Here is a 116,574-nt window from a genome sequence, read left to right on the forward strand (position 1 = left end):
CCGTGTTACACAATTAGTATGGTACATAACACTTTCAAAGAGCTCCACTGTAACCCGATGAAAGAGGTTGTTGTTTCAGCTGTGTCACCACGAGGCAAACTGCAGAGACCAGTTCAAAAGCACCTTGGTCATGGGGCACAGATACTTAACCGCCCCCAAACAACACTAAAGGTGTGAGTCTTTCTGTAGTTAATCCACACTAGGCCCATTAAGTGCAGCAGCTCTTTGTAAGGACCCTAAACCCTAATTACAGCTTGGACCGTAATGAAAAAACTTCCGCTCCAACATCAAATACAAAGTCACTGAAGTACAAAGGCTTTAATTTTTCCTTTGTTTCAAATGCCAACACAGCAGAAGGAGCGTAAGACTGAGGAGGAAACGGCGGACAGATAACACGAGTTAGAAAGAGCTGGCAGAGAAATGGAATTGGATGGAGACAATAGTGGAGACAAAAATGGCACAACGTGACAAGGAGACAGACAAGAATGAACAAAAAATGGAAACATGATAAGAATGATGGATGTAGGATGGAGGCTCCATGTATGTATCAGATGGGTGTAAATACTGTGAGGTTTGGTGGACAGGATGAAGAAAATCAGAACAATGACACAGACAAAGCTGATTCACAAACTTCATGAGCAAGTTCTCCCATTTTCTACCTAATCTGGCTCTATCAGAAAGTGTGCATCAGTGTGCTGGAGGGACTTTTCCAACTGTTTTCCTCTCTTTGTCACTTAAGGTTCACAACGTATTGTACAAATCTATTCCGCACTGCCTGGAAAGGAGACCAGCACACCCACACCCATGTCTGAGCACTCTGAATATTGCATGTGTGTGTGTGTGTGTGTGTTGGATATTTCTGAGCTGGTTATTCCGATGACAGCGATGGTATGTGATGTCGATAAGAATTTATTCTTATGCGTGTGTGTGCGGCTAAGAAGTCGGGTGTGTGTGTGTGTGTTCCTGTTTGTCAGTAGACTGAACAGACAGTTCCTGTGGAGGTGAGGATGCATGTGTGTTTCAGTGTGTACGTGTGAGTTTATTTAGAGAAAAGCCTGGGTGTTTATGATGTGCTTCTATTTGTGTGTTTCTCCCACATAATATCCGCTTCTACCTTTGTACTTTGACTTCAAAATTGTCTTTGTTTTGTCTCCTAGAGTGAACATTCAAAGAATTAGAGAAAGGACGATGACCATCCGTCACACTGCTGAGCTTTGGCTGACATTATTCCTCTTCTCTTGTCCACTTAGGGAAAATTATAATCAAATAACAGTTATATCTATATTATTTATAAAATAGATTATATGAGATCTGCAGTTCAATATGAGCATATATGAGATTTTTGGTAGCTGAAAGTGTGCAGAAGCGAGTCCAAATGAAAGAAGAAAAAGTTCAATAGTTGTAGTACTCTCAGTTTCACATTCAGTGAATTTCCACTTCTTCTTGTGTTGTTATTCATCCTCACTTCTGACAACTTGTGGTGGACGCAACATTTTTTAGAAATTTGTAAATACGGTTTTCAAATTTTTTACATGCAAATTCACAAAGATGTTTGCCTGAGGTTGCACCTCTAATTAGGCCAGCAGTAGATTCTATACCTGACCATTTCCACACGTCCCAACCTCAGCAAAATCAGCAACACCTAATTAGCTTTTTGATGAGGTAGTCAACCTGAGGCCCTAAGTGTGTTTGAACGTAGTTGAGGGTGAGCAGCTGCACACAAATAAGGTGTGGAGATGGAGGTAGAGCTAATTTGGAAGTTCTCAGATCTGTGCATATCAAATGAGTAAAGGGAATAAAGTTATATACACAGACTGTATGATTTATCAAAGATGGACATACCGCTCCCATTGAGCCTGAAAAGTAAAGCCAGTGCATAAGAGCCTTGAAGCGCAACACTTCTAATGACGGCTATAGTGGTGCTATAAATAATTATGACTAGATGAAGCTTTTGCATGAGTTCAGAAGATTTGTTCCCCCTCGTCTGCCCTGATTCTCTAATGTTTGGGCTTGTTTCTTATTCTCATGCTGTCAAACTCACCTCATTCTTAATCCTGTCATCGCTGCTTTGCTCCAGTTGTCTTCTTAACTGCTTTTTTTCAAGCCAATCAACCAGATCCCTTTTCCTATTTAACTGTGTTCTTTTCTGTCATTCTTCCTCCAAGTTGACTTTCACGCAGCTTGCCTCCTCTTCATCTCCACATCCGCAAAATCTTTTCTGATTCAACATCAATTAATTCAGTTCCATCTTTTCAACTGATCTCTTCTTATTGAACTAGTCAGTAAGCCTCAAAAGGAGGTACTTTTGTCAAATCAGGTTTCAAGAATCCCTCTTTTACCCCACTGTTTTGTCTCAATGTGGTCTGCTGCTAGCTCCAAGAAGAAAAAAAAGCAAGATGGCAACAACTAGTATAAATGCCATAAGGCGAGTATTCAAAAGAGTCATCCAAAAGCCAATGTAGAGGATATGTAATGTGCTTCCCCAGACCCAATTAGAACTAACAATGATAAAATAAATGTTCTCCCTGTGAATGCGTGGGTTCTCTCCGGCGTCTTCCAACCATCTAAAAACATGCATGTTAGGTTAACTGGTGACTAGAAAATTGACCAAAGGAGTGAGTGTGAGCGTGCATGGTTGCTTGTCTCATTTACCTCTATTGGCGCATTTCCACTAGCTCGGCACGACATGGCACGGCACGGCACGGCACGGCACGGCTCGGCACGGCTCGGTTTGGTTGTGTTTCCATTACAACCGAGTATCACTTCAAGCCTCCTCGATGTGGGCGGGGTCGTCGTAACACGGCTGCGCGAAACCTCCGTGACGTCATTTACACGGCGCCGAGCAACGTACAAATCCGGAAGACTTCGGCTCGCTTGGAACCAGGGCAGAGGTGATACCAAAAGTGTACCCGGTTGCAGGTACCGTGCCGAGCCGTGCCGAAGCAAGCTAGTGGAAATGCGCCATATGAGTCCCTGTCATGAATTGGCAACCTATCCAGGGTTTACCCCACCTCTCGCCCAATAACAGCTGGCTCCGGGCCCCCTGCAACCCCTAATTAGATCAAGTGGGTGTAGAAAATGGATGGATGGATGAATCCATAGAGATATACAGAAAACAGCTCAAAAATTTCATAGTAAAAACGTTTTTACAGATAAAGACAAGAAGACGCGAGTGTTTTAAGTATATTTTACATGGTGAGTACAAGAAAGGTGCAGTTTTCACAAGGATTTGTCAGCAGTGTAAAGGAGAAAGAGTCGTTCTTACTGCGTAAAGTGGGTGGTGATATGTGCACGAGGCATAAAGCATTAATTGGAAAAATGGTTTTCAGGTAGTAGCTCAGTCAGTAAAAAAATACTCCTAGATGAGCCAGAGATGACCATAATCTAATTTTAGATGCATTTTTAAAAAGTCCTCACAGTGTATAAATGAGATTCTCATAAACAGAAGAGATTAGCAACAAGAGGAAAATACTTTTCTTGGATTCCAGACTTCAATCATTTTACCAAAATATTTTCTCATCAGACCTTTGATCTCTGTATGTAATCCCCATCAACTCTAACATTCACTTGCATCCCATCACATTCTCATAAACCCACATACATGCCGTCACACATAATAAACAATTTGCTTGGTATTTTGTAATCCAGACGGAGAGATTTGTTGCTGTAAATCCCCTGGTGTAGACTCTGTTTCTTGTTGTCATGTACATCAAACATCTCTGTTGCTCTTCTGACGTTCTCTTTTTCCTCACCTTTTTTTTTTCTCATCCTCCAACAAACTTTAAGATTCTCACAGAAACAAAAGCACACCGCCTGACAGTGACAGACACATGCACACACACTGTATCCTCACACCAACATCTCAAGCCAAGTTCTTGACAACAGACTCCGAGCAGTCTCTGCCTCCTCCACAGCTTCATAATTGAACTTCTGTGTGTTGACCATGAATTGCCCATCTGTGTGACTCCAGCCACCCTGTTTGAACATTTTCACTGGTCCATCTGCATTCATTTTCTTTGCCCTTTCTTTCTCCTCCACTCTCTACCAATCCCCTTAAACTCTGCGGGATTAAAAAGAGATGGCAGAATCAGTCACTTTCTCCATAAAAGTCCCGCACTGCTCCTCCTCCCCTCTTTTGTCTGATAGAAAATATACTGCAGCATGATAAAGATTTTTCAAGTCATGCTCTTGTACTGACCGCAATGTGGCTTTTTGCTATGAGTTTTTTCATTTTCACTGGTTTGGTGTTCGGTAATTAAGCTTGGACTTCTGTAACCAAACTCACAGAAACAGAAATAAAGTGGTATAGAGAGCAGCTAGAGGGACATATGTTTTAAGTTTCACCTGCAGGACGCTGCTGACAGTGCTCCTCGTGCTGAGCCCTGATGTCAATGATTATGTTGATGAAGATGCACAGTAGCTCTGCAGCACAGTCATTGCCACAGACATCTGACAGTAACAGATCAGGAGCACCTCTCTGTGGCAAAGATGGCAAATTCAAGCTGACAGAAAAGGAAGATAGAGAGGTGGCAATGCGCAGGATTCAAATACAGATGAGCACTCACAATTTCCCTTTTTTCATAGTAGGAATAGCTTACACTTTCTTTTTTAAATTAACACAATCTTAACTCATGTACATTGTGTGTAAAAGATTTTGAACTGTCTTGTTTTAAAGGGAACACTGTTCTTTCCTTATGAGTTTCCAAAGGAAAATGTATTTTTCAGACAATTTCTTGACAGGACCATTTAAGCAACAGTTCAGAATTGTGTACATGGTTATCCTCAGTTCTGACTGGTTCATGTGACTAAATAATCTTTTCACTTGATCATTTCTCAAACAGGTAAACAGTGCCCCCCGGTGTTATGCAATAAAAGCATCATCCCTTGCTCACATAGTAAAGCAATGACTTTATCACTGAAGTTTGCATTTGAAAATGAATGACGGATATAAGCGGAACTAGAAATGACGAATTAAGAATAAGTTGCTACTGAGCTTTTACATTTAGCAGTTTTGTGCAGGGCTGTTGGTAGAAACGTTTTCTATTCTAAATGAATAATGCACCCATGAAATATCAGATGTGTCGACGTCAATTCTGAAGCGTGTGTTGTGTGCATGTGCCTTCCATCTGTATGACAAATCACTACATGATCATAAAAGAAAGAGGAGGAGGGTGAATGGAGCAGAATCAGACAGAGATGGATTGTATTCATTACCAGGAGCAGACAGACAGATCCATCTCTCACCAGCTCATATGTGTTTGTACAAGATATATGTGTTCATGGATGAGTGTTAGTCAAGTTGATATGTTCTAAATAATGTTTTTGGAACGTGACTTCTTTGTGAGAAAAAAAGTTTTATCAAGGTAAATCATTACATTTGACAATGATTACGTGTTCTAAGGTTAGGGTTTGGCAAGTGAAAATTAAGTCTAGAGTAAATTTCTAAGAAAACCATATAAGTCAATGAAAGTCAGTGTACCATCCTCTGAATTTGTGGATATATGCCTGCCTGTGTGTGTGTGCGTGTGTGTGTGTGTGTGTGTGTGTGTGTGTGTGTGTGTGTGTGTGTGTGTGTGTGTGTGTGTGTGTGTGTGTGTGTGCGTGCGTGCGCGTGCGTGTGCGTGCGTGCGTGTGTGCATTTTGAAAGTAGAGATGAAGATCACACAGATTTAAATGAAAGGTTTTTGTCTTTTTGTCATTTTTTTGAAGGTCTATTAAAGCATTCATGTGTGAGCAGCAGAATATTCTTTTACAGTGTGTAAAATCTTGTTAATCTTGTTCTCCACTGAATGTGTTGTTGTCTTTTAAATCCCTCTTTACAGTTAAAGTTTGGCCATCTTAAACAGGTACTGCGCATGAATGCGAACCTCTTTATAGAAGCTAGATTCGAACCACTCTCACAATCTTGTGTCTTTTAATGTTGAAGATAACTGTGATCACATTTTTTTGTGAAACGAAGTGCGACAGCGTCACTGACTTTGCTACCTTTATCCTATAGCCATTTGGATCAGGGATGAACACTTTTATATTCAGATGCATTTGGACAAAAGACTGACTGATCAGAGTGTACTCAGAACCTAAAGGGCTTTCCACTTCTTACATTTTTCCACAGTTTTGCTTTTTAGATTTAGTAGAGAGAGACCTGAAAAAGGCAGATGAAAAGAAAAATATTCATAATCAGTGTGGCAGAAGCTGACCTTTTGACCCTGGTATGGTTTAATCCTCCGAAGCACAAGAACTGCTTTTATTGGTGTGGGGAAAAAAAAAACTGAAAATGGAAAAAAAGGAAAGGGAAGACATATTTATTTTAGGATTTTGAATTGCAACAAAAAGTCTTAAATGAGTGCACAAATTATTAGGCAGTGACATGTGAAAAACATTAGAGCAGGTGTTTACTACAACAACTTTGATTACTGATAGCGAACTGCTACAGACTGGCACAGCACAATAAAAAATAAATCAAGTAGTTACTTTATTAAATTAAGTGTTTTGACAGATGCTGTCCACACTTGGTTTTCCACTATGTAAAGCTGAGGATAGCAGGTCTTTGCAGATAATGAAAATGAAGATACTTATTCCTAAGGTATTTGGGGAAACCACAATCTTCTTAACATGCTGACAAGCTCATGAACACACAATATCTGTCAAAAGTTTAAAGAAACCTACTAAGAACATTTGGAAATGTTGTGTTTGCCCACATTCTTTCAAGCAGAGGGAGGTGTATATATATATTTCCTAGGCAGGGTCCTAATGCCCTTTATTTCATCCTTTAACATTTTTTATTCGAACATTTGAAGTCACAACCCCCTGCTGATATACATTTGGTCTACAGGCCCCTATAAGTCCTTTATGGTTTGGAGCATTTAGGAAAATACAGCTTTTAAACCAAACCAAATAAAATCTAACAAAGTTGGCAGTTTACTGTGGACCATTTTAATAGCATAATGAGATGCTAACAGAAATTTGGCCCAAATTAAACCTAATCTAAAATCCCTCCTTATTTGAGGATATTTTTAAATACCGAAGAACCACAATCCTTTTATCTAAATCAAATGATAAAATATTTCAAATTTTATAGAAACAAAATTACTTTTGTCAACCCTTGTCAACATCTGGGAAACAAAAAAAAAAGTTAATAATTTAATCTAATTTTATGGATTTATGCCTTTTAATTGCATAACAAATTTTCACCCCAGTTTCTATTTGGGTGTTTTTAAACGAAGACAAATTGAAGTGCTTTTTATTTGTCAGTAAAACATAATTTAATTGCATGAAAATTAAAAATGTTAAAAATCTTGTGTAATAACACCTTTTTGCAAATTTTGAACAAAGGCATTTAAAAAAAAATACTGCCAGTTGTAACAAAACGCCATGACCTAACCTTTCAAATATGAATATAACTGTGAGCAGTTGAACAGTGGTACAAAACTGTGCTTAAAGTAGAACGATTTTCAAACATGCTGGCTTCTAAATTCAAGTGGGCTCAGTATTGCTTGAATGCAATACTCAAAGCATGGCAATAACACAGTAATGAAGTCAAACAGAGATTTGCACAGTACTCTGCTTAACATTGCAAAGGTATGTGATGAATAAATGTTTAGCCTGCCTGCTATAAAGAGGTCCAAAACACAATTTCCAAAAGCTACGTCTCTCCTAATGGCAGGATTTACCTTACAGTAAAACTTTAATGGATGCTCCTCACACCAAAGCTCTTCTAAAAAGCAATTCTGATCGCAGAATAATGTGATTTTCAAAAACAGCAATCTCAGAAAAAACAGCAATAGCAAAAGCAGTGAAATATTTGTTTTAATTTTCCCTTATGCTGGACCTCTGCACTCCCAGTGGGGCTGGCAACTAATGAACAAATGGACTGAAGTGAGTCAGTCAACAATCCAGATGTTTTCTAATCTTTGCTGATTCTATAACTTTTTCTCCATCTTCAAGTCAACATTGAAATTTGTTTATTAATTGATAAAAAAAAAAAAAACTGAAGGCGTACAATCAGCCCAGACTGTCTCTGGTACACTCTTCCCAAAGATGTGCCCATGAAGCGTCTGTTTGTGAAGACAGATATGACCAATAGTTGCACTGAAAGAATATGCAATCTCTCGTGGCCGTTAGAGCAGCTGCATGTGGGGGGTGGAAATGGTGGTATGTTGATAAGTATTTTTAGTCATAACTCTTTTCTAACCCTAACAAACAGTAAAATGTCCAAATGTCAAGCACCACATGGTTCCACAAATACAAAATAAACCTTTGAGAGATCTTTGAAGGCAAAATCCTTCTACAGAGGAACCACAGAGGAGGACAGTTCAGATTTAGATTGAGATTCTCAACCCTGCAGTGAGACGAGGACTAATTGCAACATCTTTGTCTTGCCATCCTTTTTGACCTTCCGCTCTTATTTCCTCCTCTCTGCCTCAGACCCTCTGGATTTATGTGACTTGAACCTGTCCCTGAACAGATTGTGACTGTGAAATACGGCCACATATGGACTCAGCAGAGCCAGTGTGTCAATGGAGGATGCGACCCAATTAACCTGCTATGCCAAGTGAGTCTATATTAAGCGCAAGAGAGCGTTCAGCAGCTCGAGCTGTGGCTCTCCAGGTTTGGACCTACAGACTCTAGTTCGTCAGATCGTTCTATGAGTAGGTAATTTTAGACATTCACCAGGTCCTGGAGCAAAGTCACCGAACACTTATGTCTCCCCGGACAACGGCCTTCTTCCTGTTTTCTCTCTGAAGCATATCCCCTGCCACCCTGAGCAGTTTGCTGCCTCTGTCCTCACAGTTCCTGTGGTCCTTGTTTTACCCCTCACTCCAACTGTCTGCAGCTCAGATCTGCAGTGATCCAATCAGTGTTCAGCTAAGCCTCTCTCAGGGTCCCTTTCACCTTGGGAATGCTATCTTCAAGACTCCAACGATCTCTGCTAGGAGCTACAATAACTGCAAATTTTGATAAGTTACAAAACTTCACCTTACAATATTCAGCTATAAGGTCAGTTTGCATTTGGTTGAATAATTACATTTTTTTCCAATGTAAAAATATTTAAGAGTTTTACACTGTCATTTGCAGAAAAACATGCACCGTACAAGCACAAAGAATATATCTAATTGGCAGCCTACGTTTTATGAATAAACATCTACTTGTTAACCTTTGTAGCTCATCTTTAGCAACATTGACTTTACTCCAGTCAGCCATAACATTATGATCACCCAGGGCAGTAGGAGCGTGTATGACTGCTCAGCAATGTTTAGGTCGAGGACAAGTGTCAAAGTAACATCCGTATGAATGCAAGGAAGCAAAATCTCCCAGCAGAACATTGCATTACAATAAGATGAGCGGTGTTGCTCAAGTGGTTTTATTATTATGGCTAATTGTCTTGGTAAAGAAAAACTAATTTAATTATAATTCTATTCCTTTACTTTTAGCTCTCTGCTATTTCAGCATGTGCCCCACGTTTCATTGTCAGTTGACGGTACACGGCTCATCCGCAGGCTGACATGACTTTGGCCCTAATGAAATTCATTATGTGGTTAATTAGATGTACAACAAGCCAGCATTGCAGAAAAGAAGAATGCAGATAATTAAATTCTGGGAAAAGGTTGTACAGGTCACTTACTGTAGGTAGAGCCTGTTGTTTCTGGTTGTCTGGGTTATGAAGTGTAGAGAGACAGAGAATGACAGCAAAAATGACCAAATGTTAGATCACACTGGGCCAGTTGACAGACAGACGTAAAATATTCTCCATTTAGTTCCTTAAATTGACCTAAAGCTGGCTTTTACTTGCCTGAACCACACTCAAGAGGATTTCTCCTTCAGAGAAACTCCAAAACTAACCGATCCAATATTGTCCTTGTAATGTTATTAATCCTCTGGTTTCCTTGGATGAGAGCCTCAAAATATATGTGGAAAACATGCCAGCAAGTTAAGACGATAGTAGCAGCAGAGTACTCTTCTTTATGTTGCAACAAAAACAAAAAAGCAACTGGGTGCAATCACAGAGCTCTGTGAGCCAAGAAAGTGAAATAAAGAGTGATTTGAGTTTATGAGCCATGTGTCTGTTATGTCACCAAGTCCCAAATTTACTCAATTCCAAAGTTATACTCATGCATTGCGCCTCTCATGCACCAGAAAGGGGTACGTTTTGCTCACACTTTATTGAAAGTTAGCACACAAACAAGTTGGTTTATCAAGGATATGTGCTCTTTTTTTCAGTTTAATAACCCCTGTTGTTTGATGTGTGAATGTGTGTTAGGAGTCATGGATGCTTACTTGTGTCTGTTTCAGAGTATGTGGTGTTTACCTCATGGCTTACTACTTGTGTTTTCACTGCTTCCAGCTCACAAAGATATACGAACACTCACTCTGCAGAGAATTCAGCAACATCCCATTAGAGAGTGATGCATTCATGCAAGGCAGTGTACCGTGCCTCAGAGGAGCAGATCATCACAAAAACACCCATTAACACCTGAAAAACCACCATTTACACCTACACGTGTCCAGAGATCCCAGCTGTGCCCTCATATGAAGAGCTAACAGCATTTTAGAGGGTCCAAAATAGCTGTTGTTTTGGACACTGGTCTGAAAGGAGGCAGATTTCTCATCTAACTATAACATGTCTTTTTCCGATATGACAAACGCATGAAAAGATATAGACATGTTTTTTCCCCCAACACGCATATTTCCAATGAAATATGTTAACTTTACTGTCCACATCCACAAACACAAAGAGAGGATATACACTTGAATATTAGATATTAGATTAGGCATGTTTACACTGATGACAGGGTCATTCATCTTTCAAAGATGCATAACTTTCAAAACACCTGGGAGGGCTTGTTAAAGAAGGAACATTAGGAGGATAACTTTGATGAGGAAAAATTGTACTGGCGCAAAGACAATATCTGACTTTCCAAAGGCGAGTGAAGATTAAATCCAGGCACATGAGCAAAATGTGAATCTGTGGCATAAATGGGACTAAAACCCAGGTAAACAAAGAAGAAATAAGATGAGTTCCCGTTCAAAACAAAACGAGAAAATTGATTTTAACGATTTTAATTCAGTACTGTGAGGAAAAACAAAAAGCGACAACAATAAAAACAAATAAAATTGATTTTTCTTCCAGGCAAGAATAATAAGAATTATTATTTCTAATCAATTGTCTAGTCGTTGTCTCTAGTATTATAAACAATTTGTTTAAAAAGTATAAAGTAGTAAAAGTAAGGTTTCAAGCGGCTCAGTTAGGTTTGCTTTCATAAAGTTTTAATAAGATGTAGAAATTTAAATGTGCACAAATTAACTTAGCTTCTACATCACCTTTTCTCTTTTAAGATCCTGAACACCCGGTTCAAAGATAATATTTCACTTGTTGTCCTCATCGCATCACAGATTAAAGGGAAACTTAAAAGCATGCTCGTAATGTTAGACTTTTAGAAAGTGACAGATTTTTACAACCTTGGAAGGAAATAAGATTTTCTTCTGTAACACCAAAGTACTGTTAAATATCTGCTATTGGTTGGCAAGGTAGATCAATACTCACTGATCATCATAAGGAAAATTATTTATTCACCTCTAAGGTCTTCTACATAAAAATGCTGATGTTGAAAGTATGTTTGCACAACAAATGTTATGGCACTTTCATTCATATGGCAGTACATTTAAAATAAAACGAAATGCTTAAAAGCTATACACTACTTTTTAATTCATTTTTGGATTTTGCATACAAATGTGATTAATTGTGATTAATCAGGGAAATCGTGATTAATTAGATTAAAGATTTTAATCGTTGCCCAGCCCTAATATATATATATATATATATATTGCCATACTTGTTTTAAATGGCAGACTTAGAAAAAGGTTATATGAAACAAGAAGCAAACATATTACGACAGATAAAGTTTAAACATCCCGGAGACCAGTATTTTTTTTATCAAAAATAACCAGATACTGCCATTTCTGTTTTTAACATTGCACAACATCCTCCACCAGTAGGTCAGTGTATCCCACCCCATCAGAGAATTTGCACAAAAGAGCTTGAGAAACAGAATAAAATGCCCAAGATCCAAAACTCCTCAGATCCCAATTGAGTCAAGCATCCACAGGATGTGCTGGTAAATGCCCACAATCCCACTGATCCACAGAAAATGTCCCAGTGGTACACACAATGGGATAGTCAAGGAGGTGCTCAGTTGACATCCCAATGGGTGGAAGCTGATTTGGTTAATCTTTATCTGAAATAACCTGTTATCAAAGGACTATTTGTAGGTGTAGAATTTCGACTACCAGATGACGTCAGAGAAAAATTCCAATTTCAGAGAGAATATTGGGATAGATAAAAATATTAATTAACCTGAGCGCGCTTTTATTTTCCATGATCTTCACTATGGTCATGTTCAAAAATAGCTTTTTTTTTTTTTAACGGATTTATTCAAATATATGAATATCTGTAAAATGCTAAAGCATTGAAAAATATCCTGGCTTGCTTACGAAATATTAAGGTAAGATATTAAAGTACAAAGCAGAGAAAAGCAGCAAATTCTTGTATTGGACAGGCTGAAAAAAATCAAAAATTGTTGCAATTTAGTTTAATGAATCACAGGGTTAATGTTGTTAGATAATGGTGAGTGTATGGAAAGATGTGAGATAGTGTAGCTCAGGATGTAAATAGAAAAGAATAATGTCACTCATTCCTGTGCAAAATGTGTGCACATTTAGCATGAACAGATATGTATTATCGGCAAGGAATGAAAGCCACAGTTTCTTTAGGTTTAGTTAAAGTACACCTCATTTCTGGCACCTTAAAATGAGTCACCTTGAGGTTTTCTTTACCCTGAGCTGAGATTCCATTTCAATGCAGATAACCTACCATACCAGACTAACAAAAGTGACAAACTTTTATTAAAAAAGAAAGAAAAAAAAAGGAAAAATGGAAGCAAAACTGGTTTAATGCGAAGTGAAATGTATGGTCCATTAATTGAAACTGGCAGGAATAAATGTAAACAACAAAAAACATCAGCGACAATACATATTTCAATATTTTTCTGATACGAGATGACTAAATATCTCTCAGTGTTCAGCTTCCTCTCTCAGTCTTCACTGCTGTAAACGGAAAGGTCAGAGGCCATGGTCACATGCAGTTCCCATGGAAACTGATTGACAGGCCTCTTGACATTTCCCTGCTGACCCCTGGCCTCCTTTATCATCAGTTGGACATCCTCATCGTCAAGTATACGGATAAGGTCGCCTTCTGGGTCACGGTAGTTCAGGGCGATATCATCCACTTTGAAGACGTCACTGAGAGAGAGAAAAACAGGGAGACGGCAACTTCAGAGTCATTCCAAAGCAACATTTTTCTTCTCACTTGTGTTCTTGAGCCAAAGTATGACACCGTAGCAGTCAAAATAAGGTTAAAACAAAAAGAAGAAGAAGAAGAAAAAAAAGGAGCATTTTCTACTTCAAAAGTTAGACATGGAGCAACAATATTTAATTGAAATTTATGCTAAACATGATATATGTATCTATATAGATATAGATATATATATATATATAAATGTTAACTTAAGTTTCCTTTGCATCAACTTTCCTACAAGTCATCACCAAGACAACAAATATAGGACTTAAAGGTAGGGTAGGAGATCCTGGATTTTGAGTCCAGCGAAGCTGCATTTTGAAAATACACAGGTAAAAAGTCCCAACCCTTTTCTTCACTTTCCCTCCGAAGCCACGCCTCTAGAGTACGTGAACGCTCACGAGCACGAAGGTGCACGAGCGCCGTTCTGACAGCAAGCATCGATCGTTGCCATATTTAGTATTTAGTATATGATAACTATACGTTTAATAATGCTAGGTGCTGGCCAAGCTGGCTCTAGTTTAGCCTCCTGCCAAGCTTCTGGACGCGTAGTTCGTTCACGGAGCAGGGTACGTGCACAGGGGGGAGGAGGGGGAGGGAGGAGCAGATTGCAGTTTGATAGACGGCATCAGAATCCAGAATAACGGTCCGTTCAGTATGATTGGATAGTGTTTTTCCTAGATTGTACGTTCTAGAGGCCACTAAAACTTTTCATATTTGTGTCAAAACTTTTAATTAATTGGTTGCAATGGGGGTGTGAAGAGTATTTCAAGCAATATGTAAAAAGGGAATTGATAATAATTAGTAATGATGAGTTGAGAAGAACTTTGATAGCCATCCTCTCAGCTACTTTTCCACTTTTTCTAAACTGAGAGCACTACCATGCAGATTAGTATCCTGAATTTTATCCAGGTTTTAATCCTATTTTGGATATGATGTGTACATACAATATAAGATACTGGATACATACTCATTTAAGTATCCTAATTTCTAACCACAAGTTTAAGTTTCTAATGTCCCAGCTGGGAGAAACCTCGTATCTTCTTAAGGCAGGTAGTTTTCAGGATAAGACCTTTTCCATGTTTGTGGAAACAGACTAAGACATTTACAAACAAACAACAGGGTACTCCAATAAGATCCAACCATATCCAGGACTCTTATGTGCATGTCAGTCCAGTCCCTGACAATGTTTAGTATGGATAGCAATTAATTTTTCTTTAAATTCAAAGGTTTTGTTTAATTTTTGACTCACTTAATGTAAACAAGCTGTTGACTTTGAGACATTAACTAACAGTAGTAATTTACTTCTGATAGTTAAGTGTTGTCATCTTTCTTTTCATTTTATACTGTATACTCGTCTCCACTCTTTTACTACACATATGCTCTTCTGGTCTCTTAAGTTGATATTTTCCCCACCACCAGCCTCTTCTTCCCATTCTCCTATTCTAACCCTCCCATTATTAGTGCTGTGCATAATTAAAACTCAAGACCAGGGTCTCATCCGTCCTACTCCAGGGCACAATAAGCCTGAAAACAGACAAACAATAATGAGCAGATAAGCAGTGGCAATTAACTGGCTATGAAAGGGGAGGGCATCACAATACCTATCTAAATTAGCAAATAAATGAGTGATAAACGAAGAGACTGAATGAAAGAGGGAAAAGACAAAGAAGCGAGTGTAATGAGCACATTCGGTGATGGTGCTGTGGGTGAGGAGGAAGAGCAGAGAGTTCCCAGAGGAACTAATCTGATTAGTGGTGATGATAGAAATTGGCAGTTTGCAAGTGTGCTGTGCACAACGACTAAATCTGCAGGTCCCTTAGGGTGGGTTGGTCAATTAACAATCTTTTACCTGTCCTTTCTTTGTTATGGAATTCCACTGCAACCATACATATACAATACTAAGGAAGTGAAGAGGTCAAAGTGTGGGCAGTTGAAGGTCAGCAACCGGCTTTGTTTATCAGAATATCTCAGAAAGCAACACTAAACAAGAAAATACGTTCAACTATGCATGTAGTAGAGAAGGGATACAACTGTTAATCCCAATCTGACACTATATGCAATTATGCATCTCAATACTGTTCAAATGTTGCTTTAAAGTTAGACTCTCTTCTGTCTACACTGTAAAACCTGCAGACAGAAGAGAGTGTATTGCTGTATTATGTAAACTATACATAGCAATACTATCATCTGCTGGGATGTCAAGTAAGTTGCCAAAAAGACAAAGTAGTTGTGCAACGACTTTAGGTTACAGTGAGTTGTTGGCAATATCCAATCAAATAGTCATCAAAATGTCATTATCACATACGACAAAGGTGTTGTAATTTGCTCAAATGTGTGAGGTTGTACACAACAATCTCTCCATTCACAGCTAAATAACCATCTACTCTCAACACCTGTGTTGATGTCTAACCACACGAGTGTAAATGTCTTTAAAACAACACATCAAAAACAGCCTTTTATGCTTTCATCTTTTCTCCTGTTCTCCTATTCTGCTGGTATTAAACTTTAACTTTGTTAAAGTTTAATACCAGCAACACCCTCAAAAACTGGGAGAGATGCCAAGAAAGACAGAGAAGGTTAGATGATATACAAGTTACGGTGCTACAGATTAATTGGTGATAGGTAAGGGTGTCAGGACTGAGTATGAAAGAAGCATCCACCAAAGGCTTCGTCTTTCCAAACAAGGATGGGTGATGACAGACCATCTGAGAATCATCACCAAGCATTTTTGAAAAAAAAAACAACATTTACAGTGCATTACAGAGTTAAAAGATTCAGGGAGCCAAGGATGGAAACATTTGTTGGATGTGTGAGACCTTTAAGCGCTCAAGCCTTCAACTGAGTCTCTCAGTCAAGACAGTTCATTTCAAATTATTATCCTCGGTTTCCAAATGATAAAAAGCAGAATTAAAAAGTTAAGTTTTCTAAATACAATGACGCTGAACGCACTAAAATAGTTTCTTTGTACGTGTGTCTGATAGCTACTTTAGAAAATGTGTCAAGTTTTCAAGAAATGGGGATTCATTTAGCAGATAAACTGAAGTGCACAACACTTACCTCATGCGAGCCAACAGCTCCTTGTGTGATGGCTGGCTGGTTAGGTCCTCTTGTACACACACATCTCTGTAAGACGGGACACAAATTCCATTAACCAAATTTATACAGTCTTTTCGTGTTGTTAAGAGGACAGATTTACTTCAAGGAATATAATCACCAAAGATAATAATGAATAAATTCAGTCAATAGCATACTCTAGTATACTCAAAGTATTGTGTTTTAAATCTACAATCCAAGTGGAACCAGAGGAAGCCTGTCTACTTAAGGTAATATTGAATACCCTTTTTAGCCTCTCGTTGGAATTAATGTCACACAGAGCAATCTAATAACAGAAGACATCCTGTTAACTTGTTATGTCAGACAGACCTGGCTTCAACTCCAGAGGGGGTGAGCAGGAAGCAGCGGAGGCAGCTGTATGTGTAGCCTCCACCTTCACCTTCTGAGTCGCTTTCTGGGAGGGGTTTGATAATCTTGACAAAGGACTCTGGGAAAATACCTGTCTGATTATTCACTGTGCCCTGGAGAAAAAGAAGACAAGAAGAAAGAGAAAAAATAAAGATGTAAATGTGGGCAGAGAACAATTTAAAACTCAGAGGATGGAGTGATCAGGCGCAGATGATCAGATGAGTCAAAGAAACAAACCACTAAAAAGCAGCACAGAGAATCATCTAGAGAGAAGTTCAATGGAGTAATTAGCCTGTTCATAATATGATTCTGATGATGGAGGCACTGAGCAAAATCAAACAGCCTTTTTCACTACACCCCTGGTGTCAGACAGCGTTAGTCTCCATAAAGACATGCAGAGACAATTTAATACAGCATCAAGCACTTTCACAGATGTACACCACAACAAGGAAACCATTTTAAATAAAAGGCTTTTACTCTCTCAGGTTAAAATAATAATCTTTAATACAGTTAAGATAAAATCCAGTCTGCCATAAGAAGGAGAAATTTGTTGCTGTTGATAAGAATACATTTATTGGAAACTAAGGAATTGGAATGAACAAAGCAAAGCACCAAAACCAAAATATGGTAATATTTAGTCCCTTGAATGGGTGTTCTTGTAAAACAGTTATCAGTCTTGAGACCCTCCATGCTTAAAAAATCTTTTAATCTAATGTCCAACTGCAAGTTGTAAATTATTTTATGCTCTCAAATTTGTATAAACTCAAGTACTTAAATGACAAATTTCTTCCAGAGCCTCAGAAAACAAACAGCCCATTTTTTCAAGAAGCTTGATTTCAAGTGGTTTCAGTCAGACTAACGTGTTTACATGCATTTTAAAGGTCGGTTTCTGTCAGACTAACGTGTTTACATACATTTTAAAGGTCGGTTTCTGTTAGACTAACGTGTTTACGTGCATTTTAAAGGTCCGGTTTCAGTCAGACTAACGTGTTTACATACATTTTAAAGGTCGGTTTCTGTTAGACTAACGTGTTTACGTGCATTTTATAGGTCCGGGGGGTATTCCTAGAAAGTAGCTAAAGAAAGCCAGGCTATAGCCGGTAAGCGTCGCTTGAACTAGCGCCATCTCCCAATTAAGCCTCAAGTCGTTCCCCGAAGCCATTCCAGCTGCATCTCGTTGAAGCTAATCCAAGCGAGCCTTACATAGACTAGCTTAGTGCGAGTGCACGAGGAACGTAAGAAGCCCTGATGAGTGGATGGTGGAAAAACCGAGATCTGTGTGAAAATGAGAGCGAGAAGCGCTGTTATTTTTTTCGGCAGCTGAACAAATAATGCTTATGGAGCTGTATGAGGATTTTAAAAGTGTCATCACCAGAAATGGTAATACAGCTGCGGTCAATAAAGCGAAGAAACGGCATGACTAACAACTGCAGACAGACTAAATGCGTAAGTTATGAAAGTTTCATACCATTGTCAATTGTTAGACATTTATTTTACTGTCCTCATGTATTTATGCTCTCCTCTTTGTGTTATAATTTGTTTACATGAAGCATGCTGAATTGTCTCTGTATGAGATGTACAACACAAATATACTGGCCCTGCTCACTTTATTAATAACCCAATAATCGACACGCATCATCATACTTTGTGACTATAATATCGTGAGTGTGAGACCCACATATTAATTTTTCACTGTTACATCTCAACAGGAGCAATCTTAACAGCCAAAAGCGTACCTGTCAGCAAGTGAAGGTAAAGTAAAGGAACATATTTCAGAGTGGTAAGTAGCCTTTGAAGAAATGTGTTTGTCCAATAAAGAGAGATATGGAAGAAACTGAAAATAAAAAAGATCAAGCCAGAGATCATGAAACTGGAGAGGGATGTTAGTATAAATTCAGATAAAGGAGAATTTTGTGTTGTGAACTGTATTTAATTCTGTTTTCTCTCCACAGCTTGAGAAACATGTAATAATAATTAAACAATTCAACACAACTTGAACTCAAACTTGTCATTATTGTACGGTTCATGCAACGTGTTAGAAATGTGTTTTTTACATTTATATTCACAGTGGGGTGCCATGACCTAACGTGTGGAAAGTTATAAATCATCTCTGTCCATTTAGCGAGCATTAAAGAGAAACAAATAAAATCATTTAAATTAATTTAAAAACAAGCAACAGTCTAGATAAATTAAAAGATAGCGTGCAGATTTCATGCATAGACACATGAGAACAAATGTTTTTAACCTGGATTTAACCAGAAGTTTAATCTCCACTGGCAGTTTGTTCCACTTGTTTGCAGCATAACAGCTAAATGCTGCTTCTCCATGTTTAGTCTGGACTCTGGACTGGACCAGCTGACCTGAGTCCTTGGATCTAAGAGCTCTGCTGGCTTTATATTCTCTGAACATGTCACAGATTGTAAACCATCAGCAGGGTTTTAAAATCTATTCTGTGACTGACTGGAAGTCAGAGTAAAGATTTTAAAGCTGCTGTGATGTGTTCAGATCTCTTAGTCCGGGTTAAAACTCCAGCAGCAGCGTTCTGGATGAGCTGCAGATGTTTAATGCTCCTTTTGGGGGACTCAACGAAGAAAAGACTTGAGCCTGAAAAGTTGTCCACAAGACAAAATGTATAAAATATGAAGTATACTATTAATTTAAGATGGCTCTGTCAGAAGTCAGCCATGGTGCCTGAGAACTTTAAGCAGTGAACCTGTATTTAATTTGGCCAAAGGTAATTCCTATCCGTGCCCTTGTTTTAGCATGTGCATGTGCATGTGCATGTGCATGCCCTTGTTCCTGGATCAGGATATGGCGTGAGGAGGTACGGCCAGCATGCATAGCCTCTGTCCCCAAGCAGGACACCATTGAACTCTCCTGCAGAATAAGAGAAATGTTGAATGGATATACATGTGTTAAGACTTGGCAATTTGATGCAATATGTGCCTTATATGGCTATTTATAATAAAGTATGACGAGCACTTTAAATTCCTTAAGATAACCTCTACACCTGACCTCTCATTACATTACCAAAATTCTACCTTACTTCAAAGTACACTCCTTCGGGTAAGTAAAATTCTCGCGCCTTGTGCAAACCTCTGTGCCAGTGAGGATGCTCGGAACATCCTAGAATCATGAACTGATCCCGGCCATTTAGCCTCAGTGTTGGAAATGAAATGACCTCCATCACAGATCATCTGTATGCACGGAGGATAGGAGTCAATGATGAGCTTTCACAGGGCATAAATGTAACACTGCTCAGCATTACTCAAAGGGGTTGATGTGGTATTTTTCAAAATGAGAAATCCAGTTCAGAGTCTATGGACAATTATCCCCAAGTGTACCTGTACATTTAGGATATGGAAAAATTTTTGGTTTGCATAGTCAGCCTCCAGGGGTCCAGCAGGGGCCTGGACAATGTGACAATGTTTAAATCAAGACTGAAAACAGTTCTATTTATATGACACCTGAAAGTATTTTATCTGCACTCTTCACTTTTAAATTAATTAATTAATGAATTTTTTGTTTTTTGGAATGATTTTATTGCCTTCTTGTGATTTTATGTAGCTGTAAAGCACTTTGAATTGCCTTGTGTACGAATTGTGCTCTACAAATTGCCTTGGATGCGTACATGGGTACAGTACACACACACCTACAGTGATTGCTCCGTTCTGTGTATTTTTAATATGGTTAGATGTTTTAATTCCTGTGTTTTATCTAATATCTTATTTGTACAGTGTCCTTGACTGTTTTGAAAGGAGCTTTCAATAATTTGTATCATTAACATTGTTACCTGTCCCCCATTTTTCTGAGTGTGGTCCTACGTGGGTGTAGATCGGATGTTTGTTAGGTATTGATTAGTTTTAATGAATACCATGTTCTCTCTCATTTAATTTCATGCTCAATACGTGTGTATAGTTGCATTTCTTTAGTTGCACTGGCACCGACTGATTGATTTTTCGAGACAGTGAAAGTGGTGATATGATAACCACAGTTTTTGCTTCGTTTTTTAGACAAGACATGAGTTGCGGGAACGCAGAATTCTTGATGAACATTTCTTTCCGGAGTCCGTTTCAGCCGGTCGGACATTTTTTGAGTTGCAGCTAAGCTAAGCTTCAACTTTAGCCTGCCCGCGACCAGGCTAGTTCAGCAGCATAAACTACCATGGTTACTCAGCGGGAGTTCAAATTAGCCACCTTTATGGAACTAGCGAAATAAGCCAGGCTTTCCGCTAAGCCAGCTTCTAGTAATACCCCCCCGGTTTCAGTCAGACTAACGTGCTTACGTGCATTTTAAAGGTCCGGTTTCAGTCAGACTAACGTATTTACGTGCATTTTAAAGGTCCAGTTTCAGTCAGACTAACGTATTTACATGCATTTTAAAGGTCCAGTTTCAGTCAGACTAACGTATTTACATGTATTTTAAAGGTCCAGTTTCAGTCAAACTAACGTGTTTACATACATTTTAAAGGTCCAGTTTCAGTCAAACTAACGTGTTTACATACATTTTAAAGGTCCTGTTTCAGTCAGACTAACGTGTTTACATACATTTTAAAGGTCCGGTTTCAGTCAGACTAACGTGTTTACATGCATTTTAAAGGTCCGGTTTCAGTCAGACTAACGTGTTTACATACATTTTAAAGGTCCAGTTTCAGTCAGACTAACGTGTTTACATGCATTTTAAAGGTCCTGTTTCAGTCAGACTAACGTGTTTACATACATTTTAAAGGTCCAGTTTAAGTCAGACTAACGTGTTTACGTGCATTTTAAAGGTCCGGTTTCAGTCAGACTAACGTGTTTCATACATTTTAAAGGTCCAGTTTCAGTCAGACTAACGTGTTTACATGCATTTTAAAGGTCCTGTTTCAGTCAGACTAACGTGTTTACATACATTTTAAAGGTCCAGTTTCAGTCAGACTAACGTGTTTACGTGCATTTTAAAGTTCCGGTTTCGGTCACACTAACGTGTTTACATGCATTTTAAAGGTCGGTTTCAGTCAGACTAACGTGTTTACGTGCATTTTAGAGGTCCAGTTTCAGTCACACTAACGTGTTTACGTGAATTTTAAAGGTCCAGTTTCAGTCAGACTAATGTGTTTATGTGTATTTTAAAGGTACGGTTTCAGTCAGACTAATGTGTTTACGTGTATTTTAAAGGTCCAGTTTCAGTCAGACTAACGTGTTTACGTGCATTTTAAAGGTCCAGTTTCAGTCAGACTAATGTGTTTACGTGTATTTTAAAGGTACGGTTTCAGTCAGACTAATGTGTTTACGTGCATTTTAAAGGTCCAGTTTCAGTCAGACTAATGTGTTTACGTGTATTTTAAAGGTCCAGTTTCAGTCAGACTAACGTGTTTACGTGCATTTTAAAGGTCCAGTTTCAGTCAGACTAACGTGCTTACGTGCATTTTAAAGGTCCGGTTTCATGGTCTCCTTCTCTCACCATATCAGCCTCCATCTTATTTTCCTCTCTCCCACTCACCCTCTCCAGCTTCTCTGTTGCTCTCCCAATAGAAAAATTTTCAGAACTAGCTAACAAACACGCTTCCCGACTTTCTTTTACACGTATATTTACATTTGCGAATGTTCATGTCAGCGTTAAACAAATTAAGAAATTAGCTTTAAGATGCATGATCTGCTTTAGAAATGCAACGCTGAGATGAAAGATTAAAAACTAAACTTGTGGAGTTAAATCGGTTCAATATTTTTCGGAATTTTGTGTTTAGCATTTCTTGGGCCGCTAAATAAATCACGATTCAAACATCTACTTTCATGAAATACTAATACTCTAATAATAATCATGGTGAAATGAAATGGTGGTACTATCTGTTCAGTAGTGGTTGTGCCCTCTGGGTGTGAAACAAATTGCACAAACGTGGGTATCTGCTTACGTAGATTATTCTATACATTTAGTGGCTAAAGTGCCATTTTCTGCTGAAAAACCTTTTGGTGTGGATGTTACCTGGACATGTATGATACATGTAAGCAATGCTGCAGCCACAGCACCAAATATTGGTTCTCACATAACGTTTGTGTAGTATATTGCACACATGGACAATCGTAATTGTCATGTAGATGCAGAAACTATAAGCTGGACAAGAGATGACTGTCTAAACTTTTGGAGTGTATGCTGGGAAGGTAGTGGGTGGATGTATATGCACTCATCTAGTTTGCAGCAATATCTCCTTCTGTTCATATTATCCTTTCACACCATCTGTTAGAATGTTAACTCATCTTCTGTGGACCTCTTTTCCTTTTTTACATCTCCGCATCTCTACTCTTTTTCCCTCTTAACCTTTATGTTTTAAGGTATTTTCCCTCCTCCGTATTTGCTTCTCTTCTTCTCCATCATGTACATATGCTCCATCCCTTACTCCAACACTCCCCCAATCCACCATCCTAATAAATATGTCTCTTTCTCTTTTGAATTGTTCTCTTTTCCTCTTTTATCCAATTCCATCTCCTCTCCCCTGCACCTTCTCTGTTTCACCCATCCCTCACTCTCCAACTCTTCCTCTGCCTCTCTCCTTCTTCACCATCCTCTCTTTCCCTCCCGCCTCCCTCTCCCGCTCTCTGCCTCGCTCAGTTTCTTACCTCCAGCCAGTCTACGTTGACTCTGCGCAGCAGGAAGATCACTTCTCCCCTCTTCAGGTTCAACTCTGCCTTGCCGTTGCCACGAAAGTCAAATATCACCTGAGACGCACGCACAGAAAGAAGAAAGAGCACACACAAGAGTGTGTGAGAGACAAGAGGACCAAAGTACGAGTGAAACGGACAGACTCAACACAAAGAGTGAGCGATGACGGGTAAGACTTTACACACTTTTTGAAGCGTAATAATGGAAGAGAATAAGTGTGCAAGTAAGAGAAAAAAAAGGATGATGGAGAAGATTTTTCAAGCTTGAAGAGGCTGAAAGTTTTTGAACCTATTGTTAAGGGGTAATTAATGCAGAAAGAAGTGAAGTCTGCATTTAAAGAAGTTTATGAGTGTGTGAAAGAGAGAAAGAAGCCAGGGGAAAGGGAAATGAGAGATAAGAGTAGACATTTACATCTTACATTTACATTAATGTGGGTGAAACTATGCTGTTGTGTTGAACCCAGTAAAAACTGTATGATTTTCATATGTCCCAGATGAAAAATAACCAAAGTGAAAGAATCATGCTGATATCTTTGATTATGGCTAAAAAACAAAGACCTTCAGGGATACATTTCTGACATAGTCAGAAATTTGGGACGATCCTCCTACAGTGTGACTGCAGTTTTGGCCCTCGTCTATTAACCAACCAATTGGGATATATCATGGAATGCCGTGTTGATAAACGCAACGCTGGTGCTGTCGAGTAACATCACACCAAACCCGAACAGTGTAAATGGAAGCCAAAACAGCAGAATATAACCCGTGGAATTCAAACGAAAATTGGTGGTTGAGCTGTAAACAGCAGGAGCCTTGTTTCTATAATGTTATCTCCAGTTCAGACTGCACCAAGAAGGATGTAGCGTGAAAAGACAAAGCTTCACCGTTTCAGCTCATAAAATCTGCTTTACATTAACGTGACACTTGGTATTTGTGTTGCTTTTCACAGTAACACTTCAGCGGCTCGCAGATTTCAGTGGAAGAGGCAATAATTAATAAGAAAAAAAATCACAACAGCAAACATGGATATAAATAGCATCTGACCATTTTGATTCATGCTTATTTCTTTTTTACTGGCATTAAGGTATTCAAAAAGCAGCGCCCACTGGTCAAACACAATGTATCTTTTCTGTCCCAGGTTTTGCTGCTTCCTGTTATGAATCAGTCATGTGTGTCCTTGCCCATTCATTAAGCATCGACTAATGCATTGGGAGGCCAATCATGATGCTCAATACTTTCTCCTGTTCCTTTAGCTTCAAACATTTGCTTGCATATTTTGGGCATTCAAACAAGAATGTTTACAGTGAAAAATGTGAGATTTACAGGAGCATCTTGAGTTCTTAGCTCCTGGCTGGTCTCTAAATGCAGTGAAAGAACCCTTGGGTTCACAGCCACAGGAGCAATCACCCAATACAATTAGGCTAACGTTGTCCTCTGTCTCAGCAATTATCAATGTGACTGACAGGATCTTTGGACCATGTTCTCTGAATTATTATTAAAATAATTTTTCTTTTTCTCAGAAGGGAGGGCACAGTCCATAGTCTATACAATACGTCTTTGCTAACATCTGTCCACAGACAGTGAAAGTTCAGACCAGTTTTAAACACTTCATTTGTCAGTGGTGTAACAAGCATGCAGCATTTATTTCAATATATTATGCAAATACTAATGTACATGTATTTAACTGATGCAGTTGGAGCTCAACATATCAGGCTGCAACGTCTTCTTATTAACATTAATAGGCTAGTTATTTTCTCCATTGATTGATTCAGAATCTCAGAAGATATTCCAACACATTATTTGATTTGTCCAATCAAAAGCAACAAACACAAGTGATTAATTTAATCTTCATCAGTTGCACAATATTTAATAAGCTTGTTACATTTTGTATGTCAAAATCTTATTTAGAAAATTAAAATTGAATCTATATTAAATTAGTCATACTTCATTTATTTGGATTTTTCTCTGAATCACAGAAGATTAGAGAAAAATATATCTTAAAGCACAGGTACCTCAGTTGTGTAGTATAGTTGTGTACTTTATTGAAAGCAATTAGTTACATTCAGTTACTGCCATCTGATCATTTGTTTCCAAGCTGTTTTTTTTTAAAGACTGAAATGACAAAACAAATATTGTTAACATATTCTGTGGCATGTTATGTGCTAAAACTACAGTATTTGTTCATTTATTCAAGTATATTTGTGTGTGTGTGTGTGTGTGTGTGTTTTAAGCAAAAAACATGTATGAGGATGCTGTAAAAGGTCAATAGCCTGAACAGGTGCCACGCTGCAATACAAAACTGTATGTGTGTGTGTGTGTGTGTGTGTGTGTGTGTGTGTGTGTGTGTGTGTGCATGTGTGATTATTTGAAAGGGTGGTTAGATTGTCTACCATCTTTGTTAGCATCAGGGTGCCTGGAATAAAAGCCTGCCAAAGTGCATTTGCATCTAAAGTGAACTCAGTTGAGCCATTATCATGCTTTAAACCCCTCCCTGTGCTTTTGCTAAGAGACTCCTTACAAATACACACACAAATGCAAATGTACAACCATGCACACACTAAAACTACAATAATCTTTTCTAATAATTAAAATATGTGCAAATCCAAAAACAAACAGAATGTACGCGCTCAGTCTGGCTGGAATTAACCTGCACACACTGATGTGTTAGTAAAACCAACTAAAGGCAGAGGGGTAAAGATTGAGAGACGCAAAACGGAAGTACAATAACATGCAGTTACACTGGACAGAGAAAAAGAAGGGAGAATTACAAGCACAGAAGGAGATCCATCATAAAAGGCAGTGAAACTAACAAAGATTTGGAGAATCACTGAGGTACAGAGAGACCAAAAAAAGAACAACAGCGGTTAAAGCAGTGGGCGGGAGGTGAAGAAGAGGAGGAGGAGTAGGTGGAAGAGGAGGGGGTGATAAGAAAAGTTAAAGTTATGCAGAGGTATTGGGCTGCAGAAAGCGGATGGATCTATGCTGTCTTTATGTTGGTTGTTTTGTAGTCAGGGCCTGTTAGTTGCAGCCATGAGCACAGACAACATGGACAGACGTTATCCCTACTACGGTGTGTGCATGTAAAACCACGTTACAGTCGATCAAAGTCAAAACAGACATTTATGACAAGCCCATCTTACTGGAAATGCAAAGTGTAACATCCAGTTTAAAGCTTTCCTATGGCACAAGTGTGACAGCAGTACTCAGTGCTCCAAGGAGAGCAATGCCGGTCCGTCTGTTGATTAGTTCGACAGTAATTCAACAATCACTAAATCAATTTAGGCAACTAGGTTTCTGAAATGAAAATGGGGTATTACCATTATATCTATCACTCCATGGTGGCTAAAACAGGATGAGAAAATGACAACCTGTAAATCAGTCGCTCATTCAAACCTCATTTCAACATTGGGGCATGCATGCATCTTATTTACCCTGTGCCCGCTCCAGTCCTCTTCCACTTGATTGGGCTTAAAGAAACATCTGTGGTGATGCTGTGGAGTTGACTCCACCACATTTGCTTGCTTAAAACGTTTGGTTGATATGTAATACAAGTTTTTTTACAGCGAGTGTGAGTGTGATATAGTGATATAAAGTCATGAAGTTCTATATATTCTTAGTCACTGATGAATCCAAGTGACCAGCCCTTTTCATCTGGCACCACAAAAGAGGGTGACACATACAGTCAGATTTGGAGAATAATATGATTACCATGGAAATGTCAATGTCCTCTCTGAATTAACTGACAGATTTACAACCCGAGATCAGAAAAAGTTGGGACGTGCAAAAAAATTTGCAGAAAGACAGATCAAATCTTACATTGACTTTTATTTTATGGCCCACAGTATGAGTCCAAGAAGTTTAATATTTTGTCTCATCAACTTAATTTATATTTGTTAATGTACATCCATCTTGCATTTCAGTACTGTAAGCTGGTCAGTTAAGTACCCACACTTCTTCCTCAGTCATGCCTTTGTCATTAAATCATCATTTAAATTGAACTCAAACATCAGCGTGCCACAGTACAACTTCCAAAGGCGCTGTAGAAATCTACACTCTTAAGGCTGATTCTTACTCGGCGCGACCTCGCTCATACTAGCTGGTCGCAAATGGCGCAAACGGTCACGTGTCCCAAAATTCCGCCACGCCCCCCGTCGCAAGCTAGAAAATCCTCGCGCGGCGCAAGGGCGCGCACACAACTTTTTTTCTGACTTCACGCGCGCTCAACTGGAAACAGCTGACCAACAAAAAGAAAAAATGAACACTGCAGAGACCGCGGTGACCGAGACGGTGCGCCTCTACAAACATCTGTACGACACGTCTATGAAGTTACACTGGGACAACGTTTGACAAAGTTTGTCTTGTTGCAAAGGACGAACATTCCACCTTCTCTTCTGTTTTTGCCGCAGCCGCTTAAGGCTGATTCTTACTCGGCGCGACCTCGCTCATACTAGCTGGTCGCAAATGGCGCAAACGGTCACGTGTCCCAAAATTCCGCCACGCCCCCCTTCGCAAGCTAGAAAATCCTCGCGCGGCGCAAGGGCGCGCACACAACTTTTTTTCTGACTTCACGCGCGCTTAACCGGAAACAGCTGACCAAGAAAAAGAAAAAAATGAACACTGCAGAGACCGCGGTGACCGAAAGGGTGCGCCTCTACAAACATCTGTACGACACGTCTATGAAGTTACACTGGGACAACGTTTGACAAAGTTCGTCTTGTTGCAAAGGACGAACATTCCACCTTCTCTTCTGTTTTTGCCGCAGCCGCTCAGCTCTGAGATACATATACAGTTCTACACCCAGAGTAAATTCATTCCGCATCAGATGTGCCAGCCTCTGCTGACGTGACACCACAGGTGGCATTGTGTATGCTTTCTTTGCATGCTTTTCAGCTTGTTTCCTCAACAGTGACGCTCGCTGGTCTGGAGAGAACTGCAAATGTGACGCATTCTCGGCGCAAACTGCGCTATGAGCTGAAGGAACTGTGAAGGGGCTGGCGCTTTCGATGACGTCATTAATGGTTCTCGAGCCAGAACAGTTGCGCGTTTGCGCCGAGTATGAATCAGCCTTTAGCTCTGAGATACATATACAGTTCTACACCCAGAGTAAATTTATTCCGCATCAGATGTGCCAGCCTCTGCTGACGTGACACCACAGGTGGCATTGTGTATGCTTTCTTCATATGCTTTTCAGCTTGTTTCCTCAACAGTGACGCTCGCTGGTTTGGAGAGAACTGCAAATGTGACGCATACTCGGCACAAACTGCGCTTATGAGCTGAAGGAACTGTGAAGGGGCTGGCGCTTTCAATGACGTCATTAATGGTTCTCGAGCCAGAACAGTTGCGCGTTTGCGCCGAGTATGAATCAGCCTTTAGTCTAGTTACATTAACAATGGAGAAAAACAAGGTGGGGAATGTTGTGAAGCATTCAATGAGATTTGTCTCTCAGGATGAGGTGAAGACAAAACCAAACAGTGAGTATATTCATCAGAAGCACACAGCTCACAAGACTCTGAGTAGATGCTGAGCTGTGTCTGCTGGATGTGTAAATTAGCAACTGTCTACTGACATGTCAGCTTTAACATTATGTCTTCATGGAGTTGAACTTGAACCAAGTGCCCATAGCTATAAATCAATCCATGTTGAAGCTTTCTGTTCTTCTTGATTTGGCTCCATGTTGAAAACCTAGTGTAAATCTATAACATAAGTCCCAGTTATCTGTTTGAGGTCAACAAATACAGTATACTTACTACTCAAGGCAGCAAAGACAGCATGTTAAAGGCAGTGTGAGTCAGAAATAAGGTTTGACGTGATAGAAATTAAGATTAAAATATATTTCAATGTGTATAAGTCTTCGATAGGCTGTGTGTGTGTGTGTGTGTGTGTGTGTGTGTGTGTGTGTGTGTGTGTGTGTGTGTGTGTGTGTGTGTGTGTGTCCAGGGAAAATGAGACACAGACTGGTGGCAGATTAATGAAGCTGGGGAGAGAGGGAACAAGCTGGATTAACAATCCACTGAGATTACCCTGACCCCGTGGACACACACTCATGCACGTTCACACACTCTTTGAATTCAGGACTGCTATTTTTAATGCTTTATTCCATGAGCTGTTCTATTACAGCGCTGACCTACCAGTTGATGCAATTTATAGACGATGTGAAAATGTGCTCGAGCCGATACGCTTCCACCTTAAACACAAACACCAAACATGATGTGACAAAGCGATTAGTCCTCTCATACATCTCTTTTCATCTCTCTCTTTGTCTCCTCATAACCTCATCTTCTTTGTTCCAGCTTTTCATCCTTTTACTTTAACGTCTCTCCCTTTGTCTACATTTTAGTCCACAGCTTCCAGTTGCTGTAGATAATGTACAGGATCCTTCTCTAAAGGGAAAAATATACATATCAATCTGGCAAGCTGTTGAGACATGAATCACTTGAGCAAACTGTTTGATGGGTCAACAAACACCATCATCGTTACGCCACTACCACCATCAAATTAAAATAAGACGTTTTTTCTTTTTTCATTCTCTCTTGTCTTGCTGAAACCTTATGCAATCTGAAATTCTTCATGATAAGAACCAGTGGCACTAATTCAGCAATATTATTAAGCTAGAGTTAAATGTAGTCACAGAGTTCATCCTCACATCATGTTTAATGGCCTCCCCAAAAATTTTTTAGTTCATTTCACCAGCCATACACAGCAAACAGTTCATTCTGTCTCATTTCATGATGCATACACGTTGTATTCATCTAGAGCTGATATTTGGTTAAGGAGCATCTTGAGTTCTTAGCTCCTGGCTGGTCTCTAAATGCAGTGAAACAACCCTTGGGTTCACAGCCACAGGAGCAATCACCCAGTACAATTAGTCTAACATTGACCCCCGCATTAATGAGCTTGTTAAGCCCTCCGCTCGTTAGTCTGACAAGAGGGAGGTGGAGATTAGAATTGAATTTTTTTTTATTTCCCTCTTTCCTAAGTTAAATGGAAATGCATTGACTTAATAGATGGCTTGTTTCCCATCGAGCTTCAGGTGATGGATCCTGTGAGGTAAGAATGAGCACAGGTATAAGAGGCTGTGTGTGTGTGTGAGTGTGTGTGTGCGTGTGTGTGTGTGTGCATCTTCTCAGCTGTGATGGAGAGTAAAATCAGAGCGTCTTTAAGTACTTTCACATTTATTTGGCTATATTAAATTACCATAAATGATTGCTGGTCGAGCAAAAGGCCATTGAAATTGATTTGAAATCCTTTGTCTGACTATCTGACAAGCATTAGTTAAATTTCTACAATAACACTAGTGCTGTTAGAGTAGTCGAAAGAGTTTTTTTTAGTTATTGAGTTTTTTGTAGACACCATTGTTGCTGGTGGATATTGATTTGACTCGAGGTGACAAGACCAAACCTAATCATCAAGTCAATACCCTATAGAGTTTATTTACTGTTTCACAAGGACAGATTAATCGAGTAGTTAAATCTATGTTGGGGTAGGCCTAAATCTGGAAAAGGGAAAGAAAGAAAGTCCAAATCCTCTCTCTTCCACTAGATGAGCAAGGACATATCCTTCATATGCTGCATAAATATGAAAGTGAAGGTTAGCGGGAGTTTAAACTATGAGCAACAACATAAACACGCATCACCTGCTGACATGGTACATCTGCAGTGGCATGCAAATGTTTGGCTAGTTTAAGTTTTTAAAAGACGAACAGATGCTCAAAAGGTCTGTTTTTTTTTAGATGCAAGAGCTTTATAAAAACACAGACACCCTAGACTTTCCACCTTTAGTGTTAAACCAGGGAAATGTCACAAGAAAATAAAATGGCATTTTCTAGCACCTGTTTGTTATGTTTTAAAAAATGCTGGCAAGGTGAGGTTGAGCTGTGGAAGATCAAGGAAACTTTCTGAAAATGGCACTCATAGGATGGGAGAGAGGGGGGAAAAACCAGTTTGACAGCAAAATATCTTCAGAAAGATGCAGCCAAACTCAACTCAACTCAACCCTAATGGAGGAGTCTTCAGAGGAAATTTTTACATCGCATTCAAAGGAAGCTGTAACACAGATATCACAGATATTGCTCCATTCTCTCCTTCAGAGCTGATTGATTCTCTTCATCTTGGTGTAAACTTCCAGTGCTGTTTTCAGACTTATCTTTACTGCGTTTGCTGCTTTGGCTCAAATCTAAAAGGCCAAAAGGAGGTCATATCTATCCCACTGTAATGTACAGAGACTGGAGCCATGGAGGTGCAGAGGTCCACTTTCTCCCAGATCACTCAAATTTCAATATGCTCAAAAGTTATTGTTGAATTTTTTCACCCAATTACAACAAAACATGACTGCCTCCTCATGTGTTAACAGAATGAGACACAAACAAAGACGTGTCACTCTTTCTTCTTGCCCTTTCTACTCATTAGCCAAACTGCAAACATAAACTCGTCTTTTAACCCTGTATGAAACCTGCTAAATCTATGGCAGTTTAATCACAATAACCCACAACCATATCCAATAATGTACCTTTCACTAGACACATTTAGTTTAAATAAAGATAAGAATCAATATCAGAGTCATGTGGGCATTTTTCTTTCTCATTTGGATAGCAGGGTGGCAAGTCGCAGGTCTTGATTCATTAAGACCTGATTTCTGTTTTTTGTCTATCTAAGAAACTCTGTAACTTTTCTGTCTAATCTATTTGTGCTTATTCATCTGTCCTAATTTTTCACATCGATATACCATCCCTCTGGCTTGTGGATATTTTAAATCATGCTTACAGAGAGCAGTCTGTCTCATTGACCTTGTTTAAAGCTCCGAGTAATACAGCTGACAACAATTACTCATCTTACTGTTCGGGGTGAAACCTCACCTAATTCTAAGTGGAGAGGAAAGTGTTGCAGTATAAACATGGTGACAAATGCCTGTACTCTCCTTTTATCCATAAGGCTCAGACCAGCCACTGATCAGTTTTTGGATGCAGTTTAATAGCCACCTTCCAATGCTGAGAAACACACATAGCCAAGCATGCACAAACACACAGAGTATGGCTCACTGTTCCAGAGAATAAAAGAAAAAGAGCTAAAATAAATGTTGAGTAGGCTGGCAGCTTCATGAGTGGAGTACACCAGTGTTTTAGCTCTGTGTGGGAGAGAAGGGAGGAAGACAGAGAGGAGGGAGTAAAATGGAGTTTGGCGATGGAAGACCGCTGGAGTGTGCAAAAAAAAAACAGTGTGTGTGTGTGTGTGTGTGTGTGTGTGTGTGTGTGTAAAGCCTCACCTTTTTCGTGCAGAGCAAGGTTAGGAAAGTTAAATGCTTATGTGGGGGGATAAAGTACAGATAGTTCAAGAGCTGAAAAAGCACTTCACCTGCAGACATGTACTTATAATGCAGGCTGTGTACTGAGCAGACAAAGTGCAACACACACATGAATATATACGTTAAGATATTCAGCTATTTGAGTTTTCTTTTACTAAATTCTATAAATTTGTTTCATAATAGAGCTGTCGAGGGGTTAAAATTTCAATCGTGATTATGTGCATGATTCTGTCACAGTTTCATTGTAAATTCAATCTGTGAAGAATATTTGAAAATGAAAGATTTCTAGATTCTAAAATGATCTCCTTAGAGAGGGGCATTGTGAGGAATGTGGTTGTGAGCTGTTTTTAAGAAGTTGGATACAGCTGAGGAATGTGTCTCGACAGAAGTGCTTAAATTACTTATAATCACCCACTAAGAGTCAGAAATAATGATGTGTAAACGTTACTCATCATGTTCAGTGTCTCAGAAGTGGAGATAAACACCCCGTTGGTACATTTTTTCTCACTTTTGGAGTTTTTCCACAAAAGAGGTTTCCTTTACTGGTTTGGAGCCAGAGCCGAACTTAGAACTAGTTCTTTCTGTTTCAAAACCACCAAGACCCTGACTCCACCAACAAGAAAATCTATGCTACGCTAGCAAGAACGCTTTGCTGGGCCAGAGCAAAGAAATGTTTATGTATTTGGCAGACGCTTTTATCCAAAGCAACTTACTGGTAGGGTAAGGGGGTCTTGCCTAAGGACCCCTACTGGAGGTAGTACCTTTCATGCAGGGGATTTGAACCCAGTCTTACCACTACACTATCCAGTCCCTAGAAATGCTACGGCTGGCGACTGAGGGCCGGGTCATGGAGACTAACTAGTCCGACTAAAATGTTTCGACCATCATATGTATAAATCAAGAGCTATCTAGCTTTTCGTCAGCTTATTTCAGGGGATAACATTAGGTTATATCACCAGCTGCATCTGGGAAGGTGCCCGACACACTGTTTAGAGCAACATTTATAATCCTCATTTACACCTGAATTTATAGCGTTAGTAGTTAAGTTTATGAACACCTAGAGGAATATATAAAATTCTATTTGTAACATAGCATTGCCTTTTATTACCTGTTTTTAAATTTGTATGGGAAAATCTCGAAGAACACATAAATTAAGTGAAATGTAAAATATTTTGCTTTGATTTAAAGAGTAGCAATATGAGGTATAAAACAGAAAAACTATCACTTAAATCACACCTTTGAGGGGCACGCTCTCTGGGACTTTCTCAGCCACATCCTCGACCAAGACAGACCAGAAATATTTCTACAGATCATAATGCAAACAATCAGACAATGTCATAGAGAAGAGAACAGGGTTTGAGGGAGAGAAACAAAGGCAGAAGGACTAAACTTTGGTGATTTTTAAAGTGAAGGGTGGTGAAGGGAGGAGAAACATCGAAGAGAGAAGGACGAAGGCTGATATGAAAGGAGAAATTGATGCAGAAATGACAAAAAGGAAGCAAAGTGAGGCAGGAACTTCTGATGAGGTCAACAATGTCAAGGGAAAAAAAGCAGGAGGAAAAGTGCAGCACCACACTTGATATTCTTTATTTTAAGTAACAGATACACTTATGTATGCTGTCTCTTACTAAGTGTGTGTTAATGTGTTATTTGTCTTGCATAGCAATACATTGTTGTGGGCAGGACCCATTAAAGTTGTGTATATGTCATGAGTTGCAGTCATGCTAAGTGTGCTGCTGACTAGATCACTGGGTATTTCTCAGGGTGAGTTAGTGCATTCTGCTGGTTTGTTTCCTTTTTTAATTTTTTTTTTTTTTTTTATTTCAACTGAATGGGTGTTACTCTGTGGGTAGCCATGGTGATCGTAACCAAAGCAACAACAAAATATACACTTACCTCAGCCCTGGGGGAGGAGAACATGTCCTTCTTTGGTGGTTTAACTGTTTTCCTAGAAAACAGATGAGAACAGAGAAAAGTCATGAGCATTCTCTGCAGGTGTGTCCAATAAGCAGAGTTTTATCCCTTCAAGTGAAATCAAAATGGGACCTTCTGGGCTTTCTAAAGCATTTCCACCAGCTGTAGTTCCAGTTGGACCCATTTTATGGGTTTTGAGTCATGGGAGCAGCAAAAACTCAACAAATGTTGGTCATTCTGTTATCCCCTATCCTGGCCCAGATTGAAATATCTCATCAGTCATGGAATATTTTAGAACCGGTGATGCCCTGACTTTTCATCCAGAGCTGTAGCAGGGATCACCTTTCTATTTCAAAATGACATGCTTAAGCTACTATTGGGTATTGGGTTTGACACAAACATTTCTGACCTCGTCAATATAAATTTTAATTCTACTCAAATATCATTTCATGGTATTCTATTGTTGCATGACAACCTGCAATTAAAATCAGGGGTCTGTATCTTTTGATCAACATCCCTGCCACTTTTCAAAAAACAAACTATTGTTGATTATGAAAGAAACAAAAAAAAGAAAAAGACGAGCTTGCATTAAATTCAATTTCTCAAAATTCATACCTTCTAAAGCCCCCCATTCCTTTTGCATCAATTACCTTCATGCTGAATGGGTTCAGCTGATGAACCGGAGCCTGATTTAGTTATACCCGTCTCTTAGTCGGATGAGGTCTGGCCCTTAACAAAGGTTTTCCCAGAAAGATAGATATCTTCCAAGTATCCCTACAGCATGATACTGCCATCACCTTGCTTGAGTGTGGGGATGGTGAACTTGGGTTGATAGGTTTGTGCCACATGCGACATTTCAGGGAGACTACAGTGGGTTTTTGGAGTCTATGGCTTAAAGTGGTCCAATGAACACTGAAAACTCTTCTTGGGGAGCTTTGCAGCTCCTTGAGGGTCACCTTTGGCCTATTTGTTACCTCTCTGATTAATGTCCTTCTTGCCTGGTATATGATTCTGGTGGGCCGCCCTTTTTGGCTGGTTTGTTGCGGCACCATATTCTTTCCATTATAAAATAATGAATTTAATGGTGCTCTGAAGTATACTCAGAGATTTCTATATTTTTTTATAGCCCAACCCTAATCTATGTGTCTCTAGAACTTTCTTTGACTTATCTGGAGAGCCACATTATCTCTGTTGTGCTGCTTACTTAGTGGTGTTGCAGACTCTTTCACAACAGGTGCATATGTACTGAGATCATATGGCACTTAAGATTACACACAGGTGGACTTCTCAAAGTAATTGGCAGCATCAGATGATAAATTAGTTATTCAAAGCAAAAAGGCAAACACGTTTGTGTTGACTATTTTTCTTTTGTTTCATAATTTAAGATTTATATAACCCCAGCTATCTTTTCTTAATATATTTCAAGTCTTCTTTTATCCAATGACATCCATTTGTCCACTGTAATCCCACAATTCCTAATTTTTATATTAGAGTGAACTTTTCTACGGCTCTGTATTGACAGATCATGCTTCAGATGTCATTGTGAGCTTTCTGGTCTTCTCCTCTGTAGTGAAAATCAGTCGAATACATAACTGTGCAAAAACCTTTCTGTTTTTCACGGTGAAATACTGTCAGTTTTTTTCAATCGACCCGCTGTTTTTAGACAGTGTTATCAGATTCCGCTCCTTTCAGCTCCTCTGTGACACTGACAGACAACTCACACCTGATTGGATGAAGCCTGAAATGCTTATCTAATGCTTCAGTAGTGCTTATTTGCTCCTCAACTCTCACTTTTAATCAGGATTCCCATTTAGAATATTTAAATACCCCAATGAAGAACCAAAATGCAATATTCTCACAGCTACCATAAGAATGAATGCGCAACTAATTCTAATCATCTTATGTAACAATAAATGCTAAAGGTTCTACTAATTTTAGGTGTTTTACTCTGCTAAAGTAAACAAGTATGCAAGCAAAGTTTAGCTAAGACAGAATAAGGCTCTCTGGAAAAGACCTTATTTATTTTCAACAGTGTATTTTCTGATATGAAGAACTGCTGAGAGTATTGAATGTGACAACTGGCATCAATGACAATGAAAAACTCACATATATGATAATAGTCAAAAGAGGAAAAGCCTGTTTCATGAAATGAAATTTGATTAAAAAGAGATGACACTTTGAGTTTATAAGCTCAAAGCCACGTGCATGGAAGAACAGGGGAAGTCCTTATCCATTTGCATAATTTCCTGTTGAGAAAGTCCCCTTTTTCCACATCTCTCACCAGTGTAACCTGACCACAGGAAAATGGGCCAATGAGAAGCTTGAATAACCGTTAGGTATGAGGAAGTGGACTCTAAAAATGGTAATGAGGCTCTGTAAACTTCTCTTAATGCCCAAATTTTTTGTAGGATTGTTTCCATTGTTTCTTCACTGCATGGCTCAGTCTACATCACGATGCAGAGGAAAAATATGAGAATGGTGGCACTTATCTGCCAACTGGGGCACAATCACTCAGGACAGCCTCGTTTTGACTTGATGTGCTGAGCAATAGTATCACCTGTCACCAGCCTAGAAGGTGACTGCTCTGCAGTCCTGGTTTTGACATTAATATAAACTAAGCACTGTTGTAAATGTTGTATTTCTCTATGACAGTTTCATTCTCCTGCAGTACCCAACGACTGCAGACTTTAAGGATTGCTTGAATAAAATATGTTCTGCCTGCTAAATTTTCATTAACAGATACGGTTGAAATAAAGGATGGAATCTTCACATAAAGATTTCTTTAACTTATATCTAAAAATATGAAAAGAAAACATAATCATAATCCTACATATTACATATAAAAATCCATTATTTGTTCTGATAAACTGTGACTCATTCAACAGCTGCTTGGCTAATAACTGACTAGCAGACATCCAATTATATTCATGCAATTTCTCATGCTGGCTATATTAATTCGACACTGATCTCTCAGCTGATATCATACCGATGCAGTTTCACTGCAAGGGCTCTCTCCACCACCCAACCCCCATTTTTAACTGTAGTAATTAGTCATTTCTTAAGAATTCTTCCTAAAAATTCTTCACAAGAAATAGTCTCCTCCGGCAGGCTCATTTCTTTATTCAAACAGCATCTGTTGGTATGAATACTTATCTAACTTGGGGCAGTAGGTGTCAAATCACAGTGTAAAGCAGATTTCTCCAAAAAACAAAAAAAAATTGCTAACACCTATTTGCCTTCCAGCTGAAAAAGTACCCTCCATTCTGAGTGAAATTACTCTGTTGAAGTCCTCTGTATTTATTGCTTTTAGTCTCCATTTGCAGCAATTCAAAGATAACACCTGACGTGCTAATTGCTCCTCTCTAAGTTGTAAGAGTGAGTGTAACCCTCTTTATGCTTTTAAAAATGCACATTCAATGACTAAAGTGCCTTACGTGGAGACTTAGAAAAAAAAGAAGAAAGAAAAAGGGATATGAAATATCCATTTTACTTGTTCGCTTGGTGGAGCTTATTCTAATGCGAGCATGTATGGCTGGTGCTGTACTCAGAACTGCTGGACTACTTTTCTCACAATGTCATACTTGCAAAGTAATAATTTGGAAGGTAGGTCCCATTGCACTGAGGATGATCACATCGCGCTTCCGGCACGAGTGAAAGAGTAATACGTATATTAAAAACCTTGTGTTTATTAGGAGTGGAACTTACACTTTGCGGGTAGGTGGGCGGAGACGCCTGAGTGCTTGTGGTCTTTGCTGACTGTCCTGATCCGTCTGATAGAAAAACATCCTGAGAGCTTCATCAAGCAACAGCCATGTTGGAAGACCAAGCAACCTCTAAGAAGAGAAAGAGGAAAATAAGGCATGAGTGGTGAAAAACACAGCCAGATTTATGGGCATGAAAGACAAGACAAAGATGGGGTGTTTGGAGTGGAAAACAGAGAAAAGGGTGGAGAAGGAGATATGATGCAAAAAATGGAATGACTAGATGTTCGTAAGGAATCAAGGGTGTCAAGAGAAAAGTGGGACTTTGATGGAAGAAGAGAAGAAGAGTGGTGGGAGATTCAAGGTAGAAGGGTGGAAAGAAAAGAGAGGAAATGAGGCAAGAAGTAATACAAGTGTAAGGTGAACAAAGGTAAGTAAGTGTGGCAAAGCGAGAGCCATGTAGGTTGCAGGAAAAAAAAAAACAGTAAAGCAGAAAAGAGAAGTGAGCGAGTGGGAGAAAGGGAACCTGATCATGTTTTTAGCGATGGTGCAACAGTGAAACATGTCAAAAGTCCCACAAATACAGTCAGTCAGACATGATGTGGGCACAGGGCAGAGCAAAGAGAAGAGAGCAGCAACTCCTACATGTTGAGCTCGATCTCCAAACTACTGCTGAAATATCCGAGTCAGTGCTTATCCACCTACAGCATCGCTCAGCCCACTAAGATGTAGGCTACTGCACTGCACGCTGAAGAAGTTTGCAAGCATGCCAATATTTCTTTCCTTTGTAGAAAAAGACCGAAGAACTTGCACTCTGTGCAAAATTAAATATGTTTACCTTCATGTATGTGTTGAGTTCAGGGATTCTGTTCTCTGCAATCTCTTGCTTGTTTCCGATGTAGATTTTTCCTGTATTTGCAATTAGAGGAAAACAGAAAAAACTCATCCAGTATAAATAAGTGGCACGAGCTGCACGATGCAGGCAATACACACAACAAAAACATTGTATGTTCACACGGTCAGTAATGTGTAAACTTTTTAACTGCAGCAGTTTTCTTTGGATTAAATTGGGCAGAATGACATGCCCTTCTCTGTTTTGCAGTTGCAGTGATGTACAAAAAAATAACATAGGCAAAATAGATACAGCAGCCTCCCAGGGTCAATAAAAAGATCAACAAGTGAGAGCCTTTGCCAGAAGGGATTAAAATGTGAATGATTGGCTATAGAAACAGGCATCTTTAAACAATGCAAAACAAAACTAGCTCTAATTAAAGCTGCAACTTTCTGAACCGTTTCTAAGATAATGATGTTTGGCAAGTTAAAGAAGTCAAGAAAGGCCATGAATAAAAAAGAATTCTGATATGATTTTCTGGAGGGGCAGCATGGTGGTGTGTTGGTTAGCACTCACAGCAGGACGGTTCCTGGTTTAAATCTCAGCTGAGGCCTAGTTTTCATGTTTCCCCCATGCATGTGGAGTATCTCCGGGTAGTCCAGATTCCTCCCGCCACCCCAAAAACAATGCATGTTAGGTTAATTGGTAATTCTAAACTGACCAGTCCAGGGTGCAACCCCCCTCTACTCTACTCTAAATTTCCTGCTGAGCTCGCTCTACTAGGCTCTACTCCCCACGGAAGGATGAATATTTTCTCAAGATCAGAAGTTAAACCTTCCTTTATCTTGAGATAAAAAAAGCTTGTTTTGTAGTGTTATGGTATCAATTACCTCATAATCTCGAGACAGGTACTGTTTGGCCTCTAGTTTGTTTTCCTGTCACTGTAAACATACTCTTACCTAAGCCCACAGATGCCACAGTCGCTGATGGAGAGCAGACATTTACTTAACATGAATTACTCATGCATGCTTTGACTTAATGTTATAGATCCTCCCCAGCTGTCATGGCAGTAATGATAACTAGATTAGGTTTAACACAGGAACCACTCACATCCAAGCTCATCATAATGACCTTGAGACCTCAAGAAACTACAGCTTGTTTTCTGATGACAACAGAAATGACAACAGCCTATGTGTCGTGATCCTGAGAAAACAAGAAGCGACAAAATTGAACTAATTGTCACACAAAATTGAGCTTTGTTATCTCAACATTACAGAATAATCAGATCGTTATCTCAAGATTATGGCATCAAAATAAATCATTTCTGGTAAAACCTCTCACGTGTGTGTGGCATGTTGAAATATTAACAATTCAGCTTAATGCAAATCAAGACAATATAAAATAACTAACGAAAGCAGAATAAACAGGATCATAGCAGTACGTATATTTAATTTCTCACCATTAATTTAGTCTGAAATTGGCCAAATACTGCTTGAAAAAAAAAAAAAACATGAATGAAGAATGAGGACATGTCACGCTTCATCCCTCATATCTCAACAACTTCAGTTAAACATTATGAGGCACAGCACTGACCCCCAAGACTAAATCGAGCCCCAGCAATTCATCCATGGCCATCTAACACTGCTATAAAATCCAATTTAGCTCGGCCTTAATGACCCCTCAGCCCTCTCCCTTCTCTCTCCGTCTCTCATCTCATTCACTCTGGAGCATGATAACTCACTCAATTGCCCAAATCCACTCATTTACTAACAGATGAATCAGTCACTCATCTGCTCACCTCACCTATGTTGAGTTAAACGCTCCTTGGATGCAATGGAATATGTATCATGCAAGGCCCAGTGATGTACAGAAAATAGAAACAGCTTCAGTTTGACCAGACAGACCTCAATACTTTTCCCATTATTTTTTCTCTGCCCGTATACTTATCACCCTTCCTCCCCCGTCTCCCTCCACTCTCCCCCCTGTCTTTCTTATTCCCTTTCCATCCTGATGAGATCTGGCACTCCAATTAAACCAGCAGACTCCGCAGTGGCAGATGCTAAATCTGAGTTTGTAGAAAAGTAGAACTTTCCCAATATAGCAAATGACATTATAGCCTTAAGGTCTTTGAAGAATGATGTGCTAAAAGGATCACAACAAAGGCTTTGTTTCTCGAATAAGTTCTTTCAAAGAATAAACCAAAGAGGGTAATTAGATTAAATTAAAAGTCTATGTTGTCATGTGGTACTTCTAATGAAGAATTAAAGAAAGCTCTCAGAATACACTGCATTACCATGAAAGTGTGGTGGTATTTACATTTACAAATTCAAGTTACTATGAAGAAACTGTACAGCAAGACAAGCTTTTTTTATTGGATCTGAAAGAATCTGCCTCTGGCGGAGCATCACTAGAATATAGATGAGCAATATTGTCTGCTGGTTACCAATGTTAACTTCTTTATTTACAACACTGTCGTATCCATATAAAATTCACTCAAAGAAATAAATACCACTTTGGGAGAACATCCTCAGTTTACACCACTGTTTAATTCTAATTTTTAATAACACGATCCACATCCAGAATTTAATGTGTCCCTGTCTTTGCATGTGCTCAAGCTCTCCACCATGTTTCATGAGATTTGGTTTGCCTTGCAAAAATACCAACAGCAGAGGACACATACATCCTCCTCAAATCTCACCTTTGAGAAGGAATGATAAGTATAACAGTCGTGTTATACTGCCAGTGTCTAAAATAATTCCTGGTATTTTAAACAAGCACCTGCAATGTTGCCACTTTTTAGCTCTTTACAATGGGTCTATGGACAGCAAGGTCTTAAAGTATTATTGTAATTTGGATGTGTTTCTGTGAAATTTGTACAAATTTGTACAGATTTGTGATTCTCTGTGACACCAGTAGGGTTTCAATGATTTACAAACACATGAACATGTGCTTTTTACTGTTAAAAGTAAAAAGTTGGAGGAGCTGGAGGAGCTGTGCTAAATACAGACTGTAAAAACTTTCTGAGATTTCACAATTTCTTGATATTTGGACATTCCTATTGAAAAATTCTAAAATATCCAAAATGTGACAGTTTAGGCAACGATTGAGATGATGTCACGATTCTTGAAATCAGATTACTGTGCTTCTACTGTAGAGCTACAGTATGTAACACATACATGTGACAATGAGCAACAAATATACTGCACAGTTTAATTTGTTAAACAACAGTAACAAACTAAAACCTTTAAGTCAATAGAAAAGAGTTTGAATGTGACTTAGGAAGAGGTTTAACCGCACTACAATTTGATTCTTATGGTATTCCCAAAGTCTACACATCCCCCCACACACACACACACACACACACAAAAACCTCCTTCTGTCCTCGTCTCTTCCAAATCAATGGTTCGAACAACCTAAGCCTTCAGGCTTTTATTGGTGCAGATGCTGGTTTCAAGCCTCCGATAATCAATGCAGACTCTGATGGCCTGTCCCAGTCAGACAGTTATGGGAAAACAATGAGCTGAATAAAACCAGAGCCACCAAGGTGATAAGGACAAACAGTCTCACAGCAGCATAACCAGTGACAGAGGCCTGGCTATATTTGTATATACCAGATAGATATCTGAGAATCAAAGACTGCAATAAACACCACTAAACAAACCTAGTTTTTGGGGAATCATTTTAGTGTGACACTGAATTTATAGTCTTCTGTGTGCGCTGCCTGACAGTGAGCTTTAAAACACACTCTTAAGTATTCGTCTCTTTACTGCTCTCACTTTCCTCATTTAAAGTTTCTGTTTGGTTTTGGCCAGTGTAGGCATCACCACCCAAAGCTTGCAGGGGCCACTGCCTTTTTGTTCCAGGAACCTAGATATCTAATGACCATACATGCTCTGCTGGTTGTACTATATCTCTTCTCTTTTCTTCTCTGTTTTTAGGTGATAAAACCACTTAGTTCTTTTTCACTGAACAACTCTATACAACAATGATACAGACAGCTACAAAAAATGCATATTATTCAGCAGGAGCAGGCAGTTAAAACTGCACTGCCATCTACTATCTGCTGGATCCTTAACCCTTTAAATAGTCACCACAGAAGTCACAGAATTGTATCATATATAATTACATGAAGCAAATTCAGTATTGTTATCTTCTGAGCTAAAGTTATCATGCTGATGATTATGGACACCACGGAAGTTATTAATAATAATAATAATAATAATAATAAGAAGAAGAAGAAGAAGAAGAAGAAGAAGAAGAAGAAGAAGAAGAATAGACTATATAATAGAATAGAATGTCAATGGTTACACCATATGTTGTTAACAAACACTTCTGTCCTCCTCCTCACTCTTACTGCTCTTGTCTGCAGTCTCTGACTGACTGGAATCTGAAGTCAAGAATTTGTTCCTTCAGCAAATGTCTCAGTGAAACACGTAATCTTGCATTCTTAGTATTCCCACTGTGTTCTTGACAGCAATCTAAGCCTTGCCCATTTCATTTGCGAAGAATGACACAACATGATCAGAGCAACTGTAGCAGGCTACCTCTAATGCAGCATCATTATAGAAACTAAGACCATGACAAAAGTTTTCCAATGGGAAAAATCAGATGGCATAGCACAATAATCTAACAAAATCATAGCCAATAACTAAAAAGCTTATCAACTGTTGTTACAAACTTGACCTGCTGTATCATCCGAGCAATTGTTTGGTGAATTGTGCATTGGGCAGTAGCACCCATGACAAATTTCAACAAGAGGACGGCTGATACATAGAGAAATTTAGGATTCTTAAGGTATTAAGTTGCAGCTGTTTTCAACTTGAAACAGCCGAGCAAGATGTTAAGGTAAGTGCCTTGATGCTTCAGTTAAGAGTTGTTCCAGACATGACTCGGAAAGACTCAAGAGGCAGAAGTAAACACTACTGCAGTGATTTTATCTTCCAGCTGAGATGAGAGTGCCTCAGCAAATATAGTAAATCCCTGGTTACTATAAAAAATGGTTCTCAGCTCCTTCTGCTCCTTCTGTTGCCATCATGGTCAGGAACAAGATCCATACCATCTGACCAAAGATGGATGAATCACCTTCCATCTCACAGCATCTTTTGCTTGCAGTTAACCTGCATTCTCCCTGTGGCATTCCTCTATACGTCAGCTGTTCCCTGAACGTTCTCAATGTCTGCCCACTTACTGTAATTTATAAATTTATAAAGCTGAACTTGTGCTGTAGGTTACACTCCTCAGGAGTACTATAACACCAGCTTTGTATTTGTGATACTGATTTATTTTTACATTTTTATAACAATTGGGCTACAGGTGATTAAAAAGATAGGAGTGCTAATGTGCTATTCCAAAAGGCCTTGTGAGAAGAGAGATAAGGCTCATTAGGTCCAATGGTATAAGAGTGGAAGTGAAAATAAACTTTAGCTCAACTGGATGAGAGTGGTGTTACACTTGAGTTGGCAGATGCTCCACTGGAGATTTTAATGCAGCATCTTGAGTTCTCAGGCATCACAAAATATTATGCAGCAACCGGCACATAAAATATACCCACATGTGGCCTGAAAAGAATTAGATTTGCATAGCACTGAGTTCACACCAAACTTTGGCAAAACTGTTATCAAATCTATGAAGGCCACAGCGGTAATTATTCCTTGCAATATTCTCCTTGATTTCATCTAAGGCTAATGTGTTTTTAAATTCATGAAGCGAATCGAATCATGACCCGAACATCAGACAGTTTTAACACACTGCCACTCACTACTTATACAGTGTTGTAGAGGGTGAGGCAACAGCAGGAAGAGGGGCAAGACTTTATGCTAGCAGCTTTATTGCATGTGAGTTGTCTGTAAAAAAATGTTAAATCCATGGAGTAACAGCCAACTGAATTTGTGAGAGTTTTCTAAAGGGCAAGGGCGCAGTGCATGCATGGAAACACAGACTTAGCAGATACTCTAGATTACGTCCCAGGCATGGCAGAAAAAAATAATAATAACGGATCACTCCATTACTTTAACCAATTACAGTGAAGCTAAAGGTATGTTACCAATAATTTGTGGTGAATAAACAGTTTAGCAAACAGCATGTGTTTAGATGAAGCCAGATGTGCCTTCAGATGTGGAGCTGATGCGAAAAGGCCAAAAGATGCAATACCACCAACGGCCTCTAGGTACCAGCCCCAAAGCATGTATGGCTCCAGTAGACATTTGATGACATTTAAAAACATCAGCTTCTCTCATAGAAGTCTAGTCAGGAATATGTTGTATCACTTTTCATCTCCACCCTCTGGTCCAAATACAATACAATATACTGTGATGTGACACAATGTGACATGAAACAATAGGATAGGATAGGATATATGATATGATAACAAATAATACAATACAATACAATATGATATGACATACTTAAATGTCCACTCAGAGAAATTTCTCTTGAACTCAAATGATGTGCATATAAATGCCCACACAATAACAATAAATAATAAGAAAGAAATATGGTCCCTTCTGTCTCTTTAGAAAAGCCAACCTAGCAATGGCCCAAATGTAGAATAAACCAATGTATAACATCAGACAGTTTTTGTATTTTACCACAGGCTTTGGGTCAAGAATGTTACCGGCCTGATTTGGGAGGACTGATAAATTTCCTGCTGAGCTCGCTGACAAACTTGTATTTGAACAATGTGAAATCTGGCATCGTGTTACATTCCATGCCTACATGCCACTGCAGTTATGAGTGCCGTGAACACACTCACCTGGCAGAGTAGGCAGGGTGCAGGTGTTGGGACCAGGTTTCTCTGGGTTCTCGGGGGAGTATTTGGACTCAAGGATTTGGTGGAGGTTGAAAAATTCACTATACCTCCTGTAGATCAAATACTTGCTCCCTCCTTTCGTCTTCACCTCAATCACAAACCTCTGGGAGAGAGACAGAAGCCACATATGCACTGCAGCTCTGACATTTTCAAGACATTTTCTGGAGAGTTTGCATGAACATCTGTTATAAACAGATGTGCACGTATTTTAGGGCGCGAGGCTCAGTTAGGCTCAGTTGCGGTCATCGTTAATACTTACAAAATAGTCTATGAAGCCTTTCTTCTCCTCAATATCGGCAATGGTGGCACTAATGGGGATGTTGTGAGGGAGCTGATCAAAGTCACTAAAAAAAGAAGGAAAGACCATCATTTTAATCTTTTGACGTCTATAATCTAATAAGAATACACTTAGAAATAACTTTAAACAATTGTACTGCCAGACAGTCCGCCTTTACTTTCATTACCAAGTTGGTTTTTTTTCAAGGTTTCCGGGTCAATAACCACATGAGCTGAGGGGGACTACTATTCGCTCAGTAATGAAGGATTTTACAGAATCTTCGTCAAACACTCACCTTTCGTCTCGTATCTGCCGCCGCAGCGACATGTTGCGCTCAGTGCTGGCTCCCGACGCACCAACAAACTTGAACTAAAGTCTTGAGAAAAAGCTGCTTAACAGAGTTGCTGGCAAAATGTGCGCACACTCACACAGCCTGCGCCAACTCAGTGTATGGACAGCTTACAAACGCAACAGTGCGGAATAAGGCAACATTGAGGAAGCGAGAGTTCTCTAAAAAAAAAAAAAGAGAGAGAGACCTTTATTGGTCGTTTATTTGGAAGCGCAGATGTTCCTTGTGTTGCTGCAAGGGCGGGGAGAGCCGGTGTTGTGCCGAGAAATGCATCCCCATTCGCTGCACGCACGTAAACCGGTTCAGGTGTGGATTATTACATTTATGATCCAATAAAGTTACGGTGATAATATTGAGCTGACAATGGTGTTTCATTGGTTAATCATTTTTCTCATTTCTTCCTGTAGATTAATAATACATGTACACTTATGAAAATCCGACAATTGTACAGATTAGAGCATCTTTCACCTATTGTTATATTATTGCACAAATATTCCAAAGTAAGGGCCGTGAACACTTTTGTAGTAAGACGGTTGGAGACATTTTTTATGAACCATCTTTACTCTAGCCTGGAAAACCAGCGCCAACTGCTGGACGGCAAAATGTTTTGCCTGCGGTTGACTCGTTGGGTCTGGCCTCGAACCACTTTTCATTTTGAAAATACTTCCCTGAATCTGGCAGATGGCAACTAAACCAATCACAACGCAGAGATGTGTTTTGAATCAACGCGGGCGGGGCAGATGGTTCTGGTGCGGGGTTTTGAGGGAGTGACGACAGAGCAGTGCGACGTTGGGCAGTGGAAGCGAACATAGACAGCGAAAGCACAACAAGAAAGATGGCGGCGGCAATGGAACAGCGCTCGTTTGATTCAGCCTTGGCATCAGTTTTGGAAGAGTCCCCTCCCACCAAAGCTTTCTGTCGCGCTTACTACGTCACAGTCAGTTGCGCTGATTGGTCAGAGCGTTGGCCTATAGGCACAGACACGGTTTAAAGACAACGGGTTGTGCTCATCAACAATGTTCCGTTGTATCCATTGATCGGAGCCAGACTAAATTAGACATCCAATCCATTTAGGCTGGTTTATCAGGCTATCTTTACTCAGTAAAGCCGAGATGAAATAATATAGAAATAAACCTAAAACTATGAAATTTGATTATTTTAATTTTAGAGACAATTTTAGACTTGTTGAAATTCGCCTTTGTTAATTCAATCAGATAAACAAATTTATGATGTAGTTATATCATTCCATTCCAGACTCTCTTTAAAGCATGCATGACCAGCAGGAGTTGCATATTTCGGCAGGCATACACTTCTCGGCATAACACCTGTTGAGTCATACACACGATGCATTTTATGACACAAGCGAAAAGTGCAACAGCTGATCAAGTGTTGGCAGCTACTCTAATTGAACCTGCGATCAGCTCGTAGAAAATACGCACACGGATTAATTTCACTCAAGACATTTGTAAAATCTGAAGGTGACACGATGACTCAGAAAGAAAGAAAGAAAGAAAGAAAGAAAGAAAGAAAGAAAGAAAGAAAGAAAGAAAGAAAGAAAGAAAGGTAACATATTGGCACATATGGGACAGCGTGTATGATATAATGGGCAAATATAAGCTGATAACACAGGTTCTTCATAGAACTGCTCAGGCTCTAATTTAAAATCTTTAAGATAAACTTGAAAAACAATTCACTATCAGTTTATCAATCATTTCAACACTTTCCTCAGCATTGATCAATTCTGACTCGACCCATACTCACACAACCTTAAGTATATGTGCAAGTTTCCACATCAACCATGTATATGGTTCGTATGGGTCAACAATTGGCCTCCAGGTAAGATATACTGTTCTTGCATACAGGGCCTTATTTGTGTGAAACACCCCACTTCCAGCAGTCCTCCAGTGTGAAACTCACACATGTAATTCTGCTCAGTGATGTTTAACCATCAGGGAGGCCCATTTCTGAGGTGTAGTTGGACTTTAAATGTTCTTGAAATGTCCTAATATTATTGAACTATTATTGTTACTAAAACAAAACTACCATTTATCAAGTTGTGATATTGATCTGTAAATAATGCACTGAGTGTTTTTCAATTTGGATTTTCAGCCATCCAAAATGTTTAGACGTTCAGCTACAGTTTACTAGAGCCAGTCTTTACTCTGCTGTTGGAGCCTGTGGCACTTATTTAGCATGAGCGACATTTACCTGTGGATCAAATTTTAAAATATGAAAGAGTAGCAACCACACCCATCTATTGAATCCAGGACATGGAAAGCACCTTGTTCCACCAAGACTGAAACTAGAGCGTCAACAAGGGATGTAAGAACAAAATGACCTTCTATGTACACTTATTCTTCTCTCTGGTACAGATGCATGCAGAAAGCTGGCACACATGCTTCTGGATTCTGGCTCTGGATTTGTTGAATAATAAGGACACTGTGTAATATGCCTTGAGTTGTTGATTATTTGAAGTTGTATTTACCTATTTTTTATAAGAACCTGATTATGGCCAAATATTTTCAACCTTAGAACTGAAAGAGGGTTTTATTCACGCTGTACTGTACTTATCTATTTGAGGTATAATTTGTAAAAATTCTGCTTCTGTTTAGGACATATTTATGCATACATATAGACAATTTTATCAGGTTCACTCACACACAAGGAACAAATTGAAACTGCAGTAATGGCATCAGTTTCAACTTGCTTGTTGTTCAGTAAAATGTGGAAGCGAGCTGTTGCCGGTTTCAGGGGAGCAGCTGAGTTCTTCCTGTAGCGGCCTGCGGTCAATTCCAACCAGGGCCCTTTCCTGCAGAACATTCCCATACTCTATACCCCTTCACTTTAAATCTTCCACTGCCTTTTTTAAAATTGAAAAAAGACACCCTTCCAACCAAACACCCACATTGCTTCATCATGACTCAAACCTCAGATAATGACTTGAGATCTACTAAGCAATAAATGCAAAGCAGAGTGACTGGTTTACAACCATATGACTTATATATATAAATGTCTAATCCTTGGTGGCACTTACAAAGGCTGTTATCAGCTTATGACTGTGAATCACAGTGAATGGTCTTCCTGTAAGCTACGTGCTCGGAGTCCTTCTCCGTCACCTGTTTAGTTGATGTTAAACCTTTCCCTGCAGCGTTTCCTGATACTCTGTCTTCTCATCAGAAGCATAAAGTAAATATTTTTCCAAACGGTTATCTTCACTACACACTCTTACGCTTACACATTCAGATTGATTTCTCCCTTTGTTTGTGATTGGTGGGACTGCTCAGAAGGGAGAAAGCAGCACAATTAAATTTCATTTTGGGTGCTCAATTCTTTAAACACTAGATGTCAGTAAAGTTGTTGATGTGCTGGGAGGGAGAGGGAGAAGGAAAAACCATGATTTATTGTCCAATCTAAACTGGTTTCCCTAGTGTTCAAGATGGCATGCAGGTTACTGACTTGGTTAGATTTCTCATCAGCACAGATCTATTTGATCTCTCGTTGCGACATCACTTCTGGTTAGGGCTTCAGATGTTTCACACAAAAGATCAAGGCTCAGCAGACAATCTGCCAGTGAAAATCAGTCACTTTGAGCTTCCAAATGCGCCACAACTTGCTTGTTTTACAACACCTCAATCATCACATCACATCTGTGAATGAACCTACAAATGCAAACATGCAAGCAAAAGAGTTGGCATCAGCTGCATCATTTTCTAAACTAAACAAATGTGCTAAGGGTGTGCTCGATTGGCTATGTTCTCTTATCCGTGCTAAGCTAACTCTGACTTGTTATCTTCACTCGTAAGGCAGCCTTTGAATACTTGTGTGCCGGAGCAGTGACACAGTGTGGTGTGCAAACAGCTTGTTAGCTACAGGAAAACATAAATTGTACACGTATGTGTGTGTGTGTGTGTGTGTGTGTGTGTGTGTGTGTGCGTGTGTGTGTGTGTGTGTGTGTGTGTGTGTGTGTGTGTATGTGTGTGTGTTTTTGCTTGATAGAAAAAAGGGTGTGAGTGACTGTTTGCCAGAAAAAGAAAGAAACAAAAACTGTGAGTGAGTGCAACAGTGCAGAGGCAAATGTGTGTGAGTGTGTATGAGTGCAGCACATATTGACTCCATATCTATTTTCACATAGCCTGAGATGGAGCCTTTGAAACGCTGCTCGTATAACAGAACATCGGCAGCCATGAATTGCAGAAACATTTTTCAAGGGTGTATTTATCTTCAAGGTCAGGCCAGCTGCCAGAGTCTGTTGTGCTTGTGTGAGTGGATGTGTGTTGTAGAATTTGTGGATTGTGAATGTGTGCGTGTCTTAGCACAAGTCTACTGTAACTGTTTGTACATAGTTAATTGCATGTTGGCCTTGGAATACAACTCTGAAACAGAAGCCCACTGTAAAAAGTCTGCCGATGAAATATAATTAGACACTGAGTTGACAGGTACCACTACAAGTGCGCACACACAGAAACACAAGAAGTGAGACTGACAGACACACGGTCTGTGTTTACCATGTTGACAGCTGGTTGCCATAGCAGCATCATAAGAAAAGCAGAAGAGGTGAGGCTGAGCAGTTATCTAAACTCTTAATCTTTATGTTGCCAAAGTTAAACCTGGAAGCTTAGTTTGAAAACTTTACTTCTTTAAAAAGCTACTTCTTTATCACTTGAGTTTTTAAAGGATAGAAACAGAGACAACTGCAAGGTGAGCAAAGTGTCAACGCTGTTACAAAATACACGTAAAGTAGACTGAACATTGTATAAATATGGCTTACCCAACTTCAGGGAATGACTGTTTTGGTCTAAGATTGAATTATTGTGTATGACATGACCTGCAGATTTAAAGGACAACTGACTCTTTTACTTCTATAAGGGTTCCTATGGGTCAGTGTGACCCCAACTGTGGGGGAGATTGTCATGCCATTTCTTCAATAATCAACAACCATTGCAGCTCCTCTGCCTTACCAATGAGCTCACATAGAACCTGTCACCATAGCACACCGCTGCATACCTTAAAACTGTAAGTCTGCATGAATGAAAGTGCATAAATGTCTGCTGTCTGTGGTCCAAGTGTGAAATGGTCTGTGGAAATGGAATTGGCTGTAAACTGTAAAATCTCTCCAGTCATAAGGAATCAAAGTATCTAGTTTAAAGGCAATAACTTGCTAGCTAAGAAATTAATAGAAGACGTTTTTATAAGTACACAGAAAGGCATTGTTTGAACATTAATTACACACATACAGCTGTGTTTCGCTGTGATGCAACATGCAAGAAGAAATATGGCCACTATCATGTTGAGAAATTTGCAGGATCTCAGAATATAGAATAAAGGCAACAGCCTGGATAGTTTTTCCATACACCTTTTTTTTTTTTCATGCACACCTTTAAAAGGCTAAAAACATATTCCGTACTTTCCCGGACACTTCAACAAATCTGGTTAGGTTAGAGGAACATTTTGTAATGAACATGAGACTTTTTAATTGAACCACATGCAGTGAATCATACATAAACATTTGCCATTTTTAAAAAGAAACTGCTCAGAAATCCTTTGAAAGTAGGTCAGTGATGATTATTAGTTGGAAACATTCCTGCCTCCATTACATGTATTGCATGATGCAGATGCAAACAAAGCATATGCTGCATGAAAGACTCAGTCTATCATGATGTGGGAAATGTGTAACAAGTCAAACTCCCAGCAGGTTGGTGCATTCCTTTAAAAAAAAAAAGCACCATCTGCCACACATTCCCACACACATGCAAACAAGTTGTTATATTAGGACCACATATACCACAATTAATAGCACCATAACCAGAGGTGCATTTAAGGAAAAACTGTTGGAGCTTACATCTCTCACTCTTTTACATATTTTGTGTGCACTGCTGCAGTGAAATAAATGCAAATGAAGGTTTACAAGCCTTATTGTATAAAAATTAGATCATAGTAAGAAATCTGTTTTAGCTTAAGGTAATGCATTTAACCCACATTAATGAAAGGGATGAGAGCGAACCAAAACAGATGTTATAAAGCCCCAATGAGCTAGAAGGAACTGGAGCGTCATGTGGTTGTTTTGCCTGTTGTAAGCATGCAATCATTTGATTTATTGTTGTCACAACAGTACTTGTTTTTTTAGGTTCTACTTTATGATTTCTAGACCAGAAACAAACACATACAACACCAAAATGGTGGTTTTCTTTACAAAATGTCTTTTCACAGCTCTGCCTACAAGTGAGTTTTTACTGTTTATACCAGGGGTCTTCAACGTTTTTCAGGCCAGGGACCCCCAAACTGATGGAGAGTTGGAGCAGGGACCCCCCTACTATTTATATGGCATACAATTGTGTTTTATATTTAACGGGGCCTAGTGCCGTGTATAAACATAGCTACTTTGTTATTGTACATTCAATACTAAGCTATTCAAATAATACACTGGTTAATATATTCATGTTTTTATTTTAAACATGTGCAAGGTACAGGGTGGCCGTGCCACTGCCATTTATAAACAAACATCTTGCATACAACACTGAGCTATTCAAATAATCCACAGATTTTAACTTTAAACATGCATGTAGATGGGACAATGAATCCTCAAACCATCTGTGGATGGCACACGTTTGCACACAATTTGTGAGAAAAAACTGTTTGATGTTAAAAATCGTCTAATGAACCAAAGATTTCGCGACCCCCGTGCAGTACCTCCGCGGACCCCCTGTTGAAGACCTCTGGTTTATACTGTTCAAATACTGATGAAGTTACACTGAAAAGATGTTGAACTCTGCTTAAGTGAGGCTTTACTTTACAATCACACGTATGATATTGAACTGCACCTCATATCCTCCTACAAACACTGGGTTCCCCTGAGTTTATTTTTAGGGCCATTATCTGCCAATCTTTGGGTGAGTAGACAGGGGAACCCCCTGTGGTATCGGTACCATGCACACATACACACATACACACACACGGATTAGGTCATGGCTGGGGTAGCTGCCCTGACCCAATGCAGCACCTGTTGCAGAATAGCATGTTGGTCATTAAAAAGACATTTATTCTTCTCGCTCTCTCTGTCTGTCTGTCACTGTCCAGCTCGCTTTCTCTCTATTTTCAGTTGCATCTACTTCACTGTGTGAGATCATTACTTTGTGTATTCTAGCCTTTTCAGAGTCAGTCATATCCCTTCATTTCCCCAAATATTTGTCTTGAGTGTCTCCAAACGTTTTGCTCCAATTCTCCTCATTTAATGCAACACTTCCTTTAAAATGACTCATTTATCAGGCTCCTTTCCATAACTTCACCTCATAACCCACTCCCTCACAACACAACAACTCCTTCCAGCATGTTGTCCCCATCTCCTCACCCCTCCTGTTCGCATTTCCTTAATGCTTGAAAGTGCTGATGAGGGGTAATTCAATAGAGAGGAGAAAGCTAAGTGAGTCTCAGGACAGGACACTGAGAGGACAGAGGGTCGGTGCAGGACAAGGGGGGACAGAGACGAGTAATTTCATTAGTTTTTTTGTCACCTGTGCAGTTCTACAACACAGTTCAAGAGCTGCACATAAGTGAAACACTATTCAGTTTTGTTCCTCTATCGGAGAAGGATCATAGTATATAACCTTAGAGTTACAGTTCCATGTGCAGACATTAGGACATTGTCATAGTGCCTTAGTGGGTGGTTGGAGAGATTATTGTCAGATTGTTACACTGGAACACATTGTTTTATATTTCTCTTACTAGTTCTGGTCAGAATTACTGAGACTCCCGAATTTAGAACATATTCAGATATGTTTGCAAATGTCTCGATTTAACATAATACACCATTTCAAAGATGCCAAGATAAGGCTTTATATATCAGTACAGAACGAAATACCATTGAAAAAGCTAAACACTTCCAAAGTCAGCAGGGCTCACCGAAGATATTGTCATTCTGATTCAAAATGTTTTTAATCCTATCGAGAGGTTTTACCATAAAACCTTAAGATGCCTTGTGGCACTACGATAAACTCAGTTTTAAAAGTTTATGAGGTTTGGGTAGATTAAAAGAATCGAGACATCTAAATAGCGCCGGACTAACCTGGACAGACCTGGAGTAGTGATATCATCCTGTAGCCTTGAGTTGTTTTAAATTGATATAAGGATTGGAAGGACATTTTTGATAATCTTATAAGATAAAACGAGCCAGTGTTATTCCTTAACTTGTGTGTTGTGGTCTCTCTTGCGTTTTTTTTTGTAAAGGTCTCCTAGCAACACATTAATGAATCATTTTCAGCTGTTAGTTGGATAAAGAATTAAGTATTCTTCTAACAGAGCTACCTGTTATGAAATGGATGACTGTCCCCTGAATGTTGGCTTAAAAACGATGTACCCTGGCAACATCTGACATCTTCTGACATTTCCTAAAAAGCTGTTTTGATCACGTACAATACCCTCCAGACTGCACCGTTAATCACAGTACTCATCTGATATACGGACCGTTTATTCTCGTTTAAGAGGGAACCAAATCAGACTTTTTGTGCAACAGTGTAACCCCATCAGATTGCTGTCATCTATTACAAAACTACAGTCACTGTGGCAGTTAGACAGCATAAGCTTCATAATACCGACATAACAGAATCAATCACAGCAGTTAAGCGGAGAAAGGACAGATGTGTTCGAAAGAGCAAAGAGAGAAGCCCTGGGTGGAGACAGGGTCCAAAGAAAATCAGATAAACAGGTATCGTTAATAGGTCAACAGTATTTGCGTCATGTCTTGACAAACCCCTCTTCTCAAAATAGAGAGGTGGGGATAAGGTTGAAGCACCGGGGTTACATGGCACAAGGGTGTATGAGACTGGAGGCAGCTATAAAAGTCTTATTGTGTCCTCCCCCCTCAACTTACTTCAGTCTCCAGACCTTTCTTCTCCAGTCTCCCTCTATCACCCTCCCTCTTAGCTTCTTTCTCTCTTCTCATCTGCAGTCATCCACCCCTTCGTTCAGGTAAGACAGAAAATGAATAGCAATTGATGTAGAAGGGAACAGATGTTTGAAAACAAACACAAATAGGAAAAAAAAGATTGTTCAATTGCAAGACTGAGTTCTGGGCCACTGTGAATAAAAAAAAACTGAACAATAATGATTGCTGGGATTTGTTGTGACAAGCAGATATGCTGGAACTGAATGAAATGCCACGGCTAGTTGTTTATATGATGAAGCTAAAGTGGCAGCCCGTGATGGAATAGTCTACAGCCTTTGTATAAACCTCTGGGTGAATGCAAGAAACTCAATCTATCATAAGCATGACTTATTTAAGATGTTCAAGGTTTACAGAATTATAACCTCATAGTTTAAAATGCTATCAGTATATAATACGATATTGTTTGTATTCTGAAACATTTTGGATGCCTCGTTGATTCCCAACAACTGTAACAAATGTAAAAACAGATTAGAATCGAATGTGACAACTTAAAATGTGGAGGCCAAGTATGGTTCTAATCACAAGTTAAAAGCTTTTTAGTTGCTTGAAAACAAAGGGCAGTCTGAAGAGGATCATCTATCTAAAATTAGTTTGGTTTGATATTGATTTCACATCTCATACATACCCACACACGGTGCCATGTGTTGTCTCTCTTACACTGTTCTCAGCTCTGCAGTGTTTGGTAACAAATAGTCATTTTAGGAGCAGGTGCTGGTCGAATGGGTGTTGTCCTGGTTTCTGGCGTTGATGCACGAAGTGCCGTACGTCTCACGTGTTTTTCCATCCTTCTTTGTTTATGAAAAATAAGCTTGACTTGACTGTGAATCACAAGTTTTAATCTTTAACTTGACGAGTTTTCTTTATTTAGTTAATCATGCGCTTTAGAATATTTTTTAACTTCCTGGATTTTTCAACCAATGTTGGTTTGCTGTTCAAATGATGAATTTCTCCTCCCTCAGAAAAAGAAATAAGAATGTAAAACTGTGGCCAATTTTCTGAGGAAACTCAGGTCTGACACCTGCAGTTTATTTATAGCACACTTAAAGGCCAGAATGGGTTTTCAATCCCCACAGAAGGTCTTGCCACTTGATGAATAGACATGTTACTGAGCTAAAACATAAACTCACTGATCCATCAAAGAGCTCGTATCCTTCACTTTAAAATCAATTGCAGAGTCATGCTGTCTGCAGGACAGGCTTATGACAGGATTGCAAGCTTTAGGGAGGGACAAGGTTCTGATTTACCCTTTGGCCTTTTTATGACAGGGCATTTTTCTCTTACCACATCTATCAGCCACAAACCTCAAATTCAAAGCTGTTGTGAAAAAACTATTTGAGCCTAACAACCAAAATAATCGGGATGCAGTGTAGATAGGATTTCAGTCAGGGCCTTCTTTGTCGAATGTTTTCAGTGGGTGACTGATCTGGACTGCAGGCAAGCCAGTTCAACATACAGACTTTCTTCACTTTAAAGCCAGGCTGTTGCAATATGTATAGAATGTGCTTTGACTTTTTTTTTTTTCCTACTAACAAATCAAACGCGCCCACCTCTTCGTTGGACCAGTATGCAGCATTTCAACTTTTAATTTGTGACACAACAGGACAGTTTTCCACTCTGCCTCAGACAACCCTAAATAACCTGCTGGCTGTGGCACTCATAGAGTTTTAACTTTTACACCCAGTTACGCTCTTGACTTGCTGCACATCGACCTACCGACCTTTTTTTTCTTCCAGGCCTTTTATTGCCACTGTTCAAATGAAAAAATTGCACCAGGTTTTCATGAAACAAGATAATTGCTAGTTTGATTTATAGAAAAATCAAGTTGTTCTTGCTGCATTTGCATATTCTATAGTGTTTTTTGGACATGGAACTGAAGATTAGCCTGAATGTGATCAGGTAAGGACAGGTGCGACCGAGATGCAGGTCCTGGTTCATTTTTCCTTGGTGTGTTTACTGAAGCACATCGACAGGACATTAAGATCCAGAACTATTTGAAAAGCCTAAACTGTCAGCAGAAGTTAAATGTTATTAAAAAAAAAAAGGAAAATTCGAGTATATAAAAGTGTCTGTCTTTTTTAATCAGATGACCTCAAACATCTTTAGCTGTTGACCCCCGTTTACAAGACAGTATCTGATAGGTGGGCGAAAAAACCCAACTAAACTACAAATAGATGCTGCCTGATTGGCTTTTGGTGCCAAAAGTGAGACACAAGCAGATATGTACACTGGACAGAGAAAAAGAGGAGGACTTTGAATTTCTGTTTCTTTCACTCTGTCTCAGTCAGGAGTCTCATTATTTTGTTGGACTCAAGACAAACAGGCGACCCTGCTCCTTCCCTCCTACATACACATGGGAGCTCAGTCTTCTGACATACAAAACAAATCCACCAAACATATGTCTTGCCAACTCAACACTTAACTAAACTGATCAACATGGAGAGTGAGCTTCTTCAGCTCAGCTGTGACACCTACTGACAACTAAAGGCTACTGCAGCACACCACAGCTAAGGAGGAAAAAGAAACGCTCAGCGACATGCTTCACCTATTGCTCTGAACACAAAGACCTTTGCAGGACAATCACCGCCATCCAGTGGGGAGACTGAGTGTTTCTATTGGAAAGGTTTATTGGTCAAAGCGGTCAGTACAGTTATAATCTGTAAAACAAAGGAAAAGAAATCTGCCTGGAAGTCGATGCAGTCCTCTAGCCGGCAGTTTCTGTCCAAGATACATTCAAGGTTGACAGATGAATGCAAATACATGAAGTGTTTTAAGATGATATAAAGAACAACTTGTGCTTCTCTGAGTGTACACTGATTTACAAAGTGCCCATGGTATTAAAATACAAATGGTTAGCTGATGCCAGACTGTGATCAAACCCCCTGTTGTGCCACATTCTGAAACTGGAATGCCTACCAGACCCATCAGGGTCTAAATTCTCCTTTTGTTTGTTTGAGTGCATCATCTCCTACCAACATACTTTACTAGTTAATCTTTACCTTTATCTTTATCTGTAGTTATTATGCATCACCTGGAGATTGTATTTATTCTTTAACAACCAACACAATGTTCAGGTGCTTCAGTCCTCTACACTCACATTGTGGGAATGTCCTCTTTCCTGACAATGCATGTTTGTTTTATGTCCTCTATGTCCCTCTCTACAGCTGGCAGAATGGTAATGACAGATCTGTTAAAAGCTGAGGAGATCAAGAAAGCTCTTGATGCCTTTGCAGGTCTGTAACCACCGTACGGTCACCATACTATTCATATCAATGTACACACAGTTAATGTGAAAAACTGCTCACGTTCCGTTTTAGTAGTACTAAAATCTTTTTGACCTCTGATGATCTGGTGGTTCAAGATGTGCCTTTTAATTTGCCTTTCATAGCAGAAACATTCAACCCCAAGAAGTTTTTTGAAATGGTGGGAATGAAGGCCATGTCAGCAGAAAATGTCAAGAAGGTCTTCCTGGTACTGGATGTGGATGGTAGCGGGTTCATAGAGGAAGAGGAGCTCAAGTAAGGAATTCAAACAGATGCAAAAAAAAAACACACTAAGAAAAGGTTCAAACACATACTTCAAAAAAGCAAATACATGTAACGCCATGTGTTACCCTACAGCAAATGTTGCCTGCATCGTTTTCTTCTTCCAGGTTTGTACTGAAGGGATTTTCTAATGATGGCAGAGATCTGACTGACGCCGAGACAAAATCATTCCTCCAAGCTGCAGACAAAGATGGAGATGGAAAAATCGGCATTGACGGTGAGTGAAGGGAGAAACATCCCATGCTATAAACTCATTTCAGCTTTGGACAGGGCTTCTTGCTTGGAGTGAAAAACTCAAACTTGATTAAAAAAAAAGAAAGTGGTCCACAAAAAAATCAAAAAGCGCGCTGCAGAGTTTGTGCAGAAATGCTTGAAACGCCTATATTCTCAATGGAAAAACAAATCAAGATTGTTCAGGGTCATGGTCTGCTGGGGCTTGTACTCCGGTTAATAATAAAGTTTATATTTGGAAAAGGGATAAACGGGTGAGGATGGAGTGGAAGAGGTGTCTGTAGGTCAGCATTTTGACTACAGGTGGGCTTCTGTAGGTCCACACATCACACATAATTGAATCCATCCTAAGTTCTAAATTCAATGCGTGGTCAGACATCCTAATATCCTTGTTTCTTACTATTGGTAATTATAGCAAAAGTAAATTTAATAATAAAAAGGGGCAAAGACATTCAAATGTCTTTAAATGAAGTACTAAGCTGAGATTTCAGGCATAACAAGGAAAAGAAAACCTTTGCAAGCAGTGTCAGCTGCTGGGGTGTAGTTTAACTTGCTGTACGATCTGCAAAGTCCTTTAAAAGACTGGAATCAAAGACTTCACAGCCTCTTACAATACAACACAACTGGATTGGTCCATTGTTGTTGTTTTTTACTGAATTATAGATAAAATGTTAATATGTTATATTGTCAGCCTTTTGTAGGTCAGTTTGTCTTATTTGTGCACAATTTCATTTGGATTTTTTTCTTTATTTTCCAGAGTTTGAGACCTTGGTGCATGAGTAGGGGCCAGCTGAACCCCTTCTTCTTCCACCTCTTTTTCGTCCCTGCATTCATATTCTGCACCTGCCACCTTACCTCCCTGTGGACCCCACATATGGAGTCACACCAGTCCTGGTCCCAACGAAAAACAGGCCAAGGGAGTCACCATGAGGAGGAACATACAGGCATAAAAGGCACCAGTTTCATTTATAACTTTCATTTTTTATATATATATATATATAAATATTTAACCGCACACATGCTGAATGGATTTCAGAATCATTCTTATTGATTTTCATGAGGGTAGTTTGTGGTCTAAAAGCAGGTGGTACTAGTGTTGTGGATGGTGTAGATGTTAAAGACTCCTTCAATCATAATTTCCTTCCTCTGTCTTATTTCAGCCTGTGTATTTTTTTTTTGATTGGTTTCATTTCAGAATGTTCACATATCAGTTCACTTTCTTCCCTCTCCTCTTCCTCATCCATGTCCCCTCCTCCTTCATCTCACTCCCTGCCTCTGACAAGATAGTAGTTAATAAACTCATATATAAGGAGAGCTGTGAAGAGAAAAAAAAAGACATCAGTAAGAAATGATAATAAAAACAAAACTTGAGTTACTGCCTCTTTACTTAATGTTCGTCACCGTCATCACAAAAACACTCAACTAACAAAACATACAGGTGAAAGATCAAAGATCATCAGAGCACAGAGAAGTCATTTTGCTCATCTAACCTACTGTTGATCCATATCTAGAAGACAGAGCAGTGTATTTCCCAAAAACTGTTCATTTAAATATTTTAAAAATCAGTGTCACACACAGAGCAACATAAAAACCAAACTACTGTACACAGAGATGCTAAAACAACTATTTGATTGTATAGTTTTAATCATTTAGATGTAATCCAGTCTCACTAACACTGTACAAAACGTGTTCATCAAGCAAAGAAAAACCTTAACATCTAGGAGAATGTGAAAAAAAAACATTTTATATCCTGCCTGCGAAACCTGATCTCAGAGCGTGAGTCCACCCGCATGTGTGATGCCACATCAGTGGATCCGAGGAGAAGATCTGTCATCGGTCGTTGTGGGGCGAAGCTTTACCGTGGCGAATGGGTTTGTGCCTCTGAAACAGGAGCATCATGGGTAATGTTACACATCTCACACACGCTCAAGTGTTTTCTGTCAGCACACATTAAACAAATACACAGACATGCACAGGATCTGGGTTGAGAACCTAACACCACACTGACCTCAGCCTGACTGCGGGTGGTGAGCATGCTTCACAGGTCACTTTTCTACAAGTAAAACCACCTGACGTTTTAAACATTTGTGGCAGGAATTAGAGGTGTTAGACTTTTTGTTATTGAATGCCTTGCAAAAACACAAAGCTAAAGTACATTTATAGAATATATGCACCAGCACTGTAAACAGGTATCAGTTCTTAAGATCTATGCACCCACACAGCTGACTCATAACTCTTAATAAAATATCAACCTGGCTCTGATATTGATCATACACTGGATTTAGGGTATACAAACTTTTTATACCCTTTTTGTCAGCAAGTACACACTGAAAATTACCGTGGAAACAGTGGGTTTTCAGGGGGGCCGGGTGGTGATAACGCCTAAGAACAGAGAGGTTTGTCAATGTAGACAACAACAAGAGGAAAAAAGGGAAGAATTAAGTTAAAAAACATATAGTATCACAGCTACTATATATATATATATATATACATACATATACACATACATACAGAGAAAAATTCTGATGAGAATTAAACAGGAAGTACCTGGACATCAGATGCTGAGTCACTCTTCCTGTCAGTGAAGGGAGAGATTGGTCGAAAATCTGCTGAGCCTCTCCTGAGGTTCTGACTTGGCGGAGGAGGAGGTGGCGGGGGAGGAGGAGGAGGCTTTGTCTCCATCGCTGGTTCTGCCTTCTTTACAGCGACTGGAGAGATGGGTCGGAAGTCTACGGAGGCTCTTCGGTTCGGTGTGGCTGGGGGTGGGATGTTGCCATAACTCTTGCCCTCTGATTGCTCAGTGTAAGTGTCAGTGTCCGGCAGATTGTTCATACTGTGGCTTCTCAGAGAACCGCCACTGTGTGAGTCAAAGGAGCATAACAAGAAAAATCAATCATAACAATGTAAATCTTTAGAAGATAATGATCTGGAAATTTTTTTAATGAACTAAAACAAAGTCTGAAGCTTCTCTTCCCAGCTCTACAATTTGTTTTCCTTACATAGCAGCAATCAAAAAATGCATTTTGGGTAATGGCAAGACAAGGCTTTCTCTTGACAATTATTCTACAAAGATTTCAGTTATGTAACATTTTGCAGTGCAGACTGACAGCAACTCCCACCTGGTTGCTAAAGTGTTGGAGAAATCCTCAATGGGAGCCACATACGCAGCAGGGAACCAGCCCTGACTGAAGGACATAAAACAGAACAGGTTAGACAACAGCAAACTTTAGAATTCTTCTTGTCCAAAACCTGAACATACTGTGAAACATTCTGCTAAACAGTGAAAGTCAGAATAATGACAGAAAAATGTGTCACGAACCACCCAGCCGTAATATGAACGATTAAAACTATCATCAAGCAGCGTTGTTCTGAGGTGCAGGGTTCATGTTCAGTGTGGATGCTGCTTAACATCTGAAATCAACTAAAATGAACTCCCCTATCGAAGCAAACTGAGCACATAGAGCTCATTTTAATGGGAAATCACCAACGTACACAAAAGACTTTACAGGTGTCAGTTACCTTCCAGCTGTGCACTCACACAGAAGGCATGTCCTTCTGACACATTGTGAGAGCTCTAATGGCGGTAGGAAATATTCAATCTGGTAAACTAAGCGGTCTCTGATAAAAGTTTTTAAATGTGCCAGGTGAAAATCATGTGGGTCAAACTGGTCGCCCCTCCCACATCTGTGATGCCACCGATCAGCCTTTTTCTTCACAAAATAAATCCATTTCTTCTTCATCTCATTATTCCACTGTTTTATTCCAGTTTTTGCAGATTCTGGCATCCGGGGAAGACGCATTTCTGTAATGAAGGCAAAACGCCTGAGCTAGCTGGCATGTTTGAGGCAAATTAATTATAGTGGGTCTAATTGGCAGTCTTAAGGACAGAGTCAGCCCAAATATCAATTCTGTGGTGTCATAAAGCTCTGATTTCAGACCTAACCTGGAAATAAATAATTTTAGACCTGATTTCATTGTTTAAAGTGATACAAATGTACATCTTTATCCCCTTGATGGACATCTGTGTGTCTGCGTGGGTTTGTTGAATTGCTGATCAATAATGTGACTGAACCAGCACTTTTCCAAGGCTATCACTCACTGCCCATTCACGTAAACAGCTAGCATTGTGTGAAAAATAAAGTAAATTGTTAACACTGCTATCAGAAATTCCAAAGGATATCTCCAGCAACTTTTCCATCTCTGCCGTGAAAGCGTGTTTCCATTGCCACTGCCCATAACAAGGAGGGGTAAGAGTATGAAAAAGGGAAAGCTGTGCCATGGCCACAGTCACAGAAATGGGCTGGACAAATTGTGGATGTTTATGAAAACACAGCAAAATTGAGAGATTATAAAAGCGATCATTCTAACCATGCAAACATATATCACCCATAAACAAACACACCGCAGGCTGCTGTCAGTGCGTCCGTACAGCCAGCCGTTGCGAGGCTCCTGCACCAGTACAGTGACAGTCTCTCCCCTGTTGAAAGGTAAGAGCTTTGGGTTGGATGAAGAGGGGTGAGATACAAGGGCTCTCATGGCTCTTCCTGCTGCCAGACCCAGAGATTCCCCCACTGAACTGGAGCGAGAGCGGCTGGGGAGGGGAGATGGTGCTGCAGATGGAGGACAAAGGCAGGAAGAAAGGTGTGAGGAAAATATATAAATATATATATATATATATATATAGGGATATTCTTCACAAAGCATTGTGACACACAGCAGTTGCCAAAGGTGCATCTATCTCCCACCTCTAGAGGGCACTCTGCCCAGCGCCTGCTGCTCCCGCCTGGCCCAGGACATGTCCTCATCTCTGGCAACTGTCTGCAGCAGGGAGCTCACTGATCCCCGGAGCTGAGCAGACGCAACATACAGATCATAAAGTGACTGCTGTGTCCACTCACAATTCTTATTTGTAGTAGAGCATTTACAAGCTGGTGTTGGATAGGCAGATCAGAACAGAGCAACATCATTTCCTGAGGTCTAAATGAAATGTCTGTGACAGTCTTTGGCTAAAATACCACAGGTATGAAGCACAACACCACCCCTTTAACTTGCTGATACAACTCTGTTCAGAGCAGCTGGTTTTAGAACAATAAAGGACCAATAATATAATGCATCTGTAATGACACCACTCCAGCTCTCTATTCGGTGGGGTGGGCCTCTTTTGATATCGGAGGCACAGCTTTGTGCTGACACATTAACTGCATGCTTCTTGTCCATAAGTTTCACTTATCTTCTGTGAACAACTAGGCCTAAATGGGACCCTTTAGGTTACTGAATGCCAGATCTTCCTTCACATTGCAGTCGGATGTATTTAATAATATTGTGATTTCATGGATTTCTCCAGCTTAATTATTACAAATGCTAGAAAAAGGTTCCAAACTAATTGTTGTATAAAAGTTAGGTCTCAATTTTAAGTTTGGTTCTCTTTTGTTTTTCTAGGGTTTTAGAGATAGAACATTAGAGTTTAAGGAAATCTTGTGTTAAGGTCCTTGGACATCTGCAGTTTCTGGCAATGTTTTCCAGTAAAATCCCTTTAACCGTGGCTAACAGATTTGGTTTCCTGTACTGTTGTAAATTTTAACAGTGTAAAACACACAAGATTAAAACAGCTTTAGCATTAGGAAATGTGGTATTTAAAATGTAAATAAACCTAACCAAGTGGAGCTATGACATCATCTACATATACAGATACGTCCTTCTAAGCAGCAGACATAAAGAATAAAGAAATGTCTAAAGTAATTCTATGTCTGCAAAGGTATTTGTACAAAGGTCATTATTTGTGTTTTAAAGACTAGCTGATGCCCTATTTGCTGTACTTTGAATAAGTGGTTTGACATTTTCCATTAAAGTGTCACTGAGGCTCTGAACAGACTCTGGTGCAGCAACACCAGCATGACCAGCTTTGGTAAAGACGGTTAACGTGTGGGGTATTCACTGATTAACGAGTAATGTTCCTTAATCATAGAAATAATCAGCTAAACCAGATATAGCTGTGATACCTGCGCCTCTTGGTCTAAATGCGAAGGAGATCTGGACTCTCTAGTCTCGCTCACTTTCTCCTTCCATCCATCCGCTTTTTGCTGGAGGGATGCACCAGTCTGAAAGCAGATGATAGCTGAGCACCTCGTTGAAATTAAACCTAATCAGGCTGCAACAAGATGAACACGTGCTGCAAAATGAGACTTGAGTTTCATCAGATAATCAAGCAAAAATACTGACCAACTCTACTGCTGTGCCGAAAATCACTCCCTACTCATTAAGTGGTGGACTATAGGGAGTTATGCTGTTATGTAGTGTGGCATAAAAACAACAAACATGTCAAATTTAATATGATTAATGTGAACAGAGCATGACATCACAATAAAAAATTAGCTCAAGGCATTGACTATGTATTTATTTGGGGAAAAATAACAAATACAGAGAGCATATTCCAAAAATATAAACCATTGTGTGTTAAATTCTGTCAGAGAACCATTCACAGAGCTAAAAAAAAAAGTAGTGTCTGTAAGTGCTCTTTCATTTTAATGATGAGCCCATGATACAGTCGTCTACAAACAGCTTCCTTAGCAGTTAGTAATTAGTGAGGGAGTGTTGTCCGTGTTAAAAATCTTTGTGAGTTTTTATTACTTTAAAATAAACTATAGCCCCTCCACTTTTGTGCATGCTATGTTACTACAGTAGCCCAGACGGGACAAACCAAAGACAGCAATGCAGTCGGCCTTTAAGCCACCGTAAGTTTCTCTGACAGCAGTATTCAGTGGGTTCAAATCTAAAAATCATTCTGTGAGATGCCACATCGTCCTACACAACGGACCTTTTATGTTTATTAATAATTTGCTCAAGATGCGTGAACCCTCATGTGGAGCATGATAGCCTTGTAGCAGGTTACCATGGTTACTGATTTCAATTGTGTCTTAAACATTGGTCAAGTGTCATTTAGGTCCAGAGTTCACCAAATTGCTCATTTCTCCTTGTGAGAAACGTTGCTGTTGTTGCTGGCAGACACTGGCAGGTGTGTTTGCATACCTTATTTATCAGGAACAGTAGTGACTGAGTCAGGCCACAGTGCTTCTCTGCCAAGAAGCGATACCTCCTCTCCTCCTCCTTCAGGATCTCCTGCTGGCTCTGCCTCAGGTACAACATGTATTCACTGTTTTCCTGAAAACATGCACAAGGAAGTAATAAACACACACAATGGCATAGAAGCATTAGTACTGAACTGTGTACGGGTAACAGAACCTGCATAATGTTTATGTGCATAAATGTGTGTAACTACCAAAGACTCCCTGTAGGTTCCACGTCTGAGCTGCTTCTCCAAAGCCTCCGCCTGGTTCCTCACCTCCAGCTCATACACTCTACGACTCCCCTGCAGCACAGCAAACAGTTTGGTTCAAAAAGGACACATTTCCCACAATTTGTTTGTAGGAAGTGCCAGTCAGGGAGTGTTGCATAGTTCACGTGTTCTATTCTTAATCAAGCCTGAAGGAACACTGCTGACATAAGAACCGGAAGCTCCCCTGTTCACGAGGCTGGCAGGCATGCTTCTTATCAGCCCTTCAATGCATCGACCAGTTGCCTGGTTAGAGACTCTGTCATGTGATCATGCCTGAACTGTCTTAGCAGCTCTTATCTACTATATACATGAACTATTATTTGACCCGTGTTTAATTTGAAGATTTTTCAAAGATCTTTTAGTTAGTTTCACGGTTACTTATGTTTCACTAAACACTAAATATCAGCATAATTTCACTGTTTCCTGATTAATTATGGATTTTAATTATTTTATTTATTATTGGCACTATGAGACTGACAATTGTTTGATTATTGTTTTGTTTTCAAATGAGTGCAGACTGAAAAGTGTTTTGTTTAATAACCTTCATAAATCCCATGGCTGGTGTCTTCTGGATGAGGTTTCAACTTGTTCCATGCACGTAGAGATTTGTTTTTGCAGATAGTTCAGACTAAAAGCCTTTCAACTACATGCAAATCTTGTTTTGGCTAACCTAATCTTGTTTAAACAGAACATATGATACCTTATCAACAAGTTAAAGCAAGTCTCATTTGTTACCTAAACGTGTATTTTCTCCTACCAAAAAGGAAACTTGATGCAACAGGGAACATTCATGTTTCTGAGCCGTCATTTTATTTATAAAGTCATGACGAGTGGCACAGCTGCATCATCTCTCCCGTTTTTTTTAAAGTTTTTTTTTTTATAGCTTACTGTTGTATTCTTGATCTTTGTGAATGGATATATTTCCTTCACTTTTAACATCATTACTTCCCGCATTCCTGTCTGGCTCATTGAACGACTTAAATTCTGATCTATGATTAAGACATAGGAAAAAAAAGCTTGTTTCTCCTATTTTAACACACGTTAAAAGACAATTAAAAGTTTTGAATTTGAGCGACTTGATCATGGAGAAAGAAATCTGCCCGGTTTGATGTATCATGACTTCTCTGTATTTATCTGCAAAACAAAAACTAAATTCATATCTTCTACAGAACATCATGTCTATTCAACTATGTTTCAATAATCTGATAAATGACTTTAAAGAGGACAAATACATATTTACTTCAGTATATTTATGCAGACTTCAAATTAGGTACAAACGTAGCAAAGTAAACTCACATCAATGTACTCCTCATCCAACTTGATATTCTTCTCCATTGTTTGCAAAACTTCTATCTGGAACCACTGAAACTGAAGCAGGAACAAAGACAATGCCCCTGAGATGTGACGGAAATTATTATGGAAACTGCACACTTGTTTAATCAGGATAGTTTAATTATGAGCGTCATTGCATAGTCTGACTAAATCTAAATGCAAATGTACTCCATCCTCAGGCCAGCTGTTTAATTAGAGGCCACGCTTTGCCTCACAAGATCACTGACAGCAACCACAATGAAGCAGGCTCTGATGTTCCCCCAGTAGGGAAACAAAATGCGCTCCCAAATAGCTTTGCATAAAGTTCAGCCTTGGTCTATGTTGGGTCTAAAAGTTAACCCAGCTGGAACATTTTTCCAACAGTCTACCAGTATGCAAGTAGTAAAACGTGATTTGTAAGATTAGTAGAACTGACTCATCAACAAACTACTTGAAAGATTTTGCGCATTTACAGTTTTTTGCTGATGTTTCAAAGTGCATTAAATTCTGTATCATGGCCGGCATTTTCAAGATGCAGGCATTCTTAATGCAGTGAAAAAATTAACTGACCACTCCCTCCATCTCTGCGGTGAGTCTCCTCTGTGTTTCTGATATCTGGATCAGGACATCACCTGGTTAGAGAAAAAACAGACTTTACAGACCGACATCGGACCAGATACCAAGACACACCACCTCAATTTTACGCCTATGAAGGTTTGAACAATTTCCAAATGTTAAATATCTTAATATTTCATTTGTTTTATCATTCTGTAGAGTTAAAAAACCTAATTGAAGAAAGTGAGACCATTCTAAATCTTAATTTCATAGGTCCAGTGATATTTGACCACTGAAATGCTTGCAGTCATTCCAGTAAATCTGCATGAAAATCTATCTCTTGATCTTCTAATTCTTACCAAGAATCTTAATTTCTTGGTAGGAATTTCATGTACGACTGTTCCACAATGTATCACGGTCGGTCGAGCATTTACATTGTAAGTGACTCTGACCTTGTCTATTGTGGCTGAGCTAATGAACTGAGAGCAGCAGAATGACTGCCCTCATCTATATTTCAAGGGCTGCTACTTAATAGGGTCTGTGGTCACGCTGGGGCTCCTTGACATTCTCAGTTAGCCAAACTAGCAGAACCGTGGGGGTCATGCTGAGCTAGCCCTTACATTCAATGGGGACATGTTAGCATTGGGCTAATTGTCACTAATATTACTAGCACACAACCCTAGGGTCAGAGTGAAAGTGAAGCTTATGGAAAATACATGCCCATGCACGCACTCAAGCGAAGCACATGAGAGCCCACACAAAAACCTGCAATATAAAGAAGAGGATGAACAAGAGCAGGGGAGACAAAACTGTAAAGTTACTGCGTTTGTGAGGTTTAGGATGAGTTATTGTGCGTGACATTAACAGCACTTTGGCCCCTAAAGGGCCATTTTCTGTTTCTGTAATGAATGCTGTAACATTAAGGCTGAAACCCGTTAAGTAATCAGTTACTAATGTAAACACACACACACACACACACAAACTCACACGGACGCATTCTTACCTAGAGAGCGAGATGAAAAGGTGTGAAGGGCCTGGTCACCCATCTTAGCCACAGCGCTGAAGTAGGCCTCACTGCAGACAGCTAAGGCTAAAGTATTTACAGATGAAAGTGCAGATTTTAAATGCAAATCTTTGTGAACATTCAACATAAGAAGAAAACATCAGCTCTACAGTAGCATCACACATTTTCAAAATTTCAAATGGGCCAGTCAGTACTGCTTTCATTCATTAGGAACACAAGCCTTGCAGTGGTGACAAGTGATATGCGATTCTAGTTTAGAAATAGCAACACGTCAGTGAGTATTGTGTTACCACACTGCCCAGTGACGGATGGCCTATTCTTGTTGTATGAAGCAGGGGTGCATTAAAGATGCCAGATGCTCACCTAATTACCAATTTAAAGACATGATCATGATTGAAGAAACGTAAACAGGAAGTGAAGGAAAACCAACATGTTCTGAGGAAGTACAAGTTTAGATTCTGTCTGATATTAGCCCCAACAAGGATTTTTTTAGATGTTGTGTGACTCCGCAATGACTTCCAGTTTTGGGAAGAAGAAAAGAAGATATACATTCGTACTGAAGAAAATTGTTGTTGCAAATCCATAATGTTACGCATTCACGATTTTGAATTCCAGGCAGGCATAAACCCACTTACTCACCTTGGAAAGCCTTAACGTAGCTGCTTCCAAGTGCAACAAGCTTCTGAAGGCCTGGGTTGAAGTGTTCTATCAGGTTCTACAGTAACACACAGACACAAACAGACGAACCAGCAGAAAATTCATCTGAACCCAAAACTGTACTTGCTCACGTTTCCAGGCCATGACCACAAATCCAGAGAACAGAAAAAAGACACATATAGAACTCACCGAGTAGACATTTAAAGTTGATTTGTGCAGCTGCTCACTGCTGACTCCTGACATAGTGACCAATTTTAAAGATAAAAGTAAATCTGAACCTAGAAAAAAAAAAGCTGTCAGAGTGTCAGAGACAGAACAAAGCTGCGTAAAAAGTTTGTTGTCCCATTCAAGCTCCTCAAAAATTTCTTCAGGTCTTCTTATCTCGACGCCCTCAGAGAAAGTCACTTTCACTGCAGTCCCACTTGTTCTGCTGTTAATCCAACGCCGATAACACCCTTGTCATAGAATGATGGCGCTTTCCTTCCCTCTCCCTCTCTATTTTTCAGTCATCCACTAATGAGCTCCTTTACCCCTTTGTCATCGGCTGTTTTCATGGAAAGAGCGAGCAAGTGTGTACAAAGAAGAGAAAAGGGAGTAGATGGCATCGATACGACCAGATGAATAATTAATTGGTGACCTGAAAGAAAAGGAGGACAGCCGGCTGCCCAACTAGCCGTGACGTTTAGGTTCACACCTGAGGACGAACCTCTAATGAAGTTAAACTAACTGCTGTCCCAAAAAAAAAAAGCTACTTGTCGGGAAACTAACGCAGTTTAATTCAATGGCATACAGGGCCTTGAGAGGAAATAACCAGAGGTGGGTAGAGTAGCCAAAAATTGTACTCAAGTAAAAATACCGTTACTTAAGAATAATATGACTCAAGTAAAAGTAAAAAGTAGTCATCCAAATAATTACTTGAGTAAGAGTAAAAAAAGAGCTTGGTGAAAAAACTACTCAAGTACTGAGTTAATGTTGAGTAACGTCTGATTTATTTGTTAACACAAGCATTCAATCAGACAGACAAAAATACTAAATAATCATCTTTAGGCAAATTAGAATTCATCCAATTGATTAAATAAATTTAAATGAATTAATTAATTACAAATTAGCTTAAATCAAAATAATCCAGGTAAACGCAAGTAATTCAATAAAAAAATAAAAGAGACTTAGGAAATGTTTAAAACATATGTAACCCATATGTAACCTAAAAAACAAACATTCACCTATCAACGGGAATTTAAAAAAACGATTTTAGGAAACTTACCGCTACATGTTTCCTCAAGTTAGATGTTGAGTTTCTGCTGAAATGTCTGTTTGTTTTGGTTGACACAGAAGCCACATAATGTAGCTGCTGTTTCTCACTCTTTGTAAGGTAAACATGCTTTCAGTATGAAGCCTCGTCTGCGTCTTCATTTCCCACCGTATATTCTGACATTTTTCATCTGTTTCTTTGTTTGTTTGCTACGACTGTAAACTGTAACCCGTCCCGCCGCTGAGATTGAGTATGGTCACGTGACGAGACTGCACGGCTACGTTTGATTGGTGGAACACAGTCAGGTGGTAGAGCCTTTGCCAGAAGTCTCTCTCTCTGTCAGAATGAAACATTAAAATGAGGCGTACGCGGGGGGATAAAAATAATGATGCGTAGAATACCAAAGAGGTAAGAAGAAAAGTAACGAGCTCATTGTAGCCTAATGTAGCCGAGTAAGAGTACAGTTTCTTCTGCACAAATCTACTCAAGTGAAAGTAAAAAGTATAGTAAACTACTCCTAGAAGTATAATTTTTTCAAAAACATACTCAAGTAAATGTAACTCGTTACTACCCACCTCTGGAAATAACACGAATGATGCTTTCTCTTCATCAATAGATCAGTGGTTCTTACGAGTACCCTGACAGGGACAACAACACCTTGATCTCAGGCCCGCCGCTCCGCATACGCAGAGTACGCAGAGCGCGTAGGGCCCCAAGTACCTGGCGGGGCCCCCAAATTTAAGGTTGTAAAAAAAATGTCATTATAGTTATTATATTATTACATGAAAGAAATTATATAAATTAGTCATGAACAGGCCCAGCGTTTTTCTTAATTCTGTGCCCTATTACTCGATTCGGGCAAATTAGATGTGTTTACCTTATCTATAACCCCCCCCCCCCCCCCCCCCCCCCCCCCCCACACACACACACACACACACACACACACACACCCACCCACCCCCTTCCTGAAATGGTACAATCTTCAAAGTTACCGCATCGGAGGTGGTGGAGCATCCTCCTACCTGACGTTTTCCGAGTTATGCCCGTTAACAGTGAAGAAGATTTAGAATGTCAAGTAAAAGGACACATGATTCTGGCGCTGACAAAAGAAAGAAAAGAAAACGGAGAGATGGCGCTCGTGCATCCCTTGCTGGTAAGTTCGTGTTTTTGGTGTAATTGTTTTGCTAACCCAACGTTCAGTGATATTGCTGCCAGCTAACCTCAGCTAACGTCAGCAACCTAGGCTTGGTTAGCGATTGGATTTGACGAAAAGTTTGGAGTTATGAACAAAATCTACGAATGCTGGCGACCGTGTGTAGAGTTTGTGTAAAGTACAGCACTGTCACACGTTGAGTGGCGTAGCAGGCCGCCAACAGGTGTGACGGGAATGATTGACATCTACCCATCATTCCCCTAAAAAGCGAGAAAAGTTAACAAGACAAACGCAGTAATGGCATCATAAAGAAGTTATATTAGTGGCGTGGAAAAATGGAGGAAGAAAAACGTCCTGAGGACAAAGGTAAGGCATGTGTTGGGTGATGTGGGCTGGATAGCTGGAGGTGGGACGTTTTTTGTGTTTATTTGTCCTGCTAGCCAGTCTCGGATAAATGTTGTGTAGCTGGCTGGGATTTGTTCGTTATAAACTTGGCTTCAGTGTTTGCCTCATGAAAGTTTGCTTATAAAAGATGAGTATGACAGTCAGTCCTGCCACGGGAATGACTGACTGACTCCAGTTTATTCAGATTCTAGCAGGGAGGGAGGCATGTTGTTGTCCTGCTCTGTCATTGTTCAGTGGAAGTTGTCTCTCAGGTATTTGAAACGATTTTGGCATTACTTAGGATTAATTTACTAAGTTTGGTGTGTTATTTATAGGCCTCTAATTAGAAGTGTTAGTTTTTTAAGTGATATACAAATATTAGGCATCCTGTTGATTATTTTAGAATATTGTGGCATTGGATCATTATTCTTAGTTTTATTACTTTAACTTGTACAATGTGTAGATAAATGCAGAAACTTCTTAAAAGTGACAACTTCCAAAACTCTTTTGTTCCTCTGGCCATCAGGATGTACAACAGCTTTAAGTGATGGCGCTTCTGTATTTCACTGGTCACTTTACATTTCACTTTGGTCTTATTTCACTGGTCACTTTATATTTCACTTTGGTCTTATTTCACTGGTCACTTTATATTTCACTTTGGTCTTATTTCACTGGTCACTTTAAATTTTTAAACTGTTTTTTTTAAATAGTTTTTTAAATTCTTAGATTGTTTTTAAAGTGTTTATAATTGTATAAACATTTTTTATTGCTTTATGTCTTGCTACTGGATGCTTGAATTTCCTTCGGGATCAATAAAGTATCTATCTACTTTGTAATTGGGTACAATCTTTAAAGGGACGCTGTACATTACAGTTTAACATTTTTAAAAAACTCAAAATATTTTATTTATTGTTTTCTTTGTATTATATATTCTTATTAGTTTAACTTGCCTGAGTGGTTCAACTTAAGATGTTTAATTTAAACTCTAGCCTGTTTTGCTCATGAAGTGTAATAGATCTTAGTGTTCCATCTAAATGGTTAGGAATCTCTTCATTGTAGTTTGACAAACTAGGGGCCCCCAAACAGCATCTTGCTTAGGGCCCCCTCAAAGCTAGAAACGGCCCTGCCTTGTTTAACAGGTGCTTAATAAATTGCTTGGTGTTTCTACATTATTATGTAGTTGAGACTTGGGCTACGAAACCTTGAGCTGAAAACATTGTGTTCAGTAGCAGTACCATAACTGTAAGGTCACACTGAATAACCCAACGGTTCTGTAGAGGCAGACGTTTAAGAGAGTTCTGAGAAACATTGAGTCTACTTATCTTTATCAACAGGTAGATCTGAAGTGCTTCCTCATAACAATGAGCCAATTACAGTGATGATCAGCTCTAAAAATTCTAATATTCAGGTTTCATGAATTAGTTGCAGCAGAAATGCACAAGGCACTTTTTTCTAATCTAATCAAGCTTGGGAACCGTTCATTGTTTCTTTTTTAACTAAATCAGCCAGTGCTGGTGTGGCAGGCGCGAACAAAATGCAACATCAGCCCTGCTCTCCTGTTAGTGTGCACATACTTGTTTGTGTGATTGTCATTTTTTTTACACATCACTTGATTTATTGTACCTTTGTTTCTGCATTCTGTTTACTTGCCCTCTCTTCACACCAGCCATGAGTACCTGCCCTGCCTTCTCTTTCTGAACTGGGGTACAAATAAGTGGAGTTAACAAAGTAGTTGTTCATCCAGATCAAAGTTACCTCTGACTTGTGTTTATCTGTCAGTTTGTGTTTTTGAGTCATTTCCCTCATTTTTGTGAGAATTTGTTGCAAACAATTATTTCTAATCAGTCAAAAACATTTCAAATATATATTCAAAAGTTCTTTCAAATGCAGAAAATCATAATCAGATAAATGTAGAGCTGTGATGAACATGGAGAAAAAAAAGTCAGGAAAATATCAAATCTATCAACTTTAAATAGTTTTTTTAATTGTAAAATGAATTAGGTCTACTCAACAGTATGATGTTATTATTGATAAGGTGTATTTGAATCAACTACTGACATTATAAGACCAAAGTATGAAGCTTCTCGACCAAAATCCGGCTCTATTTTAAATGGTCAAGGTCGTCATAGATGACATCTTCACCACCGCCGTTCTCTTTCCGTTTGTTTTGGCAACGACTTACAGTCTCCAACACAGTTTCCAAACGCCGACTGAGAGCAGCAAGGTGAGGCTCGGCCAGCAATGGAGCCACGTTGTGAAGGGGATCACGGGACAGCGAGGCCCTCATGACATCACTAATGTGATACTGAGACAAAGACAGAAGACGGAGACGTAACCAAGTGGAGCGACGGATTCTAAAGAAAGAAGAAAGTGAAACAGATTGATGGAGATAGAAGTGGGTGGTTAGTAAATGAGCAATAATGGGCAAGACAAGACAAAAATGATTCAAATGGAGAAAATGGTGAGATACATCATCAGTTGGTTAGGCTGGAATTTGAGTGTTTCACTGCACTTCATAAGCAAAGCACTTCACTCATACTGGAAGCAGTTCTTCATGATTGCAATATGGTGATATCCACTTTATTATTTTACAATATATCTGCAGCATAGAGAGGGGCATGAAGAAGAATTCACAACATATCATCACATCCTTGTTTTTTACCTGCAGCACTGCTCCAGTGGCACTAAGATAGAAGGCTCATCTTTGGAGTGACGCCCAAATCTGCAGTGACAATAGACCCACAGCCAGTCACAGTCATACCAAATGAGAAATTAGGACTATTCCAGCATGGATGTTAAGAACAGCACACACTGCACACCGAACACACTCACGCTCTGCCGTTGTCAAGGTGCAGCAGAAAAGTCTTGTTGCCAAACTTCTCAAAAGTCTCATAGTGATGTCTGTCCATGTTGCCTACAGGAAGAGAAAAGATTCAGTTAAAGCTTTGCTTTACAGAACGTTTTTCAGAATGAGCACAAATGTTGTGAATACGTAGAATACCTGTAAAGGGTTTAACATCTTAACATCAATATTACAACAGAATCTGACACACGTTGTTTAGATAAGCGCTCCCCACTCTTGCTTTTGTGAAAAATTGCCAGTATCCCTCTTAAAATACATATATGCAGCTAATTCCAAGGCATCACAAAATATAAGGCACGAACAGACAGTGTAGTGTTGTCACAGATTTATTTTCAAGTTCATAAAAATTCAGAAATCTTGGCAGAACACCGTACAAGTTTTCTGATGCGCTGCAACACCGACTGTCAGTTAGATGCAGCTCAGAACAGTCAAAGGGTACTCACGAGTCGCACCCTTCTCAAGCTACACACAACAGGATTTAGTTTGGAGTGAAGGGGAACCTTCGTGATAATGTTAACATCAGTCAGTGTCGAGTTTCCACTTTGCCGCTCTTCGTCGAAATACAGTGGGCAGTGGTAGGTTGGTAACTGTGGGCCAATCAGCGGAGACACACCCGCAGCATCAACGTTGCCTGTATTCATGACATATGAACTTTTACAAGACAAAGTATCTCTGGCAGTGTCAGTGCTCCTGATTTGAGCCGTGACACAAAGAAGAGGCATTGAAAATGGCTCAGGGGAGAGGGCGTCCTGTAGGGCTCCTTGCTGCGTGTCCCACGATGCCCCCTTCAGCTCCAGACCACACAAATACGCAGCACTTGGAGGAATTGAGCCTGGGTATGTGCTATCGCACAGAACCTGGAGTGGAAAAAACGGTTAAAGTTATCCTCATGAATTACTTGGAAATGTTTACAGTAAAAAATAAATTATTTATATTACCCGAGTTCCAAATTAAAAAAGTAATTTTAGTACAAAAATTTGTTGTATGCTTTACCTGAAACTGCAGTATTATATCACTGATATATTTTCGGTTTATTTGAGCAGCCTCTCGCATCACCGCTATGAGGAAGGCTCTGGCGTTTTTGAAAGCAGATAGTCGATAGGCACCAGGTGGATCCGAAATCCTGTCGTGCCAGAGATAAGCACTGAGCAACTCAGCCCTCCTCTCCAGCTGAGACAAGTTAGTAAACTGGAGGAGGGAAGCAAAAGACAGCAGATGTCGAACAGGCTGCTGGAGCTGTGAGATGAGCGAGGACACCAAATCAGTGAGATCCTCCCATTCAGCCTGGAGGAAGTCACGAAGGGGGCTGCCAGAAACAGCCCCCACATTTGTGTCTTTCCTGTGAGCGAGGTAACTTTTGAGAGCCTTGATTCTGTCTTTTGCATCACTGTGGGCTGGTAGTTTGGCAAGCTGGTTCTGCTTGGTGCTGAAACTCCTTGATGATCCTACAGGATGTTGGGAAGTCCGCAGTAGTAGGTTCAGGCTGTGGCTGTTGATCTTGGTTATCTCAGATGCCACATCAACACTGAAACCCAGCAGAACAGGGTCACTGATGGCTGAGCCCTGAAGATACTGAGCCAAAACCTGCAATAGTCCTGACAGATCTAAGAAAAAAAGAAATGCACACCGAATCAACATTTTCACATAATCGCAGAACAGCAAACAAACACACACACACACATGGCTTTAGGGCTGTAGCGATACACTAATCTCACGATACGATACAATGCACGATATTCAGCCAACGATACGATTCGATTTGATACGATTCGATACACTTACACTTACTCATTTTCAGGGGGGAAAAAAAGGACAGTGTGATTTGACAATAATCGTCACTGATTGGACTGGTGCTCCAACCTTTGAACCGGAAGGACAACACCACCAGACAAACAGAAACAAACGAACATGTCACAAACGTGAGAAATGTGCACTTTATACAACATTTTTATGAACTAATTTATCACTGTAACCCCCTGGCATTGTATTACCTTAATGTTCTGTGTTTTCACGAATTGTAACGTCTGACTTTTCAATAAAGTTTGCTTTAAAAATATTTAATTTTTAAAAAATAAAAAAATCGATACTCGCGGCTGAAAAACCGATACTTTATCTTTACTTTAGTAACGAAATATCGATATATATCGCAGTATCGATAAAATTTCTCAGCCCTACATGGCTTTGATGCATTCATGACTTGCCTACGCTGATTTTAGACATTAGCCCTAATTTCAAGCAGCGCTTCAGTACCTTGCTTTGTGAGAAGTTGTCAGATAATAATCTAAAATGTCTCCACTGTCTGTTCATGCTGACATTTAAATGAGCTTGTACACAACAGACACGAAAGTCATACGATTACCAAAATGGCCACAACTGCTGATAAAGTTTGCAAGGATGTGGGGCCAACCGCCCAAAAGCGACGGATCTGTGGAGAAGCAAGTCTTGGCAACACTCTCAACCGCCTCTAAATCTGCAGAGTCCGTCACATGACCGCCGTGCACAAGATTGACTAGAAGTGGAAAGAGAAACACAGTTAAAGTGTGCACTCACTGAATGAGTAGGGTTTTATTGTTTCATGTGGCCTTACCTGCTATATGTCGCAAAACCTTAGTCTTGTCATGACAGAGGCTGGCAATGCAAATGTGGGCATCCACTAATGCAAAGAGGTCCTCCTGACTCCTTCAACAGAAGGAGAAATAAATCCGTATGAAGAACAAGATAACTGGGATTTCAAAAAAAGTATAAATAAAAACCATATTTGCTGTCACTCTACACAGAAATGAGACAAACATCCAAACATCTGTGAAAGAAACATCCCATTGGGGTGGTCACAGTTTGCAGTAACCCTAACCACAGCTTTTCCTCACCAATGGTAGACTTTTCCACAGCCTAAATATTTATAGGACTGTCTCTGCAGCAGGACAGAGTGGAAGATGGCACAGCGGAGAATCGGCTCTGTGTTGTTTGCTGACCATGACTGAGGCTGATTGACTGACAGCGCCTGTTGCAAAGAACAACTCAGTTCCTCCTTCAGATCCCAGGGAGAGTCACAGACCAGCAGCAGAGCACTTATTCGTACTGCAGCTGCAAAATAAATGAGTAAATAAACTCAATCACTAACGCACATTAATAACAATATCTATAGCTTACTACCAGGTGATGTTGGCAGGGGAAAATTAGCTAAAGAAAAGTAACAACACATAAAATCTACCTGGTATACGATGTGAGGCATTTTCTCGAGTTACAAACCACAGTCGGAAGCATGGATGAATCAGGCACTGCTCCTCTGTGTAAAACGGAGAAAGGAGAATTTGATTGGCACTTGGGTAGCAAGCTTTTGTCTATGATAAAGAGTGGAGAAATTATACTTTTAAACCTACTCTTGATGGGTTGCTTCCCTTCCAAGTAGGAGATCAACTGACTGAGACAAGCCACCACTTCAGTGTCCCAGTGTTCCAACAGATGACAGTTGTTAAAAACCAGCCAGTGACCATCACGACTGGCTTTGTCCAGTATTGAAGGAATGACTTCGCTGTTACACGGTGCCCCAAAAGAAATAACTTTAACTTGAACCTAAAAGATGTTAAAAGAAACATCAAGCACCAAAACAAAAGTTTCAGGCTGAAAAAGAAAAGCATTGTAGGTGAATTCTGTTATATTACCTGTTTTTTTTCTTCCACACAGTGGGCCAATTGATTTATTAAATGAAGAGGCTGAATGGTGATTTGGATATCTTCCTCTGGATTAGGCATTGTAAGAATGATGGGTCCTTTGTATTTCACTAAATATCTTGATAGAGCCTCTGGATTACCAGTGTGAGGAGACTCAGTCCATTCTGTCTTGACAGACGGGCAGAGTAGACAGGCATATATGATGTCTGCTAATCCCTCCAAGCAGTTTGGGAGCACCATCTTCCAGAGAAGAGCTCGCTGCAGCAAAGACAGGTGTGAGTGAGAACGACAGGGAACACTTCCTGCCACAGCAGAGGACGGGAAATGTAGATACTCCTGCCACTGCATGGGGGAAGCACAGAGTGAGGAAACCAGCCCTCTGAAGCTCGGGATCTTTTCCAAGCAGAGAAGCTCTGAGTGGACATGAGGGGGTATCCAGCTGGGGAGGGAACGAGTGGGGTGTAAAACAGTGTCAGAAGACTCACAGGGTTCTCCTTCAGTTACAGGATGTTCGATGTCTTCGAGACCCCTGAGGAAAGCCATCCTCTCTGCCTCAGAGCAAAGCTGATTGTGCTTGAGCAGAGCCAAACACGCCAACAGCCTCAGAACAGCAAAGTGGCTCTTAAAGAGACAAGGTCTGTACCGTACCAGCAGCTGGACTACCATCATGTCCATAATCTCCGGTAACATGCTCTCTACTGCTGTACCAGTTGAATATGACACTAATGGCCTGCCCTTTACACTGAAAGCCTCGTGCATCACTGTGATGAAGCCATGTAAGGAGAAGTAATAGGCAGGAGAAAGGTGAGACACCACCTGCAGTGCTTGGTAGAGGGTCACAGCCAGCCTCATTAACTGGCGTGGTGCAGCCAGCAGGGACTCGTGGTACTCCAGCTCCTCACTTAGGTGCTTGATCTCAGCCTGCAGTTTCTTCATTTCTTCTTGGTGAACAACCACACGAGGAAAGAAATCTAAGGAGTCTTTCAGCAGCAAGGTGTCCGACTGCAGCATACAGTCCATCACAGCATCCTAAGACATACAGCGTTACAGGACATGAATGTACAACTATGAATATGAAATAACTGTTTAACTGTTTGTGAAAGTGTATGTAGCATGGCAGCTTTGTATGGATTTGAATCAATTTAAGGTTAGACATAAGATTCACAACTTGACACAAAATGACACTCAAGCACACACAGAATTCAGTCCGCAGCTGGTATTATTAAAGAGGGCAGTATGCAAAATACATCAACCAAATGTCTGTTCAACTCACCACATGAGACACAGTTAGGACTTATAATGAAGCTAAAGTTGTGTCTATTCACCTCCTCTGTGAGCAGTTTCTCCTGCAGCAACTGATTGTAATTCTGGAATTGTAAGTGTCGATTCAGCAGCTCTCTACACTGAGACTGCATAAGCTGTGTCAGCATCAGCTCCTGCATCTCCTCTGAGCCCAGAGAGAGGTCAACAACATGCACCCGAGCCAAGATGGACGCATGGATCGCTGGAAAACAAGAGTTAAGAAAGCTTTGCGTGATCTCATTATTAATCAAAACTTCTGCCAAAAGAGGAGCTGTACATTTACTGTGTTGAAATCTTCAACAAAATAAAACTACATAAAATAAAATGATACATAAGGCAACTGTAACTGAGCTGCTAACCGCTGCTGAGTAGTCTGACAGGCAGATGGGTGCTGAGAAAGAGGCAGAAGTCAGGGTGAACCAGCTGAGGAGCCTGCTGCAATCCTGGAAAGCAACATTCAGCGGGACGGACCAACTTTGACAGAAACTCAGGACTAGGGACTGCACGCTCCACATGAGTAACTAGAACTCTCCATCCTGAAAACATAAGGTTTGAATGATGATGGGGCAATAAAAACGCTTCGTAAAATGTAAAGGTACTTCCCTTTTGTGCGACCTCTTCTAATTCACCTTTCTCAGCAGCTTGGTCCAGCTTGCGCAGGAGCTCCAGATCATCAGCACAAACCACCAGCTCAAATCCGATCTCCTTCTCAAGCTTTGCATCCTGTCCTGGAGAGCAGATATGTAACATGCACTGATTTCAAGCACAAATTTGAAGCAGTTTAAAAACTATGTACACTCCCAACATGATCTTATCTAAAGCCAATGGATTACAACATAAATAACATAACCATTTGTTGTCTATATAACGACTGTGATTGAATAAAAGAAGTAGAAAGGATGCAATTCATGTTGATGGTTACAATGCTAATACAATCAAAGATAAATGGATTTGTTATTCTCGGTCAGACAATATAGAAACTAAAGTAGACGATAGCAATTTATTACAATTTATTTATCAATATATTAAAGGGTGAAACAGAAACTTGTTTCATTAATGTAAGAGCATACCTGTGATGAGCCGGTTTTGAGAGCTCATCTCTAAATGTTGCTCAGTGTCAGCTAGTAGAGGCCAGCGCTGAACAAATGAACATCTGTAGCCCCACAGCAGCAGCTTAACCACCAACCGGCCAGACGGAGTGCTCTCAAGCTGCCACTCGTTCATCCCTAAAGTCTGACCAAGGGGCAGCAGCAGGTTCTCAGTCACAGTAATGGGAAAACCGAGACAGGGAGAAATGGGTTCAGCGTCCATGTTGGTAAACAGAGACGTTCTGGAGTCCTTGGGGTTTATACTGATGCTCCCTGTCTGGCAGAATTCCCTCCACTTGCTCATTAATTCTGTGCGAATGTCAGGTCCAAAGGGGCCTGAATAAGACATGATTGCAGCCAGAATAAGGGCATCACCAGGAATGTTTTGATGATGCGACTCTGCTTCCTGAAGGAAAGAAAGAAAGAAAAGGACAATCACAATCAGTAGGAAAAAAAGTAGAAAAATTCAGTAGCGTGCCTCACTGACATTCACATTATTTGCAGATTCACCTGAGCAGCAGCTCTCCAGGCACTGATTTGCATCTCCAGCTGCTCAGCACATGAAGTGGCTTCTCTTTTTTGGTTCTCGGCCTCGTGCAGCTGAAGCAGCTGGTCCTCCAGCTCATTTTGTATGAACTGAAGCTGAAGCTTAACATCCTCTAAATGCTCGTAGGCATCATTCTTGTACTTCCTGGCCAAATGCAGTTGACTTCGGGATTCTCCAGCCAGCACCTCTAAGTGCTGCTTGACCACCAGTTGGTGCTGCACCGAGCAGCCCTCATACACGGCCTGGACCCATCGACACAGGGATTCGCAGGCCTTACTGACTTCTCGCACAGAATCTGGTACAAACTGAGGGCTGTGAACTATTTGTCCAAGTTGCTGCAGTCGTTCTTCTGTCAGGCGGCCGCGGTCAAAAAATTCCAGCTCCTTGGAAAGAGAGACGTATGTACAAAAGAACGGGACAAATCAATTGATAAAGGAGTAAAATAAAATTTTTAAACGGTTCAAGAAATCTAAAAAAAAACCTTGTTATCCTGCGTGTAATACTTCATTCATTCAATGCACTGACTTTCATTACAGTCTGTTTCTCCCCCCCCCACACACACACACACACCTGAAAAAAGTTGGACTGTCCGAGAAGTTGCTTGGCACTCTCCCAGCCCAGTGGACGATTAAACAGCAAACAAATGGCATCCATGATCCTCACCACTCCATCAGGTGGATCTCTGTAGTGGCGAACCTCCTCCAGGTCAGATGGATTCAAACACTTGAGAATCTTGATACCTGCCTCGAACACTGAATTTATCTAGGGAAAAGAGGGATTGGTATCAATACAAAAGGTAAATGCTTGACAGTCTAGCAAACATTTTGAGATGTTCTACAAGATGTAAGTACAGATGGTGTGATGAACAAAGTACATGTTAAGGAAGGGTTCTGTACATGTATAGTTCTGTCACATTTAGGACTTTGAATGCAGACATAAAAAAAGAGACCTGTTTCTGAGCTTGATTACTCTGCTCCTCTTGGTGTTCCAGCTTGTTCTCCTCTTGGACACATTTATTTAGGGCTCTCTCAAACTGTTTTTTCTGATATTCTACAGCTTTAAGGAGCTCTTTCTCGCGCTGCAGGAAAGTGGCAAAACATAAAAACACCAAGATATCTAAATTAGTAAGATTACAAAAAATATTTTGGCATGAACATTACTCAACAAAATACTCAGAGTTATAAAGTTCTCAGAGTTATATGCTCGTGGTAGACATATAAAACAGTGATCCTATTCAAACGACACATGCTTAGTTGCTCTACATTACCTGCTGGGTCTGAGCAACCTTCCTTTGCAGTAGGAGTAAGTCCTGTTTACTTTGCACAGCTGTGTTGTTCATGACATCCAAACGAGCCAGAGCAAAGGCAACTCTGAAAAAAACAAAACTTTTTTTTTACTTCACATAAACACCTCTGTTTCTTTCTGACCCATTAAGATGGATGGAATACATGTGAAATCCTTCTTTAAGAACAGCTACCTTTTGTTTTTGCTCTGCCACTGCTGGTGTAGCTGGCTGCACAGGCAGCCAAAGTGGGCAATGAACTCCATATAAGTCCGAGAGGTGAAAGGCTGGGCTCTTAAAAAGACGGAAGCATACCGACATGCAGACTGATGAACTCCGGCCATGACAACAGACAGGCTGTCCTCGGAGCCCGATCCCTCAACTTAATAATGAAAAATAAAAAAAGACAAAAACAGATATGTCTTAGTCGTGTCTGCAGCAACTCTGTGTGGGAAAATGAGTGGCAACAGACCGAATATAGTGTAAATTAAATTTAGTATTGTGACTCACTTTTGTGGGGACAGACTTTGAGGCACTGAACAGCAACTTCTACCAAAGACTGCTTAGACCACGGTTGGTACACCTCTACACAGCAGCTGAGCTTCATGGCCTTAGTCATTTGTGCCTGCAGGGGAAAATGAGCAGATTTCAGGGAAAAGGAAGAACAAAGTGCACACAGTAAACAAGAATTTGGCGCTATGTTTCAATGGTATTAGTAGAAATGACTTACACTCAAAGTTTGCGCTTCATTGTCGACAGGTATTTCACAGCTGTGTGATGCGGTGAGAGGCATCAGCAGAAACACGTGGACATTTCTGGGGAAACAGACCGTGTATAAACGACAATGTGCACGCACTAAATGTTTTTCAAAAATGTTGTTCATGAAGACAAATAATGCAAATGACCAATAAGGTTTTTCCTCTTACTTCTCACTTAACCAGCTGTCCATGAGGTATCTTCTTGGGTGTTTGACAGCAGTCACCCTGGAAACAAGTTTCCTTAGCTCTTCCTCGGTGTAAAGCGCTGGGTAGGTTCTCTGGGCCATCGCCACCAGTAATTCCTCTCTGACAAGTGGACCGATGTCCTCGTGGACTAGTACGATGACATTAACTCCATTTACTCGAGTTTGATTCCCAGCCTCTCTCAGCATTCCGTGCAACTTATGTTCATTACAAGAATGTACTTCCATGAGCTGACAGCCTGTGAGATGGGCAGCCAAGCGTACAGTAGTTTTACGGCCCGTTCCTCTGTCTGAGCCCACCAGTACTCCGTGACCCCCAGGTATGAGCAAAGCTCTGAGAATGTGCAGCAGCTGACTCACCCCCTGCCTATGTACAAAGCATTTGGATGTTATTTTGTAGATATTATCAACTTTCTTCCTTTCGTCTTCCTCTTCTCTGTTGACGAGTGCAGACAGCTCTTGAAGAAGCACATCAAGCTCTTGCTCCTGATAAGACCACCCATCTTTATATTTGTGTGACCGATTGACTGACTTCAAGGCCTCGAAGGACTTGGGTCCATACACAAGCCGAGCAATTATTTCCTCCAAATGCTGAAGAATCTGTGGTTTCGCAGCTTCAGCTTCTCGGCCAGCATCTTCTGAGCAAAGACTTTCAGACTGAAGAGAAGGCTCCGTCTCTTTCGGTGCATGGCCTTTATCAAGGTGTAACCTACCAGCTGTTTTTGTGTTATCGAGGCTCTGACTTGCATGCGCGGTGCATGCTGTATCCATGGGTGACGTGCGAACAGCAAGGCTCCTGACAGTGGGTGGCTCATCTGAACTGTCTGGGTTGGTTTCATCAGCCAATTTACCTCCATAGTGGTTTGCTGCCATCTTGACTAAGAGTGACAAAAAAGTTTTTCTTTCATCCTTTGAGCAGAGCCTATCACTAAAAGTCCGCATGCACTCATGCATCCATAGATGCACAGTATGAAGGACTGACACAGGAGGACCTGAGAGGGCTGGAGGAGAGCCTGATTGTACATTTTTGTCACGCTGCCACAGGGACATCCCAAAAAGCACTTTCTGAAGGTCATGGATGGAAAATAGAAATTGGGGCCTCAGCGCAGTGGGCTGGAATTGGTCACATACAGCATGGTAGAGATCTTTCGTTGCAGTGATGATGCACTTTGACATGTCCTCACCTCTGTGCTTTTGAGGAATTTCTTTGAGCCAGATTTTCAGCCATGGAGAATGGATGGACAATATAACATCTACAGACAGGCTCGGGAGCACAAAGATGGAGAACAGACGAGAGAGACGTGGGGAAATCCCATTACTGCAGTGATCTCCCAGTCCTGAGATGCAACATGCAGCCAAATAGCTGACACTTCCAGAACTCAATGACTTTAAGGAGTAGCTGTCAAATGTCAAAATCTCTCTCTGTGAAATACTCTGACGCAGACTCTCCAGAGCCGTTGACGCTTTCCCAAAGACATCTGTCAACATCAACAGACATATTGATCTTAAAAACTTCATGTCATGCTGAATGAAAACGGAAAATCAATTAACAGGAATTCTCCTGGCCATATCTCTCTTGCTTACCACAGGGGGCTTCGTGCAAGTCATCCACAAACAGAAGCAGGTTTGGCCGTTTCGTCACGGAACCTGGAGAGTCTTCACATTTTTTCTGGCTGCAGATGCTATTCAGTATGACGCGCAGGTCTCTGGAGCTCATGAGTGGACTTGCTGGTAAATGAATGTGCGGTTTGTCAAAACTTAGTAAAGTTTTGCACAGAGTGGTTTTTCCAGAACCGGGCTCTCCTGCAAGCAACACTGGCTGGTTTGCCTCCAACATGAGGTTCAGGAGACGCCTGTACTTCCCATACTGTGTAAATACATTTAAGACTCTTAACTTAAATGGAAATGAATACAGCATACTTAATATATTTTAACTATGGTGGGTACAACGGTGAGTACAAACCTTGGGAATGATGGAATTTGTCAGCTGTGTGTTCATCTTACTGTCAATGCCGAAAAAGTGCTCAAAAACACTCTCTTCATCGGGAACCTCAATTTTGTATCTGCAAGTAAACAGCACCTGGCGGGCTAACAAATCAAACTGTGGCCAGTGCCTGATGTAAAAAGAGAGAGGAAAAAAGATGTTTTGTTAGATGTTACTGGAGAAATAAAAACATATAATACAATTGAACATCTCTACACAGAAAAACGCAACAGGTTTAACAGGTTTCCGTAAAGATTTTCTTACCGGCAATGCAGATGTCCACCAAATCCCCAAATGTAAGCCACCAGGAAAAGATTTCTGGTGAGCAACTCTTGTTTACTTTGGGGACCTGTGCCTGGGATGTTGGTTCCATCTACAGGTACAGATGATATGAAAGTAAGTTCATTTAAGTTTCATAACTGTCACAATGTTGTCAGCTTATCAATGAGGATTATCGTACCTATTTTGTCTGTTTGTGGTATTGTTTTAGGTTTTTCCAGCTGCTTCACAGAATGTTGCAGGAGGGCACGCAGGATCCTAACAAGCGACGAGATTTCTTGCAGACCGTACCTTTCACAAGAGCCTCTTTCAAAATGGTTGGCAGAGGTTAAAGCATTTTGTCCAAGCAAACTCAGAGTGGCAGAGAAAAGGTCCTCGGCCAGCCGATTCCACATTTGCACAATTCTTTGATCCAATTTGTATTCAAAAGAGAGAGCATCCACTTCACTCTTCCACACAGCTTTCCACAGATCAGTGCCTGTGAAATAAACAAGGCTGCAGCAGGTCACCGCAGAGGGACTTGCATCTCGCAGGTCAGTGGTCTCCATAATTAGATTGAGGTGTGATTGAGATAGCAATGTTTCACCCGATGACAGGCACAAAGATGGATCCTGAGAATTGCACAGTGTGGTTAAGTAATCTAACCAGCCAGGCTTCCCCACAGGCTCCCCATCCATCACCAGCCACTTCACTTTTGATGTTTTATCACTTTTCCTCTCATTGTTGCAGATTTCAGAACATCTACGATCGCATTCTCTCAGCACCTTTGCAACGACTCCATCTTTCCATCCTTTCTTTTCACTGAAGCAGCCAAACAGCTCATCATGGGACATGGCATTAGGAAATATGACCAAGGTGTTAACACAGCACCAGTTCATAGCAGAGATCTGTGGATCTGCCTGTGAAGTATCTCTTTTAATCATATTCTCATTTTCAAACACATACCTGACTTCCTTGGAAGCCAGTCTATTGAATGCCCCAGCCAGAACACTGTGACAGGTTGTCTTTCCGCTACCTGAGGGGCCAATGAGCATGACTGCCTGAGAGAACTTCAGGGCCTGATGGAGTGTAAGAGCAGTGCAAACTATTTCCGTGTCACAATAAAGATGTGTTTGTTGTAACTCTTCTTTCACTGCATTTTGAAGCTGATTCTTTTCTTCTTCTTCAACATTTTGTTGGGGAAGTGGAAACTGACTTGCTAAAGGAAACGCATCCTTGAAAATGATGTAGAACTGCGAGGCTTTTTTGTGCTCAGGCACCAACACAGAAAGAATCGCTTTGACGATGGCCGTCTCCTCCATTAAACCTTGTATTACTGACAGCTGAGAACTGCGGAATTTTGAAAGCTTTGCAGTTTTTTCACTCTCCTTCTCAAGGAGCTGTTCGTGGGTATTTTCTGAAGAAGTAAGATCCGCATGTGAGGCAGCAGAAACTTTAGACTCATCTGAAATTTCTCGTTGACATACAGCACGATGTAATTGTATTTCTGAGGCAGAGATGATCTTTTGCAAGACGCCGAGAATGCAGCTTTGATCATTAGGGGATAAACCAGGCAGACAGTTGAAATCTTTGGCCAGGCTGACCAAGGACACCAGACGATGACTTAGAGACATGGCTTCTGAGAAACCACACGAGGTTAGCATTACTTCTGCAATAATCCTGCAATCTGGATGTGCTAATGCAATGGGTCTGGTTGCAAATCGCAGACTTTCTTGTATCCGGGCTGTATACCCCTTTGATGAGATGAGAACGCATCCATAGCTTGGGCTGGCAGGGAAACTTTTCCCTGAGATTACAACATGGCATTCTGGATAAGAAATGTTTGTGCAACCTCTGACTTTTTCAGCAGTTTTATACTGTGGCTCCTCATTTAGTCTCTGATTCTTATGTCTTTGTAACCTGAAGAAGGACTGGTGTATGTCTGCAAGTAGCTGTCCCAGCAAACACAGGACTCCTTGTGACAATAAGTCCACAGACTCCAACAGAAGCCATGCTCCAGTCTGAAGAGAAGCCAGCAGCATCTGCTGAACAACACAAGGTGTCATGCTTGGATAACACTGTTTCACAACAAGCTGTTGTCCCAGTGCTTTTCCTAACTGAACTACAGTCGTTGTCTTTCCAGACATGGAGGGTCCACTAACAAACCCACATTTATAGCTAGTCAGAGCAAGGACAATCCCGAGTATCGCCTGGTCTGTGGAGGGAGTATGCAGCATCACCAAGTCTTCTGGTCCGTAATACTCGAAGCCATACTGGAAATGATGGCCTAAAACATCCACATAACAAGTTGGATTATCGTTGCCTTTCAAAGTCTGCTCTTCTGTGTTAATATGATACTTCATCAAGCTTAGCCATTCAAAAGATGATTCCAGTACACATGGTAAATCCATTAGTCGAGATAGCTGCTGTGCATGCTTCATTGTAAGCTGCACTAAAGCGCGCAAACACATCATTGTGTAATTGGAAAGCAGAGATTCACTTTTAGAGCCAATGACTCTTTTCCTAATCGTGTTGCCCAGGTTTTTCAGTCTTGTAGAGTTGTGCGACTTTATTTTGTTCAACTTCAGTGGACTCTTTTCTTGGAAAGCCTTTAGAACAGCACTGCACCAACTTGCCTCCTCAGCCACCAGCAGACACTGAAGAGGACATTCAGAAAGCAGAGCTAGCTCAGGTTGTGCATCTTCAATCCTGTCAGCATAGCAAAGCTGGGTGCTTCTAACGGTCTTGCCACATGCCAAATCTTGACTGCATGGTTTGAGTTGATTTCGCTGCACAGCACATTGTTTCGTGAGCTTTATCATGGTCAACTTCAACTGGTTCTCAAAGGCACTCAGCCAAACCAAGGCATCACAATTTGGTTCCAAAGGGGGCTGAAAAGAAACGTGTTCCTGGAGGCTGCCAAAAACCCCAAGCACCTTCATATGTCCGTGGTGTTCAGATGAAGCCCCACAGCTCTCCACATCTCTTGTATTACATAATTCACAGTCAACTTCAAGCCAACGTACCCCTTTAAAGCATTTACGTACAAAGGGTTGCAGCGAAAAAGGTGTAGCTGCACGAGAAAGTAGCTGCATCACCTCCCTGTTGCTCAAAAACCAGAGCCTTGGAAACTGCTCACAGAAGGTGTGAAGGATATCCAACATCTGGTTTGAAATGGCTTCCATTGTAGATAAACCATTCACGAGAATCTGGCAAAGGCTATTGCCATCAAATTTGCCATTTATCTTATTGGAGACTAAGTTCAATACATTGAGGTCGGATGACACCAATGAGTCCATCAACTCCTTAAAGGTCTTGTCAACTGTTTGAAAATGCTCCAGCTATGAAATAAAGAGCAAAGAAACATAAATTAGTTAGACATCAAAATTTCCAAATAAAATTAATTTGTTTCAATGTTTTACAAAAACTAGATTTGTTCTATTTTGATGCTAATGGGACATACCAGATCTACTCTTTGATCACCAAAGGATGTTTCTCCGAATATCATTTTCAGGAAGGCCCACATGTGCTGATATCTTTCAAACAAATCCAGCAGCTTTGCTATGATTTAAAAGAAGAAAAAAAAAAAAACATAACAATGCACCGGATGTTAGCAAGTTAGAGAATCACACAAAAAATATTTCTTAAATCATTTCCTAAGTACTGCTCTACCAAGTTCTTGGAGTGAGCGAACCCAATCCTCCAACTGCAGCTTGAACCCATCACTGTGTTGTGACTTCAACATAGTGGATAAAGTCATTAAATCATTCTCGATCTCAGCAGTGTGTGTTTCGAGGCCTGATCGAAAAAACACATAACAAACTTCACAAACTTGTAAGCTGAATATTGATGTCATACTTTTCTTCCCATCAGACAAGCCAAAGTAGTAATTCAGCAATAATCCTTGCAGGGACATCAATGACTGTGTATTAATAATCTTCTAGATTTCATTTAGTCTCACCGCTTATAATGAATCGAGCATCATTACAGGAGTGTTGACTCGCGGTTTCTATATTTGAACTGATCTCTATTAATCCATCCTGTGACTCCCAACCTCTGTAAGCAGGGAGAGTAAATTCACTCAGCTGAAAGAGTCTGTCTTCCCATCCAAGACGAAGCTTTTGGAAGGTCTGCTCCATCCTCCACTCTGTTTGTGCATCCCTGCAAATCTGACAAAGTAAAAGGTACTCTAATGACAGTTTCTTATTGAACTTCTATTCACAAGCAGATAACTAAAAAAGATAATTTGTCCATTGTTTCCATAGTAGCACTGCCATACCTCTCTACTACTTACTTACCTTGTTAATTAGTTTTTGGTGAGTTACAAGTTGAGACATGACATCAGCAACAGTCACCTTCTTCTCTGGGACATGCAGAAGGCCCATGCCTGTGCGATGGAATTCATTTATATCGTATTAGATGTGCTGAGGGTCACAAAGTGTGCATGCAAGACGATATGTGCAGAGTCTCTGACCTTGGAAAATAGTTTCCCAGTGTTTTTCTCTAACAGTGGGGCTGCGCAGCTTCACCATAATTTCAACTTGATGACTGAAGTTTTCCAGGATTCCTAAAGTCTCCTGCAGCACTGCATCATCAGTGGGTATAACATTTGTCAAAGATTGAGCTTGCTCCTTCCACTGAACAAGTTTCCCCTGTGCTTCTGACACCACAACCTGACAGCAAAGACAGATCTATGGATAGATTAAAAAGAAGGTGCCGAGCTGCAATTTGACATGACACAATAGCCACGTTTCCATTCACTAGTGAAGCTAATTAGAAGTGCTCTTTGAAGAAAAAAGAAAAGAAAAAAAGAAACAGGAATTACTTTCCTATCAGGAATATTACAGGGATGTTATATCACATTTTGGAAGACACCTGTCAGTTTCTCGACTGTTTTCTAGCTCAGACCAGAAACAGCCGATGAAGCACATCATTTTAGTATTTTCCAGGTCAGACACGATTTCCATTCCTGTTATTGAACATCTTATTCACATCGTTGAATAGCGCATCAGAAACACAGATGAACAACTGGCTAAAAGAGGTGGAAAACACTAATACTTCAGGATATATCACATGAAAGAAATAAGGATTCTTCATTTGATATCTATATAGGGCTGCACGGTGGCGTGGTGGATGGCACTGCCGCCTCAAAACAACAGAGTTCCTGATTCAAACCCCCCCCATGACCCTGAGTTGGATTAGGCAGATACAGAAAATGGATGAATGGATCTACATTGATTAACGTCATAGATTTATACTGATTATAGGTGCCAGTATCGCAGTTTTAGACAACTTCTTTGGTCCAAAGGAAGAAAGGAACTTTGTCATCAAAATGAATCCACACCGATCAGTGCCAAACATGACAAACACATTTTATTGTCTTGCCTTAAATAAAAAGACATGATATAACATGTTACCTCACTGACGCGCTGCAGTTTCCACTCCTCCAGCCATGTGGTGCACACAGCTTTGAGTTGCCACAGCTCTTTACGGGCTATGACCTTCTGGACATCGATTGTCAAAATGCTCAAATCCATTGTTTGTTCTAATAGGAGACAAGAAAACCATCAGAGAGAGAATGGAAGTCTTGTAATTAGAGATCCTTTTTTTTCAAAGACATAAAATACATATCATCTTTATTTTCCTTTAATCTAGCAGTCACCGAAAAAAAGGACTCTTTCGAGCACGGGAGACATCTGATCAGGCCTCACCTTGCATGTTTTCACTTTTCCTTTTGAGTTCTTCCACTTTTTCACTCAGAGTTTGCACATGTGCACACATGTAGTTCAGTTTGGAAACCATCTCATTAGCCTTCTGGCTCGGGTCAAGGAAACTTCCTGATGTAGCCTTAAAGACTACATTTCTGAGGTCACAGGCCAGAAAGGAAAACATTGTGTCCAATGCATTCGCCATTGAAGGAAGACTTTGGCAAACATGGCTATCTGCTCGCTTCAAGATGGGAATAAAAGAATCCCACAAACCCAGCATCTAAATATAGAACACAAACAGAGAAAAAAACACATCTGAACCTTCATCAAACGGCAATAATCTAAAAAAACTAAATATGCTCATTAACTAGCTAAAGAGCATAGACATGATGTGGTTATTTGTGGCATAATTTGTATTTCTATGTCAACAAACCTTTTCTTCCAAAGTCAGCTCCTGCTGTGTCATCCTCCTATAGTTCATGCAAATAGTGTCATGGAGTGAGAGACTGTACGCCAAACGTTTCTGCATGTCAGCCAACATTTTCACCGTTTCCCTCACCTGCGCAGAGATTAGTTTCCCCAGTTTGTCACAATGTACTGAGGGGCTAAAACAATGCATCTTTAGATTTTGGTGTTTAAAGATTACAGAACAATTCAGGTACATTGCTTCAGGGATCAAATGTCCCAAACATTTAACTGCAGTGAATCATTTGAGAGGACTTTGAAAGAGCCTATATTCTGTATGAACTTAACAGCTCATTATGTAAAAAATATTTATGGTAATTCTACATTATAGACTACACTTGGCACAAGGATTATGCACTCGTGTGTCTGTAAAAACAATACTGGAGACTTCACGAGATCAAGCAGCATTGGATATTTTTAGATAATGGAATCTAAGTACAGTACTCTCACAGGACTGTGTCCTCTGCGTGAATAATTCAGAGAAGGTGAATTTGTGACTAAAGGAGAGCCTCAAAACGACCCAAATGTTCTACCAACCCTCCTTTTCACGGTAAAACAAACAAATGGTTACTGCTAATGTGCTTGTCCTCCCTTTAGGCTGTTTTATCTCTTTTGCATGAATAGCTTTCAATTTACTTCAATCTTATATGTTTTTCTTGTTAAACAATTGTTACATTTTTCCCCACACACATGTAGTTTTAAAGAGTTTCTGTACCATAAAGGCATATTCTGAGAGGTCGTGTAAGTCTTGTGGTTGAGTCTCAAGTTCAGCGGTAGCTCTCTCCAAGTCCACTGTGAGGCTTTCTGAGTGCAGCTTCATCTGCTCAACCAGCTGCTTTAGCACTTGACTCTCAATAAGGCTCACCCGTTGCCCTGAAGAAACAATGGCAAAAAGGAGAAGACGATTTATTCTAAAAGAACAGAATGCACGTTACAGATTTCTCAAACAATCCATTCATACATAAGATTTACGACGCTCACTAACCGAAAACATTAAGTACAAATAGAAATGTTGTATCATTCACACGATTGATTTTGAGGAGACGATTTTGAGTAAATGTATACTAGAAAAGATATTGATTAAATGAATGTTTTTTTCAGACATTCGTGCAGAAGTTTAGAATAATAAGTGGGCATTCAGAGCAGTGCTTTGAAAAAGCTTTTTGCTTTCCACAATCAATCACCAGTCATGTCACATCGGAGAAGTCTTCTGCTTCAGAGCTCTGTGCAGCAGTAAGTGTTTGTAATTAGTTGATCTTTTTCTGATGTTCAAAGGGATTTTCAAAGTAATTTTATTCCCTTTGAATATCCAAAGGTATCAAAATACCCAACTCCAGCTGCTAACTTTCCTGTCTATGTAAATATTGTTCAGGTGAAGAAATGCCACATCACTCAGGCAGCTGCAACAAAAAACTCCTGTGTCAAAAGTCTCATGTGGTTCCATATTTATCGTTGCCTAATGTGTCTTAAATTGTCAGCAATGTTAAATACTGCAAATGTAGACATACTTGTAGACAAGTCTTTGCATAAAAAGAAGCTTTTACTTACATATGAGAACAACATACCTAGAGTTTCCTTTGTGTGAGTACAATGGATGACGAACAGTTTGTTGGAGGTAGAGACCGATGAGTCGATCGTGCTGATTCTTTCAGCCCAGCTGCGCAGCCTCTTAATGTGGTCTTCATACACCAAAGCAGGCTGACCTTTCATGGATTCCAGAGACGCCGGACTCCACTGATTAACAAACAAATGGATGTCCCCCAGCCACGCATAGATCTTACACACCTGCTGGATTTCTAGTTCAGCCTCCTGTCCAAAGTGCACATGCACAAACACACACACACGCAGGAGTGCAAAGTCTTTTTTATGATTATTAATTATGCATCAACATCAGCTCCTACAGGACTTATCCCAGTCTAACCTGCATGATCTTGGCTTGCTCAGTCTCAACTTGTTCTGTAATGTCATTGATGCTGATCTGCCATTCTAGTTGTGTTTTGGAGAGAGGAGAGTAGCAGCCATGCACCATGTTGCTTTGTACCATTAGAACAGTCTTTTCAGGCAGCACCAGCTTGCGAGCCGACATGTCGCTGAGTGACTGACCAATCATCCTACCACTGCTTTTCTCTCCTGGGAAAGGAAAAAGCAGATATTCTGTCCTCAGAGTGAATAAATGGCAAAATGTAATGAATGAGATACAAGTCAAACAACAGCGTTAAGACAAGTGATCGTACCTGTAATGGTAGAATGCTTCATACAGCTGAAGTCTGACGTTACATCCTGAACAGAGCGAAGTGCGTCGTTGCTTACCTCCAGGAAGAGTCCACAACTGTCACACATCTGCCCAGTTTGACAAATGTTTGTGGTCAAATATGAATGGCCGTGGCATTAAAAGAGCACATGAGACCAAAACATTTAAACTACGCTAACTAAATGAATAATCAACTTAACTGTTTCATGTGCACACTGATGCTGCAATGCAAAATACCTGAATAATAGAGGTGCCAGCAGTCAGGAGAGATTCACTCACTGCTTCTTGAAACACATGCACAGGTGGATCCACAGTCAGCTGCTGACTGTCGCTGAAACACAGCTCAGTGTGGAAGAGACAGTACTGCTGAGATGCCACCCTCTGACAAACAAAAACACATCAGTGGGTTCCATTAAATCAATTCGGATTTTGAGCTATTGTCACCTTGCTTATCATTTCACTGAAATAGCAGGTTTGAGTCAATATTTATTGTGATAGTTTGAGAGCAAACTCCAGAAGTTTTCTCTCTTTCTCTCTCTCTCTCTCTCTCTCTCTCTCTCTCTCTCTCTCTCTCTCTCTCTCTCTCTCGTGTGTGTAAAAACAAAAATCATTTGGGTTGCAATCATTTGAATGTATTTCCTTCTCAAGCAGAAAGTTCTGCGTCACTGATGAATACTTTCTTGGCACCTTTAGACGACTGAGAAAAGAAACGGCATCTTGTTGGATGACTGTGACGAGACTCTGTGCGATCATTTGATGGACAAGCGCCGCAAAATTCCCCAATTTCTGCAAGATGCGTTGGGACCGAGCCAACTCTTTCTTCAGCTCCAACCGGTAGGCCAAATGTAGGTGAATGGGTTCGTAGCATCTATTTGGCCTTTTTGCAAGTTGTATGAGCAGCTGGAGCTCCTGGTGTCTCTTAAAGCTGTCGTCTCTCACCTGCGGATGTAAGAGTTAAAGCTGATTCCAGAAAATGATTCAGTTCTTAAATCAAACAAGAAAAGTTCCAGAATGTTCGGTTAAGATTCTTTATAGTCTTAAAACGTACTCATGAAAAAGAAATGCTGTGCTCTTGGTTAATAATTACTGCTATCCATAATGGTTGGAAGTCATGAGAGTAAAACAAAAAAAAAGGGTACCGTATTGAGAATGACAGCATGATACTGGGATAACTTCTCCAGAGTCAGAAAAAACTCTTGATTCTTATTTATCAGTTCAGTTTTGAATTCCAGCAATGTGTAGGTTTTCGAGTCATCCAGAGGCATCCGGTGTTTCTCTTTAAGCTCCTCAATTAATCTAAAAAAAGAGATAATATTGAGAATGAATTTTCTTAAGCTGAACAACTATTCTACAATTCAGCTCAAGTTAAAGGCAACTAAAACAATTTGGAGCCACTGTCAAGTCTGATAGTATACTAAACTACATGTGTTCTACGCTGACAAAAAATGCTTTGGTATAAATCTCTATACTCTTAATCAAAAACTCCTTTTCTCACCTAGTGAACAGATGAAGAGCATTTCTGAACTGTGGTACTGAGAGAAGAAGCACATCCTGCAGATTGATACACCTGCGCTGAAAAAGGATCGGGCGCACATTCTTATGCCACCTACCACAGAAATGCACAAAGCACATGACGAGAGAGGTAAGAAAAACAACTGCTGCATAAGTTGTGCTAAAATGGTGAGCGAGGCAAAGCACGGCTACTCCATATTACCAGACAAAAGTTTTCCGAAGCCTGAAGTTCTTGAAAAAAGGGATGTGCTGTAAAGCTGTCCACAACACATACTCTCTGTACCACTCTGCAAGGCTCATAAGTCCACCAAAGCCAGTCTTTGTCACATGAAGTACAGCGTTAGGGGAGAAGATATAGTGTTCAGGGCCAGCGTCACTGCAATGGACCACTCGCAGGTCATAGGGTCTATGAACAAAGAAAACACTGTGCATTCATATATCAAATGAGAGCCTGCAATTAAAAAATGATATTATGACATGAGAGGATCTATAAAAGTCTGACATTTACAATGACTCATATCCCCTGTTACTTATACCTGTAAGCAGTTTCATCCGTTTCCTTCAGGTAATGAAACTCCACGTCTCCCAGGTCTCTTTTTTGGGCAAACATCTCAACAACCTCTGTGCCAGTGAGAGGATATTTATTTGGGTTGGTTGTTATTTCATCCGCTCTTATCGTTTTTTCCTTAGAATGTAGCACCTTTACTGAGTCATCTCTCTCTGTAAGACTGTAACAACGGAGGCGCAAGAAAAAGAGAAATTCATTTAGGGCTCAAAAAGACTTGAGGAGTGAATGCTGATGGCTGAATTTGTAAGCTATTTGGTAACGGAGAAAATCTGAGGGATTATATAAGGTACAGAGATAAAGCTAGAGCATGTCTGTAAAATAAGTCTCAGCTTAGGCAAGGCACACCTAGGTCTTCCACCTGTGACCCTCATTACATATTCACCATGCTATCTTTTTAACAAATAAATGTATGCAATAACTTCATTTTATTAGCATATTAGATAAGAGCATTTCATATAAACTAAACTGAAAATGGCCGTGCCACATAGAATGCGTGGAGTGAGTTCAAAGCAAATTTCTACAGTGATCACCATCGTGTACCTTTGTGCATTGGAATGAGTTGTTCTGATGGGGATGGTAGTCCCTAATGCTGAGGCCATAAACCGAGGGCCCTCTGTCCATTTTGCCTCGGCTATGGCTCTCCCTGGTCCTACTTGAGCAATAAGATTAGGTAGTTCCAGCACAGACAAAGGTCTGTCAGAGGTACCATTTTTGAAGATGGATGCACAAGTGATCATAGGCTTAGCCACAGAGTGTGCTGCGTAGCAAGATGGCTTTGGGAATAGAGGTGGTAAAGACACTTCAGGGGTGTGGACCTTTTTCTTCACCTTGGATCTAGGTTTTGAAATGTCTTTATCACAGGTCTGAGAAGATCCATCATGAGATCTTTCCTTTGAAGGGGCAGCGAGCATGCTGCTGATCTCTCTATGAATACCATTTAGGCATGAAAAAAAATGTGTCTCCTTACCAGTCTACTTACTCTGACATTTCTGAAGGGAAAAAGAAAAGAATTGATTATTTTAGCAAAAACTTAGGGAATGGTACATTTATCTGCTATTGTGTTATGAATATTATCAGCTACATATCAATAATGTGCTATGATTAAGAGCTCAACATATTTTCAAAAACAAAACAATCCACAAACTTCATCTTTAGTTTCCACATTTTCCGACACTGCTCATGCATTTGAAAAAAAAAACAAAAAAACGATTTAGCTTAAATCTCTGGAGAAACGACTGTGAACATAAATAATGAAACGTCAGAGAAAAAAAACTGTTTTGGCATGTTTTGCTTAAAACGCAAGATCTATCACGTATATTTTATATTATACAGGTTATAGATAACACAATGTTTACAGTAAATTAAATAACATTTGTCGGTTATTCTCCTCTACACTACTTTATTAGCTACTGTCCGATTACTTGCTAAGCTTGGTATGAGCGAGTGCTAGCCTTTCGTTAGCTAAAGATGCTAACCTTTTTATGACAGCTGTGGTGAACTAGGTGAGTAGAAAAAAAACAGACATATCTCCACAAGTTTAACACATTTGTATTATGCCGCTAAACTTCAGATACCAAGAAGAGTATAACGTGGCGGTTCTGAAACTAATAAAGTACTCTGGCATAACTCAGTAGATGCCAACGTAAAAAAAATTATAACTCATTTCTGTGACTTTCTTACCTGGTTGGGCAGAAGTTGGAGCGCAACCACGGCGACGGCTCGTTGCCATGGTAACAAATAGTAACTTCAGTTGTGGTGTGGAGCTGGTTGACTTGGTGGTGGCGGTTGTGTGCAATGCTCATAACTTAAACTTCCGTTTTGTTTTGTTTTTTTCTGCCTTGTTCTTCTGATGCAAATACACTACATACACTAAAGTTGGCACGCTGTGTGAAACGTTACGAAATATAAAATCTAATATTTTTTAGAGTCAAAAAGTTAAAAAGTTGTGACAGGGACATGTTCACCCTCTTTTAACATCACTCTGTAAGCATAAGAGGAAACCAATCGCTGTTGTTTTGAAAGTGACATTCCGTTTCCTGCTTCCCAGATAGAAGGGGCCCAAATCGGAATTTTTCTTTGGCCCATATTTTGCCTTTAATGACATTGTTAAGGTGATGGCTGCCCGAACTTAGCAACATATCCACCAGACATGATCCAATTCTGCATTTCACTACTGGCCTACATTCCATAATACATGTCAAAGTCTGGTTGTAACAATTTGTCTGAATCTAGCCCATACAACTGATACACTCCAGTTTGGCCCGGTTCACAGAGCCCAAATGACCCATGCCGTGACTGAACCAGAAATGCTTAAGTTAACCCAAATTACAGCCAAATGCATTGGTCATCTGGTTTGAAGCAAGATTTCTGCTGTTCAACTGTTCAGGGCTTCTTGTGTCATATTTTTCATTTTTTTAAAGTGCCAAAAGTTTTCAATGGGTGAGAAAAGCAGACATGTTACTTTAGCACCCAAACTCATTCACTATGGAGCCATGCTGTTTTAATATGACCAAAATGTGGTTTAGCATGGTCTTCCTGCAATACACAAAGCCTTCCCTGAAAGAAACATTGTGTGGATGCAGGATTTAAACTGTATGATAACAGGACAGTGCACCACTTGGCCTTGGTTCATCTTATAAGAGCATGGGCATTGACAAGAATGTTTGGATTTTTTTGGTGCAGCAATGAACTGGCGAGAGCTTTCTTGCAAAAAGTGTTGCTACAGTATGTCTTTACATCTCCTTTAGAGTCAAAAGTCGTTTGTGGTTTTTACCTTTATACTGTTTGTCTGAATCTTTAGAAACAAGGGTGTCTTATAATGTTATAGTTGTGCACATGTTTTTATTAATAAAGTCAGTGTTGGCTGAGTTAGATTTCGAACTGAGCTATTATTAGTGCTATTAGTAGCACCCTTTTTTATTCAGCAAAGAATGTTTGTTGAGGAAAAGATAAACTCTTCTTCTCCTGAGATCTTACATCTGTCATGGCAGGAAAAGTCAAGTGAGTCAGCGCACACAATACCAGGACCTTCATACGACTGTTTTCTCTACTCTGTCAAAATGTCGGCTGTGAAAAATTCCCACTGAACCCTCAAAAAGCTTTTTAAAAAGCCAAGCCTCTCTGCCGAGGCCCAGGTGACAGCAAAACCATCAACTCTTGACGACCTCCTGTTTCCCACTCTACAGTCATAACGCGAATGCTGCTTCTGAAAATAAACTCTGTCCTCTCATACTCAGTGTACACAGAACAGACGTACTCATTAGGAAGTCCAATATGACCAGATCTATGAGGTCCACCAGCCTTGTGCCTTTGTTGTAGGGAGGGGCCTTTTTTACTGTTGAACAGTAATCAGGGTTCGTCTCCCATCTGAAACACACAAGACACTTGTGAGCAGAGCAACAAAATGAATAAAATCATTTAGAAAAACAAATAAAACAATGAGCTCCTGTGAAAACTAACTTTCACTTTACTGTAAGTTTTTTCGGTCGTGCAGAGGTAAAAATGCTGAATCACTTCAACATGCACTAACTTTGCCAGCTTGCTGCGGCTGTATGACCGTCTCCAAGGGGATCTCCAACTTTTGCGGCCCGCCAGGGAAATGTCTGGCAGCATTACAGCCATGGAGGCCTCCAAGTCCCGGGGACGGCCACACACAGCATGCTCAGTGGAGCAGTAGTAGGAACACTGGCCATAGAAGCACACGTTTCCCACTAGGGGGAGCAAGAGGTGCACCAAGAAAGAAAAAAAGGGATAAGCAATGGAGAGGCAAAAGCAATGACAAAGTAAAAACTGACACTGAAGAGGTTTGAAGTGGCTGAAGAGAGGAGCATTATTCACAACATTTATAATCAGCCTTTCAAAGGCTATTCAAGCAATCTGAATGAATAATTGAGGAGTGTGTACCAGGGGAGGTAAAAAACGTTCTGGCCAGCTTGCGGTCAGACGTGACATCTTTGATCTCCTTGACCACGTCCACCAGCCTCCCGACCACAGGAGGGACTCTCCTGTAGCCCAAAATTCTGCAGAGAGAATGAAAGAAGATGTGAGATGAGGGCAGAGTCAAGTGTAGAGATAAAAGACAGAAAAAGCCAGAGATGGAAGGGGAGGAATGAGAGACATTTTCAAATAACAAGTACCCTTTATGTAGATACTTCATCCACCATTTCTCTTGTGCTTGTGTTGTAGTAATTTTCATTTAAAACTCAGACTCTGTACCTGTCCAAATGAAAAGCTGCAATTTCTGCATTATGTCTCTCAAAGTCAGAGAAGTAGTAGAGGTTGTAATTGGTCTCGTCATGTCTTTCCTGCCTGTCAGAGAAAAGGCAAATTCACTAATACATTCTTCATCAAGACGTGGTAAAGTCTGTATTACTTGTTTGCTTCATCTGAGTAAGCACACACAGGCTCTGGATGTTAACATAATGTGATCTATCTGCAGACAGACATTTAAGATAAGGGTCTAATGTTCGGTGTTGAACACTTTTCTTCTTATGATTGGATTAAACTGTACATGTCTCAGGTGTCTGTTCAACATGTTGGTTGTTCCATGTGTAGCTTACTTCATAGGTTTCAACAAGGCTTGTCCAGAGTTGGGAAATGACATCACCAGCTTCAATTGTGTCCCTCCAGACTTCTGCACTGAAAAACAGTACGGAAAATGTTTCCATAGCAACAAAGCACAAGGCACATTCATTTGCACAAACCACACTGTGACCAAACACACTGGCCATGAAAGGATCACGCCGGCATATGCGAGCAAGCATACCCAAAATGTAATGAGGAGGATGTGTGCATCATCACAAAGACATGACACATTTTAATCAGTTTGTGTGTGCACACAACCAACTCCATCTATGTGCTTTACACTAACATGGCTTTGATATATTTGGCAGCACTTTCCATCATTTGAATCAATTCCTGTCAGGGCTACACAGCTTTACTGAAGTAACACGGATCATATTCAGTACAATATGTTGGAAGGATGTATCCTAAATGTTAGTTGATTTTTTAATCATTACATTATGAACTTATCATCCTTAAAATAATTTCTATTTATCCTGATAGTTTATCCTGATTCTATTTAAGCTGTTCACATATTTGTACTCTGTTTTTTAGGCTTGTTTCTGTATATTCATATATGAAAAGATCAAGAACAGATTCAGAGGTCAGAATAATTTAAATTGACGCTGAACTATTACTTCTTTTTACCAATGTACTGTAACGAAAAAAAAAACAGTTCAGCTAAGTTAAACTATGATTGTAAAAGAATGTGCATATAGAGAATGTGCCCTATAACTATAATGTTGTACAAACGTCTAAAGCCACCTCTCACAGCTGTCACAAAGACACAATTTCATTCAATTTATTTAGTTTCATCCACTAAAAACTCAATTTGACTGGCATGGAATAATATTTTTGCCCCATTATGGTGATTCCCAAAAAGCTTTTAGCAGAACACTATGTCAAACTATGCAAAGGTCAACAGGATGTTTGAGGAAAGTGGAAAACTGGAGGACAAAGGAAATACCAGGCCTAAAAAAATATCAGTATCAGTACAACAGATGAATAGAATCTGAAAGTCACGTCCTTAAGAAATAGGAATAAGATACAGCAAAGGACTGACACAGGAGCTTAGAGATGCATTAGTTGATCCAGAAATGGTCTCCATGGAAGAGTGGCTGTCAAGAAGCCATTCTTAAGCCCAAAGATCAACATTATTGATGCAGTGTGGGGTCATCTTGACAGAGAATGGCACAAAAGGCAGCCAACATACACAGAAGAGCTTTGAAATGTCCTTCAAGAAGTCCTTTAAATAAATTACGAGAGAGCTTCTCTAAGAGGGTTCAAACTGTGTTGGGAAATAAAGGTGTTCATACCAAACACTGTGTTTCAGGCTTGTTGCAATTGTACAAACTCTGATTTTAACTTTTATCATTTATTCCATTTTCTGTTTGCACATTTCAACAAATCACTGCACCTACTTCTTGTTTCTAAAGAAATTATGGGTGGCTCAAGACGTTTGCAAAGTACTGTATGTAGTTTTGTCAAGGTTGTATGAAGACACGTTCATATCATCTCACAGAAAATGATTAGAACCCATTTCAGCCCTTATTATTGTTCCTGATTGATAAAACATGGCTTTGTCACATTTTAAATAAAAAATAACAGCTACAAATTAAATGTATTTATATATATAAATGCACACTTTTTTTTCTTTTTGTCAGAGAAATCAAATGAACCCTTCCTCAATTTGATACTGTCAAGGTTTGTTTCTGCCACTGCTGCACTAGTCCTATACAAACAGTGGCTCATGGTGGGTGATGTTAGCGAACTTGAAACAGATAGGTGAGAATAGGTGAAAAACAAGCACCAGCCTGGAGCCAGTAGTTCCCGGAGTCCAACCAGAAAGTCTTCCCAAAGCTCACTGAGAGTACACAGTGAAAAAGTTGACACTGAAAAGTTTGCCGCAGAACCAGTGTCTCTCATGTTCTTGTCCATCTACTGAACTCATACAGTTTATGACTGAACGTCCAAGGTCCCTCAAAGCTTCACGGCTTTCATTTCAGAAGGACTTCAAAGTGATTCTATATTTGAAAGTCGAGCCTTAAACCACAGATCACGCAATCACAACGGCCTTCTTCTTTATTCTGCCTTCACACTCCTTGTGGCCCACAAACCTTTACAACCACATGTTTGGCTGAGAATGTCAATGTTATTTCTGTTAGATATACTTCTTTTCAAGTCAAAGTGTAATTTCGTGCAGATTGCAGTCCAAGCATAGTCCATCCATTTTAATTAAACTGAATCAGACGCCCCTGTCCTTGACATGAAAAACGTAGAGCCTCAGTGTGCCGCTGGTATAACAGTGTCAGGCTCTGTGCTCTGCTCACATCATACTCTTGAGGGGTAAAACTGTTGAATGCATACTGAAAAACTACATTGCACATGTCATACCTGCATTGACAATGGGGTTTGTGGCCAGCTGCTCGGTCAAAAGCTCAATTTTGGGGTCAAGATGTGGGTAGAGCTCCCAGCGTGTGATACCCAGGTGGAAGCGCAGCCATGGAGGGTGGCTGCTACTGCTGCTGTTCCACGGGACATCTTCATAGTCCTCTTGGCTGGCACTCACCCTGGGAAAAGACTGCATGTGGTTGATGTATTGTACTTACATGGTATCTTTCTGTCTTAACAAACAAGGCGTTTACGAGAGGGCTCTCCGTAAGCGACCATATATCAGCCTGCTCATACATGTGGTCGCCTACGGAGAGCCCTCTCCGTCAACGGAGAGCCTCCCGGACGCTAGTCGTCCATTGTTCAGTCAACGCAAGTCGTATCCAACGCATTCAGTTAATTTTCAATGAAATCCGGCCGATCGTTGTCGCCGTGCTCGCAAAGCATGCTGGGATTCCGGCACGGCGAGCGGGGGACCTTCAGCACGTCAAAATGTTGGGCTCGCCCGAAGTTTATGCAAATGTGCCACGGCAGCCGTAGTGCGTTACCCAATGACAGTAGATCATGTAGGCGTGTCATGATAGGTTTGTCATGACGAAAGCATCGTGGAGAAAAATCCAAAGTAATAAAGATGGAGGAGTGTTTGATTACAGCGGTTAGCGGGTTCCCCGTTTTATTCGATCTATCCCTGCCATCATACAGGGATACAAACATAAAAGACGAGGCGTGGAGGAAGGTGGCGGAGATTGTGGGTGTCCCTGGTGGGTTGACATCTGTGTGAACTGTACAAAATTACATGAACACCTTGCAAACATCATGGCCAGTAATGTATGCTAATGTAAATGGCTAGGTCATTCCCCTGGTTGTCTTCGTGGTGATGAGCTAGATATGTTATATTATGTAAAGTAAAATAATGAATGAAATAAATGAAGGGCATCACTCAGTTTTTTTTCCCTTTGTTTATTCACCCCTGAACGTTTCGGGTTCAGGGGTGTGCCGGTCAACATTTTGTCAAAATTATTTGCATTTCAATATCAACAAGTTCCAACTCAAACAACAGTCTTTCTCTCTCGGTCACCATCGTTTACTGTGAGGAGTGGAACGGAAGTTAAACAATCAATCAACGACTTTCACGATAGACGTCGCGAGATTGGGTCGTTTAACGTAGCGACGCCTACTGATCGGGAGCTGAATTGCCTTGCGTATCCGACAGCCCGACGGAGAACTTCGAAAGGACGGAGACCTGACGGATAGTGACGAAGAAGCATATTGAGGCGACTCACACAGAAGAACACGTTAATGATGCCACTGAAGACGCCTGTCTGCTAATTAGGAGAAATAAACAGGAGTTAAGGGGCAGTGAAGTGGCACAGGAAAGATAATTCCCTCAAATCTATTAAAGAGATCAGCACTGGGATTGTTTGCATTGGGTAATCATGGTTTATTCTGCATCACTACATAGAAAATTGCATTAAATCTAGTGCTGAGTCTGAGAGAATAATGATCATTTTCTCAGTTTATAAAGTTACTGTAATAATCTGCAGGTTGTCATATTGAACACCAAAACATTTGGAAGTTTTGGAAAATGTCAGAAAAATATGTTTGACAAAACCGTCTCAGGCACTTTTACAACATTTAATGATATTTTGATCGATTTAAAAAAAAAATAAAAAATTTCCAAACTTTATTTGGTGCAGTTACTATACAAATACCATGTTAAGGAAGGTAACCCACCTTTGCCTTTTGTCTGCAAATACTCAAGATCATTGAGTTTGGCCAAGTGACAACATACAGTGGCTGCAGAGTCACAACAGAAACCTAAAGCAGCAACACTGTCCCTGTATGATCCACCTATGACAGCAAGACAGTGTTTGCTCCCTGCAGTCTGACCCATCTGGTGAAAATCTTTTACGGTAAATATCTGAGGAGTATGCAAAGAATCCAACCGGTATATGACCTCAATCAGAACAAGAATGTCACGACTGCGTGATGCTGTTTAATCCGGTTAAATTCAATGTGTTTTAGCTTTTTGTGTTCAAGCCTGTTTGTTTTGACGTTTGCAGAGCGAGGTTAAAGCTAAAGCAAAGTTGAATTGAAATAGTGAAATTAAAAAACGATAAAGCAAAAGAATGCATATTTGGTTACAGAAGGTACTTTTTGTATGTAGGCAGCAATGTATTCACAGAAGAAGTCAGTCACACAAACACACAAGCACAGTCTTGGGCACATTAACTGTGTCATACTGACCACATTTGGGAGCTTCTCTCACTTGGCTTCACCTTTGGTTTCACTCTCAGTAGCCAGTCATCCTCAGGAATGGTTGGCTTGGGCGTGTTGTAAAGTGGATGGTCAAACAGTGCCTCCAACTTTAACAAGTCAGACTCCAAAGACTTTTTCACTGACAAACTTTTATAAGAAAGGGATTGCACTTGACCTTTGGCGTCTTTTTTGGCATCTTCATAGGAAGAATTTTTTTTTATGGTATCAGTTGGAGGCTCAGCTAGACCTCTGATCCCCGCTGAGTTAGTGTTGGTGAGTGCCAAGTCTCTAAGGACATGTATCCTTGGTGGCAGTGGGGGTTCACAGGGCAGGTGGTGACTGGAAAGCAAGACAAGTGCCAGGAGGAGGTGGAGGAAAATTGTAATGAAGGCCAAGCACAGACAGATTGTCCTGGAGCGACGATGCATAAGCCATGTCATCCTACTGAAAAGAGAATAAGAAGGTCATGGGAAGAAATTGCATGTAAGAAAAATTTAAAAGCATGGTATAAGAATGTGTTTGAAGAATAGTGTAGATATAATAAAAGCAGCAATGAAAGTATAGTTGGCACACTGAGAATCAAGGCCTGGGAAAAGGCTTTAATGAAGCAATTTACAGTGTTAGTGCCAATGTAGGCAAGGCAAGTTTATTTGTACAGCACAATTCAACTACAAGGCGATTCAAAGTGCTTTACAGATACATTAAAACAGTACAATTAAAAAGCATGATTTAAATTTTAAACAAAAAAGAAAGAAATAAGAACAATAGATGGAATCAGATAAAATCAGCAGTTAAAATTTGATTAAGTTTTGAAACTCAAGCTTCAGATTTGGAGCTTTATTCAAATGCAGCTGAAAATAGGTGTGTCTTCAACCTGGACTTAAATACACTGAGTGTTTCAGCTGATCTGTATTCCTATCTCTTTCAATTCTCATATATCATTGTAATCCATTTACTCCAGTCAGTGTAAAATCATTTTATACAGGAAGATAAAAGAAACTTACAAACGCGTTCCTTCCTTTTAAAAGCTTCCTGACCCCTCTGAGCTCCGCTTGCTGTTTTTACCACAAGCCTGAAGAAAGAGTATCCAGTATCCAGGCAGTATTTACTCAACTGTTTGTACGTTTCTCTACTTTCTACAAGGTTCAGGTGGGGATCGGTGCCAGGTTAAAGTGATCCGGACATAAATCAATATGTTTGCACATCTCTTTTGAACCAGGCCTTTTTTTGACATTGTATTTGTCAACTCGACTCTTCTCTTTTTTTCCTATATGGTCTATCTATAAGCACCAAATACATTACAAATTACATTATAATACTTATAGTGGCATAAAAAAGAGCTTTTCTCATGCTCAAATTTTTATTTCTAACCATTATTTTTAAGACACAGTACTGGGTACAACAGTAAAAATGCCAGTGCTGCTTACTTTAAGCTACAATGTTTATTTTTAACAGTACCTCTGATGGCAGTGCAGAGATGAACAATATGTTCCAACTTTATTCACATACATGTGTCAAAAGTCAAAATGTACTTTGCACAGTTATTCAGTCAATCTTGCAAAACATGTTAATTGCAGTATTATATTTTCTGCTATTTATGCCCTTGTTGCAGAATGAGCAGTCCAATTGCTCACAAAATCTGGCTGGTTCACAGTTTGGTTTGACTTTCTGAAATGATTTCTTAAATTTTAGCTTTTGAAAATATGTGTCAGGGAATTATTGCAATGATAATCAAACTGAAGGGACAGAGGAAGCATTTCTGTGTGTTTTATACAAGTTAAATGATCTACAGTCTGTTGGAGATGAATTTGAAGCATCTGTGAACCATGGAGCTGGGAAGACAGACATTTTATATTCTGCATGAGTGTGCATTGAGACTTTGATCCAGGCACCTCAGGCCTCGTGGCTCCCACAGGATACATCGTTCCTGTGAAGTACGGCTCTTTAAAGCGTGTGCGTAGCAACATGTTGTGTAAGTGTGCATGTGTGACACTCAGCGCTATCCATGTGGTATGTGTCATGAGCATGTGACACTCTGTGGAGAGCATATTGACAAAAAAAAAAACGGCAACGTGACTCATCTATTTCAGCTTAACAGGGTAAACTGCCAACGTTTGATTTTGGCTGTTTCACACAGGTGGTCATGTTCATTCATTATTCACCAGCACTCATAAGATATTGAAGTGTTGGGTAACAAAATGATCTAAATGCAAATGAAAAGAAATATTGATGTTACAAAGATCATTTGAAGAAATAAAGTATTATTTTGTAAACATGTGGCATAAACTTTATTTAAAGCTGCCGTCGGCAGGTTTTCAAAATTCCAAGTCTAAAGTCGGAAAATTCGAACTGATACAACTTTCAGGTCCCTCCCCCTCTGTGCACGAGGTTGTGCACGTGAGTTCACACCATTGTGCGCGCACACAAGCTGGGGGCAGACTCACGCTCAGCATGGAAGACGTGGTTGGTGACTGTTCTGCTCAGATAATAGATAAATAATAAACCTAACGTGATTGGTTAAAAACAGCCGGGAGCCCTCGATTTTTGCTAGCACGATTAGAGGCTTTAGAGGGAGCTACAGAATTCGGGATTTTTCCTAAACAGCCTATTTAATATTCTACTTCCAGAATCCCATGACAGTTCAAGCTAATATGACTAAAAAAAAAGTTGGCGACGGCAGCTTTAACCCTTTAATGTGCTCAGTGTCACAATGGGGTGGTTGCAAAAGGACTCAATTGCAGGACACACTGGGATATGGCAAAAAGTCTTTCTTTTTAATGAAGTTTGAAGGTGAGAACACCGCAGGGTTTGTCAGCATGGATGTAGCAGGCACACCGGAGTTGGGTCTGTGGCAGGGGAGAATCAGACAACGTGAAAAAACAAGCAAGGTTTAGTCAAAAACGAGATCCAAAGTTTGAGGCCTTGATCACACTACCATAGCATGTAGGTTAACAATCAGGCGATGAGTGGAAGGAGAGTCCAGGTTAAATACTGTGGTAGATGAAGATGATGATCAGGTGTGCAGGAGAAACTGGGGCAGCCACGCCTGCTTATGGGAGAATCCACAGTTTGTGCTCACGCCGACAGACAAACAGAACAGAGGGAGGAGTGAGTGTAGGAAAACATGAGGTAGGCGGGCCAGCACCTAAGAGGGCAAGGGGACCATAACAGTACCCCCCCTTCAACGGGAGCCCCCAGGCGACCCACCAGGCTTGTTGGGATCCCAAGCATAAAAGTCCCTAACCAGGGAGGCATCCAATATCCAAGAGCGTGGGACCCAAGAGCGCTCTTCTGGACCGTATCCCTCCCAGTCCACCAGAAACTGTGAACCACGGCCCCGCCGACAAACATCCAAGAGCTTCCTTACAGTGTAGGCCGGTTGGTTGTCAATGAGCTGCGTCGGTGGTGGGGGATCAGACGGAGGACACAGGGGGCTGGTGGAAACGGGCTTCAACTGGGAGACATGGAACACATTGTGAACCTTCATAGATTTGGGCAACTCCAGGCGAACAGAAACCGGGTTTATGAGACTGATGATCTTGAAGGGTCCAATGAACCTGGGGGAGAGTTTCTTGGACTTATACTTTAAGGCAATGTTCAATTCAATTCAATTCATTTTTATTTATATAGCGCCAAATACAACAAATGTCATCTCAAGGCACTTAGATAGTAAGTCCAATTCAAGCCAATTGGAATTCAATTAATTAATAATAATCATAATTCATAAAATAATCCAATTCGTTCATATAGAGCCAATTCAAAAACAATTTCCTAGCTAAGAAAACCAACAGATTGCACTGAAAACTTTTTGTTTTTCGGTCCAATCTCCCGGCCTGAGCGTGCCTGAGGCGACTGTGGAGAGAAACGACTCCCTTTTAACAGGAAGAAACCTCTGGCAGAACCAGACTCAGGAAGGGTGGCCATCCGCCTCGACCAGCTGGGGTTTGAGAAGACAGAAAGGGGGGGGGGGGGACCACCGCGACGGCAGCACTGTAACACCATTCAAAGGATATCTGTTGGAACAGGGAAACACGAGTTAATGACCATAATAATATCACATATACATAAAGAGAGTAAAGTGAGGAAAGGTGTGTCAGATGAGGCCCCCCAGCAGTCTAGGCCTATAGCAGCTTAACTATGGGATGTTTCAGGATCACCTGAGCCATCCCTAACTATAAGCTTTATCAAAAAGGAAAGTTTTAAGCCTGGTCTTAAAAGTGGAAAGGGTGTCTGCTTCCCGGACATTTACTGGCAGCTTATTCCACAATAGAGGGGCCTGATAACTGAAGGCTCTGCCTCCCATTCTACTTTTAGAAACTCTGGGAACCTCAAGTAAACCTGCAGTTTGGGAACGAAGTGCTCTGTTAGGAAAATATCTTACAATGAGATCTTTAAGATATGATGGAGCTCGGTCATTAAGAGCTTTATATGTAAGGAGAAGAATCTTAAATTCTATTCTGAATTTAACAGGGAGCCAATGAAGAGAAGCTAAAACTGGAGAAATATGATCTCTCCTGTTAGTTCTCGTCAAAACTCTGGCTGCAGCATTTTGGATCAACTGGAGGCTTTTCAGAGAATATGTGGGGCAGCCCAATAATAAAGAATTACAGTAGTCCAATCTTGAAGTAACAAATGCATGAATTAGTTTTTCTGCATCACTCTGAGACAAGATGTTCCTGATTTTAACAATATTACGAAGGTGAAAGAAGGCAGTCCTAGAAACCTGTTTTATATGCGAGTCAAATGATAAGTTCTGGTCAAAAATAACTCCAAGGTTCCTCACTGTAGAACTAGAAGCCAAGGAAATACCATCTAGAGTAACTATATAGCTAGACAATTTCTCCCTGAAACGCTCAGGTCCAAAGATAACGACTTCAGTTTTGTCTGAATTTAGCAGCAGACAGTTCTGAGTCATCCAGGTCTTTATGTCTTTAAGACATGCTTGTAGTCTGACCAACCTATTGGGTTCATCTGGTTTTATAGATAAGTACAGCTGAGTATCATCAGCATAGCAATGGAAATTTATGCCATGCTGTCTAATAATGTTACCTAATGGAAGCATGTATAAAGTAAAAAGAATCGGTCCAAGCACAGAACCCTGGGGAACTCCATGACATGTTCTTAGCAGAGAGCCAAACTGACTGACCTGGGTGGAATTCGGGGGCCGGTATGCGTCGTCGATCTGCCAAGCGTTTATTTCGGTCGGCAGTCCTGAGTAAGGCGGCCTTGGTGTCTCTCCAAATCTTACGGCAGCGCCTCATGAGATGTTGGACGGAGGGAACAAGAGAGTCAGATTCCAGGGCAGGAAACAGAGGGGGTTGATATCCTAAGGACACTTTAAAAGGAGAGAAGTTAGTAGCAGAAGAGGTCATCGAGTTGTGAGCATATTCGATCCATGACAATTGAGAGCTCCAAGTAGAAGGATTGGATGACGCGACACAGCGAAGGCCGGCCTCTAGCTCCTTGTTCATGCGCTCAGTCTGGCCATTAGTCTGGGGGTGAAAACCTGAAGACAGACTTACTTGTGCTCCCAGGTAGGTACAGAATGCCTTCCAGACTTGAGAAGTGAATTGAGGGCCCCGATCTGAAACGATATCAGTAGGTATTCCAGAACACTTGTTGGACCAGGATTTCAGCAGTCTGAAGGGCAGTAGGCAGTTTCTGCCTAGGCACGAAGTGAGCAGCCTTAGATAACCTATCCACTACGGTTAGAATAACAGTGTTACTATTAGAAGGCGGTAAGCCAGACACAAAATCGAGAGCTATATGCGACCAGGGTCGGGATGGAACAGGCAGGGGTCTGAGTAATCCAGAGGTAGGAGAATGGGAGGATTTGCTTTGAGCGCAGACAGAGCAGGGACATAGGAAAGAACATCCTTATCCGATGAAGGCCACCAAAAATTCCGCTTGATCAGACTGATCACATGTTGCGAGCCAGGGTGACAGGTGAATTTGGCAGTATGGAACCAGTGTAATACCTGAGGGCGGACTGATGCCGGAATATACTGTAATTTGGGAGGGCCCCCTCCAGGGTCTGGCTCCTGTTCCAGTGCTTGTTGGATGGCTGCCTCTATTTCCCAGGTAAGACTCCCAATAATGCAGGTCGGATGCAGGATGGGTTCTGGTTCTTCTGGGGTGTCTGTGGAAGAAAATAGTCTCGACAAGGCATCAGGTTTGACATTGCGGGTACCTGGGCGGTAGGTGATGGTGAATCTGAACCTCCCAAAGAAGAGGGACCAACGAGCTTGTCGGGCGTTCAAACGTTTGGCGGACTGAAGGTAGGCCAGGTTTTTGTGGTCTGTCCACACGATAAAAGGATGTTCTGCCCCTTCCAGCAAATTTCTCCATTCCTCCAGAGCCAACTTGACTGCCAGCAATTCTCTATCTCCAATATCGTAATTCTGCTCAGCTGGCGAGAGACGGCGGGAAAAGAAGGCACATGGATGCATCTTGTTATCAAAAACAAGAGATAGGACAGCACCTACCCCCGAATCTGAAGCGTCAACCTCCACAATGAACTGCCGGGTGGGGTCTGGTTGAGCGAGGACAGGAGCTGCAGTGAATTTCTTCTTAAGTGTGACAAAAGCCTCTTCAGCTGCGGGGTTCCAAGAAAAGGGCCTTTTGACAGAGGTGAGTTGGGTTAAAGGTATTGCCCTCCTGCTGTAGTCCCTAATGAATCTTCTGTAAAAATGTGCAAATCCAAGGAATCTTTGAAGCTGCTTGCAGTTGGATGGACGAGGCCACTCGACAACTGCTCTCACCTTTTCAGGGTCTGCTTTAATCTGTCCACTCTCAATGATGTAGCCAAGAAAGCTTACTGAAGAGACATGAAATTCACACTTTTCCACTTTCACAAACAATTTATTCTCCAGGAGTCGTTGCAGTACTTGGCGAACGTGCTGGTGATGATCCTCAAGGTTGCGTGAAAAGATTAGGATGTCATCCAGATAAACAAAGACAAACCTGTTTATCCAGTCTCGCAAGACATCGTTCACGAGAGCCTGAAACACAGCAGGGGCGTTAGTGAGTCCAAAGGGACCAAATATTCAAAGTGGCCCAAGGGAGTATTGAAGGCCGTCTTCCATTTGTCTCCCTCTCTTATCCTAACTAAATGGTAAGCATTGCGTAGATCCAGTTTGGAAAAAATAGTAGCACCCTGTAAGAGTTCAAAAGCAGAGTTAATAAGTGGCAGAGGGTATTTGTTCTTCACAGTGATGTTATTTAATTCCCTATAGTCGATGCAGGGACGAAGTGTTTTATCCTTTTTCTCAACAAAGAAAAACCCAGCACCGACTGGGGAGGACGAAGGACGAATGATTCCAGCTGCTAACGAGTTTGAGATGTATTCTTCCATGGATTCTCTTTCAGGACTTGACACTTTGTACAGGCGACTAGAGGGGAGAGGAGCACCAGGGAGGAGATCAATGGGGCAATCATAGGGCCGATGGGGCGGGAGAGAGTGCACGATCCTTACAAAATACTTCTGCCAGGTCATGATATTCACAGGGCACAGAAGAAAAATTAGGAGGTTCAGGCTCTTGATGGGAATCTCTCCTTTTATTAAAGTTGGGGGGCGAAGCTGACTGCAAAAAAACAGAATGACAGAACTGACTCCAACCAGTAAGTTTACCAGTGGACCAATTAAGGTTGGGGTTATGTTTAATTAACCAGGGGTGACCAAGAACTATGGGTGTGTTGGGTGCTTCAAAAACAAAGAACTGAATGTCCTTGTGGTGATTACCTGAAACAATGAGATGTACAGGATGGGTTTGGTGGGTAACTTGAGCGATGACCATTCCATTTAACGCAAATGCTGGTATAGGCGTAGGAAGAGGTTCAATGGGGATCTTTAATTGAGAGACCAGATGGGTATTCAGGAAACTTTGCTCCGCCCCAGAATCAATGAGTGCTTGAAAGTTCAGAGTTTCTTGGGCCAGACAGATCTTGGCAGGTAACATGAGTCTACATAGGGGATTTGTGTCTGTAGTGCCCACCAGTACCCCTAAAGAAACCGGTGGGCAGGCTCTTTTGGGCGAGAAAAACACTGTGAAATTAAATGTCCAGATTTTCCACAGTAAAAACATTCACCAGCTTGTCTCCGTCTCTTCCGTTCCTCCTCAGAAAGTCTTGCTCTGCCAACTTGCATAGGCGCCGGCTTTTGCTCTGGTACCAAGCCTTGTCCTTTCTCTGCCCTGTAGCTTTCTGAGCCGCTCAGACCAGGAAGTGGAAGTGATCTCTGGTGAAATGAAACACGCTGGGAAGAGGAATTAATCTCTGCCCTTCTCTCGCATAGACGGTTATCAATCTTAATAGAAAGAGAGACTAAAGACTCAAAGGTGTCAGTGTCATCCCTCGAAGCAAGTTCGTCTTTGATTCGATCATTTAAGCTATGGCGGAACACCCCTCTTAGAGCCCTACTTTCCCAACCAGCTTCAGCTGCTGCGATTAGGAAATCCGCAGAGAAGTACGCTACGCTCCGCTATCCTTGTCGCATCCTCAAAAGTCTGTTGGAGGCCTCATCAGGGCTTACAGGAAAATCAAACGCAGAAGAAAACTCAAACCAAGAATAGGTACATTGGGCCTCATGCAAGAACATTTTCATATTTTTATTCTAAATTTCTCTCACTTTTTTCGTAAGAAGGTGTCGTACAAACACGCCACGTCAGATTCAACAAGCGCTCTTAACTTCGGAAAAAGTGTGTAAACGATCTGTGTAAATGATGAATCACACCTGTGCGTATCTAAGTGCACGTGCACGAGGATAGTAGATTTGCATACTCCACGCCCCAAATTATACCATATAAGGCAGTGCTTCCTCTCTCCTGTGCCAGGAAGTGTTGAGTGTTGAGTCATGAGAATGATATCAAGGCGCAAAAAGAAAAACTTTATGGGCTCTGAGACTGAAGTTCTGCTTTCAGAGATCCAAAAAGGAAAATCTGTCATTTTTAGCAGTGTCAGCAGTGGAATTACGGGACCTGCTAAACCTGTCACCGAAATAAAAAAATAAATGGTTTGATATGAAAATGGCTTAAAAAAAACGTCTCGCCATGGCCAGGCGCTCGATGACTGCGACTAAAGCCGTGCAATCAGTTGTTGCCTCATCATGATGGCACTTTGATGGGGTGGTCCATAAGGGGGGTCTTCTGGCACCACAGCTTCTTGTCTGCCTGGGCTGCTTCAGATGGAGACCCTTGTTCATGGCAATATTGCGCCATGAACGAGGTATCGAGACACACCCACCTGGCCTTCAGCACGGGTGTTTTGTTGCGTATATGTGTGCAGTCTATTGCTCCAATTATGATTGGCAGTCCAGCCACGGCATGAAAGTCCCTTTTAATTTGTACTTGTCGGACAGCGGTATATGGGAATCTGATGTACCATGGGTGATAAACTGATGAGAGCTTTGATGACCAAGGGGAGCGCACGACTCAGGACTGTCTGGGACACCCCCGATCTGTCTCCAATCTCGCTCTGAAAGGTTCCAGTGGCCAAAAATCCAAGGGAGGACCTGGACGTGTGGTGGAATTGGGTTTGATCGGCGTGTTTTTCTCTGGAGTTGTGGCTCTAGCAAGCTGCATATTAGCAGCAGCACAGTCCTTGGCAATCTTAATCGCGATGTCAGCCATTCGTCTGTCTCAACACGGTCTGTTCCAAGAGCTTGACGCACTAAGGTATCCAAAAGCAAGACAGCCGCTGCGCTTCCCGTTACAGATTCAAATGAACCTTCAATTAGTGCACAATTTAAGTCAAACAAAATAATGTCAGCATAATTATGGGGTATAATGTATATTTATTTATGTTTTCTTCAAAGTAATTAAATATACAAGCCATTAGTCAAGCAAACTTGATTGGAATAACAGCGGACTATTTTACGAAACTCCTACGACAGGTCTGGATC

The 116,574-nt window shown here is 40.5% G+C and overlaps 5 protein-coding genes across 7 annotated transcripts; 1 reads left to right on the plus strand and 4 right to left on the minus strand.

Annotated features, from left to right (window-relative positions):
* Nucleotides 1-12,929: 12,929 nt before the first annotated feature.
* On the minus strand, nt 12,930-46,786 carry ncf4 (neutrophil cytosolic factor 4). Of its 2 annotated transcripts, XM_075463999.1 has the most exons (10): nt 46,573-46,785; nt 46,260-46,344; nt 45,944-46,103; nt 39,199-39,269; nt 38,365-38,492; nt 34,642-34,693; nt 23,410-23,508; nt 16,778-16,929; nt 16,412-16,477; nt 12,930-13,296 (listed from the first exon to the last, which is right to left on the minus strand). In XM_075463999.1, the coding sequence occupies exons 1-10, from the start codon at nt 46,602-46,604 to the stop codon at nt 13,089-13,091; spliced, it is 1,053 nt and encodes a 350-aa protein (XP_075320114.1). In that variant the 5' UTR covers nt 46,605-46,785; the 3' UTR covers nt 12,930-13,088. The 2 variants fall into 2 exon arrangements, with proteins under 2 accessions (XP_075320114.1, XP_075320115.1); XM_075464000.1 differs by lacking the exon at nt 23,410-23,508 and having other exon boundaries at nt 46,573-46,786.
* pvalb7 (parvalbumin 7) lies at nt 23,413-60,708 on the plus strand. 2 transcript variants are annotated; one of them, XM_075464001.1, is made up of 5 exons: nt 23,413-23,621; nt 58,726-58,794; nt 58,950-59,079; nt 59,214-59,323; nt 60,095-60,708. In XM_075464001.1, the coding sequence occupies exons 1-5, from the start codon at nt 23,615-23,617 to the stop codon at nt 60,118-60,120; spliced, it is 342 nt and encodes a 113-aa protein (XP_075320116.1). In that variant the 5' UTR covers nt 23,413-23,614; the 3' UTR covers nt 60,121-60,708. The 2 variants fall into 2 exon arrangements, with proteins under 2 accessions (XP_075320116.1, XP_075320117.1); XM_075464002.1 differs by lacking the exon at nt 23,413-23,621 and adding an exon at nt 55,454-55,587.
* Nucleotides 60,709-60,718: 10 nt separating this feature from the next.
* baiap2l2b (BAR/IMD domain containing adaptor protein 2 like 2b) lies at nt 60,719-70,502 on the minus strand. Its single transcript, XM_075463998.1, has 14 exons — nt 70,407-70,502; nt 70,200-70,275; nt 69,540-69,626; nt 68,552-68,613; nt 67,967-68,038; nt 66,614-66,703; nt 66,364-66,495; nt 65,337-65,435; nt 64,083-64,185; nt 63,740-63,947; nt 62,457-62,522; nt 61,885-62,194; nt 61,676-61,719; nt 60,719-61,218 (listed from the first exon to the last, which is right to left on the minus strand). The coding sequence occupies exons 1-14, from the start codon at nt 70,458-70,460 to the stop codon at nt 61,143-61,145; spliced, it is 1,479 nt and encodes a 492-aa protein (XP_075320113.1). The 5' UTR covers nt 70,461-70,502; the 3' UTR covers nt 60,719-61,142.
* A 4,512-nt stretch (nt 70,503-75,014) lies between these two features.
* On the minus strand, nt 75,015-107,116 carry LOC142378974 (extracellular serine/threonine protein kinase FAM20C-like). Its single transcript, XM_075464004.1, has 10 exons — nt 106,665-107,116; nt 104,421-104,596; nt 102,026-102,104; nt 101,682-101,774; nt 101,370-101,485; nt 100,996-101,176; nt 100,723-100,832; nt 75,839-75,920; nt 75,669-75,728; nt 75,015-75,360 (listed from the first exon to the last, which is right to left on the minus strand). Exons 1-10 carry the CDS (start codon nt 107,114-107,116, stop codon nt 75,108-75,110), a joined length of 1,602 nt encoding a protein of 533 aa, XP_075320119.1. The 3' UTR covers nt 75,015-75,107.
* dnhd1 (dynein heavy chain domain 1) lies at nt 76,013-98,072 on the minus strand. The gene is made up of 43 exons (XM_075464003.1): nt 98,007-98,072; nt 97,435-97,626; nt 97,101-97,304; nt 96,882-96,992; nt 96,526-96,682; nt 96,074-96,325; nt 95,624-95,767; nt 95,370-95,475; nt 95,057-95,265; nt 94,701-94,944; nt 93,851-94,008; nt 93,104-93,229; nt 92,674-92,950; nt 92,380-92,507; nt 91,437-91,635; nt 91,261-91,349; nt 90,924-91,131; nt 90,635-90,760; nt 90,426-90,523; nt 87,170-90,303; nt 86,969-87,094; nt 86,684-86,834; nt 86,305-86,587; nt 84,698-86,198; nt 84,490-84,634; nt 84,270-84,384; nt 83,955-84,141; nt 83,745-83,847; nt 83,427-83,555; nt 83,048-83,239; nt 82,441-82,860; nt 81,913-82,336; nt 81,472-81,570; nt 81,202-81,378; nt 80,866-81,044; nt 79,532-80,569; nt 79,280-79,442; nt 79,081-79,167; nt 78,737-78,953; nt 78,457-78,548; nt 78,229-78,378; nt 76,863-77,473; nt 76,013-76,726 (listed from the first exon to the last, which is right to left on the minus strand). The coding sequence occupies exons 1-43, from the start codon at nt 98,063-98,065 to the stop codon at nt 76,298-76,300; spliced, it is 13,239 nt and encodes a 4,412-aa protein (XP_075320118.1). The 5' UTR covers nt 98,066-98,072; the 3' UTR covers nt 76,013-76,297.
* Nucleotides 107,117-116,574: the final 9,458 nt, after the last annotated feature.

Source organism: Odontesthes bonariensis, chromosome 4 (genome assembly GCF_027942865.1).
Source record: "Odontesthes bonariensis isolate fOdoBon6 chromosome 4, fOdoBon6.hap1, whole genome shotgun sequence".
Classification (NCBI taxonomy): Eukaryota; Metazoa; Chordata; class Actinopteri; order Atheriniformes; family Atherinopsidae; genus Odontesthes; species Odontesthes bonariensis.

Coding starts and splice junctions, on each gene's coding strand:
- pvalb7 (XM_075464001.1), top strand. Junction 58,795..58,949: donor AGCTCTTGATGCCTTTGCAG/GTCTGTAACCAC, acceptor TGCCTTTCATAG/CAGAAACATTCAACCCCAAG. Junction 59,080..59,213: donor ATAGAGGAAGAGGAGCTCAA/GTAAGGAATTCA, acceptor TTCTTCTTCCAG/GTTTGTACTGAAGGGATTTT.
- ncf4 (XM_075463999.1), bottom strand. CDS start 46,604: ATGTCGCTGCGGCGGCAGATACGAGACGAAAG. Junction 46,104..46,259: donor AAGGCTTCATAGACTATTTT/GTAAGTATTAAC, acceptor TCTCTCTCCCAG/AGGTTTGTGATTGAGGTGAA. Junction 16,930..23,409: donor TCAACGTAGACTGGCTGGAG/GTAAGAAACTGA, acceptor CTTTTTCTCCAG/GGCACAGTGAATAATCAGAC.
- baiap2l2b (XM_075463998.1), bottom strand. CDS start 70,460: ATGTCAGGAGTCAGCAGTGAGCAGCTGCACAAATCAACTTTAAATGTC. Junction 63,948..64,082: donor GGGCAGAGTGCCCTCTAGAG/GTGGGAGATAGA, acceptor CTCCATCTGCAG/CACCATCTCCCCTCCCCAGC. Junction 61,720..61,884: donor ACTCAGCATCTGATGTCCAG/GTACTTCCTGTT, acceptor CTCTGTTCTTAG/GCGTTATCACCACCCGGCCC.
- dnhd1 (XM_075464003.1), bottom strand. CDS start 98,065: ATGGCCTCAGCATTAGGGACTACCATCCCCATCAGAACAACTCATTCC. Junction 94,009..94,700: donor TCACACAAAGGAAACTCTAG/GTATGTTGTTCT, acceptor TTGTTTCTTCAG/GGCAACGGGTGAGCCTTATT. Junction 83,848..83,954: donor TGGCAGAGCAAAAACAAAAG/GTAGCTGTTCTT, acceptor TGTTTTTTTCAG/AGTTGCCTTTGCTCTGGCTC.
- LOC142378974 (XM_075464004.1), bottom strand. CDS start 107,116: ATGACATGGCTTATGCATCGTCGCTCCAGGACAATCTGTCTGTGCTTG. Junction 101,177..101,369: donor AACGTTTTTTACCTCCCCTG/GTACACACTCCT, acceptor TGCTCCCCCTAG/TGGGAAACGTGTGCTTCTAT. Junction 75,921..100,722: donor CATATTGGACTTCCTAATGA/GTACGTCTGTTC, acceptor CTCTTCCTGTAG/GCAACATGGACAGACATCAC.